At 39.8% G+C, this 144,179-nt stretch overlaps 1 protein-coding gene across 2 annotated transcripts; it reads right to left on the bottom strand.

Annotated features, from left to right (window-relative positions):
- Positions 1-64,893: 64,893 nt before the first annotated feature.
- Positions 64,894-122,526, bottom strand: macc1 (MET transcriptional regulator MACC1). Of its 2 annotated transcripts, XM_060824711.1 has the most exons (6): positions 122,395-122,526; positions 91,573-91,646; positions 87,919-88,027; positions 85,434-87,499; positions 67,706-67,894; positions 64,894-67,599 (listed from the first exon to the last, which is right to left on the bottom strand). In XM_060824711.1, the coding sequence occupies exons 3-6, from the start codon at positions 88,013-88,015 to the stop codon at positions 67,387-67,389; spliced, it is 2,565 nt and encodes an 854-aa protein (XP_060680694.1). In that variant the 5' UTR covers positions 88,016-88,027; positions 91,573-91,646; positions 122,395-122,526; the 3' UTR covers positions 64,894-67,386. The 2 variants fall into 2 exon arrangements, with proteins under 2 accessions (XP_060680694.1, XP_060680693.1); XM_060824710.1 differs by lacking the exon at positions 91,573-91,646.
- Between the last annotated feature and the right edge of the window lie 21,653 nt (positions 122,527-144,179).

Below are 144,179 nucleotides of genomic sequence, written 5' to 3'. Positions count from 1 at the left end.
AGCTAGAAAGAGGTTGGTATATACACTGGAGATGGGGTGGGGAGGAGTGGGAAGAGTAAATGAGAGGTGGAGACAGAGCCCAGAAAGAGAGAGAACAACAGTTGCATAGACAAAAGGATAGGTAAGGGTCAGCCTGGGAGAATTGCACTGGAAGAACAGAATCTCATCTTCTGCTGGGTGTTCCTACAGCCTTCAGGACTCAATAATTTTAGGACTAAGCACCTTCTCCCATATTCTAACACCAAACTCCACACACCTTGCCTTGTCTTCACATGGGCTGCTACCACAACTAACTCATTGTCAGCTAAATGGTCATCATTAGTAGTTATTGATTCTTGACAAGTGCATTGCCTCAGCATTTATGGCTTTGGCAATGTGGGCAAAGAGAAAAGCAGCTCATGGTAACCTTCATTGACTTGAGTATCTGTGTAAAATCTATATTTTGAAGGCAGTCATCTTTTGAACCTGTGGGAGATTAGTGTCCCTTGGTTTTCTAGGAAATATGGCAGATGGTAAATTGGATGGAAACTGGTAAGGCAGCTACACAATAGAAGTGGGCAATGGTTTTGAAGTAATACTGGGTTTGGTGCGTCATTTGTGACCAGAGTGATTGAAGATGATGATGATCTTGAAAGCCTTGGCACACCTATGCATGGCTCCAGCATCTGGGAGAACTGAGCTGAGATTTCTATTTTCTTCTCATGTGTCATTGTCATTTGAGGAGATTAGAATCTCCTCTTGCATTAGAAATTCTTCTCCTCTTTGTAATATCACATTGAGCAAGGCATAACAGATGATGACAATTTGGACATCCTCTATGGCACTCATTGTAGAGCTTGCCCAGAATGGTCAATGTTAAAAAAGTGCATTTTGAGCAATCTTATGTTGTGCTCACTGATTATTTGCCTCATGATGCAGTGTGCATCTATTTAACAATCTTCCTTTGGTGATGATGCATTGATGTAAGTCCTTGCCCAGTAAGTGGTTGAGGCTTCCTCAGTAAATGCTTTTAAAGCTAAGATAGACAATTTTTTGAACAATAAAGGAATTAAGGGTTATAGTGAGAGGGCAAGTAAGTGGAGCTGAGGCCATGAAAAGATCAGCCATGATCTTATTGAATGGCAGAGCAGGCTCAAGGGGCCAGATGGCCTACTCCTGCTTTTAGTTCTTAAGGGACCTAGTCACCCAGGATCCAACAGTGCACTTGAACTGGAACCTCAAAGACTTATGGTAACTGAGTGTTCCTAAAGTATGTATCATGAGAGCTTTCTGGGAAATGGACAAATGCTTGCATTGATCACACTGGAAGATTTAACTGAAATGATAGACCCCATCTTATATGATTCCTGAAGAAGGGCTTATGCCTGAAACGTCGATTCCCCAGCTCCTTGGATGCTGCCTGACCTGCTGTGCTTTTCCAACAACACATTTTTCAGTTCTGATCTCCAGCATCTGCAGTCCTCACTTTCTCCCCATCTTATATGCCAAAGGCTGGTTCCCATTTCTCATTTCTTATTCATTTTTAATTGTCATCTCCTATGCTCTCTAAATTTATCCCTTGGTTTTCTAGGAGTTAGAGGAAATATGGCAGATGGTAACTTGGATGGAAACTGGTAAGGCAGCTACACAATAGAAGTGGGCAATGGTTTTGAATCAATATTGGGTTTGGTGTATCATTTGTGACCAGAATGATTGAAGATGATGATGTGGTCCATCTTCCCTTGATTGTTGAGATGGACAAAGAGTAAAAATACATCCGATCCAATAATAGAACAACCTCACCTGGTGCACACCATCATTAAACATTCAGGAAATACAATGGCAATCTTGAAGCTGGCACTGAATTTTGTCTGGTTTCTAGTTAATGAGCATTCAGCACATGCAAACACATGGCAGTTGGTCCCAATCACTTGACCACTCCACTGCTGACACTTCACTCACTTTATTTCATGAACTCAACCCAACATCAGAACACTAGGATTTCAGCTCCTGCCTACTTGGGTCCTCCTCCCTTCCATGTTTCCTGCTTATACCGGCCCCACTAAATACCACACCAAGATTTGCCTAATTATCAGAGAGCTACAAAGGAGCATTGTGAAAGACTGTCTGGTCACCGATTTCTGTTGGCTGGGTTGCTGTTTATTATCAATAAAGAGAAGAATCTGTACGATATTTTAAGAGGACAAAGGACCAGGCAGTTTAGGGAAACAGCTGGACATTTACAAAGGGGCGGCACGGTGGCACAGTGGTTAGCACTGCTGCCTCACAGCGCCAGAGACCTGGGTTCAATTCCCACCTCAGGCAACTGACTGTATGGAGTTTGCACATTCTCCCCGTGTCTGCGTGGGTTTTCTCCGGGTGCTCCGGTTTCCTCCCACAGTCCAAAGATGTGCAGGACAGGTGAATTGGCCATGCTAAATTGCTCACAGTGTTAGATAAGGGGTAAATGTAGGGGTATGGGTGGGTTGCGCTTCGGTGGGTCGGTGTGGACTTGTTGGGCCGAAGGGCCTGTTTCCACACTGTAAGTAATCTAATCTAATCTAATGTCACCTCATGCTCAGCTGGAGGTTGTATAGAATCCATATGAAACAACGTCAGACAAGTTACACTGTAGTCTGACATTGCTTGCCTTCCAGAAGGTTGATGAGATCCTAATGTCACATCAAGGTGGGGCATTGCAATGTGTCATTGGGCTACAAACAATGTGGGCTTAGAATGGGAGAAGCTTTGAAAATGAAGCATATTCAATTCCACTGTTTGCTTTGGTAGCTTTGACAAAGGGTCAGCTAGACTTGAAACGTCAGCTCTTTTCTCTCCTTACAGATGCTGCCAGACCTGCTGAGATTTTCCAGCATTTTCTCTTTGGTTTCAGATTCCAACATCCGCAGTAATTTGCTTTTATCATTTCCACTATTATCTGGTTTCCAACATTTCAACCGTTCACTACATTATGTGTTCGGAACCACAGGAATGCACGCAAAATTGTCAATAACGGAGTTCTTAACCTCTTTCTAAAAATCTAATTTTCAGTTCATTTCATATTCAATATTTAAGTGTAACTTACTGTTTAAATTCTAAATTTCATCCAGGCTTTTGTGGGATACATTAGCTGTCTACTTAAGAGCAGAAGATAGTTAACTAGGGAAACCAGTTGAAACTACTTTTAATTTACAGTCAGCTGAGATCATTCTTTCATTTCGGAGCATATAATTAGGGGCATCTTAGTGCAGCTTCGAATTGAGTATGACTGAATGCTGGGAGTTAGATAAGTGAAAGAGTAAGGGGAAAGATGTGTGGAGTTGTTCCTTTGTCCAAGGTTTGCACTCTGTAAGTAAGTGATTAATGTCTAGTTTATTCTTCAAATTTATATAATATAGGAACTGAAGGCAAACAGGACAAATATGTAAGAAAATAAATAATTGAATTAAAAATTAAGTAACTAATTAAAACACATTAAGGATGATAAGTCAGTGATTTCTATGTGATTAGGGCAATCTCAGAACATAGAACACAGAAAAGTACAGGTCAGAACAGGCCCTTCAGCCCACGATGTTGCGCCGAGTTTTAATCCTAATGTAAAATAAAATAACCTAACCGACAGACCGCTCAATTCGTTGCTGTCCACATCCATATCCATGTCCAGCAGTCGTTTAAATGTCCCTAATGACTCTGCTTCCACCATCACCGCTGGCAACGCATTCCATGCATTTCCAACTCTCTGTGTAAAGAACTTACCTCTGATGTCTCATCTATATCTTCCTCCTGATATCTTAAGACTATGACCTCTTGTGCCAGTCAGTCCTGCCCTATGGAGAAGTCTCTGGCTATTGACTCTATCCATGCCTCTCATTACCCTGTAAACCTTGATCAGGTCATCTTTCTTCCTCCTTCTCTCCAGAGAGAAAAGTGTGAGTTTAGTCAACCTCTCTTCATAAGACAAGCCCTCCAGTCCAGGCAGCGTCCTGGTAAAGGTTGGTGCTGATTCGCCACGAGAAAATTCACCTCCGATGATTAGCCACTGCCAGTTCTCTACCAGTGTTTCTCCACTGGGGTCGTTTCACCTCTGGAGATATTTGCCACCGGAAATATATATATGTACTGATTGTTTTCCCTCCCACCTGTTCTTTCATACTTCCCAGTCCCCTTTATTTGTACAACTACATACTACATATTGATAATAAAGGGGTAAAATAAATATCATTTTATTGGTTTATATATAAAAATGAGTTACAAACTTTAACCAGAAAAAGGAAATATATTTTAAAAATCTTTATAATGGCAGTAAGATCTCACATTAATATCAAACAATGAAATTTCAGTTCATTTGATAGTTACACGCTATTCCTCTAAGATATTCCAAACAATCTCTTTCACCGTATTCAAAAACAATGCAACGCAAACACTATTTTAACCAATATAACAACAATTTTATATAGTTTAGATATGCTTGTTCTCTAACATTTTAAATGTTGTTGAATTTTTTAAAAATCTATTCCCAAAAATAAATGGTTATTAAAACAAGTAAACGCTACCACCAATATTCAAAACATAAGACTTACTGGCGGTGGCAAATCGTCTTCAGTGGCCAATGGGCGGTGGCTAAGCGTCCTCGGTGGACAAAGGGCAGTGGCTAATCGTTGGCAGCGAATCTGCTGTGGCAAATGGTCCCATCACGCCTGGTAAACCTTCTTTGAACCCTCTCCAAAGCCTCTGTATCATTCCTGTAGTAGGGCGATCAGAATTGGACAAAATATTCCAAGTGTGGTCTCACCAGGGACTTGTAGAATTGTAAAACAAACCTCACCACTCTTAAACATGATACCCCTGTTCATGAAAACCAAAACACCATATGCTTTCTTAACAACCCTATCCACTTGGGTGGCAACTTTGAGGGATCAATGTACTTGAACACCAAGATCCCTCTGTTCCCCACACTGCTAAGAATCCTGTCTTTAATCCTATATTCAGCATTCAAGTTTGACCTTCCAAAATGCATCACTTCGCATTTATCCAGGTTGAACTCCATCTGCCATTTTTCAGCCCAGGTCTGCATCCTGTCTATGTCGCACTGCAGCCTGCAATAGCCCTCGATACTATCAACGGTACTTCCAACCTTTGTGTCATCTGCAAATTTACTTACCCACCCCTCAACCTCCTCTTCCGAGTCATTTATAAAAACTAGAAAGAGCAACTGCCCAAGTACAGAGCCCTGCAGGACCCCACTCAACACTGACCTCCAGGCAGAATACTTTCCATCTACAACCACTTTCTGCCTTCTGTCAGCCAGCCAATTCTGAATCCAGATAGCCAAATTTCCCCATACCCCACAACTCCTGACTTTATGAATGAGCCTACATTGGGAACCTGATCAAATACCTTGTTGAAGTCCATATACACCACATCCACTGCTTGACCTTCATTGACCCATCTTGTCACCTCCTGAAAGGACTCAGAAGATTAGTTAAGCATGACCTGCCCCTCACAAAGCCATGCTGACTGCCTTTAATCATGCAATGCTTTTCCAAATTCTTTCCTCAGAATTCTTTCCAAAACCTTGCTGACCACAGACATAAGACTGGCTGGTCTGTAATTGCCAGGGAATTCCCTATTACCTTTATTGGAAAGAGGAACAGCATTCGCCTCCTTCCAATTCTCTGGTACACTTCCTGTGGAGAGTGAGGAAGCAAAGATCTTTGCTAATGGCTTAGCAACCTCCTTTCTCGATTCCCCAAGCAGCCTGTGATAAATCTGGTCTGGCCCTGGGGATTCATCAATTTTAATATTTGCCAAAATTTCCAATCCATCAACTTCATCAATCTTGATCTGCTCAAGCTTGTATCCCAGCTCCTCAAAGTTTTCATTCAGAACAAGGTCCCTTTCCTTAGTGAAAACTGAAGCAAAAAACTCGTTTACAGCTTCCCCCGTTTGCTCAGACTCCACGCACAAGTTCCCTACACTATCCCTGATTGGCCCTAACTTCTCCCCGGTCATTCTCTTATTCCTCACGTATGAGCAAAATGCCTTTGCGTTCGCCCTAATCCTTCTTGCCTAGCCTTTCTCGTGCCCCCTCCTGGCTCTCCTCAGTCCATTTCTGAGCTCCTTTCTAGCTAGCCTGTGATCCTCTAAAGCTGGTGCTAGATCCTTGCTTCCTCCACCTTACGTAAGCTGCCTTCTTCCTTTTGATGAGAAGCTCCTCTGTTCTCGTCATCCAAGGCTCCTTAATTTTACCTCTTCTTACCTGTCTCAGAGGGACAAATTCGTGCATCACTCACAATAACTGCTCTTTAAACATCTCCACATGTCTGCTGTGCCCTTTCTGTGGAACAATTGCTCCCAGTCTGTATTTTCCAACTCCTGTCCAATGGCATCATAATTTCCTTTTCCCCAATTCATTATCTTCCCTTGGTAACCAATCCTTTCCTTCTCCTAGTCTATGGTAAATGTGAGGCAGTTCTGGTCACTGTCACCAAAGTGCTCTCCCACCGCGAGATCTGACACCTGTCCTGGTTCATTGCTGAGCACCAAATCCAAAATGGCCTCTCCCCTCATTGGCCTGTCTACATACTGAGTAAGGAAACCCTCCTGAACACACCTGACAAAAACGGCTCCCTCCAAACCATCTGTACTAAGGAGGTTCCAGTCGATATTGGGAAAGTTGAAGTAACCCATAACAATATCCCTGCTACATCTACATTTTTCCAAAATCTGCCGGCCTATGTGTTCTTTAATCTCCCTACTACTATTTGGGGGTCTGTAAAAAACCCCCAATGAAGTGGCTGTTCCCTTGCTGTCCCTAACTTTCACCCATACTGACTCATTAGACAAACCTTCCTCAACCACCTTCATTTCTGTAGCTGTGATGCACTAACTGATTAGTAATGCTACACCCCCTCCTCTTTCCCCCCTTCCTTGTTCTTCTAAAATGTTCTAAACGCTGGAGCATCTAGAAACCATTCCTGGCCCTGTGAAACCCACGTCTCTGCTATGGCCACAACATCATAGCCCCAAGTACTGATCCATGCTCTAAGTTCATCACTCTTATTTCTGACACTCCCAGCGTTAAAGCAGACACACTTTAACCAATCCCTTTGTTCCACCACGTGAAAAACCTTCCTGATAGATTCACTACATCCTGTCACTGCCCCATCTACAACTACCCCCATCTCAGATGTGTAGCTCTGGTTCCCATCTTATGATTAAATTCCCTACAGTATGGAAACAGGCTATTTGGCCCAACAAGTCCACACCAACCCTCCAAAGAGTAACCCACCCAGACCTATTCCCCTACCATAGGTTTACCCCTGACTAATGCACCTTACACTATGGGCAATAAGCAATAACAATTCACCTAACATGCACATCTTTGGATTGTGGGAGGAAACCCACACAGACATGGGGAGAATGTGCAAACTCCACACAGACAGTCACCCAAGGTGCGAACCAAACCCGGATCCCGGGTGCTGTGAGGCAGCAGTGCTAACCACTGAGCCACCATGCCACCTGATCTACAGGAAGTGATTGCAGCTCAAGCAGCTTTAGGTCAAATGAACTGAAGGCTGAACTACAGACAATATGATGCAAAAGGTAGGATGACATTTAGGATAGAGTGTTCTGATTTGATCACTGGTCAGGGAAAGGAGAAAGTTACTGCAAGAGAGGCAAGTAAGTGACTCAGAAGACAGGAATTTTTGCAATTTTCCAACAGGTTTAAAGTTCATTTGTGACGTTTGAGTAAGAGCTGCAGGGTGGTTAAGCTCAATGCCCAGGGCATTGTGGTAAAAAAGCTAATCAAGTATGGCAACATAAATGAATGTAGTGGACAAAGTTAAAAATCACACAATCCCGGGTTAGAGTTCAACAGGTTTATTCAGAAGTGCTAGATTTTGGAATACTGCTCCTTCATCAGGTGATAGTGGAATCTAAGATCATAAGGCACAGAATTTAGGAACGAAGGAACAGGGCTCCGAAAGCTAGTGCTTCCAAATAAACCTGCTGAACTCTAACCCAGGATTGTGTGATTTTTAACTTTGTCCACTACATTCATTTATGTTGCCATACTTGATTAGCTTTTTTACCACAATGCCCTGGGCATTGAGCTTAACCACCCTGCAGCTCTCACTCAAACGTCACAAATTAACTTTAAACCTGTTGGAAAATTGCAAAAATTCCTGTCTTCTGAGTCACTTACTTGCCTCTCTTGCAGTAACTTTCTCCTTTCCCTGACCAGTGATCAAATCAGAACACTCTATCCTAAATGGTGTTGTGTGATTTTTAACTTTGTCCACCCCAGTCCAACACCGGCACCTCTGAATGTAGTGGAGTAAGAAACCCTGTAGAGAGTGCACTTGACACTGTAATTTGCAATAAAAGAAATCGAGAAAACTGTGTTTTGATCCCTGTTTAGGCTTGAAACATCTCCTCAGGGCTGGAGAGGAACTTAGAATGGGAGAGGAAGGATTTAGTTATTCTAGTCCACATCCACCAACAACATAGGTCTGACAAAGAAATAGGTTCTTCAATGGCCATGTGAGGAGCTAGACATCAAATTAAGATGCAGAGTCATAAATGTAATAATATCTACATTATTACCTGAGCCACATGCAAATTGGCATATGTCAAATAAAATTAGAGAAATAAACGCATAGCTCAATGGCTGGTGTGATTGACGTGAGTTTTGGTTTGTGATGCATTACCACCAATATTAGCAGAAGTGGGAATTATACCTTTGGAAAGGCTGCACCTGCATAATGCGAGGAATGGCATTCTAATGATCCAGATAACTAGGGATGTAGGGAGGATTTTAAACTAAGTAGTTGGTCTCCTCATTGGGCATGAATTACCCCTGTAGGAGGTACGCTCCCTCCAAGACCCTGGTCATTTGCACATATCCTGAGCTCCCCCATCAACATTGTTTAAATAGCAGTAAAGGATGGGTTGAGGTTTTTAAGTGGATCTCAAGGATCTCAAATGGCATCAATTGAATGTCTATTCTTGAACTTTTCCACCTCAGACTTAAGTGAAGGGTGTCATGAAAACAACAGTGTCTCCACCAGGCACCTTCCCATCCAATTACAGCATCCCAGCCAGCCTGCCTCTGGGGCTGAAATTCAACCCAGATGGCAAACATTGTTTTTCAGGAAGACAGATCTGGATCCCACTATCTCCTGGAGATATTTGCTTAGTGAGGGGAATCAGATCCAAGAAATAAATTCTAATGTGAGGAGAATGACATTTTACCAACTGCTCAATTAAATCCCCTCTCCACCTTCAGCAGCAGTCTTAGATTCCACCCTTTGTCTACTTTCTGATTATCGATTTCTTTGGGAAAATTAAATATTTAACTTCTGCAACTATAATTCTTATAACATCAGAATTATATCTGTTTGACTTCAATATTGTGTGCCATTTACTGTAACTTCATACTGCTGACTATAATAGTTTGTTCAAACATTAAATAAAGTGGACCACAAACATTTTGTTTTCTCTATCAAATCTTATCTGGCAGTAAGTCAAATCATATTTGATCCATACAAGATCCCTTCAACTATGTTGTCACAAAAACAGCATTGTTCTTTTTTAAAAAAGTCTAACCTAGGCAGAAAGTAGATGAGAAAAAGTGGCAGATATTTGACAGTTGAACATTATTGCACATTCTTGTTTAAAAATAAATAAATCTTCTTACAACTGAAGCAATAAACAATCTTAGTTTTTTTTTGTGTGTGTCTAAAGCTGTACTGACAGTAATATCAACAAAGACATAGTCAGCAGTTTGTGAATGCTTTGTTCAGCAGTTCCCCCGGATGTTTGCATAAGAGACAGCCAAGACCATTTAATCTACGTTCCTATGTTTTGCATTCACCATAGTAACGTAGTAGTGGCCTTTTGGCTCAATGAATTTGGAATTGATCCCAACGTTCAACATTGCCCTTTTAACAAGATTGCGCTCTATTTATGTTTGGAGTGTGTTCTGTTGTAATGAGGCATACTGGATATGAAAATTAATTTGGACGCAAATCTACACTTTCAAGCTTATGACCAAACTGGAAGCCGGAGACTTGAGGAAAGTTAAACCTTAGGTCTCGCTGTAGTGACTGAGCTGCCCACATCTATTGAGTTCCCAGAGGCAGCTTTGCTCAGCTTCAGTTTTGGCTGGAGATTCAATGCAGGGGGATGTAGTGGTGGTGGGGGTGGGGAGTCTGGTGGAGGGGAGGGGGGTGGTGGAGGGGTGGGGTGGGGGGTTTGGTTGAGAGCGAATGGGGAGGAAGCAAATTGGAGGACAAGTACTGGCTGAAAAAGATTTGGAATTTGAATCCCAACAGTGTGGAAACAGGCCTTTCAGCCCTACAAGTCCACACCGACCCTCCAAACAGTATCCCACCCAGACCCATTCCTCTATATTTACTGCTGGCTCATGCACCTGACCTATACATTTCTGAACACTATGGGCAATTCAGCACAGGCAATTCACCTAACCAACATATCTTTGGATTGTGGGGGGAAACCCATGCAGACACAGGACAACGTGTTAACTCCACACAGTCACCTGAAGCTAAAATTGAACCCAGGTTCCTAGTGCTGTAAGATAGCAGTGCTAACCACTGATCCACTGTACCACAGAGACTAAGTGTATAAAAACCTAACAGCTTGTGCCCAGGACTCCTGACCATCCCGTTAACGATGAATGTTGATCCAGAGAAACTGGAAATAGCACAAAATCTCACTGCTGTTCTATGGAATTTACAAAGTTGCCCTGAAATCAGATCCCTTGTCTTGGATGTTCAAATGATTCCAGTGCTTGTTTCTGGCAGAGAGCACAGGACCATGTGAAGCCCTGGTAAACCTAGGAGTAGCTTCATTCGGCCCATCAATTTGGAAGTTCGTCGCTACTGCTGTTCTTAAGGAATTTCATGCCTTCAATTAATATTAGATATTTTCAAGCAACCAAACATGTAAAATACATCTTTGGAACAGGGACATGAACTGTAGCCAAGGCCCTCTTACCAATTCAATCATAAAACTACATCAAAGAAAAACAGGCCTCCCTGACCCAAACATAAATAAGCAGATTTCGATGTTTATATCATGTCACTGATCTTGATATTATTTTATATTTAAGTTTAAATCACATCCACATGCCAGTTTAATTTCTTCAGTGTGCTACTTTTAGTGCAGCACTTAATTTGTTTGCACAGAATCCTGCATGTGTTTTTCAACAAGAGTTTGTTTTGAATGAGTTGATGACTAAATAACAACTCAGGCAGCAGTTTAAGCAAACCCAGTGACCACAATGTTAAAGCTGAATGCAAAACACATGAAATCCATTGATTGACTTCAGAAATTTTAAACCACCTGTGTGTAGAGCAGAGGAATAATCATCAAATGCGTTAAGATCGAAAAGTTAAACAAGGAAGTAAATAGCAGTCAAGTAATAGTATACCGTTCATAAAAAGTATCCATTTTGATAGGCCTGAGAAACTCAGATTATCATTTCATGTTGAGCTTCAAACATCGACTGCATACATGTAACCACATTCACCTCTGGTACCGAGATACTTCTGTCAAGACAAGAGAAATACAACGTATTTAAAGAGACAAGAGGGAAAATTGTCGAAGTGAGAAATCATGCATAAAGACAAAAAAAAAGTGGAAAATGCACAGATCCGTTAGCATCAGAGAAAGACAAGACAGGTTGCTTCTTTTGATGGGAACACTGCTTAAAAACTGTGAATCTGTCTAGTTAGTTCCTGTTGTAAATGGCATGCGTGAGACTGAGATAAGACAGAATGGATAGCAATCAAAAGGGGCACTGGACGAAAGGAGATGGAAACTGTGAAGTAGATAATAATAAAAACTGGGAAAGAGATATCAGAGTACTAGAGGGAAGCTGGAAGCTTGGGTTGACTGCCAGCATTAACTTCAAAGGTATAGGGAGGGAGCATGTCATCATTAATTGGAGGAGAGTGGAAGGGAATCATGCCAGTTTGAACTAAGAGAACCCCTAGAAGAGGAGCAACAAGATTGTAGAATATAAAATTGAATTAATGGGAGGGTAATATCAATTTCAATTGAAAGATCTGGGAAAGAACATAACTCTCTGATAGTTTGGGAGGTTATAAATCATGCATTGACTCTGTGACTGGGGCCAGAAATGTTATGGTTCATGCGCATCGCAGGCTGGGTCTTGTTGATCTTGAGAAGGTGGTGGTGAACTGCCTTCTTGAACTGTTGCAGTCTATTTGGTGTAGGTTGCCTCACAATGTCATTAAGGAGGGAATTCCAGGATTTTGACCCAATGATACTGAAGGCAATATTTTTCCAAGTCAGGATGGTGAATGGCTTGCAGGAGGATTTGCTGCCAGTGGTATATTTCTGCTGCCCTTGTCCTTCCAGATGGAAGTGCTCATAGGTTTGAAAGGTGTTGTCTAAGGATCTTCGGTGAACTTCAGCAGCACATTTCCTATTTAGCTGTTGCTACTACAGCTTTGGTTTTGGCTTGGATGGAGTCAAGCTTCTTGAGTGATGTTGGATGTTGGACTCGTCCAGGCATGTGGGGAGTATTCCATCACATTCCTGACTTGTACCTTGGCGAAGATGGATGGGCTTTGGTAAGTCAGGAGATGAGTCACAATCCACAGTATCCCTAGCGTCTGACCTGCTCTTGTAGCCACTGTTTTTATTCAGCAGGTTCATTGTTTTTCTAGTTAATGGTAACCTCCAGGATATTGACAATGGGGATTCAGGCATTATAGCATTATTGAATGTTAAGGGAAAGTGGTAAAATTGGAGATGTTGGGCTGAAGGGCCTGTTTCCACACTGTAGGGAATCTAATCTAAGAGAAAGTTTACACAGTTTATGATCTCTTGCAGTCATGAGATAGAATCCCTACAGTGTGGAAACAAGCCCTTTGGTCCAATAGATCCATACTGACCCTCTGAAGAGTATCCCACCCAAACCTCTACATTTACCCTTGACTAATGCATTTAACCTACTCATCCCTGAGTACTATGAGCAATTCACTGGACCTACACATCTTTGGATTTAGGAGGAAACCGGAGCACCTGGAGGAAACCCATTGCCTGGCATTTAGGCAGCATAAATGTTCATTGCTACTTTTCAGCGCAAGCCCAGAGACTGTCAAGATCTTTTTACATTTGTTTCAGACCGCTTCAGTATCTGAGGAGTCACAAGTGTTGCTGAACATTGTGAATCATTGGCAAACATCCCCATTATGATGAATGGAAAGTCATTGATGAAGCAACTGAATATGCTTGGGTCTTGGATACTACCTTGAGGAACTCCTGCAGAAGTACCCTGAACTGAGATGACTGACCTCCAATCATCACAATAATCTGAGCATGTGCCAGGTATGACCCCAACCATCACAGAGTTTTCTCTGATACCCATGGACTCCAGTTTTGCTAGAGTGCCTTGATGCCATACACAGTCGAATGCAGCCTTGATGTCAAGGACTGTCACTCTCACCTCACCTCTGGAATTCAGCTCTTTTGTCCATGTTTGAACCAAGGCTGTAATGAGGTCAGGAGCTGGTTGGCCCTGGCAAAATCCAAATTAGGTGACACAGAGCAGGTAATTGCTGAGCAGATGCTACTTGATAGCACTGTTGGTGTCACCTTCCATCACTTTACTGATGATCGAAAGTAGACTGCTAGGGTGGTAATTGGTCAAATTGGATTTGAATATAATGTGGACTGGAATGAAGAAGGGCTAGTGAACCAATATTTTGTGTGTGACACTGTGGTGGGCTCAGTGGTTAGCACTGCGCCAGGAACCCAGGTTTGATTCTAGCCTCAAGTGACTGTTTGGAGTTTGCATATTCTCCCTGTTTTTGCATGGGTTTCCTCCAAGTGCTCCGGTTTCCTCCCAAATCCAAAGATGTGTAGGTCCAGTGAATTGCCCATAGTGCACAGAGATGAGTAGGTTAAATGCATTAGTCAAGGGTAAATGTAGAGGTTTGGGTGGGATACTCTTCAGAGGGTCAGTATGGATCTATTGGACCAAAGGGCTTGTTTCCACACTGTAGGGATTCTATCTCATGACTGCAAGAGATCATAAACTGTGTAAAATTTCTCTTAGATTAGATTCCCTACAGTGTGGAAACAGGCCCTTCAGCCTAACAAGTCCACACTGATCAATCAAAGAGTAACTCACCAAGACCCATTCCCCTAACCTATATTTACCCTTGACGAATGCACCTGACATGATGGGCAATTTAACATGGCCAATTCACCTGACCTGCACATCTTTGAATTGTGGGAGGAAACTGGAGCACCTAGAGGAAACCCATGCAGACTCGGGGATAATGAGCAAACTTCCCACATACAGTCACCAACCCAGGTCCCTGGCGCTGTGAGGCAGCAGTGCTAACCACTGAGCCACTGTGCCGCCCATTTTTTTTTTAAATGAATTTTGCTGGCCTAAATTGGCTGATACAGATCACGCGATCTGTGGTTTGGCTACAATTCTAGAAACTTTCAGAAGTGTAATTATAAGGTCATCACCTTTGTGCAATTTCCCACCTATCATTATTGAGTCTCCTTGCAGGAACAGAGAGATAGAAGATTCTAAAGTCTTTGAAAAACAGACTGCAGAGGCACAAGCAGCTCAAGTTAACCTCTAAAGTCAGAAACATGCCTTATATTTGCTTGCAAAATGGACCAATTCCCTGCCTACAAATATCATCACGTGTTATTTCCAACGTCAAAAGGAATTCTTCAACTGCTGAACAAACTGGACATTTTGTATGCTAGCAGCTGAATGAAGGAATTCTTACTGGACTCTGATTCACATATCATTATAGTTACAATATTATATTTACTACATAAATTAGAATATATTAAAACAATAAAATTGTATAAGTTTTAAAACTCTTTTTATTCTCAGTTTCTTTGTGTGAAAAGGCACAATGAACATATCTGGTTTCTAAATTTAAAAAAATACTGTCTTTATATTTGAAAATGTTCTACACATCACCAAAGTAAGGGTTTGAAAACTTACCCCTGCCTATTTGAAATTAAAACATTCTACTTACAGGTGGAAGGTGGAGAGAACAAAAAGAATTCTGTCTTTGTCTCCTGTCGTAATAGAGGGTGTGGTTTTGAAAATCAAAATGTCCTTTCTTTTTTAGGATTAGAAGTTATTGCTCAGAAATGAAAAATGCTTTTAAAATTATCAGAATCGCTAATTACTGTGTAAACATCGAAATTCTTGGAGGCTGCATGTTGCCAATAATTTCCCACCAATTTTGTACCTTCAATATTTAGATTTTTCCTTTTGTGCTTTAATGTACTTGTGTTTCTTTGTCTCAAGAGTTGGATGTTATTTTTGTGACAACTTAAGCTGCAGAGTCTATGTATATACTTGTTTCCAAGCTTTAGAGTCATACCTGATTTTTCAACATGTTTGAAGCTGTTGACCAACTTTTGCTAATTTCCTTGGTATGCTGGTGTGTTAGATATATTCAGCAATTCAGCTAATGTTACCGATTCCCACCAACTGAGTGGTTTGTTCCTGTATCATGAAGGATGCTCAAGGTTACAAATTTCGTGGCAAGTGCCATTTCTTCTGTGAATCCGATTGTGAACCCAATGTGAGCTTCTTAAAAGTGATGGGAAAATATTAAAATATTGTGAGAAAATATTAAAATGTTATAAGAGGATGCAAAGTGTCACAATTGTGCAATTATAATCTGGTCAGATGGGCAGAGCAGTGGTAAATAGAATTCAACTCAGAAAAGTGTGAGACAATGCACTTGGGAAGGGCTAACAAAGCAAGAGATTACATTATGAATGGTGGGACTCTGAAAGTACTGAAGATCAGAGGCACCTTGGTATCCAGGTCTGCAGAACTCTAAAGGTAGGAGGGCAGGAAGGTAGGGTGTTTTAAAAACTTATGGAGGTTTTGCCTTTATTAATTCGGGCATAGAATACAGGAGCAGGAAGGGTACGCTGGACTGAAAACAAAAAATGCTGGAGATCACAATTGGTCATCTATGTCGAGAAAGCAAGCTAACATTTCAAGTCCAGATGATTCTTCATTAGAGTTAGGGAGAGGTGTGGAGGGAGCAGCATTAATGCCAAAGTGAATGGGAGCAGGTGGTGGAGCGCTGGCAGAGAAATGATATTGATTAAATAATTGTCAGATTAAATAACCGGAATGTGAGGATGGCAGACAATAGTGTGTTTAACTGTCAGACTGGAAAAAAACACACAGTCCCTTTGCGCTGGTGGAAGAAGAGAGAGGGTGACAGAGAATGTAACAAGCAAAGCTAAAAGAAAGGGAAGGAATGAGTTCACAATTTAAAGGTGTTGACCTCAATATTGAGATCAGAAAGTTGTACACTGCCTGGTTTGAAGATCAGATGTTTCTCCTCCAGTTTGCGCTCTGATTCACTGGAGCATTGCAGCGGTTAGACAAGTGGGCATGCGAGCAGGATGCTGTGTTAACATGTCCAGCTAGGGAAGGTCAAGGTCATGCTTGCATAAGGACCAGTGGTGTTCTGGAAAGTGATCACCCAGTCTGTGTTTGGTTTCTCCAATGTAGACTAGATCACATTGGGTGCAGAAAATACAGTACATAAGATTGGAGGAGGTGTAGGTGAAACGCTAGTTCACCTGGAAAGATTGTTTCAGCCCTCAGATGGTGAGCAGAGGGAGGTGATGGAGCAGATCGTGGTTAGGATCCAGGTGGAGTACTGGCCACCAAATTATAGGAAGAATGTGAGTTTACCAGAGAGGGTACAGAAGAAATTTAAAAGGATGCTGCCGTGGTTGGAGAGACTGTGCAACAAAAGGAGAGTGGATAGGCTAGATTTGCTTTTCATGCAGTAGAGAAGGTTAAGAGAAAACCTTGCAGTGGCGTATAAGATTATGATGAACATTGATAAAGTGAATAGAAAAACACTTTTGACTAGAAAAGCATTGACTAAAGACTCAACTGGACTAGCTACATAAACATAGTGGAGACAAGAGTAGGTCAGAGGCTAGGAATATAGCAGCGAGTAATTCACTGCCTTACTCTCCAAAGCCTGTCCACCATCGACAAGGCACAAGCCAGGAATATGAATGAATAGCCCCCACTTGCCTGGATGAGTCAGGTTCAACTGCACTCAAGAAGCTTGACACCATCCAGGACAAAACAGCCTGTTTGATTGACACCATATCCACAAGCATCCACTACCTCCACTATTACAAGATGCATTGTAGAAATTCACTAAAGATCCCCAGACAGACCTTCCAAACCCACAACCACTTCCATGTGGAAGGACAAGGGCCACAGATATATGGGAACACCACACCTGCAAGTTTTCCTCCAAGCCTCTCAATGTCCTGTTTTGGAAATATATCACTGTTTCTTCACTATCACTGGGTCAAAATCCTGGAATTATCTTCCTAATAGCATTGTCCGTCAACCCACACCAGGTGGACTGTAAAGTTTAAGGCAGCTCACTACCACCTTCTGAAGGGAAACTAGGGAGGGGCAATAAATGCTGGCTGGCTAACAGGCAATGCCCACATCCCACAAATGAATTTTAAAAAACAAGGCAGACGTTAAGAGAATTGAAGAGAATAATGTTCACCAAGGGAGGGTTGGGCATTTCAAACTCACTGCCTGAAAGGGATGTTGAGTCAGAAACTCTTGTAATATTTAAGCAGTATTAAAATGTTCACTTACACGTCTATGGGTTAAGATTTGGAAAACTGATTTAGTCATTGTTAGATCATTTCTCAGGATCAGTGCAGACACAGTGGACTGAATGATGTTTTTCTGTTATGTAAACTTCTTGGAACCAACAATTTGATGAATCTTTTAAGGATAACTAACCTGTCTATAAAAAACATACACAAAATCCTACAAGGTGGCCTCCAGGAATCACATGAGTGTCCTTGTCAACTCACTATCAGCCAAAAAACAGACCAGTGTGTCCTGGATGGTGTCAATCTTTTTGAGTGTTGTTGGAGCTGCACTTATCCAGGCAAGTGGAGGCTATTCCTTCACACTCCTGACTTGAGCGTTGGCGATGGTGGACAGGCTTTGGGGGGTCAGGGACATCGATAACAAAGGGAGACATTTGGAACTCAATTGAGCTTTGGGGACCAGATTTAGTCCTTCCTGAGGTTTGAACATTTAAAGGTTCGGAGAGACACAGGGGACTGCTAGGATTCCCATAGGAAATTCTAGTAAAATCGACTTTGTTTTGTGGAACAATGGTCCATCAAACATTAATAAAACAGCGATCTTACGTCGTGATCTATATTGCAGGCAATGAGATATTGGTTTATACAAAACTCCCTTGAAAGTTCTGTAGGAGGTATCCTGAGAGATACAGTTCTCATCCAAAAAGCACGCAAGGTAAAAGGCTTTCTGAAATTACAGCATGAGCTTTAATTGCAGAACAACTGAGGAACGAGAAACTTCCTTTGCCTTTCTGAAAGCCTGCCCTACTTAGTCCATCCACAGTTGAAACAAACTCTTAACTATCCAACTATAGAAACCCTTGCAGCTGCTAAATTCTGACTTCAAGCTTTGTACCCCTTCAGTTTAGAAAGAGAATCTTAAAGCAAATAGCAGGCCTGCAATGATAACAGACTGACCCTATCTTCATCTTTTCCATATCTACTTAATCTTTGTATCTCTACTTCAGCTATTTATTGTACTATATCTTGGTTTGGTAATTTTCAGCAATAATTGTGTAATAAATTAAGCTTTTTCCTGTTTAAGATGAAAGATGTGCTGGTTGATCTTAAAAAAAATCAGAACACCCCCAAAAAACTAAAAAGATAAACAAGTTATACAAAATTACAGTTCATACATCACATTGCAGACACATCCAGTCTGCTTGTGATTGTAGTTAGATATACAAAATATGATTTTTAAAATGTACTCGAGATGAGCTGTTCATCAATGTTGTTATTATCAATGTTCTTTCTGGTGTCTGCACGAATCATTTCACCTTCTCCATATCACTAGATATGTACATTTCATATAGGCAGAAGCAAACCCAGGAAATTGAGGTTGAAAGTAAGAATGGTTAACATGAGAATGAAAGTTGAGCTTCACATATGAACCAAATACAACAAGAGATGTGAGCAATTGGATTAAAAGGAAAGAAAATAAATGGAAATTTGGGACATCACGGTGGCTCAGTGGTTAGCACGGCTGCCTCACAATGTCAGGAACCCAGCCTCGGGCGACTGTGCGGAGTTTGCACGTTCTCCCCGTGTATGCATGGGTTTCCTTCAGGTGCTCCGGTTTCCTCCTACAGTTCAAAGATGTGCAGGTTAGATGGATTGGCCATGTTGGACCGTCCATAATGTACAGAGAAATGCAGGTTAGGTGGGTTAGCCATAGGAAATGCAGGATTATAGAGATAGGGTGCGGGTGTGACTGGAATGCTGTTCAGAGAATCAGTATGGATTCAATGGTCCAACTGGCCTGCTTCCACACTGGAAGGATTCAATGGTTACAGTGAAGCAAGTCAAATATAAGGTTTATATTTTAAGATAAGAGAACTTTATAAATTTTCCAAATGGAGGCTGAACAAGTGAGGAATAAGTAGGGTGTGGAATATTTTGAATATTTATACATTACAAAGAATCAAGTCAATTGAGCACTTTTGGAGAAACCACCTCTGCAAATGAAGAGGAGTTCACAATATATTTCCTGAAATTTGAAATACAGATTTGAAATGATCGGTTGGAACAAAACCAGGCCTAGCATTACCAATATAACTACAGCATTGACTCAGGCAGGTAAGTACATTCTGAGAAAGTGACGCAATGACTGGTGAGCCAAATCTATAAAGAATAGTAAGTAACTGAAGACTGTGGAGAGGTAACAGTAATAGAAATCTTCAAACAGAAGGGTACACATGCAGTAATTGCAATAAATCAACTTGTCAAGTAAATTCAGAAAGTTATAGTGTTTATTAAATCACTGGAAAATAAAAATATAATAGAAGTGGTGATGCATGGAGAAAAAGAGGATAAAGCACAATAAATCAATTGTTTGTGACTGGACAGATTTTGGAGCAATTTTCAGAACATGCAACCCATTGTTTCAAAAACTTCAAAGGTTTAAAGTAGGCCTTTGTCAGTGGTTGGTGAGAAGGAACATGGTATGTCTGAAGGATTTATTGTGTTCATGAGAAGCTAGTCAGATTGATAGAAAACACCTACAGCCTGAATGGATAGGAAACTAAAGGAATGTTTCAGTTCAGCATATAGACCAAGAGAGAGATGCACACTATCACCTGATTTATAGGAAGTGGTAATGAATCTTGAACCAAAAGTTGAATTTGGGGGAGACTCCTTGTGAAGCAAGCATTTAAACAATTTCATATTTGCTGATAATATTCATGTTAAAGCAACGTTGAAGCAGATTTGTAAAAACTGCGATGAAACAAACAAATTCGATCACGTCATCAAAACAAAAATGAAGATTTGGGAAGATGTCGTTATTTCAATTAGAAAGGACTATCAGGTAGAGATGTTTGTATGGTGCAGTGAAAATGACATTCCAAGAGGAATTGAACTGATTTCACATTTGAATATTTTGAATATGAAGATTAAATGAAAATAATAGTAGGTAAGACAAAACTAGATGGGAGTGTGAATTGTGAGAAGGATGCAAAGATGATGTGTAGAGATTTGGAGAGGCAAAATGAGAAGGCAAACATTTGGCAGATAGAGTGCAGTAGGAAGAAATGTTCAATTATCCACTTTGGAAGGAAAAAAGTAGAATTAAATTATGTTTCTTATGTAGGGGATAGGCTGGGAAATGGTCTAACATACGAGGAACGGCTGAGGATCCTGGGATTGTATTCATTGGAGTTTAGAAGATTAAGGGGAGACTTAATAGAACCTTACAAGACAATACATGGCTTGGAAAGGGTGGACGCTAGGAAATTGTTTCCGTTAGGCAAGGAGATTAGGACCCGTGGACACAGCCTTAAAATTAGACGGGGTCAATTCAGAACAGAAATGCGGAGACATTGCTTCAGCCAGAGAGTGGTGGGCCTGTGGAATTCATTGCCGCAGAGTGCAGTGGAGGCCGGGACGCTAAATGTCTTCAAGGCAGAGATTGATAGAATCTTGATGTCACGAGGAATTAAGGGCAACGGGGAGAATGCGGGTAAATGGAGTTGAAATGCCCATCAGCCATGATTGAATGGCGGAGTGGACTCGATGGGCCGAATGGCCTTACTTCCACTCCTATGTCTTATGGTCTTATGGTCTTTTGGAAAAAACAAGGCTTTACATGAGAGGTAAGAAAGTTGGAAAAAAGGTCAGATGCTCAAGGGAGCAGAAAGTACAGGAAAACATATCTTATTAGAGTGCAATACAGACATCTCAGCCATTCAATATAGATTTTCAGTGCCTTAAGTCAAAATTGAACCCATTGTATTTGCAATGGTCAAGTCTACCCTCGGTCATCAATTTTCATTCATCATGAGGCTTGGCCACAGACCTGCCATGCATCTTATCAATTTTGACAGCTCCTCTGAGAATTTCTTTTGTAGAAATAATCAATTTTTGTCTTCCATTTTCCCATATCTTCAGGCTCTTTGTCGTTCGTATATACTGGTAGACAACATTCAAGATTAGCTTCCACATAAATGTGGCATGCAGGTTTGGAAAATAAAAAAAAAGCAATTTGTCAAAAATCATCTTCACAAAATATTGGGAACAGAAGTCCATATAAAGAAAAAAAACTAAGTGGAATGCATTAAAAGATGAAAAAAAAATTGAATTCTTTCAAGGCTGTGGACTTCCTTTGAAGCCCACTCCAAAAGGGACACCCCGTGTAATTCACCCCAAAAGGATGAAAAATAGCAGGAGATTACATTTCAGTGTATTCCAATATACCTTGTTTGCCCCTTTCAGTGGGACCAGACTGGGCTAGTCTAAAAGGTTTGCTGGGAAATTAAAATGATGCCAAAGTATGTGGTGAGTCAGATTTGCCAACTATTTGAATCTCTTTCCTTCATAAATTGCCGTAACCATAAAATAAATTATTTTCAATCTAAAGAGAGTTTACGTTAAATTGGTACAATGTATAATTCACTGAGGTGGGGCTATTGTGTTCTTTGAACTGTTCTGACTAACTGAAAATATTCAAGAATTAACCTGTTCTGACAGCCACTTTAATATTAGACTTCAGGCAATGTTATACTTGTAGAAGCATGATCCTTGGTAATGTGTTTTAATTTTTATTAAAGTGAAGCAGTCTTCAAGATAAAGAGCTACCAGCACTTTCCTAGATCAACCAAGTGACAGACAAGATAGCCACTTTGTGTGAATTGACTCAGTCCAGATAACATTGAGGTTGGTTAGCACAGTTGGCTACAAGGCTGTTATGAGGTGCAGAGTGTTGCCAACAATGCAAGCTCATTTCCTACACCAGCTCAGACCACCTTGAAAGCCTTTGCCTTCTCAATCTTTTCTCTCACCTGAGGTGTAGTGACCCTTAGGTTAAACTCACCCCCTGTTGATTCTCTCAAATAAGTAATCAGCCTGCGGTCCTCTAGGATAGGAGCAACTTTCACCTAGATTTGACAATTTATTCTTTCGTAATATACAGCTGATAACCCTAGGAATAAAGTATACCAGTCACTATTCCAATGTGTAAAGCCTAAAAATATCATAAACAAATGTTGTCAAAATTGAGTTTGATCTGGAACTGTAATATGATATCAGATCTATGATATCAGAAGCATTCTGGGCTTTAACAAAATAAAATTATCCTTCTGCAATGTAAACATAGAAATATTGGCAATAGATGAAGGATAATCTATTTCCTGTGCTACGTCACTGATGCCACATCAGGTTAATAGTTCAGTGTGATATGTATGAGATAACCATGTATGAGTTGAGGTTCATTGTATCTTGGCCTTCTTATGTACATTAAGCAATGTTCTCCCATGATCAATTGACACAGAAGGCAGGATGAACTGGATTTACCACCTGCTGCCATATTTAGGGTCAGAGCAGAGGACCATTTGAGTCTAAAATAAGCCTGAATGACATTTGGCCCATTGTACCTCTACCAACAGTGCAATCACTCTCTCCTGTTGCACTACTTCCAGGAGAATATATGGGCTGTCTTCATTTACCAACTGACCTCAGCACATGAATGATATTAGAATAACATCCTTGCAAGGTCATAACCATAGTCTTGGCAACCTCTTATTTTTGTCCTTGAAAATCTGCTGCAGTCAGAGAAATAGGCTATCTAGAAGTAAAAACAACGGCATGTTAAAAGCTGTTGCTTTCTGGATAATCTATCCTCTCTGCCTGCCACTCTCAATGACCAATGACCAAGAAGCCATGTTGAATCAACTGAGTCACAGTTATTGTGCCATCCTGTTCACGCACAATGATCTCATAGCCATTTCAAGGTGAATGAATTATTTGTCCCTTTATCTTTAAGCTTTTCCATTCTTGAGGTTTATTTTAAATAAAATCACTGGTAATACTCCTATCCACAGAAGAAACTGATCGTCAGGTGAAAATAAATGTTTTCCATGTCTTAACTAGTAGCTAGCCAGTTGAAAGCAGTTTTGATATTTCTTTAAAGTTGAAGAAGGGAAAAGGAAAGGAACTTGGATCACACAGAAAATGACACTGAATTATACTTCTCCAATTTAAAACATGGAAACTGGGGCAGCATTGAGGGATGAGGACAAGTTTCAAATCAGGCGTCGGAGTCTGGGTTGGAATCCATATGTTCAACCCACATTACGCAAAAGAAAATTACATACTTACTTACCTCTGACCTTATAGGTTAGTCTTCTGATGGAGTATTCTGTAGAACTTGCCATCTTTTGAAATCTTCAGGGGTACAGCAGAGAGAAACACCAGAGAAGCAGACTCCCTTCTTACAGCACACCCTGTCAAATTCCAGTCAGTAAATAGTTGAAACGCACTAACGCACTTTGTGAAACTGGAGAGGTGATGTGCAAGATAAGTGGGTGATGGGTGAAGCAGGTAGGCAGCTAAGAGAGTAGATAGGAAATTGGGTAAGGAGGTAGGTTAGCAGGTGACAAAATGTATACAGTAGCAGTTGGATAGGGGCATGGTGGCAGGTCAAGTTGCTGTTGGGTTAACAGAGGGAGTTGTATGGTCATTGGAAGATAGCTGGGTGGCTTTGATTGGGAGTTAATGGAAATACTTAGGGTGTCAGTGCACAACTGAGTTGGGAAGTGGGGAGTGGTTGGGAATTAATTGTATTAGGTCTGGGTATATTTGAGACTTCAAGGTGTAACCAGGGAGGTCAGGAAAAGTCAGAATGTCCAGGGGCCAGTCAAGGACTCAGGGTTCAGTCAGGAAGCTTAAGGGATTAGTCTGATAGGGTTGGGGAGTTTGAAGGGAGCTAGAGGGTCAGTAGGGTGGGTCAGGGTTCAATGAAATTTCAGGGGCTGAGTAACATTCAATTATGTATTTAGCAATGTGTTATATATGGGTTTATTCTTCTAATAAATCCCGGGTAATTTTTCAGGCAAAAGAGTCCAAATCTTCCATGTCTCTGACTTTTTCACAGGGCTTGGGACACAGAGTATTTGCCCATCAGAAATATAAATGTTCTGGGAGAGTCCCACATTGTTATTGCATAGGGACACTGGAGATATACTGATGCTTTCAGCCGCTGACTATCTGGATACCACTAGAGCTGGGCTAATAAGTATCGTGATTTCACTTTAGTTTGGATGGAGACTTGTTGCTTTCAATATGTGTCAGACCTCAAGTATAGCAAGCCAAAATCCTTGGAATACATTTTCGGCTTGCCCTCGTAGTTGGCTCAGGGTACCCACAGTTGCAGATACCACCCATTGAAAATTTACCCTCTCACCGATGTGATGACTTTGAGTTGTGTTTTCACATTTTCACATGAAAGAACTGTCATTATATTTTCATCGCTGTGTCTGCAATATTTCATGAGAAGGCATTCTCATCGATTTTATTACATACTTTCTGCAAAAGTGTCAGGAATTTTCATTTTCTTTCATTGCTAACTTCCTTCAGCTTGCATAATCCCCTAAGGAAGCTTGACCTTTTAGGGTTTTTTTTCTTTTGTGCTTGACATTATGTGACAAGCTTTTTATAAATATTTAAAAATTACTCAAATAGTTCATGCAGCATGAATGAATTAAGAGCTGGAATGTTGCATCCTACATTGGGAACTTGTCAATACTGTGAACACATGACTTTGCAGCTTTGCCAAGCACATTTAATTTGCCTAATGTGACTATGTGGGATACATCCTCCACTCCCAGAGGCGGTGACTCTGGAAGCAAGAAGGGAAATAAGTCAAGAGGACTGGCAATGAACCCAAAGCCTGCCACCTCATCAGGATTTATTTCTAGGTGGGGAGACTGTATAGGGTGTAGGTTTGCTCGCTGAGCTGTAGGTTTGATATCCAGACGTTTCATTACCTGGCCAGGTAACATCATCAGTGGCGACCTCCCAGTGAAGCGAAGCTGTTATCTCCTGATTTCTATTTGTATGTTTGTCCTGGATGGGGTTCCTGGTGTTTGTGGTGATGTCATTTCCTGTTCATTTTCTGAGAGGTTGATAGATGATATCTAGATCTATGTGTTTGTTTATGGCGTTGTGGTTGGAGTGCCAGGCCTCTAGGAATTCTCTGGCATGCCTTTGCTCAGCCTGTCCCAGGATAGATGTATTGTCCCAGTCAAATTGATGGTTTTCTTTCATCTGTGTGTAGGGGAGACTGTGCTTGAACTTTCTTCCTCACCACGGTGTCATTGAGTCATACAATATGGAAACAGACCTTTCCATCCAACTCCTCACTACTGACCAGGTTCCCCAAACTAAACTAGTCCCACTTATCTGCATTTGGGTCATATCCCTTTAAACCTTTCCTACTCATGTACCTGTCCAAGTATCTATCAAATGAGGACAGGATGAAAAAGAACAAGAGATAACAATAAAGTCAAATTCTTACTTTGTCATCCTTCATTTTGTTTTATTTTAAATGAACACTAGCCTTAAAATTGATGATAAAGGGATTTAATATATGTCCTACATGTGCAATTAGAAGAATTTAATTTCAAGACAAATTACTAGAGCACAAAGAATAAGAGAATGGAAGAAAATAAGACATGCTTTTAACAGCAGACATTGCTATATGATTTGTATTATTAATTTTCATTGATCGAGTCTGAGCAGTTACTCTACTCTGTGATATTTCAGTAATCAAGAACCATATAGTTTTAGTTTTCCAGGCAGGGTGAGTGAATCTTGGAAAGAGATTATACTAACAACTAATTTTAACCATAATTAATTTTAATTAATTAATTTTAAGTGATTTTCTTCAGTTCACACACATACTGTAAAAAAAAGCAACCCCCCCACCCTCACCACAGCATGGTGTCCAATCAGTTTTCCTTTAACAAATTTTCATTTAAATAATGCAGACTTACTTGTATCCAAAAATAGTATCTGGCAGGAGCTGCAGGCAGTTTGTTGAGCTATGCACAAAATTGTAACAAGTGTTGATGCTGACAGTTTTATTAGTTCCTAATGTAAGAGTCATTTATGCCCCTTGGCTGACTGCTGTCGGTAATTCTTAAATTATTTTCAATGCATTGTGAACAGATTTGAATGCACACCTCATTGAGCGGTCAGTAAGGGCTGATCTCTAATGACACACATGGGAATTTATTATCTACATGGAAAGAAACACAGAAAACTAATGCTTGACATGAAACCCTGTTGATAGCAATAAAACCAAACTGATTAACTAGAAAGAAAAGGTTCTGTAAATACTCAGAGTGATAGTGATGTAAACTAGTAATTCAGAGACTATGGCTAAAGTTCTGGGTACTCGGGTATGAATCCCACAGTGGTAGATGTGACATTTGAATTCAATCACTAAATCTGAAATTGAACACTGATCTAACGATGACATGAATAAATTGTTGTAAAAACCGGCAGCAACACTAGGCATATCTAACAATGCAGTGTTACCCTGGTGAAGCTACAAAGCAGGATTACTTGCATGTTGCGCATGTTAGAAAACATATGATACAGTTAAGAGATACAACAAATAGCAAATCAGATCTAAACTCTATAGTTCTGACATACTCAGTTGTGAAAGGTGGTGGAGAACTAAACAACTCAGTTGGGTCCACAAACATTCCCATCCTCAGTGGTGGAGGAATGAAGTACATCAGTGCAGAAGACAAGACTGAAGCATTTGCAAAAACGTTCAGCCAGGAGTGCCAATTGGTTGATCCATCTCAACCTCCTCCAGTGATCCCCAGCATCACAGCCACAGCTTTCAAGCAATTTGATTCACCTCATGTGACATCAGGAAATGGTTGGAGATACCACATTTTGCCAAGGCTGTATGCCCTGACAACATTGCGGCAATAGAACTAAAGATTTTAACTTGAAAACTATTTGCAGCCTAATGCTCTGGATGGGACCACCCTACTGATACAAATGAAGCTGAAATAATTAGTGGTTGGCAATTTTGTAAACTGGATACAAATCAGTTGACCCATGAAAGAAATGAACTATCAGGGATCTTGACTGTGCAAATAATGAACTTGAGATCTAAAGGTTGATATCTGGTGCCCTGATTTACCCTTTATTACCAGGGAATGTAGTACACAAGCTTGTCATTGAACATCATTCCATATGGCAGAAATCAGATCAACTAGGAGACCATCCAAAAACCTACATGAGATAAAATACTTACATTATGTTTTTAAAATCAAAGGAGAAAAATTGTTGGACAAGGAGGCTGAAAGATTTCAGACACAACTGAAAGATTTTATTTACCTTGATCTTGCTGTGGTAAAATTCTCTAAGCCCAGTCACTGATAGTTGGAGAATGGATGTACTGAGGAAGATATACTGTGGGACTCCTTTGAAGTCCTGGAGCACTGTCTACACTTTAATTACCTGGGCAGTTTAAACTTCGAATGGACAATTATTCTACATCTGGAATCCTCTGTAAAATTCTCCAACTTTTAATTAGATTAAAAGACTTAGGAATGTTCTTACTCACTTACCTGAATAGTAAGTCAACAAGAACTGCGAAGATTAAAATGTTTACCAACGCCTGTTTAACCATGAAACTAACCTCTCAACACTCAGATTGAACCCCACAACCTGACATCTGACAGACGACAGTGTCCTTCACCCCCCCTCACACAACAGCTGACCCACCTGACTGCCCAATGCCCAAATTCCACCCAATATTCAAATCCAAGCCCTCTATACCTGCTCATCCAACCCTTCATTTACACCCTGTCTACTTGGCCATTTGCTGCAATAACCCCTTTAACCTATCTGAGACCTTATCATCTCTATCCTCCCTCACCCACCTACGTGACTTACTTTCTCTCTTTAGCTCGTCAATATACCTTTGGGACCTTTAGTCCCTGAGTACAGCAGTTACTGCTGTAAAAAGGGTCATGGCTGGTCTCCAGTGCTGATTCTGTGCTGGGCTCGAAGGCTTCCTGAACAGATTGTCCCATATTTCCAAATAGGCTGAAATCAAAATTTTCAGGACAGTAACACAGAGCTACGGGTCAGTGTAAATCAAAATGAATGGATGTACAATCCATGGGAGATTTGGCTCAAAGCTCTGAGAAAGTCATTGAAGGGTAGAAGAAAATTACCTTTGAATTGGTCCACTAAGACACCTGTTGTGTCTTATTATGAAGTTTAGGCCACAATACTATGATTGCTTGTCTTATGGAGAATACACTTTGTTTTGCATATTGTCGTACGAAATACAGTGTTGATTAAGAGAAACTATCTCTGTGACACCCTAATAACATCACAAAGAGATGATGATCTGGTAAGTTGGAAACATAGATCACAACTTTACCATACATACACATTCTAGCATGGCATGTTAGAAAGAAAATTGTGTGTCTAATAAATATTTTTCAGATGCTACTTGGCATCAAGAAACTCAAGAAAATCATCCCAACAACACAAGCACTTGAACACAAAAAGTACGTAAAGAAGATATCCATAATATAAAGAGGTTGTCTATGCTACTTTAATATTATAGAAGTCATGTTATTGCTATAATATAAACACTTCACGGCTCCCTCACATTGAACAATGGGAGAGATTTTTACTATCATGCCTCGAGTAGTAAATTGGAAGTGATGATTGTCCTTCTTTTACAGAACATGCCAAATGCCTACTTGCAAATGGAAATTAAAACTAGTTTAGTTATGTATTGGAGGGCAGTGAAAGTGAAAATTACTTCTATTACCCTAGAAACAAAAATTGCCTTCAAAACTGAAACGTTGAAATTTCTTCTTTGAAATAGTGATTGTTCTTCTTAGAAATAGACTAATGTGATACTCTGGATAACAATAACAGTAATACATGATTAATCAGCATGTATTGAAAATGCATTAAATCACTTTTGATGACATTCCATTAATTAAAATACCAAGAAGCTAGTATTGTTTATTTAGAAATTGTCAGAACAGTACAAAGTACATATAGTATTTTTTTTACAGCCAATTAGCAAGTAAATAAAATGCCCAACTTGCCATATGTTGGCAACTATTTTCTTATTTCATTTTATGGTCAGTTTAATATGTGTGGTGAGTTTTGGAATCAGTGTGATAATCTGATTGTGTGTACTTAAATGTACTTAATACCTAAAAGTCATTTCCATTGATTGACATACGCACCAAACTCCAATGAACTCAGTCACATAAAAGCATGAGTCCAAAAATCCTGTAACAATGGATCTCTGAATTCTGAGACTTGTTTCCTGTTATGACAGAATTTTAATGTGCATGTTCTCTTGTTACAGACTGTTCAACAAAAGACTAGCCTGTCTAGTTTAATCTGTCACTGTCTAGGTATTAGGAAATAAGCTTTCTGTCTGAAGTTGTCACTTTTGCCTATTTGAGACTGCAAGATATTTGGAATGGAATCTGCAGGAAGAAAAATGCTCCTAACTCATGAACTATAATTGTTCTATTTCCAGATTAGCAGAGGAAGAAGCTGAACCCAATAGAGTGTGAACAATATTAATTTTGCTTAGAGCAACCTTGCAGTTTCCAATATTTTGCTAATTAAGGTCCATGGTAAAATCAACTTCAGGAAATTCTTTTAGAACAGGTTTTGTTGCCTCCAGCTCAGCTCCTAAACAATCATGATCAAAAGCACCTTTATGACAAGTTATAGTTTACTTTGGTTTCCAGTCTCTGCTAAGACTATTACCATGATAAATGCAATAAGATCTGTCTCCTGCAAGAAGGACTGTTTAAAAAAAATGATTGTATAACACTAGCTATTTGAGCTGATTTATGATGTTTAAAATGAGATAGAGAAAGAGAATAAAAACATGAACAAATTGTGATAAAGTTTACAAAATATGTTCATCACATCGTAAGTAGGCACTTGACAAAATTCCTGTTGGCGATAATAATAAACAATGTTGTTAGAGTCATAGAGACATACTGCATGGAAACAGACCCTTTGGTTCAATTCATCCATGCAGTCCACACATCCCAATCTGGCCTAGTCCCATTTGACAGCATTTGGCCTATATCCCTTTAAACTCTTTCTATTCCTATACCCATCCAGATGCCTTTTAAATGTTGAAATTGTACCCATCTCCACCCTTTCCTCTGGCAGCTGGTTCCATTCACACACCACATTCTGCATGAAAAAGTTACTCCTCAGGTTCTTTTTAAAATCTTTCTCCTTTCACCTCAAATCTATGTTCTCTAGTTTTCGCTCACCTTCCTCTGTCTACTAGTTTCAAACAGCTGTTAACTTAGTAAAAATTTTTTTAAAAGTTAATGTTTCCACTCTAACAAGATGAAAGACATATAACAAAAGCAACTTGCATTTACTTAGTGCTTCTAACTTAGTAAAAATGGTTCACAAAATTCTAACCAGATAAAATCATAGCTTTGGTGTCAAATAAAAGACTATTAGGACAACTGACCAAAAACTCAAAGAGAAAGGTAGGTTTAGAAGAGCATCTTAATAAGGAGCAGTTTGAGAAGGTTAACATCAAATTGGCTGAAGTACATGCCAGTTCATAGAGAGAAAAAGGCTTATTTAAAAGCAATTATCAATATTGCTGAGGATCAGGAAAATATCTGAGCATATGGCTCAAATAGGTAGTGAGGCTTTGTTAGAACATATATAGCAAAGTATGTGATACACTCACTCACTATGCAGTCAGCGTTTTGGTTAAATAAAGAGTGGTAGTACAGCATTGATGTGAGCCCAACTTGAAATGACCCATTAAGTAAAGATACAAGTTACAGATATTAGTGGATAATGATGTAAAACACTGATCCGGAGGCTGCAGACTAAAGTAAAACAAGGGTGCCCACCATTAACCTCAAAGAAAGCTGTCAACAAAGATTTAGCAAAAACTGTGATAGGAATTTCCTGTTCCTGATGGCAGTTTAAATCTGGCATTAAAGGGAAATCTCAGCTTCCGGTTGTAGTGTCTGCAAACATTGGCTGGCATTTAATCCAATTGAAATATTCACACAATAGAAAACAAAAACATCAAAGTTATGTGTTTTTGTTTACATTTTTAAACAGTGAAATGAATTATTAAACTAAAGTCTTAAGGTAAAGATACTCAAACTTCTTGAAAAATAGAAAAACTTCTTATGAAGAACTTTTAAAGTAATTGTGAAGCATTTTGAAATTCCGCAATATATTAGCTTTTCTGAAAGAAAGTAAAACCATCAAAGACTTGAGTTCATCAAGTGGTTTGCACAACCATTGGCTTTGCCTTGGCATTTTCCATCTAACGAATTAACTTCTGCAGTATAATCATTGTAATGAAGGAAATATAGCAGCAATTTGCATTCGGCAAGTTGAATTTTCCCTAATTTGGTTAAGTGTCATTTTAGGGAAATTTCATGAAAAGTTTCGCCCCATGGGCCATGGCAATTTTTCTGCTGCGGCCTTCCGCTGCTCATTAAATATGTATCCAGGATCCATGACAGCCATGTCATTGAATTGTGCAGCCACAATAGATGGATAGTGCTCACCGTCACTGGAATCTTCTCCTGTTCACACTGTGGGCACCAGATTAAAACCCAGGTGGGCACCACTTCAAATGTTGCAAACCAGGAACTGCCATTCAACATCTGCTGCTCGACAGGCGATGGCCACGAAAGGCAACTCAGCACACCTTTTCACAGATAGGGGCCTGGAGGTTCTTGTGGATAACATGGAGGAGAGCAGAGCTGTCCAATTTCCTCAAGATTACAAAAGGAAGTCACAGCACAAATCATGCCAGGGTCGAATGAGATAAACACTCGGGTCAATGCAGTGTCAGTGGTGAGAAATGTTTAGTAATGCCACAAGGGAATGTGCTGCCTTCTCCTCTCTGCGCCTCACATTGTCTCTAACTCTGCCATTACATTACACACACCTCCCACTCAGGTGATTGGTCTACCACTTCCATTATTACATGCAACTTCTTCCTTTATTTAATCTCACTTCCTCACCTTTTCATCCAATCCATTTATTTGACAATCCCCTATTTTGCTCTCCTTAGCCCACTTAGCCATCTCACTATCACTATCCACTGACATTGAAGCAATGTTATTTGTGAAAAAACCTTTGTAAAGTAACCTGTGCAACCCCCCCCCCCCCCCATGCTGTACCAGATCTGATCCTTGTATATGGAGTTTCCGTCATTATTCTGTCTGCATCCCAGCATAATGTCTCCATTACTACTAACTTGAGATTCCCATTTTCCCCAAAGCAGCATGGATCGCCTTTGACAATTAATTACAACCACCCACAACCCACCATAATGGACTGACCTGTGAGCGCAGCCCTGACTAAACACTGCCAATCCCCTTGACCCTTCCTGGATTCACTTACTGTGCTCCTTCGACAAGATAGAATTGAACTGCAGGGCTGACCATGACCCAGTCACTGGACTGGAGAGATACATAAGAGACTCTTATTACACAAAGTACCTTACTGACCATGTACAACTCATGGACAGAGGTCAGATTTACCATGGCCCTATCCATGACTGACATAGGTCTCCTTCAGTTAGCTGAGGACACTCTTCTTAAACCTCCAAGCATTATAAACCATTGAAGCATATGCAGTATGTTTGCCACAGGAGCTGCTGGCACATTGATGCACCATGGTGGGGTGCACCAACATATCCGTCCCTTAACTGTTCAGTGCTGACAAACATGACAAGATGCTTGGTTTTCAGGCTGCCGTGAGCAAGGCAAAGTGGAGATGCTATGAGCATCCAAATAAATACAAATTCCGTGAGCACTAACAAAGATGGATTCACTGCAAATGTATGAGATGGTGAATGTGTGCCTGCATGTGGAGCAACCTGGCAGAAGCATTGCAATGTAAGGTGTTGTGAAGTTCAAAGTGTATTAGTGAAGTGCTGAAGTGTCTTCTAACCTTAGTCTGAGATTGACCCCAAAGATATAGTGAGGCTGGTATTCATACAGAGATGCTAGGGAATAAAGGTGAACATGGCGGCCCAAAGAATCAAATAGGAAATTATATCTGCTCTGCCAATCAAGGTAGGGATCAATGACATCTACAGTCTCACTGGTGAACAGGAGGATTGTGAACTGCATAGAAATAAGGTGAAGTTAGCTAATAATAAGATGCAAATGTGGAGAAGTAAAGTCCTCACCATTTACGATGTGTTTTTTAATCTTGTCTTGATAGCTGAAGGTGAAAATCAGCCTTCTTTTCTCAACATCAAGAATTAGCCTTTTTCATTCTCACCAGATTCTCCCAAATTTTCACAAAGTCTCAACATTGTTGACACCCCTCAAGGATTCAGGAAATTCCACCCATAAAAATCTCACAAACTGCAACGTGATTATAATCAGACAATCTGTCTTCCAGTAATGTTGTTTGAGAGATAAGTACTTGCTAAGGTATGTGGGCTAATTTCCTTGCTCCTTTTTAAATGAAGCCAAGTGATTGTTAACATGCATCAGAGAGCACAGGCCTTTGGTCTAAAGTCTCATCTAAAAGATGGTATATTTAATAGTGCAACACACCCTTAGTGTGGGAGACAGACTTTAAATCAGTATTCTATGACATAGAGTTAAGTGTGGTGCCATTTGAGATATGGCTGGCAAAACAGGGTGTGTAGGATTATTTCCAGTAATCGTGAAGTTATTCCAGCATTAAAAGCTAAGCAACACCTCATTCACTAAGCTAAAAATAACACAACACCAGATTATAGTCCAACAGGTTGAATTGGAAGCACTAGCTTTCAGAGCACTGCTCCTTCATCAGGTGTTTGTCACAACTATCTGATGAAGGAGCAATGCTCCGAAAGCTAGTGCTTCCAATTAAACCTGTTGGACTATAACCTGGTGTATTATTTTTAACTTTGTACACTCCAGTCCAACACCGGCATCTCCAAATCATTCACTAAAGGTTTGTTATAAGACAACTAACAATGTATTTGTGTAAGTCTTCACCAAGTCATGATTGTACAGGAGATAGGCAAGTTGTGGGGACATTCACAATGCACCCTATGGAGGAGAGCACACTCACTAATAGCTAAATTTAGATCTCCACATCACTTGGCGTAATGTCCAAACCCCCTAAAGTTAGCATCAATTTTGATGAATAAATGTCAACAAACTGACAGTTTTGCAAACATTAGCAAAGTCCACTCTATTAAAGCAAATAAATTAAGGACTCTTTGAAACTGATCACAAGGAGTGATGCATGAATCTATAAACATTTGTCAACTAAAATCACCACCTGTAATACCTAGCCTGCAGTGTTAAACAACGAGACCAATTAATATTGCTGAATATGCTAAATAAATTCCCTCACACTGTGAGACTTAGAACCCTTGTAAATAGTATCATTCATTATTTGAGCTGTGCAATCTTTTTGGGAAATTTTGGCAAATTTAGTACTCTTTAGATGTTAAGATTAAATAAATTAATCAAAGTTCTTATTTCTGATGACTGTTGTGTGAACCTTACTGCACATACATTTTTTTTGTGAAAGTCAAGATTAAGCTTAATAGTGAAACAATCAAATAAATTCCCAGTGTTCAATGGCCAATTTCATAAATGATGACCATTTATGAGGTACATTTACAGATACTTCTTAAAAGCTTCCTTTTCACCAAAACCTTTGATCACTGTCCTAATTTCTCTTTATCTGGCTCAGTAACAAGTTGCTAATGCTCCTGTGTAGCATCTTGGGGCATTTTAGCATACTAAAGGAGGCAAATAAATGCAAGTTGCTGCTGTTGTCTTTATGCATTGAGCATTCAAGTCTTGCTTTAATTAAAGCTGATCTTCTGACTACTTTCTCTCTTTTTCTATATTTCTCACTTAACACTTGACAGGTCTCAATTTTTATTTGATTTTCCATTAAGCCTTACCTGAGTAAGAGCCAATTATCCCTCCAAGCAGCAGAATTCACTAACCTTTCTTAACAATGACGCCTGCTGAGTTCAACTGTATAGAGCAGTTGCAGCAGCAGCATGATTAATTACTGGAATGTCAAACTATCTTTCATTGTTACTGGCTCAGCAATCCCATGTGAAACCTAACACACATCTACCAGCTCTGCTGCTCTATGAAATGAAACTCTCAAATGCTACATTTTGATCAACAGTAATATTATCACATATGTTGCACCAAGATGCCCCATAGCAGCTTAGTTCAAAGCTGATAATACCTCAACTAATGCTTCTGTTAAAAGTTACTTGAAAATAATCTTTGTGAACTAATTTTGTTTGAAGTATGCCTAAAGTGATTTTTCTTCAGTCTAGCTCTCTATATTCCATCATTTGAAGTATGAGGACATAAGGAGAGGCAAAAAAAATGTTTGATTTACAGTGTTTCTCATGCTATACGATTTGTCATAAAAATTACAAAATTTGCATGCAAAACAAACAAAAAACCAAGATTAAAGAATAAACCTATTCTATAAAGGCTATGATTCATATACTTTGGTAAAAACTCAAAATACCAGAATTATCACAAAATATTTTCTTATTCCTTAAAGCAGAAAAAGAATGATATTCTTCAGGTAAAACAAATTTGTGAATAGGAGTCAACATAATTATCCTATTAACAGCTGTCTGATTACTGAACTGTACTAATGTTAAATGTCATAAAATATCACACTTTTAACAAACACTTTATTTTGCAAGTGAAGAGGATTTTCAATATAGAAAGGATAAATGTATTAATAGATTCTGAGCTTTACTTTTCTTTCAGTTAAGTTGGTGATTGCCTTTCCCAAAAAATATAGCCTACTGATAAGTTTGGCTACGTGCATCTTGGAAGTTGCTTCAAACATGGTTGAACCATGGATGGCATATGTTAGATTAGATTACTTACAGTGTGGAAACAGGCCCTTTGGCCCAACAAGTCCACACCGACCCGCTGAAGCGCAACCCACCCATACCCCTACATTTACCCCTTACCTATCACTGCGGGCAATTTAGCATGGCCAATTCACCTGACCCGCACATCTTTGGACTGTGGGAGGAAACCGGAGCACCCGGAGGAAACCCACGCAGACACAGGGAGAACGTGCAAACTCCACACAGTCAGTCGCCCGAGGTGGGAATTGAACCCGGATCTCTGGCGCTGTGAGGCAGCAGTGCTAACCACTGTGCCACCGTGCCGCCCACTTGTGGCATGTGGCATATGGTGTGGATTGTGTCAAATCAAACCTGCACCTATTTTCACACGTTTATGTTGAAGACTCCATTTAATTTGGTGGGGCAGCACGGTGGCTCAGTGAATAACACTGCTGCCTCAAAGTGCCAGGGACCTGGATTTGATTTCACCATTGGTTGACTGCATGGATTTCCTCTGGGTTCTCTGGTTTCCTCTCTCAGTCAAGTGACCTGAAGGCTAGGTAAATTAGCCATGTGAATTGCAGGGATACGGTAGGGAAGTGGAATTGGGTGGTATGCTCTTCAAAGGGTCAGTGTGGGCCTGATGGACCAAATGGCCTGCTTCTGCAATGTAGGGATTCTGTGATTCCATGATTGACAAGTCTGGAGATATTGTCGAGGCAGTGGTTTTTCAAACAAAGATTATTCTGTTGCTTAGTAACATAAAATGCATAGCAGGCAGAGTGAAAGGCAATATGGCAGTAACCCAGGTCTATAGCAAGTGATATTTATTCGTGAGCAGAATTTTATTTAGGCTAGCTCTTAGTGGGCGGCACGGTGGCACAGTGGTTAGCACTGCTGCCTCACAGCGCCTGAAGACCCGGGTTCAATTCCCGACTCAGGCGACTGACTGTGTGGAGTTTGCACGTTCTCCCCGTGTCTGCGTGGGTTTCCTCCGGGTGCTCCGGTTTCCTCCCACAGTCCAAAGATGTGCGGGTCAGGTGAATTGGCCATGTTAAATTGCCCGTAGTGTTAGGTAAGGGGTAAATGTAGGGGTATGGGTGGGTTTCGCTTCGGCGGGTCGGTGTGGACTTGTTGGGCCGAAGGGCCTGTTTCCACACTGTAAGTCTAATCTATAGTATATCTGTGGCACAGCTCCCACATACTGTAAGTCTAAGTAATTTTCATTCATTCTATGAAATTAAGAAGAAAATATCCCCTGACAAATAGGCTATAAAACTAACAAGGTTTTGAAAGGCTCAATTAAAATATGATGCACTTAGCTGCAAATAAATTAAAAGCAGGAACTGGAGTCATCGTTCTTCAACTGCTTACATTGGGACTGTTTCATAACAAGGAATATTCATTTGTAGTGAATGTAAGAGTCCCAATATTATGACACTCAGGCATTTATTTTAATGCATTTAGTTTGGAAACATGACATCTTACAATTTGGCCACATGGAACTTTTCTGCTCTCTCCCAGCTGCAGTTACATAAAATATATTGCACAACATTTTTTTCAATCTTTTCTCTCTGCTAGCTGTACTCATTATCTGAAGAATTTACAACCTGTTGACTGACTAGATCAGAGATCTAATAACCTTCCCCTGCAAATAGGTGTTGGCTTCAGGATGGATTACCTTGCCAATTAAGCTGGACCTATTGCTTTCAGTTCAGCAAGCATGGAAACATCATGCTGGCTGCTTTCTTCACTGCCCTTTCTCGAGCAGCAACTAACATGAAGAGATTCTGAGGTGGTTGCACTCCTGAGAATAGGTTACTAAATAATCAATTTCTGGCTCAAGTTAAATATTGTCCTCCATCACACCCAGACCTATTGGAGGCATTTCTCTCAGCCTCACTCCCAGCCTGTCTGTACCGCCCAGCTGCCCACTTGGTTCCCAACTGTCACAACCCTATCCTCCAACCTCTGTGCACCTCCCAGCCTGTCTACCTGTCTCCCAACCATCATCTACCCACACCACCACCACCCCCCAGTCTCTCTGCACCTCCCAGCCTGTCCACCTGGTCACCTGGTTCCCAACCATCACCTACACCCCCCAAATCCCCAGCCACTCTACACCGTCCAGCCTGTCCACTGGTTCCCAGCTGTCACCACCCCAACGCCCGCCGACCCCCACCCGCAACCTGCCTCACTGCACTTCCCCTCCTCCCCTTCCCTCATTTACTTTGGTGGCCTGGCTTCAGCAATGATTTCTATTGAACACTAATGGAATGCAAAGTTGACTGTTCTTGGTGACACTGCGGATATTAAAGAGCTCTCAGAAGTGGGTCTTTCCGAATGGAAGCTGGCACAAAGCCCATTTTGAGCCAATTAACAGCCCTTTGGCTGGTACCTTGCCATAGGGCAAGAGCATTGAGTCCTACACATATTCAGCTGTATAGCATGGTAACAGACCCTTCTGTCCAACTCATTTGTGCTGACCAGTTATCCTAAATAAAAGATATGGGCCATTTGCCAGTACTTGGCCCATATCCTTCCAAACCATTCTAATTCATGTATGCATTCAGATGTTCGTAAAATTTATAGTTGTACCAGCCTCCACCACCTCCTCTGGCAGCTCATTTGACACACACACACACACACACACACACACACACACACACACACACACACACACACACACACACACACACACACACACACACACACACAAACCCACAAATGAAAAAGTTATCCTTTAGAATCTTTCTCCTCTCACCTTAAACCTATGTCCTTTAGCTTTGGACTTCCATACCATGGGGAAAAGACTTTGGCTATTTATCCTAAACATGCCCCTCATTATTTTATAAACATCTTTAAGGTCAACCCCTCAGCCTCAGGGAAAACAGCCCCAGGGTGACTGTGTGTAGTTTGCACATTCTCTCCATGTCTGCATCGATTTCCTCCCATAGTCTAAAGATGTGGATTGGACTTGCTATATTACCATGAATCTTTCAAGGGTCTGTAGGCTATGTGGGTTAACTGTGGTAAACTCATGTTTGCAGGGATAAGGTGGGATGCTCCTCAGAGAATTTAACTGCCCTGTAAGGATTCCATGTAAGACCTTCCCCTAACAGTTTTCCCTCCATTCTTTTGTTTCCTTCACACAAATTGCCCTATTCTGTGCTCGCTCTCAATGTCATATTATTATCCAAGAAGGATGAAATGATATTATTTAGAAAGTAGAGGCAAATTGTTTAGAGTTAAAATAATTTGATTTACCAGATCACAGTCAACAAAAAGATGCTACTATGCTTGTACCTTCAACCACACGCTGAGTTCAAAATTTGCTCATTTATATCTTTCTGGATATGTCAGCTTATGTAGGAGAATGAATGGGAAAGCATGGATTTATAAAACAGAACTGTTAAACTTCATTGCACTCAGTGTGAAAAGTACCTTCTAAATAGCAAACAGCAGATAAAAAAATCTTAATGACTCAATTTATCAAATTAACAACGTTGGTGAGTTCTGGTATTTTCACTTCCCGCAACCATTATTTGCAGAAAATATGTTATCTCAGCTGTACAAAAGCAGCAAGTGCTGTGTCAGATTTCTGGGTTGCTTTACTGCAGAACGTAAGAAATATCACGTTGTGTTAAAAGTACTGCTCAGTGACCTAAATGATCTATCATAAAGAGAGAATGGTGCAGCAGTTATATTCTTCAGTTTTATTTCTGTCTTTATGCAAACAAGTTATATCATATATCTTTAAAAAGGCATTTTTCTAAAATCCATGCATCAAATATTGTTTTTTTTTGGATGGATATCCAGTAAAGCAAAGCAGAAAAAAAACTAGACAATGCCAATTCCTGACTTGAAAGTCAGAGTTGTTTCCTGGAAGCCGCGGCTGACTGGCATTTTCTCCAGACCTTCAGTTTGGTCAGCATTTGCCAACATCTTAGGGCATGCTGCATGGACAGCAACTGCAACAGAAGCTGGCATTGGCAAAGTACCGGCCTCACCACACTTGCATGGCACAACTCAGACTGCATTCTGGCAGCCACTGAGCATTCTGTTGGGCCTGAGCCTCCAATGGCAGCTGTTCGCCTGTCCAGGAGACCCCGAGACATGTGCATGCACACTGGGGCCGGCATCTTATCCTGTTCACAGGGTGTCTCTGACAAACCTGTATTCTGCTCCTGTGTGTGTGTGTGTTTTGACAATGATATTAACAGTTGATCACATGGGGATCCTCTCCTACTTGAGGCTGCACAGGTACCTGGTTGTCAGGAATCTTCTTCCTGCTGGTGACCGGGACCATTTTTCCCACAGCCAGTCATGAAGACATGTCTTCTCCAAAATGTGCTTCACAGTCTAATCTAGGTGAAATACTCACTGAGGTGGAAGCATTATAGGGTCATAGAGATGTACAGCATGGAAACAGAGCTGTTGGAGAATGCAGGAGGAAACCTTGCTTCCTCAGAGGGAGCTTGATCATGTTCCTCAGGAGGAGGAGGAGTTGGTGCCTGGAGGAGTTGTTCTTTTGCAGCAGGGGCTGTGTGGGTGCTGAGAGTAACTGCAGAAGACAAGAGAGGGAATGACTTGCGCAATATACCTTCACAGCACAACACAACACAATGAATCTCACTTTATTCAAAAGGGAAAATGCTGGAAAATCTCAGCAGGTCTGGCAGCACCTGTAAGGAAAGAAAAGAGCTGACGTTTTGAATCTAACTGACCCTTTGTTGAAGCTAAAAAAAAAGGGAGAAATAAGGAGGTATTTATACTAGGCTGAGAGAAGGTGAGTCATGGCTCCAGAAGCAAAGGTAGCAATAAAGAGGTGATAATGACAGTGCATAGAGAGATTACAGGGAGATTAGGAGCTGTGAATGGCCAAGTCTGAAGCCAGTGCTATGTGACAAGATTCCAGCATCCGCAGTAATTTGTTTTTAGTTTTTAATCTCACTTTATTGTTGGGACTTGGAAATTTTGATATGCCCGTATGAGCCGTCTCAGTCCACTCCCAATAATTAAAGGATCCTGTCCTTATAGGGCGAAGTCACTCTGCTGCCTGTCTTTGCACCACAAGCATTATTTTGGAACATTTTCTCCCATAGTAAGACAAAGGGACGGATTGAATGAGATGCAACTGATTGTTATAGTTGTTAGCTATGGAGGTGAAAGAAAGGTAACGAGGTGATCTGAGTGACTGAGTAAGAAATTCAGACAGCTTGGTAGTTTGGTAGGGAGATGGGGTGGGGGAGAGCACTTGTGTGAAGTTACTGCATGCAATAATGAGAAGTGGTAGACAATGTGCCTTGGTGGGAGGTGCACTGGCAGAGTTATTGTGAGCATGGGATAGAAGAAAGAAGATAGTGACACTTACTCTTGCACAGTCCAGAAGGTCATTAACCTTCCTGTGGAATCACTGCATGTTCCTCCAGATTGTAGATGCCACACGGACACAGTTGGCAAGTTTGGATCATGCCAGCAGGGTCTGGTGCCGCAGTCTGCTCTGGAAGCCTGGAGCCACCATGCCAGCCATTAGGATCTCAGAGGGCTTTGCAGAAAAACCAGGTGGCAATTTGTCTCTTTCATACATGGTAATGAACAGCAGCACAGTGTTAAGGCAATTCTTGTCTTGAGAGTTTGAATTAGTGTACAGCTGGGGGTTTAATATGGCACCTACAGCACAAATGCTGCAAGATCCTGGTACCAGCAAACACTTCTGCCTCTCCTGAGTGCAAGCTTATATGAGCACAGTGCTGTGGAGGCAGGATGCATAATCAATAAGGTGAGCAGTGGAGATTTGTGTGTGAAATGTCTCCAGAGCTCACAGAAAGAAATCTTGCATGAAACTCCCTAAGGTTGACACTTAGCCAAAATATGGAAAATTTCCATCAACATACAGTGAAAACTGTTTCATGACATTGCATTGTAGGGTACCAACCATCACCAATTTGTTAATTTACATACATGGGTTTTGAAATAAATAGCTCACAGTATAGAGCAAATATATAAAAAGTGTAATAATAGAAACATAAATATATATAAAAGCAATATGGCAACAGAATATTTAACATTACACAACAACTGATGTTTATACTTTGGCAGAGAAATGCTCTTGGCACACTCTACTTAGAGGATTAACTGAACGCTCTTTGCAATAAACCTGCAAATTAACTGTGAGCTTATCTTTAAGACTTTAACTTGGCAATGCTGGATTATTGGGATGTCATCTGGGGTAAAACTTAGCTGCTAGAATGCAATTGAAATGCTAGAGGATGCTTGTCACTACCTCAAGACCAGGAGAACCATGTTCAAGTCCCACCTGTTCAAGAGGTATATCATGACATCTCTGAACAGCTTGATTAAAACATATGAAAGATAAGCACTGAAATTATTAACAAAATGTGGGAAATGCCAGCAGGTTAGGCAACATCTGAACTAAAAAGAGAAATTCCCTCTTCTGATTATTATTCAATGATTCTTGCTGATGTTATAGATTTCTGTTGATAACAAGATCAAACCTGGTTGTGATATCTTGACAGATGAATTGCATATTCACTTTTATTGTTTAAATTTGTGTGTAAATAACATTTATGTCAGTGGCTTACTGGAAAATTACTGATCCTACAGAACTATTATTCACCTGGAGACAGTATGTCAAGTCAGGTCAAAAGATTGGAATATAGGGAAACAAGTAATTGAAGTATCAGATTATACTTATATAGCATGCAGCTAGAATGTAAAATTTCAACAGCATCAGTTACAGTAAAAATTGAACAGGATTCATTGCTAGAAGAATAAAACATGAAAGCTTTTTCGAATTGTAGCTAGATAATTAATCGCCTCTGGCAATCTACTCTGTAAAGCAGTAAAATTTGATTTCTTGGAGACCTGTTAAGACTATATTCCACTGGGAACATCAATGGAGAAGCCTTGAAGGGACTACCTGGGTTAACAGCCACTAATTCAAACTGAGCTCTATATATCAGACAATCCACAAGCAACACCATAGATCCCTAAAAAAAAGCCACTTTGAAACCGCCAAACAAAAACCCCTCTCCAGAAACTGAATTGTGAATGTGTTAGAAGATTGTGAATCACTCAGATCAGACAGTCCTGCTGAAAGATTTTTTGGGGGAGCATTTTGGACAGGTTCACTTAGTTTTTAAACAAAATGTTTTCAAGGTATACATTGTAAATGTCCACTCCAGCCCCTGGAACTTCAATGGAAAACAAAATACATAATCAGGTTTTAAGACCATGCTAAGGTTGCTGAATTGGGAAATAAATGTAAGGGGAGGTAGGCAAGGAAAACCTCTTTCCATTAGCTAATGGTAAGAAGGACTAGAAGACACAGTTTGAGATTTTGGCCAAGAGATGCAGGGGAAATGTGAGGAATAACTTTATTCATGAGTGATAGTGAACTCCTCCATGTCCACAGTGCCATCTTTTGTTCAGTCTTTTGGATGCCTCTTCTACCCCTTCAGGCCTGAACCCCACCCCCCTCCAAAAGAACCCACCACTACTGACTCAGCTTTGCTAATTCCTAACCTCAATGTAAGAGTTCATTCTCTGACTCTCCTCCCTGCTGCTGTAAAGTTATACAGCAAAACGTTGACCTTACATAAACAAAGCTGAGAAGTTGAGCATGTCACCTTTAAACATATTATGTTACCAGGTGCGCTGAGATTCTCAGGCACCACTGAGCTGGTTTTGAATTTCGACTGTAATTGAAAAATTGTCACCAGGAAATAGAAGTGGTGTAGGCATGATGGACTGAATGACCTCTTTCTGCATGGTAATGATTCTGTGATACATGGCCCACAAATGTATTGCAAGTAGGAACCTGCCACAGCTTGGTGTATTGCTTGACATACCACAAACACAATGTTGACTTGATCTTTGCAATGCAGCACATCGAGAAATGCAATTAAGTCACGCCACACACCACATTTCTAGGCTCCAGAAAATCACCCCTCCCACTCCCAACCCAACTACGACTGTAATTAAGTAGTCCTCAGGAATCACTTACAAATCATTTTGCCTCATTTCAATTAATTATAGATTCTCTAAAGGGAAGAGCTATTGCTACACAGGAGACACATTTGTGAGGTTAAAATATTTTTCATATGGAAAAGGCCTGCAGGGGAAACAAACAGTTTAATTATTCAAACTTGGATATGCATCAGCGAAAGAATAAGTTACTTTATAAGCTTGCCAATAATTTACTGACATCATTAACAAAAGTTGTTCTTGTTTAAAATATGGTTTTAGATTTTCAAATCCTCATTGTGAACTGTGTAAAAAACATTCCATTATAACTCAGCAGTGAATTTGTCTGAAAGCAGAAGATGGTTATTAATGTGTTAATCAATGGTTAACTACCATTTTTTAAAGCATTTTAAAACAGACATTAACCAAGACTGATGTAAAATACTGCAGATGCTGAAAATCCAAAATGTAAACAGAAAGTAGTTGAAATAACCACCAAGCCAGGCAGCTTCTGTGAAGAGAGCTCTTACATCCTAGACTTGCTTTTACCCACTGTTTGTTTCAATAAGATACCCTCTACATTGTTTCTGTGATGTCTTTGAACATCTAGACTCCCGAAGAATTCTCACTGAGCCACAAAGAATCAAAACCACAAAGTATAAAACACGGGGGTGTAAATTAGATTTTAATGTTGTAGGGAAGAAAAATAAAATTGGAAAGCACAGATGGGCTTAAGAAAATGATATAAAAGGGATAGTCAAAAAGTGCTTCTGTGTCAAATCTTCAATATTTAATGTATAGAGTCATACAGCATGGAAACAGACCCTTCAGTCCAACTCGTCTGTGCCAGCCAGACAGCCCAATCTGACCTAGTCCCATTTGTCAGCAGTTGGCCCACATACCTCTAACCTTTCCTATTCATTTACTTGTCTTGATGGCTTTTAAATGTTGTAATTGTACCCACCTCCACCACTTCCTCTGGCAGCTTGTTCTATGCACACACCACCCTCTGCGTGAAAAGGTTACCCTTCACGTCCTTCTTAAATCTTTCCATCTCACCTTATATCTATGCCCTCTATTTTGGATTCCTCCACCTGAGGAAAAAGATCTTGCCTATTCATGCTCTTCACGTCCCTTGTGATTTTATAAACTTTTATACGGTCATCCTCAGCCTCCAGGGAAAAAAGTCCGAGCCCATTCAGCCTCTCCACATAATTCAAATTCTCTAGTCCCAGAAACATCCGTGCAAATCCTTTCTGTACCTTCTTCTCTGTCCATTACACCATCTATTTTGGAGTCATCTGCAAACTTATTAAAGCTATTAACCCATCCAAATCACTTATATAAATGATGGAAAACAGTAGACCCAGCACTGATCTTTGTGGCACACCGCTGGTCACAGGCCTCTAGTCAAAAAGCGACCTTTGACCACCACCCTGTGTCTTTGACTTTCAAGCCAAATTTGTATTCAATTGGCTAGATACCCCCTAGATCCCATGTGACTGAACCTTATTAATCCGTTTAATATGCAGAATCTTATTGACTGTTTTGCTGAAGTCCATATAGACAATGTCTATCACTCTGCCTTCATCAAATTCTTCTTTATCACCTCTTCAAAAAACTGAATCAAGTTAGTGAGACACGTTTCCTGTGCAAAAGCCATGTTATTTATCCTTAATCAGTCTTTGCCCCTCCAAATGCATGTAAATCCTGTACTTCAGGACCCCCTCCAACAATTTACCCACCACTGAGGTAAAGCTTAGTGGTCTATAGTTCCCTAGTTTTTCCTTACAGTCTTTTATAAACAATGCCACATCATTAGCTAACCTCCAGTCTTTCAGCACCTGCAGTCTCTCAGCAAGTGGGCCAGCAATATCTTCCCTAGCTTCCCACAAAGTTCTGGGTAATACCTGATCAGGTCCCTGGGATTTATCTACGTACATTCATTTTACGGCCTCCAGCATCTCCTCTTCTGTAATATGAACTCTTTTCAAGACATCACCATTTATTTCCCTAAGTTCCCTATCTTCCAGGTCTTTCTCCACTGTCAACATTGATGGAAAATATTTGTTTCTTCTGCAGGAGTGTGTGTCCACATTATAACATAATTTTGTTCAAGACAGAGAGAGATTGTTCAGCAGCAAATGTTACTTATTTTGTTGTGTAAGGCATAACTTACTCCCAAATCTAACAGTTCTTGCATTTTCTAGCTACCTTTAGTGTGAAACTAGTAGGCAAATTAACCAAAGCTCATGTTATTATAATAATTGTAATGCATTTTCCATTGATTAAAGCTACAAAAGAATATGTTGTGGAAAACGAGGGATCTCTTGAAAACAACTTTTACATTGCTATGCTTAATTTTGTGTGCATGGATGCTTGACATTCTCCATTGTATCATGGTCTTCTTAATTTCACTAATGTTTTTTATAGCAAAATTTGGCCTATGGTTTTCATTGATGCATTTTGAATGAGGTCAAACTAATCTCCTTTCAATTGTCTGGTCATAATAGTCATTATGGATTGATCTAGCTCAGGACTTAGGACAGGAAAATGCTAGGTGTCTGTTCCTAGGGTGGGGCATTTCAAGACTAGGAGGCATTTTTTACACTGAGAAGAGAAAGATTTTACAAAAAGACATGATAGGTAATTTTTATTTTTTACACAAAGTTTGGTTTGTGTGTGGAATGAACTCCCAGAGGAAGTGATGGATGGGGGTACAGTTACAATGTTTAGAAAGTATTTAGGTAAGAACATGAGTAATAAGTATTTGGAGGGATATGGGCCAAGGGCAGGCAGGTGGGACTAGTTTAGTTTGGGATTGCAGTTAACATGGACTGATTGGACTGCAGGGTCTGTTTCTGTGCTGAATGACTCTATGAATCTATTCTGGCAAGCCTCCAACAAATTCCAACTTATATGAATGAATTAAGATTGTAGTACTCTGAAGGTCAGTTCTGAGTTCAAACTTAAGTGATGACTACCTTAGACCAATTATACACAGTACAATTGTACCATAAATTAATTTATTTTCAAATACAACAATTTAAGAAACATACTAGCTTCCTTAATAAACAATGGTTCAACTCCACTTGCAAAGTTCTGTTGTGTTCAGAGTACCTTTTTCCTTGTATCAGAACTGAATGAACCTGACTTAGATGTAGACTAACCTGCATCTGGCTTTTGTCTAGTCCGGATTGACCTTGCATGGTGCTACTGATGGACTTATACATGCTGATTGAACTGCATCCTTCCTTTTATCCATAAGAAACATCTTGCATCCTGACCCCCATCACCACCAACTGGTTGAGCTTTTGCTCCACAACAGTCATATACTCACACAGCCCCAAATATTCACTACCTCCATCATCAACATCATGTTGCTGAATATGGTTCCAGTTATAAAAAGGACTGAACCTTCTTTGACAGAATCTACTTGCACTCTCCAAACTGGAAGGACAAGGGCAGCAGGCACATGGAAACAGCATCACATCCAATTTTCTCCCAAAGTCAGGCTCCTTCCAACTCCTTCCAATCACCATTCCTCCATTGTGATTGAGTCAAAATGGAACAACTCCTTTACTACCTATACCCAAGACTGCATCGTTTCAAGAAGATAGCTTACTGTCTTTTCAAGGGCAACATGAGAAGGACAAAAATTAGGATGAAGGCAATAAATTTCCATAAGTGAACAGAGAAATTAAAATATAAAATGAGCTCTTCAACAAGGGAGCCCTTTAATTTAGAGAACTAACAAGCTAAGTTAATGGATATACCAGGCAATTTCATTAAGTTTAGCTGACAGCGCTGAATACGTATTTGTTCCAGCAAGCAATTGAGGGTGAAAATAACATAACTGATATTCACTTGGATGTGTGAGTAGAGCTAATTATTGAAATAAAGAAGTTGGAGCAATCAGCCAGGCTTTGTCAATTCTGAAGAAGAACTTTCTGTAGAAGGTTTGTCAGTTTTGTGTTTTCACGTGGATATTGTCTGTTAATATTAAAATATGGTGCTTGTTTACATGTAGTAGGATTTCTTGATGTTCTTGTATTTCAGTTTAAATTCCCAGTGGAAAGAACTGAATCCTGAAGTTTATTAAATGTCTTTACAAATAGCTCACTCTTATTGTTTTTTCAGGACAAAGTATATTTAGCATAAAAGTCAGAATTGCCCTACATTTTGAAATATTCAAAATAAAGAAACTAATAATCGATCATCGAAAGTTTTTGGTGGGGGGGGGAAACACATCTAGCGATCCTGTTTGTAAAATAAATCCTACATCTGGAGCACTTACGGCTCTCCTCATGTTAACCTTCATTAAACCCTTTCAGACCCATTTACAAGATCTTTCGCCAAATTTGTGTTTCCTTATAAATATACAAATGTATAGTATTAAATTACATGATCCTATTCCCAGAATTCCAAAAGTACATGACTTTACAAATTCAGATCATCTGTAAGTTTTGTTATTTATCTGGAAATGTATCAGTTTGCTGGATGGAAGACTATTGTCTTGGATTTCCTTCCTGAAGTCTAAGGTCTGTAAATCACTTCAACTGTAGATTTTCCTTGAGGAAGGCACCTTCCCTGCTGAAACAGCCAACATCCTCCTGGCCGTATCTTGAATCATTATAAATTACTGGCAGCTTCCTTGGTATTACGTACCACACCATCAAACAGGGTCAGCAGATCTGCTTCTCAATCTGCTTGTAGACTTGTGCTGAAGCATGCAAAGGGTTTACTTCAATGTGCATTGATGGTTTAGACTCTCTAATGTATCCTCAGAGATCACATTATTGATTAATCCGACCTGTTCAGCCTCAGTGGTGTTATTTGGAGCTTGTTTCAGGCTTGGAACGATTGCTGTCGCTGTTACTGGGGATTCTTCCTGGGAAGATAAGGAGATAGAAATTGAGCTCAATTAAAAAAAAACATGTGCTTATTTCACTGTCAAGTAGTAAATGCATTGGAGAACCAAGCTAAATACAGAAAGTTCAAGACGAAACTGTAACAATAATGAGAAGCAAATGTGATTATGAAAAGAGACTGACAGCTAAGATAAAGGAAAGTCTCAAAGTCTTCCAGAAGCACATTAATAGTAAGATAATGGTAAAAGGAAGAATAATATCATAGCTACCCTTATCACTACTGCCCTTCCCTCCTGTACAACAGGCCCATGAGTAATACCATGAACCTGGTATTGCTGTATTGGTCTGCAGAGCCATCCATTCAGGATTCAAAATGGAAAAAACAATTCTTGAGAATCACCTCAGTGACTCCTACATCACCTGTCTGGTTATCTTAGACTGCCTGGTGGGTTTTCCCTGCATGTCCCTAAAGCTATGAATTTAGAGGTTGAAATCTCATATTGATTATAATGCTTTTGAGTTTATTCTCAGGATGTAGAGACTGATGACTAGGTTAGTACTTATTGTTTAACTTTGCTTTCCTTTCAGAAGGCAACAGAATGGCCTAACAAGCCACTTCAGAGGGAGTTTAAGAGTCAACCACAGTAGAACAACCAGAAGAGTTGTAACTCAATTGCTCATTGCTGTAACTCAATAAGTAAACAGCTGTCTCCGATGTATACTTTGGTGGTGATGTAACTACATGGGTAAACTTACTGAGCCAATAGCAAACTGGAAATACAGGCTTGCTTGGAATTTCACCTTATGGTGGGAAAGGTGACTAAATTGTTATTGCCAAACTCAATGCATTCAGGAATCACCTTCTACAGTAATTAGATGACTTCTAATTGAATGTATAATCAATCCCATTTGACACCAAGGGGGAGGAATGTCATCTGTCCCTCCTGACGGAGATTGGAGTGATTTTAACGGTCCACCTTAACATGCATGCTTGTCATCAATCACTTGCCCAAATTGAGCAGGAAGCTACATTTGCTGACAGCTGTAGAAGCAGGAGTTCAGTCAGGAGCAGGTGTCTGCTGGGACAATCACCAGCACAAAACTAAATGGATGGGTGGAAATGGCCGGAGCTTTTGGGGCAAAATCCAGGCAAGTGACATTCATGTTTTGCTTGATGGCCCAGAAGAGAATTTTGTCTCATCTTGACCGGCACAAAATAAAAACAAAAATCGAAAAGAACTCGATTAGAGTTATAGAGATGTACAGCATGGAACTAGACCCTTCGGTCCAACTTGTCCATGCTGACCAAACATCCCAACTCAATCTAGTCCCATCTGCCTGCACCCGGCCCATATCCTCCAAACCCTGCCTATTCATATATCCATACAGAAGGCTCTTAAATGTTGCAATTGTACCAGCCTCCACCATTTCCTCTACCAGATGCTAACAAACCACACGCTGCGTGAAAAAGTTGTCCCTTAGGTTTCTTCTGTATCTTTCCCCCTAAACCTATGCCCTTTAGTTCTGGAATCTGCCACCCCAGCGAAAAGACTTTGTCTATTTATCCTTTCCATGTCCCTCATAATTTTGTAAACCTCTATAAGATCACCCCTCAGCCTCTGACACTCCAGGAAAAACAGCCCCAGCCTGTTCAGCCTCTCCCTATAGCTCAAATCCTCCAACCCTGGCAACATGTTTGTAAGTCGTTTCTGAACCCTTTCAAGTTTTGCAACATCCTTCCGATAGGAAGGAGACCAGAACTGCACATAATGTTCCAAAAGTGGCCTAAGCAATGTCCCGTACAGCCGCAACATGACGTCCCAACTCCTGTACTCAATAGTCTGACCAATAAATCTGGACTACTCCCATTGCTACGAGCTAGTGAAGGTAGAAATAGGAAGTTAAAGCAGATGAATGCATGGCTGAGGAGCTGGTATGTGGTAGAAGGATTCACATTGATCATTGGAATCTCTTTTGGGGTAGAAATGACCTGTACAAGAAGGATGGATTGCACCTAAATTGGAAGGGCACTAATACACTGGCAGGGAAATTTGCTGGAGCTGCTCAGGAGGATTTAGACTTATAAGGTGGGGGTAGGAGTGGGATCCTGGGAAATAGTGAGAAAAGAGATCAATCTGAGACTGATACCATCAAGAAAAGAAGTGAGCCAAATAGTCAGGGCTGGCAGGGACAAAGCAGAGAACAAGATAGACTGACAAATTAAACTGCATTTATTTCAACCAGGCAAAAGTGGATACTGCAGTTGCTGGAGATTACTGGAGATGCTGGGCTTTTCCTGAAGAGGGGCTTTTGCCCAAAACGTCGATTTTCCTGCACCTTGGATGCTGTCTAACCTGTTGTGCTTTTCCAGCACCACTCTAATCTTGACTGCATTTATATCAATGCAAGGGGCCTAACAAGGAGGACAGATGAACTCAGGGCATGGTTAGGAACATGGGACTGGGATATCATAGCAATAAAAAAAACATGGCTCAGGGATGGGCAGGACTGGCAGCTTAATGTTCCAGGAACAAATGCTACAGGAAGGACAGGAAGGGAGGCAAGAGAGGTGTTTTTGATAAGGGATAGCATTACAGCTGTACTGAGGGAGGATATTCTAGGAAATACATCCAGGGAAGTTATTTGGTTGGAAATGAGAAATAAGAAAGGGATGATCACCTTATTGGGATTGTACTACAGAACCTCTAATAATCAGAGGGAAATTGAAACCTTACACTTGTAAGGAGTTCAGTTATCTGTAAGAATAATACGGTGGTTATGGTAGGGGATTTTAACTTTCCAAACATAGACTGAGACCGGAGAGGGACCATTCGGCGCAGCCATTTTGGCACGAGTGATTCAGTGTGGCCTGTTTGGCGCAACCTATGTTGCCGCGGACCCATTTTGGGCGCAGAACTATTTCGGTGCAGATATACGATAGTTATCAATGAAACACCGTGGGCGGCACGGTGGCACAGTTAGTGGGCGGCACGGTGGCACAGTGGTTAGCACTGCTGCCTCACAGCGCCTGAAGACCCGGGTTCAATTCCCGACTCAGGCGACTGACTGTGTGGAGTTTGCACATTCTCCCCGTGTCTGCGTGGGTTTCCTCCGGGTGCTCCGGTTTCCTCCCACAGTCCAAAGATGTGCGGGTGAGGTGAATTGGCCATGCTAAATTGCCCGTAGTGTTAGGTAAGGGGTAATGGAGGGGTATGGGTGGGTTTCGCTTCGGCGGGTCGGTGTGGACTTGTTGGGCCGAAGGGCCTGTTTCCACACTGTAAGTCTAATCTAATATTGAAAATCAACAGAGTAGTAGAATTATTAAATGGGTAGTTTCCAGTAGTTTGTCGTTATGATTAAAATAACTAGTCATCAAAGAAAAACAACTGTCGAGGGAACTTTCCAAGTGATTAACGAGTGCCTGGAAAATTTTTCAGAATGATGCCTAACAACAGAGTGCTGAAGAAAATGGTTTGTAGGACAAGGAAAGAAATGGCTGCTTACCCAGTAAATCCAAGAAATTTAGAAGAACTTGTAATTCCAGATAGCTTTAAAACATATTCTGTTAATGAATTTAATGAAGAACAATTTTTACTAGCCGGCAGCGGTAGCACCACCTGCAGAATATTTGGAAGAAAAAGGAGTGCAGAGTTTCTGAAACAATCAAAAAAGTTATATCTTGATGGAACATTCAAAGTTTCCCCACCTCCATTTTCACATGTTTATGTTATTTTATGGGAAATATATAAAGGTGTGTTCCCACTGTTGTATGTTTTACTCCCAAATAAGTTACGAACAACATATGATAAATTATTTGAAATGGTTCTGGAAATACAGCCTGAATGCCGCCCTGACATTATCAACTGTGACTTTGAACTTGTACATCTCGTAGCAGGGCACAATATTCCATTGAAATTAAAGAAATTCAGGGTTATATTTTCTTTTTTTTTAGAAATTTTGAGGAACCACAGTTAGGAGTGGACTAAACACAGACTCAATGCAGTTGATACACAAATAACTACAAACTACTGGAAACTACCCATTAAATAATTCTACTACGATGTTGTTTTTCTTTGATGACTACCGTATATCTGCGAAAAATAGTTCTGCTCCTAAATGGCTCTATGACAAAATAGGCTGCGCCAAACAGGCCACGCCAAATCACTCGCACCAAAATAGCTGCGCCGAATGGTCTTAAATCCAACTGGGGCTGCCATGATGTTAAAGGTTTCGATGGAGAGGAATTTGTTAAGTAGGTACAAGAAAAATTTCTGTTTCAGTATGTGGATATACCTACGAGAGAAGGTCCAAAATATGACCTACTCTTGGGAAATAAGGTCGGGCAGGTGACTGAGGTGTCAGTTGGGGAGCACTTTGGGGCCAGCAACCATAATTTTATTATATTTAATATAGTGATGGATAAAGAAAGACCATGTCTAAAAGTTGAAGTTCTAAATTGGAGAAAGACCAATTTTGATGGTATTAGGCAAGAGCTTTCAAAAGCCGACTGGGGGGAGGGGAGAGCGGATGTTCGCAGGTTAAAGGATGGCTGGAAAATGGGATAACAAGAATCCAGAGACAGTATATTCTGGTCAGGGTAAAAGGAAAGGCTGGTAGGTATTGGGAATGCTGGATGATGAAAGAAATGGAGGGTTTGGTTAAAAAAAAGCATATGTCAGCTATGGACAGTATGGATTGAGTGAATTCTTAGACAAGTATGAAGGAATAGAAGTATACTAAAGAGGGAAATCAGGAGGACAAAAAGGGGACATGAGATACCTTTGATAAACAGGATTAAGGAGAATCCAAAGGGTTTTTACAAATACACTAAGGACAAAAGGTAACTAGCGAGAGAATAGGGCCCCTTGTGTGGAGCCGCAGGAGATGAGGAAGACACTAAATGAGTATTTTGCATCAGTATTTACTGTGGAAAAGGACATGTAAGATATAGAGTGTAGGGAAATAGATGATGACATCTTGAAAACTGTCCATATTATAGAGGAGGAAGTGCTGGATGTCTTGTAATGCATAAAAGTGGATGAATCCCCAGGATCTGATCAGGTGTATCCTAGAACTCTGTGGGAAGCTAGGGAAGTGATTGCTGGGCCCCTTACTGAGATATTTGTATCATCAATAGTCACAGGTGAGATGCTGAAAGACTGGAGGTTGGTTAATGTGGTGCCACTGTTTAAGAAAGGTGGTAAGGACAAGCCAGGGAACTATAGACCAATGAGCCTGACGTTGGTGGTGGGCAAGTTGTTGGATGGAATCCTGAGGGACAGGATTACATGTATTTGGAAAGGCAAGGACTGGTTAGGGATAGTCAACATGGCTTTGTATGTGGGAAATCATGTCTCACAAATTTGATTGAGTTTTTTGAAGAAGTAACAAAGAGGATTGATGAGGGCAGAGCAGTGGATATGATCTATATAGACTTCAGTAAAGCATTTGACGAGGTTCTCTGTGTGAGACTGGTTAGCAAGGTTAGATCTCATGGAATGCAGGGGGCATTAGCCATTTGGATACAGACCTAGCTCAAAGGTAGAAGACAGAGGGTGGTGGTGGAGGGTTGTTTTTCAGACTGGAGGCCTGTGACCAGTAGAGTGCCACAAAGATCGATGCTGGGTCCACTACTTTTTGTCATTTATTTAAATGATTTGGATGTGAGCATAAGAGATATAGTTGGTAAGTTTGCAAATGACACCAAAATTGGAGGTGTAGTGGACAACGAAGAAGGTTACTTCAGAATAACATGGGATCTTGAACAGAAGAGCCAATGGGCTGAGAAGTGGCAGATGGATTTTAATTTAGGTAAATTGTGAGGTGCTGCATTTTGGGAAAGCAAATCTTAGCAGGACTTGTACAATTAATGGTAAGGTCCTAGGCAGTGTTGCTGAACAAAGAGACCTTGGAGTGCAGGTTCTTAGCTCCTTGGAAGTAGAGTCGCAGGTAGATAGGATAGTGAAGAAGGCGTTTGTAAGTTTTATTGCACTACGCCCCTTTGCCTTCCCAATAATTTTGGATGGATGGAAAAATAAGGAAGGCTTTTCAAAATAAGTCTGTACTAAGATTGAAATAAATCTCTGATAATACAGGTAAGCCCATTCTGTATATTTAATGTAACACCCTATTGCCATCCAGCAAGAATTCTGCCTACCTGTTAAACGGCAGAGGTTAACATTGGATTGCAGGTAATGGAATCAGAGAAGGGAGGTTATACAAAGAATGACTTTGAATACAAAGAACCTGCCACCCTAGTTTTCATTTGAAATACAGCAAAGGTTTTCTATGATAAGTGTGGGATTATGGGTCAAAAGTCCTTTGGTATTTTCAAATTATACAAGTTTTATTTCAATGCAGATACTGTTTTTTAAACTCCTTGGCTGTCTGTCTGAAGCAGGACCAATCTGTAGCACCACAGTCTCCATAAAGAATAAAGCAAGGTGGCAGGTCATGAATCCATTCAAAGCTGAAATCAGGTTTGAAACTTGTGCAATTGACACTAATCTAGTCTGATAATTTTTTATCAAGCCTAAGATATTAAAATGTAAAGATTGAGTGTAAATACACATTGAATAAAATGATCTTCAAACCTTTCAATGATGTGTGCAATATAAATGTGAACAAACATTTCATTGTTTGCCAACTTGATGCTGAAGTGACTTGATTACAGAAAAATGGGGTGAAAGAAAGACAGCTATCAATGACAGCTTAAGTCTCACAGCTCAACTGATTTCTGCCTGTGCTAGTCTAGTGTCCCTTAAACATGCATCTTACCACAAAGTCATTCCTTATTCATGTGCGCTTGGTCTCAATGGACCTGTTTTAAAACGTGCTGAGTTAAGAATAAGTCACATTTCTAGAGTAACAAAAGAAACAATATTCTAGCTAATGCCCAGATGTAGTAATATAAACATTTTGTTGTAGACTTCATTTCAAGTGTTACTTCATATTTACAACTGCACTTGGCAGTATGGAGTTCCCTTAATCTGTTTAAGTGAAAACCAAATTAAAAGCAGTGAATTCGATGAATTAGGTTTAAGGTGAAAGTAGTAAAATACAGGTCCTATTTTCTGACAATTAATAGAAAGGATGTGTTTTCAGTGTTTTGGTATTAAATATGTGTATTTACTACCAAATTGCTAATACTCCATGTTCTGAGCCATTAAGTTTCAATTTACTGTTGACAGAAATTTAAAGCATCAATAGCTACAAAAAAATGAGCTTAAGTTCCTGAACAAGCAGGAAGAGATTTTTGGCTATATTGCTGAGTTAGTAAGAAATTGATCAAAAATAGGGAGGCCAAATTCACAGAACAGGAGTTATCCGTGAAGGCAATGGGAGAGGATGCATAAAAATCAGAGTTGGCATCTCTCCCCAAATTCACAGACCTGATGAAAAGCCGGAAATAAAGCAATATGGTAGCACAATTCAATCTTCAAGACAATCTGGTACAGAGTTAGCAAACCATAAAATCATGTCAAGAAAGGCACAAAAGAGAATTGTGCTCATCTCTTATGGCAGAAGGGCAACCAGCAATTAAACGAGTACTTAGAATGAGAGAGGGAGTCACTAGCAATTTGCTATTTGGAACTCTCACAGGAGATATCCTTAGTTCTTGTGGGTCATTGTTGTGATGTAAAGTGTAATTAACATTGTATACCTCCACAAATTTGTGGGGGCTTAATGATTTTAACATGCCAGTATTTCTTGAGCTGTTTTTTTTAAAAACAGCATGAAAGAAGGAGCCCACAGGGTGACAATGGGAGTTTCTTTTCATTGGATGAGTTTTACAAGCAGAGTAAAGATTGAAGAGATGTAGCTTGCTTTCTGTTTAGAATCATCAGGATTCTTTTTGCTTAGAGAAAAATCTCATGGCCTGACAAGCTTTTGTTTTCATTTTGCAGAAATCCTGTTTGAGGTTAGAAACAGAACACATTTTCACAATGAGAAAAGTGTTACTTCAGAAATGGTAGGTTTTTCTTGCCTTAGTGTAAAGGTTTTAGTTGAAAGCTGCAGACCAGAAGTATTTTGGCTAAACCATGGAAGAATTATTTGAAGCTGAGAAACTCTAAGTTCAATTGTGTGACTAATCCAGGAAGGGTCTACCAAACTTTCATGAGCAGAATTGAAAGAAACAGCTAAATTAAGCCTATGGATATGATAGAGGAGCAAACTCTCTATTGTGTTTCAGTACTGTAACCTTATGGTATTGGGTTAGAAATTATTGTATTTTACTACGTTTCAATATCTTTCAAATTGTGTCACATTAAATAGCTTGGTTTATTTTATTTTGTCTTTTCCCTCATGCAACAAACTTCTGGTTTATTGTTAAAAACGAATCTTCAGAATTGTGTACTGGTGTGTCAGTGAAAATCACCACGTTAATTATACATATGTATTTAAAGAAAACAAAACATGCTCTATCAAGCCAGATTTCAGTGGGAGATAATGTGAACATCTGCTGGGATCATACCACTTTACAACTGACTCTGCTAGGATCTTCACCATAATACTACATATTTAAAGAACAGTGTTTAAACTACATAGAAGGGAAATCACATCCCATAATATTTGACATGGTTGGTATAATGTTTGAATGTTTTGATTTTTGTTAATCTAGATTTCAACTTGTCTACAGCACTGAATCCAGCCTTTTTAGTTATGGCTACATTGAGCACCTCTCCACCTCTTTATTGACCACCTCACATGGTTCAAAAAAAATAATTCACTTCAGCATCAAACCTCCTGCAGGCAGTTCACCAGTCTGGCTATACTTCTGGCAATTTCAACTAAACTACCAAAACACCTACAATGCATTTTGCACCTGAATGGTCTTCTTGGGTGTAACCAGGAGCTTGAACATTCCCAAATGCCTTTCCACATTCTCATAAATTCTCATTTATATCACCTGTATCACCCTATCAGACATTGAAATTTGGTTATTTTCACTTGGAGGGCATTTTAATTAAGTTCCCTGCAATATATAAATGTAAGAATCTAAAAATCTCACGTTGATAGCTAAGGGTGTTACTGTCACTGAAGTCCCCAGTGTCAACTTCCTGGAGCTCCCATTGACCAGAAACTGAAGTGAGGCAGATATATTCACAAACTATGGCTTCAAGTGTGGTTTGGAGGTTGGGAATTCCAATATGATTATAGAACCTCCTGACTCCTCAAACTTGTCCACAATCTACAAGACTCAAGTCAGGAATGTGATAGAATACTTGCAGCTTGCCTTGAGTGCACTCCAAGAAGCTTGACTCCATTTAGGACAAAGCGACACCTCGTACACCAGCGAATTTACCATCCATCACTGGTACATAGTGGCAGCAGTATGTGCAGACTAATTCCTAATGTCATCCCATGGAATCCCCTTGCACGCTTCTTTAAAAGGAAAAGCTCAAGAATATAAGTTAATTATAGTCATTAAACCCGCCCTTATATGTACCTATATATCACACCACAGTAACCTATGAGAACTAAGGATATTCCCTGCAAGTGTTTCAAACAGAAACTTGCTAATACAACATATCCTGCAGCAACTCACCAGCGTTCCCTCAGCAGCATCTTCCAATCGTGTGGCTTTGATCACCGAGAAGAATATGGCCAGAAGTGCGTGGGAACACCATCATGCAAGCCTTCCTCCAAGCCTTGCATGATCTTGACTTGGATATATTTTGCCATTCCTTCACCGTAGTTGGATCAAAATCCTGTAACTTCTTCCTAATGGCACAGAGTATTCCTGCATTAGGTGGGATGCAGCAGTTCATGAAAATAGCTCACCACCACCTCTCAAGGGTAATTAGGGATGGCAACAATTACTAACCTTGCCAACAATGCTCATATGCTATTAAAGAAATATTCTCTATTCAGCCATATTCTTTAGGACTTAGAGTGTACAAAATATGTATGAATAAAGTAGTGTAAAAAGAAGTAAATCTTCTCAACGTAACCAGAGGCATTAATGGAGCAAAAAACAAAGATCACTGAATCTTATACCTAAGCACAAGATATGTTGGGTTTTGTGCAGGTTTCTCACTGAGATCTAGTCGGACTTCTTGCCAAATATTACCATATTGACTGCATTAACTATCTACCTGGTCCCAGTGGTATTCCTTACATTTGACTCTAGCCCCACCTTACCAGGTGCCATTCTTGGAACAATTGGCCAATGAACAGATATTCACAGAAAGAACAGCATCCCTGGTAGCTATGCCATTTTGAAAAGGCTGCGGTGGACACAGACAAGCAGTGACATTGTGAAGCTGCCCTGCTCAGTCATGGATAGATTCTGAACATATTAGAATAGAAGGAAGAGGAGGAGGAGGAGGAAAAGATGGCACCACAATTCTCCGACAGGGACCTGGAGATTCTGGTGGTAGGCGTGATGCAAAGAAGTGGTGCTTCTCGGAAGATGAGCAGAGGCGGCTATACCACCAAAACTAGGCAGCCTGCTTGGAGTTCAGTGCTATCTCACTGATGTGGAGGAATGGCCAGCAGTGCTGTAAGAAGCACAATGACCTGTTCTGCCTAACCAGGGTCTATGTCATACATTTCTCTCTACCTCTGCTTTTGCACCCATCTCCGACCAAGGCTCTTACTCTACAAAGAGCTGTGGATGCTGGAAATCTGAAACAAAGGCAGAAATTGTGGCAAACAATTGGCAGGTTTGACACCTGTGCAGAAAAGTTGGAGTCAACATTTGAAATCAAGTGACTTTACTTCAGAACCCTCGATCCCACACAATGGGGTCCAGAGTCTTTTTCTGATGGGATCACCACCCTTGGCACTCCCTTCCCTTTTCTCTAGTTTCTCTGGATGGGCACAACAGTTTACCATGGCTCTTCTCCTTCAGCAACCTAATAGGCCAGGCCTGGAGGAGAAATGTGCAGGTCCCTAACTGATGCCAAACATCTCTTCGACAACTGCATTAGCCCTAATCCCTAGAGCTAAGCAGGCATAAAGACTGACAGTGACCCACTCCCTGACTACAGAAGTACAGAGCCACCCCTCCCCCCCCCTCACTCTGTTGGAGAACAGCTCAATGGGATACCTGACTGTGGTCAAGCCTATATATTGGTAAGGGAGGCAGCCTTTGACTCAGTGTGTCAGGAATTTCTGATTGACAGATGCCTCATGGACTTCAGTGAGAACTATTCACCTCAGACTTTGAGATGTAACTGCTGGTTTGCTACACATGCAGTGTGTTCAGAACATACAACAATCCAGCACAAGAACAGGCCTTTCAGTCCACTCTGTCTGTACTGACCATTCTAAACTGACCCCATCTGCCTGCACATGGTCCTCTATTCCTAGTGTTTGTCATGTAAGCTGCTGGCCCATGGTGCAGGTATGAGATTGATATCGTACACTGTTGATCATCAATACCTACATCTCCTGACTGGAATGCTGACCAGCAAAGCAAGCTGTCTGGTTATGTGACTGCTCCAACTGGCAGAGCAAAAGAGGCATGGCTGCTTTGAGCATGCGTGTAGGTGCTAAGTGAGCGAGCACTAAGAGAGCAAATTATCAGCCGAGATGCAACCTCGTCCAAACTGTGAGCGGAGTGTGTGCTGCTGTCTGTAGTGTCAGCTTTTAACTCTAGTTGCTGCTGCACCCTCTATTGCAAGTCTGCACTTCCTAAGCCTCGGTAAATGGATGAGAGAGATCTCATGATAATCCTGAGGGGTTGGCAAATATCAGATGCCAATGTCTATGGATGAGGGGGTGTGCTCTTTGTTGCTGTTCAGTGCAGAGTAACATGGAGGCTGGTTGCAGCTAGTGCTGCAGTTGCCATGTAGACTTTAATGTTAAGAATTTTCAATATCTAATTTGTTTGTAATGTTCAGTAAATTCTGAAACTGAACATTTATGAGGATAGTTGTGGTATTAGGATGATGTTTAACAAGCTATGATTTTCTTTAATTAACAACCCACTACTGCCCCACAAGAAACTCGCCTCACAGTTCAGCAAATGTATAGAAAATGGAGGGAATTGTCAAGATAAACCTTGCCAGACTTCTTGTCAGATTCTGCCAGAAATCTTGCCATTGATTCCACCCATGAGACATGGTGCTACTGGGTAATTTCCTTCAACAATTCTATTCATACCTGCTATGGTTTAATATAAATATCCCCGATTTCTTAAACCAACCTATCGGCTGTGCGAATACCAGGATGAGAGTATCAGCGTGAGGATCAGGCTTTGTGTTTCCTTGGCGAGAAAGGCAGGCCATCATATAGGATTTTTTTTTCTCTCTGTCAATGTTTCATTAAGAAATGGTAAGACTTCACAATGGCAGACACTGATTAACAGGAGAGAGATATTTTGGTCAGTGATGAACAGAGTACTGGCTGCTGACCTCAGAATAAACTGCCTGCAAATGTTTCAAGCTGAGGCATGAAATGGAAGGAATGACATTCCAGGCATTTAACATTAATTTTTTCAGGACCAGAGAATTTGTTCATCAGCAATAATGGTACAGCATATCATTTTCAGTCTGTCAATGTACTCTACCTCTATAACACAAACCATTCTCGTAAAACTCAAATGGGTAAACTGTTGCTGAAATTACTAAATAGGTAGTTGAATGATCTGGGAATTTCATACAAGAGAATTGACTTTAAAATAATATACAGTGAGAGGAAATTTAACATATTGACAATTATTTTTCTGGTCACCCTGTATGGCACTATCATTACCATTTTTAAAATATATTTCCAATAACTAACTGGTGACCACGGTGATCCTTGTATTGAAATTGGTGTCAGTATGGTTAAAACAATAATAATTAATGATGAGAGTTGATTGAACAAAGATTTTTGTAAGCACATATCAAAATAGAAACTAGCAACATAAATAAATAAGAGGATTAATGAAACACGAAGATAATTACAAATGTCACTTGTAACTTCCAGTAAACATGTTTCAGTATACTGTACTAACAATGTCACCTGGCATTGTATTAAAATTCCAAGGGTAGTCATGCATAAAGCATGCAACTTGTGAGGTCCAGACGTGATGCAAATAAATAAAATAGCAGTGACATATAATTCTGTTGATTCAGGTGCAATCTTCACATAACAGGAAATTCCAGTAAATTAACACTACCCAAGGGATCATTTTAACTCAGCCATTTTGAGACTATATTAGCTCAGTTTACTTGAGATACTTACAGTTGTCAGGACAATAACAGTTTAAGTCTCAGACCAGAAGAAACATGTCACTTCATTACACATTAACAAATTACAGAGCCACATGGAGGATGATCCATTATGCAAACAGAGAATGATTGTAATTGGAATGAGCCTATAATGGACAGGCTCCATGATCCTTAGAAACCTCTAACACCGCTATAATTTCTCCATTTAAAAATAATTCCATCTATAAATATTTTTGAAGAATGAAATAAGGCATATTTGATCAACATGACAACAAAGGTCAGTAAACATAAAAATAAAGGATTGTTGGTCAATTGAGGTGGACAAACAATTCTGATCACTGCTGGGTCAATATTTGCCTTTGGTTTAGAGAAGACATTTTAGAAACCAGCCATTAGGCCTCATAATTTGTTTTGTTACTGACTTTGTCAACAAGTGTTCGGCGTACAATGTTTAAGATAGACCAAAAAACATGTTATAGGACACTTCAGAATTATTCATAAGTTCTTAATGTTTTTAGCTAATATGAACAAATGCATCTTTTGAGCAAGAAAATCCAACCTCAAACATTCCTATTCCTCTACCTTCTATTCATTACTGATTGAAGTAGTTTGATGATGTTTCCATAAACTAAAAGTTACCTATTAAACATTTTCCTTATAGTCAAGCCATAGGCTGTAAATACAGATGTTATCTTGACACATTTAACTAAAACAGTAAATAAAGAATTGCCACAAAAAATTATGTGCAAATAAAATGGTTTAAAATGTTACCGAGAGATTTTGGAACCTTCTAATTTGGGAAGCTCTAACAATGAGTTTGACGAAAACTATTTATTGTTGTACAATGCGTGAAATAACAATTGAAACATTGATGTGTAAAAAAATGACAAATATACTCTGCTCCACAAGACTGAGACAGCAAGCATCTTTTCCAAGCCACACTTTGCTATCAGCATGCAAAATGTTTTTATATATCAAAGTCCTTAGTCACTTAATTGCAGATTTCATACATTAAAGTTTAGAGGTAAGATTATACTGATAACCAAGTGTCCATTTACAGAAGCATGGTTAAAACTGGATTCATTTAAGGTTTGCATTTGTGAAAAAAGTCATTTTCAAATATCACTACTGCCAGCATTCTGATTTAGATAGTTTACTGCCTCTAATTCTCCTTTCTCTACACGGTGTCTAGTGGCTATCTAAGCAGAACAGGCACTTGTTTAACATAAAATAGTTTATTGCACAATAGCAATAGTTATCAGTTTACAATTACTGGCTAGGCTATTTACCAAGAACTCTTGGGAGCTTTACAGGACACATGTTTCCATCAGATACTCAAGCACATTTCAAGTATCTCCATCCAAAGACTGTTACATCAAACCGAGTGAAATTTTATGTAACAGAACATTAATTTCGCAGAACCATTATTTTATGTAAGATTGCCCTCTAACCTTCATTTTCTTTGTAGGTAAACATTATACATTCATGTGTGTAACAATATTTTATTTACCACTACCCCATCAATCCAGTCCACAATATCTAGAACATCACAAGGGCTGGTGGTCTGGGGTCATTTCCAGTTTTCTAAATATCCTCTTCAGATTCAGATGAGCAATAGACCTTTTGTTTGAGAAACGTTGATGTTAGTTCTGATCTGTGGATCAGTTCTCTGTTGGGGGAATCTTTCCTCTGTTGGATATCATTCATGGAAGATGTTGTCCCTTGTTATGGACTAACCACTCCAGATACCTTATGTGGAGAACTTTTAACCTTCCAAAATTCCCTTCATAGAGGACCTCAAGTAGCTGTCTTATAACATCATGCAGGGGTCCTTTAATCTCTTGAATTCCATCATGGACGACAGCTGCTCTGGTGTTCCTGGATTTTTGAAGAAGTCTATCTTTCTGACTGAAACTGGAAGTTTTACTTGGCAGTAAACTGGATACTTTAACCAGGCAATTGCTTCTTCTTGAACATATCCTGAAATTTGTAGAAGTTGGGCTGGCTTCCATGAATTGTTGATCAGAATGGACATCTTAATTCCTCCTCGGTTGTTGGTAGATTGGTAAATCAGACATTTTCCACATTCTCACTTCGGTTATTGCAAGATCTTATTTGTTCTCATATTGAACTAATTTAAATATTTTAGGACATTAAAAGTACTTGTACTTTAATATTCTGGTAATTAACAACATTTCACAATATGACCTACTGTATTTACTTGTTGAGCCTCAGATTCTTTGGATTTAAATCATTGTAAGTTGGTGGTGTTGAAAAGAAGGTCGAAAACTTTATTTTGCCATGTGATTTAAGATTTTATTTCCTGAACTGTTTCTATATTTAGACAGCATGGTTTGTATTTATTTCTTCTGCGTAATAAACTTACGTTTCATTGTTCAAGAAACTTTGCAGCCACGTGACTGACCACATTAACTAAAATATGAAAAAAAGATCAACCCAGATTTCATTGTGATCTGATTTATTCAGTCATTAGTGTTACCATTATAAACCATGTGAAATTTGGCAATTAAACACAAGATGCAGCTTAATTCTAATTTAGAATTTTTTTTATTGACGAGTAAATAATGCTGCTAAATAGTTGTCAAGTTGTATTTCACGATACTTGCATGAAAAGGTTATGTAAAAAACATTCAGCTATGTCCTATGTGCCTTGCACAGTACATAAGCAATTGCACTGTTTTACAGTCCCAAATTAGCTATTACAAGAAGAAATTGATCAGAAAATAGTAGGAATATTTCAAACTAATAACATAGAAACATTTATCATAGCTTTTAAACATAAAAATGGCAACCATTTTAATTTTAGCTTTCTGAACAATCCCAAAATATAAGCTAAAATGACAAAGGACTAGTATGTATAACTACACAAATAGTAAAACAAAAAAAGAGAGCTGGATAACCACAGAATATCTTGTTTAACAGTTGGCGAACACAGATGTCAAGTTTCAATTTCTTTGAAGCAAATATTGCATTACATTACTTAGCTAAGAAAACATGCCATTGTTACCCGAAACAGTTACAGAAAATCAGAAGTCAGTAACTGAGTGCCCATCAGCCCTAGGAACAAGAACACAGCAAACCATAGAAGAAAGAAAGAAAGAAAGATAGATAGATAGATAGATAGATAAAGTAGTTATAACCTCCTGTAAAAGAACCACATACTGCACCAGATAATACAACATATCTTTGTATTCCTCAATATTCCTAGTCATATATTGTATTAAATAAAAATTATATGTGAGAACAAATTAAGTTCAAGGAGGAAGACCAGACAAAAGGAAATAACTTATCCCCAGAGAAAACCTGTAAATTATATGTACATCATTAATGCATCACTATTGATCCCAGCATTTCGAAATTTTGGCAGCTTTCTTAACAGGTACAATAAGGATAATGGATATTTGCCAACTCTCTCTCATGGCAGTATATCAACTTTTGGCAGAGTTTAATGAGGGCATATGGCACATTTTACCGATTAATGTTTAGTATCTAAACTGTGGATGAAGATTAGACACTTATTCTCATCCCTAAACACACACACCACCCACAGTTAGAAAAAGCTTCCTTTCATCATACCTGATGATCCTCATGTTATTTTGTAATCGTTCTTTGTAGGACTCCCTCCAAGCAATTTTACAAACTGTATTCCCAGAAAAGAGCTTTATACATAAGGAGAACCGTTTAGGGAATCAGGCCCAAATGATCGGTTATTCATTTTTGAAAATCCCACAAAACTTAGTGATCTCAGGATGTGAATTCCTGATGAGCAATTTGTGTGTAACACTGTGACGGGGACATGCATTTAAAAAAAAGTGACCCTTACTCTCAAGATGGAACATTATAAGCATTACTAATATCTATACAGAACTTTGAAGTGCTATGCCATATTAAAATAATTGCATGAAGAGAATAAAAATGGAAAACTCCTCATCAAGTATGGAGGCTCCAGGTTAGGAATCTGAAAACATGATCTTTTCTCTCATGGGATCTACAGAAGAATACTAAATCCAAAAAACATGAGACAGCAAATCACACAAATCAAGATGATATTGGAGTCAATTTAAGAATATTGTAAGCATCGGTCATAGCATATGTTTTTGCATTGCTGGAACTACGTACTTTATATTATCAGTTTTGAAAATAAAGCCTAGAAATTGGTGGTCATCAGACGAGTGCTTAATGCACGCACAAATTATTCCTTTACCATCATTGACTTGGACATATTAAGACATTGTCTTAATGCTCACATTAAAATAACAGACGAGGAATAACATACAAATATCATGGCCATGTAAAGACTCCAAAAATTATGTTGGCCAAAAATAGTAGTGCATTGTTTTATTAAATATATGACCCTACTGGTTCACTATAGGTTTTGGTTTAAGCTTGGTGAGGTATATGTCTCTCTATAAATGAGAAAGTGGCACACATTTGTATGGAAACAATGTTCATAGATGCAGTTAATCAAGTTTTTGAAGTCAACACGGAGAGATGATGGGGCAGCCCACAGAAAATAAATCCTGGTTTATCATGCATATTATACCAAATTCTCCCTAAATTGCTGATCATGAAGGAACTATGGTTTAAAATTTTAAAACTATTTGAAAAAAGGGAGCAACTTAGTCCAAATATTATCATGCTCTGAAGTGAAATACAGATGCTAAAAAGTTAAAAAAAGAATCAGCTTGTCACTTAACCCAATATTTTTCAACAACACATCACTTCTGTAATTAGGTTCAACTTATTTGGTGCTAAGTTACAAATATTTGAAAACAAAAGTAATGGAATGATTTCCAAATCTTAACCCATCTTCAATTCACCTGAGACATACATGGACCCTATAACTTATCACGTTTTGTTTGACAGTATTTATCAGATATAATTGCATTCTAGGAGAACAGTTTTGCTTCACTCTCTCCCACTTCACAAACAGTTTAATAATTGATTTAGTGCCTGTTTTCTATAAAACAAAAAAAGTTAAGAGTTATTCCTCATCATGCTTGGCAAATGCAGCAGCTCTTAGTATTTCCATACAGTTCACCAAAATAAGAACCCCTGTTAGTTGTCTCCAATGTCTTGTAATTGGGTTTTTCATTCTATCCAGTGCAGTGTGCAATTCTTGCAGTACATCCCGGTATCCATCTCCAAACTTGATGCTCCATGTATAAAGAAAATCATATGCTGGCTTCCACATGGTCTGTAAAAAGGACAAATAAAATGTAAAAGAGTTCAAAATGTATGAAAAAAAAATGCTGGATTGTTGCATAAATGTGGATAGTTACACCATCAAAGCAATATCCCACCTCCTGGTTAATTTCACCACTTTTAGTTCTGTGAGGTGCTTCATATGATTCTATTTGCTGCTTTGAGAGTTTGGATAGTCTTTCCCCTAACTCTCTCCAACGGACACCAAGCTCCACAGCTGTTGAGAGCATAACAACATCTTGAACAAGGCGAGCCACTATTCCTTGGCAGTCAAGCTTTAAAAGTCCCTAGAAAACAACAAGTGTGTCATTTAGAAAATGGTTTATAGCTTAGTATGACAGTTTCAGTTTGTTACACAGACTTTAATATCTATTGTTGGCTAAGAGTAGCTGGAGAAAGATAGCTTTGCTTGGAATGAAAATATCACACAATCAAGATTAGATTTTCAAATCTTTAGATTTTTATCAAGCCCATGGTAGCACTGTAAAACAAGAGTAAAATAATTCTTCAGAGTACAATTCAATTACGTGCAGATGAATGATATGGTTTTGTAATTACATAGAATACCAACAAAGAGAAGCTGTTGAAGCTTTTGTCTGGTGTTCATTAGGACAGATTCTGGAATGCCAAATTTCAAAGACAGCAAAAGTTTATACTGTTTGAGAGAAAAAAAGGTACAGATTGGTTGGAAAGTTTACTTTGATCTCTCAATGGGATTGTCATGGAGAATGCACAAGGGGACAATAGCTCTCCACGTTGTGTTGAATTCCTTGTTCTTCTGCACAGAGCAGATCCCTTCATAGGAATTTATGTAACTTCTAAGAAGCATAATGAGCCACATCATGAGTCCAAACGATAACCTTCAATTGTTTTTCCAATGTAAAACTTTGCATACTCCAGATTGTTAGCAAATGCAGTAGCATAATCAAGTAGTCCTTAATGTCAGTGGACCTGATAAACAACATTGCCTGTAAGCTGCAAGTACAGCTGCTGAGTTTCTGCGCACTGAGATTGTGCATCAGCCACCAAGCAAATGAGCGAGAACACTGGTAATGACCTAATGGTACTAATGCTGCACAATAATCCAGAAACCTAGATAATGCTCATGGGACCAGTGCTCGAATCCTACTTTGGCAGATAATTTAATTTTGAAAACCTAGAATAAAAATTGCACTAAGAGTCTGATGATGACACTGAAACCAACTGAATTGTCAGGGAAATAAATACACCTCATTTACTGGTGTCCTTTATGGAAAGAAAACCACTAGCCTTACGTGGTCTATACACAACTCCAGAGCTACAGCAATGTGGTACCCTTAACTGCCCTGAGGGCAATTGGGTATGGGCAATAAATACTGGTCTAGCCAGCAATGCCCACACCCCAATGAATTGAATTGAGTACATGTGACAATAAAGCCAAAAAAGAGTACAATTAAAGGTTTAGAAGTTGCCCCAATGCTATGTCATCTATAGTAAAAGCTATCTAGGTACAGATTGTGAAGAACAAATTCTTAGGAAAAAAAAATTAGAAAAATAAAATAAAAGTTCAGAATAGTCGTCTCTCCAGTGAAATCAACAGAAAAAATTGGTTTACAACCATAGACCATTTGAGAAGCAGTTGACTGATATACAGTAATCTACCAGTCATCGAGACATATAAACTACATATATACCAACACTGATGTGTATGCTATGCAGAATGTCTTTTTGGACTTGGTCTTATCTTGTTCAGGTAAAACACTTCTGTGGTGCTATGGTATAGTATTTTCACCTATTGCTCAGATTTTTGTTGAGCACTTTTCAAGTCAAAAAGAATGATAATTAAACAATTTGTGCGTGCTAATGATTCTACTAAGGGCCAATCTAGGATTGTTAGTCAGGTTCACAATGCAGCTCACAAACTTGCCAGAAACTATAAATACACATTTATAGGGACATTTCCTCTGCAAGATAAAAAGAATGTGTCCAGTCAGTGCAAAAGCACAGGGAAAAATTCCTTGCTGCATTTTCCTTGGTAATGTCTTAATAAACCAGCACAGACTTGCTAACTAATCAGCACTCCTTCTCTTATGCAGTATGCTAAAACTTTTATTATTTTACTTCTAATAAGTTTTGCTTTGGAGATGTGAACTATGAACCAAGATCTGAAGGTGACCTTTGGACTGGAACAGATGTTTTATCCAAAAAGTGAGGAAAAACTGTTTGGGTCTATTAGAATTCTATCTGCCAAGGTTACAGCAGAGGTTTGAATACTCCCTGGTTCTCCTTCAATTATCAACTTATTGAAAATTTGGAGAATAGAATCTTTAATAAGTATTAAATGAACATTCCTTAAAACCTACTGAAATCTCGTTGCATGCAGTGTATCTTGGTCGGTTTCTGAGGATACCAATCATATGTGCCTGTGATATTACAAGCAAGATGCAATCATGTGTGTTCTGTGGAGGCTGTTTCAGTGAAATGGCCAGTTCCATCTTTCTTTATTTATCCCACATTGTGTCCATTTATTCATCTGTCTGAGTGAGGATAAGAATCAAAGACGATTGGGTTTAAATCATAGATATTAAACTTACCACGTGTTTTAAATTTGCTCTATTAAAGCTACTATTTTCATAAGTTGTTAAATCTTTTAAGCTATAAAGCTGGAGTCTAGTATTGATTATTCAAAGTCTGGTACTGGTTATTCAAGAAGTCTGGCAAGGAACCATGAGGGTCAATTTTGAGGATCATTGAGGGTTTTAGTTTTGTTACGTTGAAAATACAAGCTTGTTTGGGGGTGGGGGGGGGGGGGGGGGGGGGGGTTGATTTAAATTTGATTGTGTGTCATAACAAGTATACAATTTTGAAAGTTTTGAACATCATTCTTGCAAGTCTTCTGCTAAGTGAATGAGAAAATTAAGATGGCCTCTCCTTTTCAGCAAAACTTAAGCTCTGTACTAACAAGTGACAATCTAGTCGAGTCAGTCATACGGCATGGAAACAGATCCTTCAGTCCAACCAGTCATGCTGAACATAATCCCAAACTAAACTAGCTCTGCCTGCCTGTTCCTGGCCCATATATCCTCCAAACTTTTTCTATTCATGTATCTAACCAAATGTCTTTGAAACATTGTAATTGTACCCACACCCACCACTTTCTCTGGATGTTTGTTCCACACTCAAACCACCTTATGTGCAAAAAACTTGTTTCATGACTTTTTAAAATCTCTCACCTTGAGAAATGTACCACCCAGTCTTGAAATGCCCCATCTTAGGGAAAAGACAACTACCATTAACTTTACCTATAAACTTCTATCAGGTCACCTCTCAACTTCCTAAGCTCCAGCGAAAAAAGTCCCAACCTATCCAGCCTTTCTTTATAACTCAAACCTCCCATGCCCAGCAACATCCTGGTAAATCTCTTTCTGAATCCTCTCCAACTTGATAATATCCTTCCTATAATTGGGCAACCAGAACTGGACAGAATTCCAGAAGAGGTTTCACCCATGTCCTCTACATGGCCGCAGTCATTATTACAGCTTTTTATTGAAAACTTCTGACAAAAGTTTAACAACTTGGTATGGTGGGGTAATTTTCACAAAATGCATGGGTGGAATGTAAACAACTCAACCCATCTATTTTCAAGTAAACAGGAGTTGGTGGAATTGGGTGGTCAACATTCTCTTACCACTGAACTGCAACAGCATGAGGAGGCCAGTCAATTGTGTCTAAATTGGCTCTTCAAGTGAGCACAGTGACTTAGTGTCAAATTCGTGCCTTTTTCCTGTACATTGGCCCAATGTTTGTCTTTATATCATTATCTAAAGACCATCTAGAATGCCTCAACTGAATTTGCTGCACCACACTTCCAAGCAATGCTTGTCCGAAAATGTGTAGTTCAGGTGGATTGCCTGTGCTAAATTGCCCTGTAGTGTCCAGGGATGTGTCAGCTCAGTGGATAAGCCATGGTAAATAGAGGGGAGTTATCAGGACTGTGTGGGGGACGGGATTGGAGTGGAACGCTTTTCAGAGGACTTGTACAGACTCAATGGGCTGAATGGTCTCTTGCCACACTGTAGGGATTCTATCATTCTATACATTCCACACACAAAGCACTGTGTGAAAAGGTTTTTCACACGTTGCAGTTGCTACTGTTGGAAATCGTTTTAAATCCGTTTCCTCTTATTTCCTATCATTGTAGAAGTGGGAAGTTTCTTCTTGTTCAAGCTGTCCAAATTACTGATGATTGAAAACCTCTCTCAACCATCTCTAATGAAAGCAGACCCAGTTTTGCGAATCGGTCCTCATCATTTAAGCTTCTGGGCATGACAAAACTCCAGCCGGGATTTAATTAGTGACGTAGCCAAGTTCAGCATGATGTCCTTGCTCTTGTACTCTATTGCACCATTAGTGGTGCCCAGGGTACTGTATGCTTTATTATTAACTATTCTCTCAACCTCTCCTGTTACTTTTAAGTGATTTGTGTACAGATACCCCATATCCCTCTGCTCTTAAACTCTCTTCAGAGAAGCACCTTTCAAGCTCTTCCTACCAAAATGAATCTCACTCTTCTGTGAACTATTTGCCAACTCCACCAACTGGTCAATGACTTTAAAAAGTTCGACACTGCCCTCCTCTCAGTTTAAAATGCTTCCCAATTATGACTCATCACCAAACTTTGAAATGATTCCCTGCACACCAAAATCCAGAGCACTAACATGCATTAAAAAAAAAATCAAGAGTGTCAATACTGACCCCATGGAACTACATTACAAATCTTGTTCCAGCCTGAAAAAGTTTCCACTGGTCAAATAGTATGGAATCAAATAATGGTTAATTTTGTACTTGTACTGACCGTTAAATTCAATGAGCTACAACACTGATCACAAGTTTGTTGCATGATTGTGCAGTGGTTTTTGAAAGTCCATATATTACATCTGTAGTGTTAACCTCATGAAAAATTCCAGTTATGTAGCCTAACGTGAATTTCTGAAGAAATTCATGCTGTTTCTTTCCAATCAGCCCATATTTTTCCATGTGACTATTAATTCCATCTAATTAATTATTCCTAGAAGCTTCCAGACCTCCAAAGTTAAACTGTCCTTTAACTACTGGCCTGTTCTTTGTGACGATTTTTGTACAAGGTTACATGGTTTGCAATTCTCCAGCACATCCCGAATCTGAGCCAGTGCCTCTGCAATTTCCAATTTCACTTCTATCAATATCCTTGGATGAATCCAATCAATCCCAGTTTCCTAACCTTAAGTACTGATCACTGACTGGAAGTCTCATCAATTCTGAACCTTTCCAGTGATAGTTTCCCTCTATTTTATAGTGGTCTGAGTAACACCTGCTTCCTTGGTAAAGGCAGATGCAAAGAATTCATTCACTCATTAACTATTTTACTGATGATCTCTGGTTGAAACTTTGTGTCCACCAATTTCAACGCTGTTTAATGGTATTAAACACTCCAGGAAATTCGGTAGCTGATACGCAGGTGGAAACTGCAACATGGGAGAGTTACATCCCCTTGCAGTTCTGTTTGTGGGCCGTGAGTCAGCAATGTTTCCCTTAGCTTCCAAAGCAAACCTGTTTTCCACATCATCCTGTTCTACTCAATCTGCTTTGTACCCCAGAATCAATTCCCAACCCATGAACCATGTTGCATCCTATCCTTAAAAAGTTATTGCTGTCTTAAGCGGGTGAACCACCTCAGCCTGGAATGAATTTCTTCTGGAGTATTTCCCATCCAATAGCAAAGTAAATCTGATCACTCAATCTGACTAGATCCAGACAGAAACCTTTTATTATTACAAGTTATTAACTCCAGGCTTCTTAACTGGGGCAGGACAGGACTCTGTCCACAACACCAGCAGCTTGGAAGTTCTCCGATAGACACTGGCACTATTAATTCCGTTTCTCTCTCTAAAGATGCTGCATGAGCTGAATAATTGCTGCACTTTCTATTTTTTGCTTTACAGTTTCTGTATGATACAGTGCAAATAAATCTATATAATATGCACTTTTCCTAAGTGCATGTGAATGTATAGTCTAACATTGTTGTTCAAATTTTCAACTGGCATTTCTTCATCTTGTGGTACAACATTTCAGGAATTCCACCTAAAATCTACTGCACTCTATTATTCGAAAACAGTAATCACAAATCTTGTGCTGTGCAACAATTGAGTTATCCTGCACTGTTAACATGCCCTGAGACTCTTTACAAAAATCAAAAAGCTAAGGTACTTTTGCTCAAATTCATCTATGAATAACCTAGTAAAATTGTTAAAAGCAAAATGATGTCTGAAAATGCTTGAAATGTTACAAGTACAAAAATGTATTTAATGCACAAGTTACTTATGTTATTAACAAATTATTAATTTCATATTAAATTTGTGGAAGTAATTTAACAAATTACATGTTTTCACACAACATTTAGAACTATTTTCTTTAAATCAGTGCTTTCATATTTATTTAGTTTGCATTACTTGCTTCGGTGAATGTATTTGTAGTTGTCAATGTCAATGTCAGAAGACCAGTAAACTAAGCATTTGTAGCACTCACTGGTACCATCAAAATCAGTTGGAATATACCTGGATGCTCTGGAATGTTTTAATTTCTCTGGCTGATCAGGAAGCTGTAGCAGTAAACTCTGCAGCGCATCTTATGCTATGTTCATTTTTTGTCATGTCTGAGTGCATGTCTCAGAGTTATTGAAGATACAGCTAGGGGGCATTGAAACACTAAAATTAAGTGATGGAAGGAGAGAGCAGAAAGCTTCTTCAATTATACTCAAAATTTCTCATTCTACAAATCACAAATAGTCTCAAGTACTGATTACTACTGATCAATTTTGGTTACTTTAAACAGCTAGTCAAGTGAGACAGGAGAAGTAGTTGCTTAAGGATCAAGTGTCAAAGAATGTTTCACTGGCACTAAAGACCAAGGTATTCAAGCTCCTAAATATTCAGTGGTGGGGAGGAATATGCTTTACAGACAAATAGCAGGACAGTGTGAAATGGATTCCTTGTTGAATATCCAACTGCCATTATTGGTCCAAGTTTATACATAAATAACCATCAAGGAAGGATATTATAAATGAATCTCAAGACTAGGAACCTTCACAAAATGATAGGAACCATACCTTGGGAAGCATGGAAAAGATCTGTCAAATTGAAAATCAAGGATAACACGAAGACTGGACCATGGCCTTCCACAATTAGACTGAAGGTTGAGGCAGAATGAGAGAGGCTGGTAAAGACAGTAGTCCTTGAACCCATAGATAAGGGTGATTGGGTCACACTTATTGTACCAATAATAAAGAGGAGTGAGATTGGTAACTCATTTGCAGTAATTTTAAGTTCGCTGTTAATCTGGTACTAGATGCTCAACAATATTCTTTGCCTTCAGTTAAATGACCTCTTGATGGACTCATGGTGGAGAGGGGGTGTGGGGTGTGTGTAAGTAAAATATTGAGATCAGTCAAGCCTACAGCCTGATGAATGCAGATTCTCAGTCACAGAAATACTTGACAATCCTAATTCAAAGACCACTGCATTGTAATAGTTGATCTCATGTAAAAATCAACCCCCTACCTTTGGTCAAAGAATCTGGAATTTTCCATATATCTCATAGTAAAATCAACCCCTTACAGCTGTGCTGAGGGAGGATATTCCCGGAAATACATCCAGGGAAGTTATTTGGGAGGAACTGAGAAATAAGAAAGGGATAATCACCTTATTGGGATTGTATTATAGACCCCCGAATAGTCAGAGGGAAATTGAGAAACAAGCTTGCAAGGAGATCTTAGCTATCTGTAAGAATAATAGGGTGGTTATGGTAGGGGATTTTAACTTTCCAAACATAAACTGGAACTGCCACAGTGTTAAGGGTTTAGATGGAGAGGAATTTGTTAAGCATGTACAAGAAAATTTTCTGATTCAGTATGTGGATGTACCTACTAGAGAAGGTGCAAAACTTGACCTACTCTTGAGAAATAAGGCTGGGCAGGTGACTGAGGTGTCAGTGGGGGAGCACTTTGGGGTCAGCCACACTAATTCAATTAGTTTTAAAATAGTGGTGGAAAAGGATAGACTGGATCTAAAAGTTGAAGTTCTAAATTGGAGAAAGGCCAATTTTGACGGTATTAGGCAAAATCATTCAAAAGCTGATTGGGGGCAGATATTCACAGGTAAAGGAATGGGTGGAGAAAGGAAAACCTTCAGAAATTAAACAACGAGAGTCCACAGACAGTATATTCATGTTAGAGTGAAATGAAAGGCTGGGAGGTGTATGGAATGATGAGTGACTTTAAAAAAATGGAGGGTTTGGTTCAGAAAAAGGAAGGAAGGAAGCATATGTAAGATATAAACAGGATAGAGTGAGTGAATCCTTAGAAGAGTTTGAAAGCTGTAAAAGTATACTCAAGACAGAAATCAGGAGGGTAAAAAGGGGACATGAGGTAGCTTTAGCAAATAAAGGTAAGGAGAATTCAAGGGTTTTTACAAATACATTAAGGACAAAAGGGTAACTAGGAAGCGAATAGGGGCCCCCAAAGATCAGCAACGTGGCCTTTGTGTGGAGCCGCAAGAGATAGAGGAGATACTAAATGAGTATTTGGCATCAGTATTTACTATGGAAATGGACATGTAAGATATAGACTAAGGAAATAGATAATGCCATCTTGAAAAATGCCCATATTTCTGAGGAAGTGCTATATGTCGTGAAACACAAAAGTGGATAAATCCCCAGGACCTGATCAGGCGTACCTTAGAACTCTATGGGAAGCTAAAGAAGTTATTGCTGGGCCTCTTACGGAAATATTTGTATCATCGATAGTCACAGGTGAGGTGCCGAAAGACCGGAGATTGGCTAACGTGGTGTCACTGTTCAAGAAAGGTGGTAAGGACAAGCCTGGGAACTATAGATCAGTGAGCCTGACGTTGGTGGTGGGCAAGTTGTTGAAGGGAGTCCTGAGGAACAGGATATACATTTATTTGGGAAGGCAAGGACTGATTCGGGATAGTCAACATAGCTTTGTGTGGGAAATCCTGTCTCACGAACTGATGAGTTTTTTGAAGTAACAAAAAGAATTGATGAGGGCAGAGCAGTAGACTTGATCTAACTGGACTTCAGTAAGGCGTTCGACTAGTTAGTGGCTACTCTACGAGAATTGAAGATTTTGGCCTGTGAGTGAAGAAAGATTAAAGTGAATTTTCTAAACCTCATTATATTTAGGCCATGTCCTTACGTCAATGGACTAAGCAAATCACCTTCAAAAGTATATCAAACATCATAATTAATGCTCCCACACCTAAAATGTAAACTGACTAATATTTGTTTTTGGGCTTGCTAAATGACTACGGCAGTATTGTCCCAAATCTTGCAACCGTTGTGAAAGCTGTTGCACAATTTATTACACTACAACAAGAATTGGAAGTGAGAAGATCAATGTGAAAGAGCCTTTACACATGTCAAATGAGCACTATTAAAATATGAAGTCCTGGTCTAATTGGAGTGAAAGTTGTCAGTGCAACTAGCATGTGAAAAATCAGTATATGGAGTGAGAGAGAGGTGAAGAGAAGACAGTAACTATTGTATCAAGAAAAGATTCTGAAAACCCAGAGCGGAGCAAGATAGACTGGAAGACCTGGCGTGTGAAAGCTCTTGTATCAAGAGCTTTAAAAAAAACCAAAATTAACTGTGCATATATAGAGAAAGCAGCTCTAGATATCACGTTTTGCATTGCACAATTCCCCCATACCTGTATGGTCAAGAATTTACCCCAACAGACATCAGACAATTGACCATAGTATCTGTGCCTCATACAGGGGTACCTTCTCTAGCAGTGAGCCATATGAAGAGATGGGCATTGTTGCTATCAACTCACAGTTACACAATTAGGTACAGTTCGTTCTGCTATAACATACATTTCATCAGTACAAATTGGCTACAATGCAATTGACCAATTATGGACATTGTTTGGATAATGTGAACTTTGTACTGAACAGATATAGCGATTTTCAATTAACGATCTTTTCCAGCATGATTTTCTACAGCGCAAGAAATATAACTTTTTTAAAAAAGATTAGATTGCAGACAGGGCCTGTTTCCGCACTTCGGCCCAACTAGTCCACACTGACCCTCTGAAGAGTAACCCACCCAGACCCATTTGCCTTTGACTAACGCACCAACACAATGGGCAATTTACCATGGCCAAATCAACTGACCTGCACATCTTTGGAATGGGGAAGGAAACTGGAGCACCCGGAGGAAATGTGCAAACTCCACACAGATAGTTGTCAGAGGCTGGAACTGAACCTGGGACCCTGGTGGTGTGAGGCAACAGTGATAACCACTGAGCCACCGCGTTATAGCAGAATGACCTGTATTGGCAAGCCAGCTTACAAGGGAATGCTAAAGGCTCTCTAGATGACCTAAGGATGTGTCATCTACAAATAGTATGCCTGTAGATATTTGCCACATTTTTAAAATCACTCTTGTTGACAACTAATGTACTATGGATAACAGCAATTGAAGATCCACAAATAACTGTGCCAAGTACAGACTTAGATATACCCAATGACAGAAAAATCACTGGAGTATCTAAGGGAGACGGAACTTTAGCAGAAAATACCATGACAGTGCAAACTTCCAAACATTCTGTCATCTCAAGAAAATACAATAAGTGATGTTCCTAGAATACCTGAAATACCAGAGGTTAAAGCCAATGAGAAAAACAGATGCTCGAGTACACTGAAAGCCATACAGGAATAGATATCTTCCATAACGTCTTATCTACTGATTATTGTGAATATCTTCATTGCAGGAACCTTTGATGTAAAGTCAAGGGATGTTATATATTTGTCTAAACATGATTGACCATCACTTAAAAGAATCTCATCACTGACCTTTTTGGGCAGCAAACAGCTTAGACTAACCTTGGTGCCTGTAGAATGAACACCTCAAAGGCTCCTGCAATTTAAAGCTTCGGCCTCTTGGTTCTTCTTGGAAGTTAACATGTTTAGAAAATAGGCCTTCCGTTAAGTTTTTTGAACATGTAAATAATTGGATGGTTAACAGTGAAACCACAAAATGCAGCATATTTAGATTTTAAAGCACCATTCGATAAGATGCCACTCGAGAAAAAGTATTAAATGTAGATTAAGCCAAATTGCCTACTCTATTTCTTTTTTTCCTGCAAGGATGTACATGACCTTTGAACTAAAGGTGAAGGATGGGCATAGATACCAACTTCTCAAACCACTTCCAACTCTACAACTCCTATATCTCTGTGCCTCTGCAGTTCAGGCCCCAGTTATCTCCTTTCCTTTGTTCAAATTTCCTTTGTTCAAATGTTGATAGCTCTATCTCGAGCTACCTAGATGCTAATTTCTGGAATTTCCTTTCTAAACCTCTCTGTCCCTCTACCTTTTTCACCTAAGCAACTTCCTAACATTTACCTCTGAACAAGGTATCGGCCACCTGTTCTAATATATGTCTGATTGTGCCGGATGTGTCTGATAATGCTCTCAAAGCATCATTGTAAAATGTCTTATGTTAAATGTGCTCCATAAATACAAGTTGTAGAAAGTCATTCAGAATGAGATTGCTGGAACACCAAGTTATCCAGTGTTAATATCACGTACAGTTTGATGGAAAAGTAGTTGGGTAAAAAAAAAGTCTTTTTCCAAAATGAACACTTGCTTCTTTGCTAATATCAATAAGCAACAATTTTGCAATAAAAGGAGGGAATGCCAATTAACAAGTATCTCAGCCATTCAAGTACAAATTGCTTGAAGATGCTGCAGTTCTAAAGATGACTTGTAGTCATGATCGTCAAAACAAATTATTGTAAATGGTGAAGGAAAATTTCTCATCTTGATACATTGTGATCTGCTCAGAGAATGATACTAATAAGATTCCCAACAGCCTGATGTTAACATTTTATAACAGCAATGTCCTTGACCAGGAAAATGGTTACATTTCTCGATACATTACTCAAAAGTTTGAACTTTATGTCGAAACTGGGAAATACACACACCAATGTATATTTGTTATAGACTGTTTCTCTTGCCAAGCAATAATGACTGCAAAAGATTATTTGTAATTTTTAAAATTATTTTACTCTTCCTCCAAAATAAAGTTACAAAATACAGAAGCAAAGTGATATTGCTATGCATATCAATGACTTGTTTGAATTATTTGGCCTTCTTACACCAGTTTTAAGCTCGCCTTGGAATGGCTTCCAGCACCCAAATTATTACATCTGCAGATATCCAAGGATCTATCCTTGCTCCCCTTCCATTTAGGCACCATTAATCAGTGAAAAGTTGTCATGTTTCATATATACATTGAAAACACCTTACTCTCTCTCACCATCCTCTTTCTTAATTCCTACTTAATGTTTAAGGTTGTTAGTCCATGCTCAACGGCTGTACTGGAGGAGCTGAACTTTACTCCAACTAACCGTTGTTAGGAATGAAGCAATTGTCTTCTGCTCCTATCATGAATGCTTCCTCCTTGTCACTGAGTCTATGCTTCACCGTGGATAGTCTCAGGCTGAAAGTTTGTAATGTTGGCAACTACTGATATGGACCTGAATCTATGAACACTATGTCCTCTATCACTACGGCCACGGATTTCAATCTTGCCCATTTCCACCAACCCTTCACACATGCCTTTCTTACACCTACCCCACTCCTTGACTGGTCTCATCTGTTCTCATGCTTTTCTAGCTAGCCACCTATCATGCACACTACAAATTTGGGTTTATCTACTGTGCGTACAATAACTCTAAAGTTTTGTTTATTCAACGTTCCTGTGTTCACTGATATATTGGTTCACGGTCTGGTAATGCTATAATTTTGCACTTTTCTGCCTTCCTTTCAATCTCTCCGTTACTTTGCTCCTTCCGATTGCCAACCACCTCCTATCCTCAGCAACAGGCTTCTCCTGTATTCCCCAAATGTCTTGACCTAGAATGGGTAATTGTGTCTCGGGGTCCAAACTCTGCAAATTCATCCTTAACTCACTGCAAATCACACTGTCCAAACAATTCATCACATGACCTTACATTTTTTTTAGCACAGTATTATGTTATGCTTGATTCTACTACTGTGAAGTGCTAAGGTCACTGTACTTATTTAAAATGCAGGGTGCTAATAATCACAGAGGCAAAGCAAATTCAGTATTTGCCACTGCAATTGCTAATCCCAAAACCATGCATGCATCCAATTCCAGAAATGCTGTCACATATACGATTCCAATGATGTCATGAGCAGAAAAGAAATGGGCTAGGGAAATGGAGTTCAGAGGGTAAAGTGAGCCAGTCAGGACAGGAGGATGTGGGATGCTGATGAAGGTGGTGGGAGGGTCTGGAATAATAGGATGTGGGCGAGGAGGGGGAGAGGGGGTGAGGGGTGGGAGGAAGAGAAGTTTGCAGGTTTGGTGGGATGGGCAATGTGCAATGGTCCTTTCTGTATTAAAACAACTGTAGTGCCATTAAGGAACAGGTCCGGGATTTTGACACAGTAAGAGTGAGTACAATTCTAAAATCAAGATGGCGTGGGGCTAGGAGGATGACTTGTAGGTGTTGGTGTTCCTATGCATCTATTACACTTGTCCTTCTAACTGGTAGAGGTCACAGGTTTGTTTGAAGTTGGATTGTTCTTACCGATGAGATGACGACTGAGGAAATCTGATAAAGGTTTTCAGAATCACGAGTGGACAGGATAGAGCAGATACAAAGAAGCTAATCCTGCTCAATGAATAACAGATGACAGAGACTTAAAGTGATGTGCAAATGAACCAAGAGTAACGCAAAATGTTTTTTTTCACATAAGTGAGTAGCTAGAATATGGAATGCACTGCCTGAGAATACGGACGCCATCTCACTCGAGGCATTCAAGGGGTCATTATGATATTTGGAAGAAATGGTATGCAGCGGAGTGGCAGCCAACTGCCTTCGTGAATAATTGCAGTCTCTCGTGGTGTAGCCTTACTCTCTTTGCGAGGAGAAAGGGAGGACAGCAGAGGCTAGTGATCAGGGTCAAAAAGTTTGGTATTGGAAAAGCACAGCCGATCACATCAGGAAGAGTTAATGCTCAAAACATTGACTCTCCTGCTCCTTAGATGCTGCCTGACCGGCTATGCTTTCCAACACCACACTTACCCTCTTTGCTGTCATGTTTGTTCGAGATGCGGATGTCACTGGATGGGCCAGCACCTGTTACCCATCCCAGCAGTTAAAAATCAACCACATTGCTGAGGATTGACAGTCACATGTAGGCCAGAACAGGTCAGTACAGCAAGTTTCCTTTCCTAAAGGAATGGACTGGGTATTTACAGCAACATACATGTTGTTAGGCGGTGTTATTATGGAATTCAAGTTTCACCATGTGCCACAGCGCAATTTGAACTCCCCATATCTCTAAACATTAGCCTACAGTTCTGGATTACTTGCCCACTAGCATTACAACTATACTGCCAACTCCCCTATTTTGACCAAACAGTGAAGGCTGGTAATACAATCTCAAAACAAAGATGGCATGTAACTTGGAAGAGAACTTGCAGCTTGTGGTGTTCCCATAACATAAGGGGTAGACATAGGTCACTGAGATTGTTCCATGACTCAGCAAGATCATTCCTGCAGTCATTTTGGCCTCAGCTCCACTTTCTTGCCAGATTTACATAACCCTGTAGCTCAAAATCTGTCAATTTCCACGTAGAGTATAGTAAATGATACAGCCTCTTTGGAATAGAGAATTCCAAAGCTTCCTGATCCTCAGAGAAGGAATTCCTCACTTCCATTTTAAAAAGTACAATTCCTTATTTAGAAATTGGATACAAGCTTATAAATTAAGTAGGCCATTTGACCCTACTCTCTATCACTGCCTTAAGTATACGCAGACTTTTGCGGATGAAATCTAAACAGAATTATTCCAATCTGTTTTAAATAGCAATCACTTAGTTTTAAAACACAAATTACTTTTAGTTCTATATTCTCCCATTAGAGGAAACAGGATTTCTACATCCATTGCATCATGACCCCTTGGGATCTTGCGTTTCAATCAAGCAGCTTCTTACTCTAAGTGATAATAGATACAATCCTTGTTTGACTAATCTTTCTTTGAGACAACCCACCCATTTCAAGCACTCATCTGATAAAACATGCACTGCTTCCAGCACATTTACAGCCTTCCTTAAAATAAAAAAGTAGCTGGTAATCTACATTATCCAGATTTGGTTCCCTGAATGCCCTGCATAAGTGAAACATAACCTTTCATATTCAATATACAGTGCAATGAGTGATAATATTACATTAGCTTTTCCAATTCTTTGCTGTTCTTGCACCCTATGGGGCTTAAATTCATTGCCAAGAAAATCAACCTGTTGGTATCTACACTGTCAACTCCACCAAGAGGACCACCTCTCATTTTTCTAAACTTCAAATGAGAAAAAGCGTAACCATCATAAGACAACCCCTTCAAACAACAAAAATCAACCTTGCAAATCTTCTCTCAACTGCCCCAGTGCAGAGACGTCACCGTGCTGTCAAACATCTACTACCTCTTGTCATTTTAGTTGGTAGAGTCACATATTTGGAAAGTGCTGTTGAAGGAGCTTTGGTAGATTGCTGCAGTGCTTCTTGCAGAAGATATACACTATTGCCATTATGCACCAATCATGGAGGAATTGAATGTTAAATACAGCTAGCAATCAAGCAGGCTGTTTTGCCCTGGATGTTGTCAAGATTACTGTTTTGTTGGAGTTGCCTCATCCAGGTAAGTTGAAAGCATGCTAGCATGCTCCTTCCTTGTGCTTAAGAGATGTTGGAAAGCTTTAGCAAGTAAGGTGGTGTTAGTCAATCTCTAACCTGTTCCTGTAACCAAAGTACTAATCTAGCTGGTCCTTTTAAGTTTATGGTCAATGGTAATCCTAAATATTCTGACAGTGAAGGATTCATAAATGGTGATGTCATTGAACATTCAATAAGATGGCTAGATTCTCTTAGAGATGCTCTTTGCTCCTAACCTCCAAGCACTCATTTGCTACTTGTCAGCTTGAGGCTGGAGTTTAACCTTAGTTATTGCATTCACAGCTGCAGCTATTAACTTTTCACTTCTGAGAGAAGGAAAATCATTGTGAAGCAACTGAAGATGTTTGGGTAGAGAACATTTTCCTGAAAAAATTCTGCAGTGGAGTCCGTGGCAGAAATTAGCTCTCAAAAACAACATCTTGCTTTCTGATCAGTATGACATCACTCAATGGTTTCCCCCATTCTGCTCTCCCAGTTTCCTTGACTTCAATTTTTCTCGGGCTCCTTTATGCCACATCCAGTCAGATACTACCTTAGTGTCATAGCAGTCAATCTGAATTCATCTTTGTAATGCAGCACTTTTACCCAAGTCTAGACCAAGGCCAAAATGAGATCTGGAAGGGACTGACCTGAGTGGAACCCAAACTGATCATTAATGAGCACATTACTGCTGTGGTAATACTTTTTGTGAAACCTTTCATCACTTGGAATGTTACTTGAGAATAATTGACTAATTTGGATTTATGGACAGTACATAGATGGGCAATTTTGAACAATGCCAAGTAGATGTCAATGTTGTAGTTGTACAGGGACAGTTTGACTAGAAGTGTGGGCAGTACTGGAACACAAGTCTTCAGTGGTGCAGTTAGACTGCTGACAGCCTTCGCTGGATCAAGACATTTTATTTCATTTTAACTTCACACAGACTGAATGGAGTTAGCTGTAGACTAGGCTAATAACCTAGGAAACAGAAATGAATCAGTTATTTAACACTTTTGTCTGAAGATGGTTCAAAAATGCTTCTGCCCTGATTAGTTGGGCTCTACCATTGTTGTGGATGGGGGTGTTTGTCCTCTTTCAATTAGTTGTCTATCACCATTCATAACTGGAAGTGGCAAAACTTTGACCAATTGGTTGTAGGACTACTGAGTTCTGTCTACAACACATGGCTAAAATACTATTAAATCACAGCTGCTCCCCTAACTTGATGATAATGATAAAGCGAGGCCTATGCTGGTTAGTTTGCAGTCGGATATTTTGCTGATCACCTCTTACCTCAGATGCCCAAAATTCTGAGTAGCAATATTATTCTGAACCTATTCCACTTCACAGGAATTTACATAAAAACAAAGAAAAAAGTGGAGCGTAGGGTTTTTTTTGTTCTGACATGAGAAGAATCATTAGGGTATTAACACGACAGTTCCGCTGTCAGCGATGGGCTGCAAACAGGCTTCCACCCCAGAGATCAGCTGACTAATCAGATTGTCCAGCAGCTCCTTAGTCCCACTACTAACAAGAACTAGAAATACGGAGTCTCCAGATGTAGAAAAGGGTGTTCCACTTCACCCCTTCGCATCCTAGGCCAGAGCAGGGTACCAGCTTTCCTTACAGACCCTGTCCCTAAAATTCTCCTGTTTGCATCAAAAATTGAGTGGGTCTGAAAAGTCATCAGTTGTGTAGTTCTCTAAAATTCAGCTCAGTGTCAGTTCTTCCTATCAAACAAAAGCAAACTGCTATAGAAATCTCTTGTATCGCTTAATATGTAACCCAGCAGTTGCAGGCACTGTTTCACAGGTGAATTTAATTGTCATTTTCTAGTCGTCCCAAATAAATTATTTTTGGTAAAATTAATCTTGACAAATGAAGATATCAGGAAATTTCCCTGCCACATAATTTCTAACGTAAACTGAATCAAATGAACAGACAGACCTCAGTTTAACATTATATCAAAAGAATCAACAGTGGTAATGCAGTAAACTACCCCCACACTGCAGTGTCAAACTAACAGCCTTGTCAAGTCTACTTGCCTGAACAACATCATAAAGGAATTTTCTTTTTGTCCTATTGTCACCACTATGGCAGTCTTCTTTCAGCTTCTCCAATATACATGCAACACGTTCCGATTCACTTTCAGCAGGTCTCCTGCAGATTTTATCCAGTGAGAGGTCAGTGTATCCAAGCACTGCAGCAAATGCTTTCCAATTGGAAATATTCTCAGTGATGAGTTTACGGATGGATGAATACATATAAGTCAACTTCTTAAATGGTATCACAAGTTGATGGAGGAGTATCTTGGTTGTAATCTTTACATCTGAGAAGTCCATGACCTGTTCCTTCGAAATCACCTTCACGTTTTTGCAGTGTACAAGGCCGATCTTTCCTCGTACGAAACCGACATACCACTCTTTGATCTTTGTTTGGCCAATTGCTTTAACTTTGTCCATTCCGAGAAGTGCTATTGTGTCACCTTTAAAATATTCCAGTAGGTATTCAATCTTTGGCTGCCTCAGCACACTTTTCAGAGCCACTCCATATTTAAGAATATTTACATGTTTCTCCTGAAATGAGGGATAATTAACTGGCTGAGATGTAGTTTCATCTGAAGGAACAGCCATTATAGGTTCTTTCCATCTTTGGAGACGCCTTCTCACATTTGATTTGGGTGCTGGCATGGGTGTCTGGACACTGAATTTTGTTATTACATTATGGCTGGTTCCTGCTACCTGAATTTCGAGCTGAAATGGACCGATTTCTCCGGATTTGCACATAGACAAATTAAACGGCTGCCGAACTGTTCTACCTAGTTTTAACAAACTTCTTTTAACTTTTTCATTCTGATCAGCTTCTTGTACTTCGTACCGGGAGTCAGTGGGAAAGATTGAAATTTCAAAATCTTCTGGCCTATCTAACTGAAACTGATGTTTTCCCCAAAGTTGAAGAACAACTGGTGGTAAATTTTTATTGCTTTTGTTAACATCTGTAAGATTTTGTGGAACTTGATTGTGACTAAAGATAACACAAACGGCAGTAAAAACTGGATGAATATGTTTGGGACCGTAAATTCCAAAAGTAATCATTTTATTCAGATAGTCCCATACTGTTGATGCAGGAGGTTGAATACTTTTAGCTTGAACAGCTGCTACAATATACATACAAGGACTCAAATTTTTCAGCTTTACCTGCATAACATCTTTATAAATGTAAATGTCATGCAGCTTCTCAAAAGGGCCCTCCTTTGCATCACTGCAAAGACACACAATTTCAGTCATAACCTGACTCATAGGATCAGTTTTCACTTCAGCTGTCACCTTCATTTCCAAAGAAATAAAATCTTGGGTCTTTAAATGGCTCAGTTTCAGTTCCAGTAATGGACTAATAGTTGTGCAAAGATCGTTATTAAGTACTTGAGGTGGGTCAAGCAAGGACTTTATAGCCACTTCCTGAATTTCACCTGGCAAAACATGACCTTCAGGTATGTGGACACTTACGTCTGATTCAGGCAGCTGAAGAGATCCTCCTTTATGGTCAATTTTACAAACAATGTGCATTTCAATAGCCTGTGTCTGTCCCCAACCTGGGTTTTGGCTTATCATATCCAAATCGAGACAAGACCTAGTTAGTTGCCTATGGTTCAGCCATGCCATTTTGTAGGCTTCTCTGTCATTTTGAAATGACTCCAAATTGGGAACCATAAATTGACTCACTGGACGATTATTCTGAGGAACTTCTTCTTTGTTTGAAAAGTCCAAAATATCAGAGGCACTTTTCCACCTTCCATGCTGTTTTGCAAAAGGTTTTCCAATATAGATTAGGTGATCAATATCCAATTCATCAGCTGAAGAGCCAGACTCAGCAGGTCTTGGATCTTCAAACAGCAGCAGTGGGTCCTCCGTTAACACAAATTCTGGGCTTGGTGTCTTCTTCTCAGTTATTTTGGCAATCTCATCTAAAAATGGGTTTGATCCCGACAAACCGTTCCAAAATGGATTTGTCTGCTGAGAAACTGTTTGGCTAGGATGATCAAAGACGACCTCATGCCAATCTTTCAGTAAATCGGTCTCTAGCCCATTAGAAGTGTCTTGGTAGCTGCTGTCTATAGAGGATTAGAGAAATAAAAACTAGTCAATAAATTCTGAAAGAACAAAAGCAAAAAATTTAAGATATAGGAATGCATTGGGTTGACCTGCTTGCACAACCTACTTATTAAGAGTATTCAATGCATTGGAACAGGTAGAAATGATGGTGATCAAAAAGTGGGCATTAGCAGATTGATCACAAGCTTTGTGGTAAGGGTGGGGATGATAGTGGTGAACATATGTGGAAGCCAGTTAGATATAGGCTTTCCAACTCCAACTCCGCTATGCTTTTGAGGGTGCAAAATAGGCAAACCACAAAAATTTCACTGTTAAGTGCTGGGTCAACCAAAAAAAGAGTGAACATATCCACAAACAAAACCTGAAATAAACCAGAACTGAAGAAACAGTTTATTTGCAGTATATGAGTTTTCAATACCTTTTAAAAACGCATTATTTGTTGATGGGTTTTCATCCAGGTCAATTAGTGTTCCTTCTGATCTGCTGCGTGCATGTCGAGGAGAACAAACAGCCATTTTGTTTCAGTTCTGTCAAAAATAAAGATATTTTGCAACCTTTACTATTCAAATTAACAACATATACTAAGGCAATTATCAATACCCTGAAATATCATGCAATTATTTATTAGAGGGAGAAATTTGATTTTTTGCATTAACATTTTAGCTATTAAGTTACATTCCAAGTGGATAGCCAGATTCTAATCTATACTTAGAAACTGGCTTCAAGAACTGTCAGTTTGAGACGATGCAAGTGGCTTTACTTTTCACTAATGTGCTACACCCACTCCCCCTTCGCTGGAAGTCAGAGTCATACAGCATGGAAATAGACCCTTCAGTCCAACTCTAATTATGCCGACCAGGTTTTCCCAAACTAAACTATTCCCATTTGCATACGTTTAGCCCATATACCTCTAAATCTTTCCTATTAAGATACTCATTTAGACACGTTTTAAAATGTTGCAATTGTACTAACCTCTACCACTTCCTCTGGCAGCTCATTCCATACACACATCACCCTCTGTGTGAAAACATTGCCCCTTAGGTCCCTTTTCTATCTTTCGCCTCTCACCCTAAATCTATGCCCTCTAGTTCTGGACTCCCCCACCCTGGGGAAAAAAAACCTTGTCTATTCACCTTGTCAAAGCCCCTCACAATTTTGTAAATCTCTTAAGGATACCCTCAGCCTCCAATGATCCAGGGAAAATAGGCCCAGCCTCTTTCGACAGCTCAGATCCTTCCACAGTTGGAAGGAGAGTTCTTCATGGTAATCTCAGTCAGTTCAGGAATTGAACCCATGCTTCTGGTACTCATGTTAGTTCGGCTGTACACTTTCAAAGAGTCAGTGGGAGAGTATTATATATTTTTATTGGGTATCCCTCATAGTAAAAGAGCCAGCCTCTGCCTGTCTGAACAGCTTAGATGTCTTGGAGACTTGACATTTTCAGATTAGAGATACTATGGCAGTTTTCAAGATACCTTTCACAGATGTGTGTTATTTTTCAACTATCAAAAACATTTGACTGAGTGCAGCATTAAAGAATCCTAACAAAAGTGAACAATGAGAATCAGAAAAGTTTTCACTAGTTGGAGTCATGCTTAACACAAAAGGTAAAGGATTGTGGTTATCCCAAAATATTGCTGCTGGAATTCCTCAGGGTAGAGTTTTAGGTCCAACAATTTTCAATTGCTTCAATAACCTACCCTCATCACAAAGTTCAGATATGGGAATATTTGCACAGCGTTTGACACCATTCGGGACTCTTCAGATACTAAAGCATGTTGTGTATATGCAGCAAAACCAGTACAATATTCTGTCTTGGGCTGATGTGTGGTGAGAATTTTAGTTGCCACCTTAATGCTAGACAAATGGCCATGTCCAATAAGCAGAGAGAATATAGCCATCACCCCTGGACATTTAATGACACTTATCACAAAATCCTCCACTTAACAACATGGGAGTTAACTTTGAACAGAAACAGAACTGCACAACCCATATAAATACCAAGAAATAAGAATAGATGAGAAGCTGAGAGATCTGTAATGATTAACTCCCCTCCCAACTCCCTAAAGCCTAGCCACCATTGACAAGAATGCACTTCTTTCGCATATTACTTTAAATCTGTGTCCACTCATTCTCAATTCTTTTACAAGCAAGAACAGATTTTACCCCATCTAGTCTGCCCAGCTGCATTAAATTTGAAAATTTCTGTCAAGTTGCCTTCTAATCTTCTCTACAGAGAAAGGCCCAACTTCTCAACCTATCTTCAAAGGTCAAGTTTCATAATCCTGAAATGATTCTTATCAAAAGCTTCTGCTCTCAACCCAGTATGTTCACATGCAAAAGTGTGGAACCCAGAACAATACACAACATTCCAGCTAAGGTGAAAGCAACGTCAGTTTGCACATTCTGTCCGCGTGGGTTTCCTCCAGGTGCTCCAATTTCCTCCCACAGTCCAAAGATGTGCAGGCCAGGTGAATTGGCCATGCTAAATTGCCCATTGTGCATTAGTCAGAGGGAAATGGGTCTGGTTGGGTTACTCTTTGGAGGGTCAGTGTGGACTGGTTGGGCCAAAGGGCCTGTTTCAACACTGGAGGGAATCTAATCTAGTCTTATATAGGTTCAGCACATTCTCCCTTCACTTGGGCACAGAAGCCACCATTAACAAAGACTAGTAGAATTTTTAAAAAGAAAAACACTCATTTGTCCATCTATCCTGCCACCTTTACTGTCCTGGGTACAAACTCCCAGGTAGCTTTGCTCCTGCATCCCCTTTAGAATTGTCCCTTTATGAGATATGGTTTCTCCATGTTCTTCCTAAAAAAAAAACTACACTCATTTCTCCATGATGAACTTTATTGACAGCTATCTGCTAACTCCATCAAACTGTCCTTTTTGAATTTTTACATTGTAAAAACTTGTGGACTCCAAGACCTAGATCATTAATACATATCAGGAAGGAGAGTGTGTGTCATTTGCATGATGCACTGTAGTAAGTCATCAGGGCTCTTTTGGCAGCAGTTTCCAAACCAATGAATTCAACCCTTAGTAGAACAAGGGTAGCAGATACATATGAACACTAATCACCTGTAAATTGGACCTTTATCACCATTTCTTCATTCCTGCTGAGACAAAATTTTCAGATTCTTCTGAAACAAGTGTGGAATTCTAAAAATTTGACCCAGTTACACTGAAGAAACAGCAATATTCGTCTGAGATGGATAGAAAGTAAATATTGTTGGAATTTGGGAAATGCTGACTTGATGTTTTTACCAAGGAATATCTTGTTAGTGAAAACAGGCTGAATTACAAATTCTATGTTCCTTCGTCTACCTCACTAACAAGAGCACTTGAGTTAGAGTTCTTAATACATAAACTGGTCAAAGTGTCCAAAGAACAGGTAACAGGATTATTCATTCAGTGACATTATCACTACACCATTGTCTCCCCCATCTTCCCACCCCTGGTATAGTCCAATGGGTTGGACAGAAGTGTTGAAGGTATACTGGGTGGTTAAAATTTTGGATTACTGGTTTAGGTTGTAAAATACTGAAGGCAATTTATGGAGATAAGAATTTTAACAAGTGAATAGAATGTTACGATATATAACAATGCCAGCATAAGTGAATGCATTTCAAGATTAATCAAAAAGATCTCTTACAATGCAATAAAACCCAAATCTATCACCCCATTTGCAGTCACATCAGGAAGCAGAGGGTGTACATTGTGACTTATGAGCCGGATAATCTGCACTGAATCTGAAGTAACTCAATCCTGACTTGCATAGTCTATTTCTGATGAAAAACAATTTTTGAAATGTTAGGTCTGTTTATATCTTCACAGTTTTGGCACAGCTTGGCGAGTATTTCACCAAATTTACTTCTATTTTAGCTGATTTCCTCCCATCCACAGTATTCCGCTTTTACATTGTTGGTCTATCTACAGTATATGGATGGTAGGTGATTCAAAAAGGCAGCTAACCATCAACTTCCCAAGGGCAACTAGGGATGGGCAATATATGCTGACCAACCAGCATCGTCCCTGCCATACAAGTGAAAAGAAAATGCTAGTTTACCTCGGTTGAACTGAATGGACCTGGCAGTTCAGGGAGAACTGTTCTTTGATTCAGCACCATACTTGAGAACTAATCTGAAAAATCGGAACAATGAGTATAAGAGCTTTACAAGGCGGCATCTGGGCCCCATGAAATGCACTACTCAGCCATAAAAACAAACACATTAAGAGACACAACACAGAATTAATCTCCAGGTTATGTTTTACGACATGAATATTTCTGGCAGGGCTACCATTTATTTACCATTCCAAATTGCCCTGCAGAAAGTGATGGTAAGACTGGGGCTCTAGTCCAATGCATGCAGTGCTGTTGGAAGGGGAGTTCCAAGATTTTGACACAACAACAGTGAAGAAACAATGATATATCTTCAAGTCAGGATGATGAGCAACTTCAATGTGATGGCACTCCCAAATGCCTGCTGCCCTTGGTAGAAGTTGCAGGTTTGAAAGGAGCTGTCAGGAGAGTCTTGATGAATTACTGCCTGTATATCTTGTAAATGATACAAACTGCTATCGCTGTGTACCGGTGGTGGACGAAGTAAATGTTGATGGTGCTGAATTGAGTGCCAATCAAGCAGGGAGCTTTATCCTGGGTGGTGTCAAGTTTCTTGAATGTCATTGGAGCTGCACCCAACCAGCTAAGAGAGGAGCATTCCATCACAGTCCTAACTTATGCTTTGTAGGTAAGTGTTTCTCAAACTTGTTCTGAATTTGACTCCATTTTGAGGGGCGTGCAGGGACATTTCTGTATTAATGAATCTCACCTCATTTACATGCAGTTTCTATTTCTCCCAATCACTACATAGAAACTAGACAATAACAGTTTTCAAATGGTGGTCAGAGGAGTAACCTGGTGACTTCAATTCCTTTGGCCCTCCAATTGAACAATCAACATCTCAGGATATATGGCAGTGACCGCATTCAACCACCGACTACAGACACTGGTACCATTCTATTCACTTTGTGCCCATTTTGATGCTCACAGCATCTGTTTTTCCTGGTCATGTCTTGTCTTTAACTGCCCATTTTGCCAGTACTTCAAGGCTCAATACTTCTGTTTCCAGGTTAAAAGGCAAGTCAAGATAATCTTGTATAGTTGGAGATGGTGATCAGCAGGCACAGTGAACATGTTTCTATATATCATCATGGGGGAAGTGAGGACTGCAGATGCTGGAGATCAGAGCTTAAAAATGTGTTGCTGGAAAAGCACAGCAGGTCAGGCAAAGGAACGGAGAAGGAGAGCTTCTTCAAGGAAGGCATCCTTGCAAGAGGATTCGCTGAGGAGAGCTTCTTCAAGGAAGGAAGGCTTATGCCCGAAATGATGATTCTCCTGTTCCTTTGATGCTGCCTGACCTGCTGCGCTTTTCCAGCAGCACATTTTTAAGCTCTATATATCATGCCACATTAACCTCATACTTTCACCATACACCTGTAGCCTATGCAACAAACATACTGCATGTACCTCAGTCAAGTGGCCATGTCTCAGAGTTTATGGGGGGAATTAGTCCTCAGCAAAATTAAGGGAGTCACTATTCATTGAGGGGTCCCAGTCAAGAGCAGCTTCTGACATCAGTTCAAAGGTTTGGGAATGGTCAGTTGGCCATTTGGGGTGGCCAGATTCTGGACCCTTTCCTTGTAGAAGATGAAAATCTAAAATGTCATGGGCACCACTCTAGCACTTATCTGGACTCTCTCTGCCCTACTGAGAGCTGCAGTCTTCTCCTAGAGTGAGACAAAGGAAGGAATTGAGTGAAATGAAAGCAGCTAGGCACAGCTGTTGCAGGTGAGTTTAAAAGTGGGTGAAAAGGTGGTAAGGCCCCCCAACTAAGTGCACAGGCAGCACTGATGCCATTCAGGATTACAGATGTGGGGGTGACTGGGTGGGTAAGAATGAGGGCAAAGGGTTGCATGTAATATAGTGATAGACCATGAGCCTTGGTGGGAGGTAGATGCAAAAGCAGGGATAAGAATATGCGAAACAAAGAGGAGGCTGACAGTCACCCTTGTTAAGTGCGAAAACTCATTGACCTCCTTCCTGGGTGCTACACTGGACTAGAGGAAAAACATCATTAACTCAGGCAAACTCACACCAGGCCCACAGTATCTAGGGGTGTGATCTTTTCTGCTAGCCCCAAGGAAGTGGACATCCCTCCTCTGCACCACCCCAAGCTCCAGGTTCCTGTCAGCAAAGTGGGACAGACGAGCAGGAGGCAGGAAGAACACAATAAGCTAGGCTGCATAGGGAAATGGAAAAGACCATGTTTTGGGTGTAACCCTTCAGGTCCTGGATTGCAGCATCTGCAGTTTTGTTTTGTCTCTAGTAAAGTGAGGTGCCAAATTTTCTCTGTCTGACCTGTCTAGGGCAATTCACACAAAGCAAGACGATTCTGTACTGAGAGCACTTGGTCGGGTGCATGGCTGGAGATCAGCAGTGGCGTTTATTCCTATTTACAGTGGGTGAGAGAATACAATAGACGAGGTGACTTAGGGATGTGCTGCAGAGATACTGAGGTGGGTTTGGGAAGATAGTGCAAGAAAACTCAGTAGGCATCTCAGAGCAAAACCCTTCCTGAAATGTGCCAAACGTTTACAGCAGATTTCCAGTAAAATTTAGCCCATTGTGTTTAGTTGCTACACCCATTATAATGTGTTTTCATATCGAATCGAAAGAGGTGAAGTGAAATGTGGAATTAAAATGCAAAATAGTAACAAAATAATCCTGAAATCCACTGTAATAAAGGACATTTTAACTTATTCGGTCTTCATGTGGAAGTTGCCTGGATATTAAACTTTTAATGAAGAGTTATTGTATAATTGCATGATATTTTGAAGCACATTTCTTTTCAGGGTTATTATTTTTAAAGCTCTGGATCATCAATACATAATAGAGTCAGAGGCATGTTAACTTTGTCCTTAAAAAGAGCCAATCCACAAGATAAAGTTTCCATATTTTCAGCATCTTATTTTATTGTAACGTTCATTTTCAGCCATTTATCATGTGGCCTATTAAAGCAGCTAACATTAAACAATTACTCCAAAAATATTGATGAATAATCTTGAAACTAGGAAAGGGAATTCCAACCATAATTGTATTTGAGAACAATCAATCTGCCCTTGCAAGGGAGCAGTGTGGTTTAACATAGATTCATGGAGTTGTATAGCATGATAATGGACCCTTCGGTCCAACTCATCCTGACCAGATATCCTAAATTAATATATTCTCATTTGCAAGCATTTGGGCCATAGCTCTCTAAACCCTTCCTATTCATATATTCACCCAGATGACTTAAGTGTTATAATTGTACCAGCCTCAACCAATTCCACTGGCAGCTCATTCCGTACACACATCATCCTGTGCATGAAAAAGTTGTCTCCTACATCCCTTTTAAATCTTTCCCCTCTCACTACAAATCTTGCCCTCTAGTTCTGGACTCCCACATCTCAGGAAAAATACCTTGTCTATTTACTCTGTCCATGCCCCTCATGATTGTGTAAACCTGTATATGATCACCTCTCAGCCTCCTAGACTCTAGGGAAAATAGCCCCAGCCTATTAGCCTCTCTCTCTTGAGCTCAAACACTCCAATCCAGACAACATCCTTGTAAATCTTTTCTGAACTCTTTCAAGTTTCACAACATCCTTCCTATAGGAGGGAGACTAATAGTAGCCTAACCAATGTCCCGTACAACTGCAACATGATCTCCCAACTCCTATACTCAATAGGATCAATAAAGGCAAGTCTACCAAATGCTTTCTTCACTATCCCAACTACCAGCAGTTCCACTTTCAGGGAACTATGAACCCACACTCCAAGGTCTCTTTGTTCAGCAAAAGTCCCCAGGACCTTACCATTAAGGTGTACAAATCCAGCCCAGATTTGCCTTTACAAAATGCAGCGCCTCACATTTACCTAAACTAAACTCCATCTGCAATTATGGGTCCTTTGGCCTATCTGATCAAGATCCTATTGTACTTGGAGTAACTTTCTTTGCTGTCTACTGCACCTCCAATTTGGTGTCATCTGCAAACTTATTAACTATACTTCCTATGTTCACATCCAAATCAATTATGTGAGGTGATCACAGGAGCTGAGATTCTTCTTCAAATAGGAAAAAAGGTTGTAGAGAAGCCCACCAGGTATTCAAAATTGAGGGATTTTAATAGTCTTGCCTGAACTAACTCAATTCCTGCAGTAATGTAGGTCTTTGTTACCAAAGGCTACAGATTTTCATATAATTGACAACAAACTAGTTCACAGACTGATCAAAATCTGAAATGTATATTTTACTACAACTTCAAAATGCAACTGGACACAAATATGACAAATTAGTAGCATTAAAAAAAGGATAAAGCTGGCACTTGGAATTAAATGAACATATTTACAAGGACCCAACATCCTCAACAGGTCCACTGGCCATCCACCACTGACACCAGGCTGTCCAAATAACTGCACACAAGTTTAATATTGTAGTATTAAACATTATCCAAAAGAAGCGAGAATTCCATAACACTCATATGTCAATAAGAATACAGCATGTCCTATATCAAAAACATGATTTGTGTTTACCCTACAGATTTTCTAAGTAATATCTACATCTATGGTTTGTTCTTTTTCCTGTTGATATTTTACATATGGATTGTCCTTTCAAATTTCTTAGAGCTGAACACGTCTCACACTGGTTTGTTTATGTAAATAAACAAACTACCACTGTTCATCTAAGCTTTTTTTGTAGAAAAGCATTTTTGGAGATGTATTACATATTCCACTGATTTCAAAATATGCTGACAACATACCTTAGGACATCAAAATTTCAGAATGGGAATTAATGTCCAGCTTTTGCAAATAAAGAAAGAAAATGTTAGAAGCATTTAAGGATAGGGGTGACCTTATAGAGGTTTATAAAACTATGATGGGCATGGATAGGATAAATAGAAGAGTAAAAAGTGAGATCTGTAGATGCTGGAGATCAGAGCTGAAAATGTCTTGCTGACACTTTCCTCATTCCTGATGAAGGGCTTTAGCCCGAAATGTCGAATTTCCTGTTCCTTGGATGCTGCCTGACCTGCTGCGCTTTAACCAGCAACACATTTTCAGCTAGGATAAATAGACACAGTCTTTTCCCTGGGATGGGGGAATCCAGAACTAGAGGGCATAGGTTAAGGGTGAGAGGGGAAAGATATAAGAGAGACATAAGGGGCAACTTTTTCACGCAGAGGGTGGTACGTGTATGGAATGAGCTGCCAGAGGCTGGTACAACTGCAACATTTAAGAGGCATTTGGATGGGTATATGAATAGGAAGGGTTTGGAGGGATATGGGCCAGGTGCTGGCAGGTGGGACTAGGTTGGGTTGAGATATCTGGTCGGCATGGACGAGTTGGACCGAAGGGTCTGTTTCTGTGCCGTGTACCTCTATGACTCTAATAAGGATTCACTTTAAATTCATCTTTGTATGCAATTTTTTATTCAAAGGGCACAGTGAAATGTTTCAACTGTAAATAAAGGATAAAACAACTGGGCAAAAACTGGATTAGACAAAAATAATATTGAGAAACATTCAATGTCTGTCTTTATACAAAATCAAATGTACCATAAGTAATATGGTTTCTATTTCTTTTGTTCTAATTTAATCAACCACAATGATGCATCAACCGTATCTGTTGTGGACAATTACAAGAATTTGAAAAATGTTAACTCCAGAATAATGGACAAAATATAAAACAAAGATGTCCTAAGCTTGCTGTTTATCTTTCAACTTAACTTCAAAGCTAGAGAGAATTTGGAACATGCAAAACATTCCATTTTACTGTTGAATTATCTAGCCTATGAAGAGAAGATTTGGGAGTAGGAGTAGGTCATTCGACCCTTATAGCGTTAACTTCCAGTAAAATGTAGATGGAACAGTTTTACTTTAAGTTAGGATACCTGTCAGGAAATACTTCCAAATTAGAGTCACAACCAAAAACAAAAACTTGCAGGATGCACTACAAGATAAATCATTTTCCGACTGTGATAAGTACCCAATTCCTGGAATTGAAGCGGACAATCCTGGCATTATTTTGAAAGCAGAGAAAGAAAACAAATTGTAAGACTGGCTTGTCCAAGGGAAGTAAAAAATGAGGTCTGCAGATGCTGGAGATCACAGCTGCAAATGTGTTGCTGGTCAAAGCACAGCAGGTTAGGCAGCATCTCAGGAATAGAGAATTCGACGTTTCGAGCATAAGCCCTTCATCAGGAATAATGGATGAAGGGCTTATGCTCGAAACGTCGAATTCTCTATTCCTGAGATGCGGTCCAAGGGAAGTACCAAAGTTGCCATTAGAACATTTAGGGGTTCATGTGCAGCTATCCTATTTTCTTTTCCTATCCCAATAAATGGGTCCAAATGCTTTCACTGTTCAATCAGAAATATACCTGGTGCAAAACTTAATTCTGCCCTTGTTTCTATTCAAAGGCAAGAGCCTACTTGTACTATCTCAGAGATTCAAACATTGGCTAGTGCAAGAACCAGGATTTTGCTGAAGAACCCGAACTGCCAAAGTTTTATGCACCCAAATCAAACACTCGAGTGATTTATTTTTGTCCAAACACTGACATCTGTGTTTCTTTCATAAGCATGTAAGTTGTTGTTAAGTAATATACTTGATCTAAAAGTGATGGCTAACCTTAAAGTATTGTGCCAATTGGGATCGTTGCTCTGTTGACTGCATTAAGCCTATAATCCCACTGTGAGAAGTTTATTCAATGGGGTTTAAATTACACAATTATTTATAAATAGACCAATAAAATCACATCAAAGTAAGGGGCAGGCAGTGACAAAGGAAAAATATTCCCAAAGTGTCAGGCAATACAGGTGTATAGAAGAACATGAAACAGACCACAACTCAGGCAGAACTGGCCAATCATCTGCCCTGTATAGTAGGAGGCGACTTTGACATTGAAATATGTTGGTGAGGGTGGGGCAGGAAAGCACTGAGATTATACGTAACATAACCAATGAATAGCTTGAGCATGCCTCATGTGCATGTGTCTTCTTCAAAAACCTCAAGGTTATTTCTAAGTCAGGACACGATCCTATGTTCGTGGCAGGCTGTCATATTATCTCAAAAAAAATACAACTGAGCCAAAGATAGCAGTGATAACTAAAAATCGTGGTAAAACAGGCAAGTTTCAAGCAGGATCTTGCCAATGTGATGTAACCTCCAGGAACAGATTTAAATGCAGTTGGCAATCTGAGTGCGCCGATGCTGGCCAGTACTCTGAGCAAGAAAGTGATCAAGACCAGAGGCTGGGCTGGATGGAGGGAGGAATGATGGCCAAGAGTAGAATGTGACAAACGTTTTAAACTCTTGGTGGGAGTGGGTTGAGGGGGCTTAAAGGATATGTTTGATAATGAAGAAAAAAAATGGCAAGAGTTAGTTATATTTGCTCACTAGGAAAAACTGACAAGTGTGCACATTTGACACAGGATAGCAAGACTTGTTAGTGCTTCATTTAAATCTAGCTGAATAAAAGGCTAGAACACGTAATCCAGTTGGACAAAAGTTCCATTGTATATGCTTTCGCCTTCAATATTTGACATAGGGAGTCAGGACTGTTTGTGATGGAATTGTCAGGTTTGGAGAAAGTGAAGGTTTCACTAGGATTGCAAAAAGTGAAGGCAGTGCAATGGCTGAGCAGATTGAAGGCTGAAGGGGTGATAGTACATGAAGGATGAAAGCTAAACAACTGGAAGTTTGAAAGTGCAGTTCTAATTTACTTGAAGGGCTTTTACTAGAATGGATATTGAAGAATTGGAGTTGGAAACAAATCAGAGATGCGTTTATTTATGAAGAAACATCATTCTAAATAATGCCCAGATTGGAAAAATGGTACTATTTATTTTCCATTTCCACACACTTCAATTACAAGCACACTACTTGGACCATATTAAGCGTGGTACCTATTTTGAGCAATTCAGATAGCAGTTTGCAAAATGTCTATTTAATACACTTACAATGCAATTACTTCTAACTAAAATGTGCAACTGCTCTGCTATTATCAATCCTCTGCTACCTTTAGAACACCTACAAGCCTTTCTTTTCACCTGGTTATCAAATGGCACAAGAACCCAAGCGCCAATGCTTTATTTTCAGTCCCCATTATTTCTAATAGACAAACTATGCTGTCACCATCCACTGTTGACTACACAGCACTATTACAGGAAAGTTCAATTTGAATTGATGTTATACTTTCCAGTATTTTGAAAGCTTCATCTCAGGTGAAAATCACTGATGCCATTCACGAGAAATTTTTTGTATTCAATGAAGGATTGTTACAATTAAATTCTACTTATAGCTTGTAAGACACTTTAGTTAAGTTAGAATGTTCATCCTTTGTGAAGCCAAAAGAAAAAGTAGCCAGCATTGGAACAATAATAAGACAAAGACCGATCAAATTCAGAGATGAGGCTAACAAATATTATGATCCCAGATGACGTTATTACCAGAAAAGTCAAATTTCAGACTTGAATCTAGGTTAATAGATCATACTTTTTAAAAGAAAACTAAACAAGGTAGTCTTACACAGAAAAATAAGCATCAATGCTGTATAATTGGTTTTAATAATAAAGCAGATGGTCATGCAAAGGTAATAATAAAATAAAATGGACCAAGCTTTTTAAAAATCTAACAATGTGGAAGAATTCAAAGACCAGTAAAACACAATATCCCAGAAAAATGATTCTGGTTGGTGGACTGACCAACAAGTACAATATCTCATCCATCCCATCAGCATCTCTTTACAGTCTCCAAACATAAACGCTTTAAATTCCTGGTCACGAATGTCTGATAGTCTCTTCCTTCAGTATTCACACAACTAATCTTGCTTTTTTCAGCTTCAAATAATCCTCTTAGGGTGTTAACTAAACCACTACAGGTCTGGAATTTTCAAACTAAGCCTTTATACTAAGTTAGTGATATGCTAACTTTTCTGAACTAACTCCTTGTTCCAGGATACTGTTTCATACATCCATCTTCAGTCAGGACATCTGCAAATCACAACCAAAATAGTTTCAAGTAATCAGCATTTGCACTAGGCAAAAAAGTCTTTTTCCTTCTAACTGAAAGCAGGGTATGCTCAGTAAACTTTTCCAATGCAAACAAAAGAATCGTCATAAGCACTACTGAGAGTGTTTCTCACATATTAGGTTTAAAAAAAGATAGCTTCAGAAATACTGGCAAGTTAATCAACTATTCATCTCCCTTCCTATACAAAGGATTTAACCCATATTTTCAGAATTTGATTTCGAAATATGAGCATAAGTAATATTACAAGATTATATATAAAGTACAAACCTTACTGTTAATGCAGAGACTCAGATGACATTCTGGGGACCCAGGTCCAACCCTGCCATGGTAAATGGTGGAATTTGAATTCAATAAATATCTGGAATTAAGAATCTAACAATGACCACCAATCCATTGTCATTGGTCAGGAAAAAGCCATCTGGTTCACTAATGCCTTTTAGAAAAAAAGGTCATTGCCATCCTTACCTGGTCTGGCCTACAAATGACTCCAGACCTATAGCAATGTGGTTGACTCTTAACTGCCATCTGGGTAATTAGGGATGGGAAATAAATGCTGTCTAGTCAGCGACGCCCTCATCCCGTGAATGAATAAACAAAAAAAATTAAGTATTCAGAACAAAATGTCAGTTAAAAAGTATACTAAATCTCCCATTTGAATTGCATTTTGAAAACTTGAGATGTACTAAATGCTGCATGAAAAAATGTTAAGCAGTGAGAAGCTTTATTTAAAAAAGGCCCTTGCTGGACTGCCAATGCTGGGGTAAAATTCTTTGAATAGTTTTTACATCTTTATTGGGAGCCTCAATGCATGATCCTTGCTCAACTTTTAGATCAACTTGAGTCAGGTTTCTGAACCCAGTAGTTTAAAACTTTCCTTTAACCCTCTTCCACAATAAGCTGAGTAAAATTGAGCAGCATTAAATGTTAAATAGACTTGGTTATATTTGTAACAATAAAAAAAAAACAAACTGGACACCATCATCTCTGGAAAAGTCTGTTTCTCTCATCACAGATGCTGCCTGAAGTGTTAAATATCTTCGTGTTTCTTGTTTAAATTTCAGATTTCCTATACTTGCAAAGTTTTGCCTTTTGTTTTAGTGTATTTGTATCAACAGGATGATTTCAGATGTCATGGGCTGATGGTTTCTATCTTTTGCGAGTTGCTCAAGATTAAATGACATGGCCATTATTGGTTCTAAACAATTTTTGAAGTACTAGCTTTTCTACCAGCACACCAAAGGAAAGAATCCTGCAGAAAGTAACTCTGTTTCCATGAATATAGTAATGAGAAACTCCATCATGTAATCATTTCACTCACCACATGGTTCATTAAAGCTGAAAATGGAAGAGTTCCATCAGCAACTTCTGCAGAAAGGATAGGATCCTAAGACAATGATAAATTCCCAGAGGTCATGCTTTTAGGGAGATCACCATGGCAATTATTATATCAAAAGATCAAAGCAAGCACCAATGCAGCCACAAGGAAACATTTTTTTTAATATAAAAGCCTTTTTTGCATTTTCTTTTACATATGCCGTAATTGTTCTGTGTTGTCAAACCGGTTTTATGACAACCTATGCTAGTTTCGAGGTCATATACTGTAGAGACTGTCAAATGCCCCGAGCGCATTTGTCTATTGTCAACGGCCCAATTTTTTTTAAACTGGAAAAGTTGTTAGTGTCAAGTTTTCAAAGCTGCTTCTGACAGTCTGTCAGAACAGAAGGATCATATCGTGGAAGATATAGCTTGTGATGTAGTGACCACGTTGCAACTTTTATTTGTTGCTTCCTGTTAAGTTACTGTGGTGAAATTTCACAGTTGATTTTGGAACCCAATCTCAATAGGGAAGTTCTGGCCATGTACATGTGACAGAACATATTTATATTAATTGTTGTGGTTAGAAGTTTAAACAAGGTTTTTGGCACTAAGTATCCTCAATTCTTTTAATTATTTGTGTTGATAAAATGCATAGCTAAATAAATTGCTCGAAACAATAAGACAGACTGACATGGGAGTACAAACACTAGATCATGATAGGAGCCAGCATCATGGCAGGTGTTGGTGTTGAAATGGAGGGAGGTGGAGACAACCAGCGAGTTGGAAGAATACAGCAAGCCAGGCAGCATCAGGAAATGGAAAAGTCAACATTTTAGCTGGAACCCAGGATTGAATAAGGTTTGGGGGTGGGGGTTGGGGGGGCAGCCATTAAGTAGAATTAACTGAAGGTATTTAAAAAAAGGTCATTTAACTGTTTCTGACAGATCTATTCAGTTGCCCCCCCCCCCAGATCCCACTAGGGATGAGGTTCCAGGCGACGGGCCACAGGTCCAGTGCTCCAGGTAGACACTGCAGCCTGTACGGCCTGCTGGCTTTCACCCAGTGGAGAGATTCTCCTTCCATGATGGTAGCCTGACTTTAAAATTTAGTTGTTTAATATGTTTCAGAGAGAGTGCCTCAAAAATAGAAGTCTCTCTTGCTTCCTTATTGAGCTGCAAGATGCTGCTTCTTTCGTGCTGACAGCGTTCCTATTGGCTGCCCACCCTTGAAATCCATCATTATTAATTGGACTACAAGCTGTGGTCACTAATTGACTAATCTGGGGAGATCACTGATGGGCATTTCACACCCAACACAAGCTTGTGACCTTCATTTAATGCCAACATCCTGAGCTGAAGAATAAAATCCTGTCCCTGAAGTAAAAAGTAAATTGGTTTGTCTTCAAAATAAAAAAAAAACAGACAAGGGTCACAGATGTGTGGACCTTAACAAGAACTATCAAATTAAATGTGGATTTGTTTTATGAAGTATCAACTGTAGGTTAGTAACTAGCATCCTCACTGGAGGTTGTAGGATGTCAATTTAAGCCCCATTCCAACACAAAACTGAAGACTGACACTTTAATGCAGTCCTGAGGAAGTTTAAAATTGAAGTCTTGACAACATTTTCAATGGGTGTAGAAGAGTTATGGTGTTATCCTGAACAGCAGCAGGCTACTTAGCCTTGAAGTGATAGCCAATATCGAACCCTCAATCGGTATTACTGAAAGTAGGCTTTTTGGCCATTATCACACTGTTGTTAGTAGGAGTTTGCTTTTCACAGACTGGCTGTTGGCTTTCTGATATTACATGGGCAAAAACATTTCAAAATGTACTTCACCATCAAGCAATTTGGTATATGACACACGGTTGTGAAAAGTGCAATAAAAATGCAGGCAGTCTTTGTTGCTAAGATAGGTTTGACTCCTCTTCACACAGCACATCAATACTCATGCTCTAAAATCTTATCACTTCTACAGCATTTTAAACATGAAAAATGTCCCTCATAAGGAGAATTAAAAGGAGAAAAATTATAGACATTAAGGAGGTAATGAAATGCGTACCAAAGCAGGTTGTGTGTATTAAGGGGTCATGCAAAATACCAGCCTGGAGGGAGTAGATTTGGAAATGTTTTTTAAATGAACAGCCAATGCAGGGGTAGAGCTTTAGGCAGGAAATTCCAGATAGAAGGATGAAGGTTATTTGAAGGTTTTGCTAATGGTAGGATGTAGAAAAAGCTACCCGTACCAAAACCAAAAAGGATGCATTTGGAATACAAGGATCTGGGGAGCAGGCAATGGGAATTAAGTTCATGGAGTGAGTGGAAAACAACATGTAGAACTCAATGAATCTGGTGAAGAATAAACAGAAATTCAGGATAGAGTGCATGCAACTAGTTTGGACAAGGTACTATGAGACATGACAGGTGGTGATAAGTTGGATATTAAAGAAAGAAGATCTGATAAAAAGGATTTCGGACAAGCAGTGTTGGGAGAGGTGTGCATGGAACCTTGTGACAATAACATGGATCTTGAGAAAGGAAAGACAGAAAGGTAAACAAAGGATTTTAACCAGTAGATGATGTCAATGAATCTTAAAATATGCTGAATGACAACAACTAGAATCTGCAACACATTGTTAACTAACACATTGGAGGATAAGTTTAGCATTGCAGGCTACCTGGATCAGAATAAAGTAAAAAATGTTCCACATGCCACTTGCAACAGGGCTCCTTTTAAAATTTAAAACCACCAAATCACCACCTCACATTAAATACCAATTACCAAGCACTACCCACCAGGGCAGTGCAGCATTAATAAAAAACAGAGGAAGATAGGAAGACAGGGAGGGAGCCAATAAAATTGAGTCAAAGAGGGATATGTTGCTCTCTAAACCCTGCACTATCCAACTCTCTCTCTCTCTCTCTCTCACACACACACACACATGCTCCGAGGGTGTTTGGATCATGTCAAATTCAGACATATTTCCGAGTGAACTGCCACTTGTTATACACTAGAAGATCATTGTTTAAATACACAGAGTCCAAGTCCATACTTTTGGCAAGAGCTTTATTTCAGTTAACTACACTCCAGAAAACACTCACTTGACTGATTATTACAAAATCAATTCTCAGCCAATTAGCCCTTAATTAATATTTCACATGGGCCTTCATTTTATTAGGTCTCAGGCATTTGTTCAGACCACATTTGATAATAAGACGAATGAAGTTGCTTGAATTTTCCACATGAGTACCATTGGATTATAACTCAAAAACATTTCTGAATTTACTCTTCATGGACAAATGCAGATGGTGATTCACAAAATTGGAATGGGGAAGAGAACAGAGAGGAAAAAGGGATGGAAATTTGGAAAACATCTTGCAAATGGAATTTGACCCATTCGTCATGGAACTAGAGGAAACAATTATGCCACCATATTGGCTAGGACAATTTACACTAATTCAAGCATCCCAGACTCACTTAACATATTTAACTATTTCAATATGAAGATATAGCAATTTTCCTTCAGCGTATTCAACAGTCTCTGCCTCAAATCATTTCCAATAGCAAAGAATTTTACAAAAATGTTGAGATATATTGTTTTATGAGTCACGATACAAACTCACAAGTGCTGTGTTTACGATACCGGAGTTTCCATTCATAAAATCACATTTTTGTAGTATATTTTACTCTTTCAAGATAAAATAAACATTCCTTACCAATCCATTACTATTTCTTTACACCTTTAAGTTCTTATCACCCCAATGCTGCAAGTAGTGTTTAGACCTGTTCCTGTACCAAAGATAACCCCCTGAATAAGTGTTAATTCTGTAACCTATTCAGAACTCAAAGCAAGGACTGCAGATGCTGCAGAGGCAGAGTCAAAAAGGAATGAGACAATGAAGGGCTTATGCCTGAAACGTCGACTCTCCTGCTCCTCAGATGCTGCCTGCCTTTGTTTTTCCAGCACCACACTGACTCAGAACAATGCCACGCCAGCCATTCTTTGCATAACTCACCTCGAAACGGTGGAAAGATTAGAATATTAATTAGCCCTTAGTAACTATCTCTCAGGACCTGAATAGGCTGCAGAACATCAAACAGTTCCCTCATCTCCCTATTGTCTGCTGCTTTTTATCTTTGAAATTTTCTTATGCACTACCTACTTCTATAACACTGTCCTATCTATGTCTAACTACCACCTTGTACTAACGTATGGATTTATACTTTTTAAAAATGTATATTAAATAGAGCCGCTATCCCCTTAAGACACTATCCAAACAGCGCTTCTGTGAAACTGCATGACTGACTGTACAGGAATTGTCAAAAACCAAGTAGATGAAATCTCACAACCCAGCTGCAGGAGATCAGTTTAATATCATCTATACCTTTATTTACTAACTGCAATAATTTTTCAATTCATTCAAATTATATAGGTCTAGTATTTCTACTAAGATTACTAATGTTAAGACAAAAGCACTAACACATCCTAATTATGCAGGTTCAGACCAGACAAACATTCTAATCCCATCAGGATTAACAGCCAGCATTTGGCAAGTGCTTAAACTATCTCCTGTTTCCCCAGGACAGATGTGTTTCAGGTCAGGTCTGAACAAAAAAGTTTTTTTTGTTGTTTTCATAAAGAGATTTAGAATTTGACATACACAATCTTGAATTGGGTTTCATGTTTTTTTTCAAAAACACAAATTGAGAGCTCCGAAGTGATATCCCGAAACAACCAACAAAAGCCTTCTAAAACAGCCCACATTAGTATTGCTGACCTCCAAAGTCTCTTCCCAGAGTTGGGGATGATCATGCCCTTACTTCTGAGGGAAATCAGTGTCTAATGGGTTTTTTAAGCCATGTGTCCGCTGAGTCAACAAATCACTCAATGAGGGGATGGTCAGATTTCTTTGGAAGTGTCCTCCGAAAAAGATGATCTTTGAATATTTTTCAGACTCAATAAGCAAGGAGATGAAAGGTTAGCAGGAGCATGGAGTAATCAGATCATCTATTAATCTACTGATTGGCTTCTCTAGCCCTCCAAACAAAGGGCCTACTTGTGCTCAAATACGCTGCAGACTAAACTTTTGCATTCACATTATAGTCAGAGTCATTCAGCACAAACAGACTTTGCAGTGGAGTTGATCTGCACTGACCAGATACCTTAAACAGATCTAGTCCAATCTGACAGCATTTGACCCATATGCCCTTTAAACCTCCCTATTCGTGCCCCTATCCAGATGCCTTTTATATACTGTAACTGTACCAGCCTCCTCTGGCAGTTTGTTCCATACACGGACCACCCTCTGTGCAAAAAAGCTGCCCCTCAACTCCCTTTTAAATCTTTCCCCTCTCACTTTAAAATGTATGCCCTCTAGTTTTAGACTCCCGTATCATAGGAAAAAGATGTTGACCATTCACCCTATCCATGTCCCTCAATTTTATAGACCTCTACAAGGTCAGCCTCAGACTCAGACTCTTCAGGGGAAAAAAAAATGTCCCAACCTGTTCAGCCTCCCTTTCTAGCTCAAACCATCCTTGCAAATCTCTTCTGAACCCTTTCAAGTTTAACATATTTCTTATGGCAGGAAGACAAGAATTGAACACAAAAGTAGCCCAACCAATGTCTTGTACAGTTGCAACATGACATCCCAATGCCTGTAAATGCTTTCAAATACTAAACAAACAAAAATGAATTGGAACAGTTTGCTATTTGACATTGTCAATGCAAATGTGTGGTTTTAAAATAAAGTTGGATAAAGTACTTCAAAAAGGTAAGTTTTAATGGATGGAATTAGAATGTTCACTTCAAATTAGAAGCCAAATTAAAGTTTCCAAATCTTTATAAATTTCAATACTTTGCAATTTCAGCATGTTGCATAGTTTTTTGTTTTTTCTACTGAAAACCTTCCCAGGTTATGTACCTTTAATATATGTTTTCTAATATAAAGAAGTTCTTCCTTAAAAATGTGGAGATCTAAAAATAATATTCCTCCCAATTGCAACTCTCCAATACAAATGGTTAATGGAATTCTAAATACATATTTTGCATGCTTAACCTTTAAATTACAACAAAATATGACAGCAGAAGCTGTTCACGATGTCCCTAGATTCTTGCCTTATATGGTGACAAGGGCAGCAGCTCAATGACCAAATCTAGAATCAAAACAACAATGAAATCATTCTACAACTTGCTTGAAGTATCATTTAATTCTTCTAAATGAATCACTGCTGACTTTCTCAAAACCAATTTGAAAAAGCAAAGCAAAACTATAGCAGCAGACACACACACAGCAAGAAATGACAGCTGATAAGTCAGGATGGCAATCAGTGGTGAGGGACTTGGCCCAATACAAGGGAGATTATGCTCCTATGGGGACTACTGGCCCAGTGCAGGGAGAACAATCCTTGTGGGGAAAACCTAACAAAAAGCATCTGCAGGCCCATGGCTATAGAAGGATTGTAATGTTGTACTTAACTGTTTTTCTTTATTTTTCTATTTTGTACCTAAGAGTTTTACCTATGTACCCAAGATGGTGCTAGGAATGACAATTTTGCACACTTTTCACTGTACTCGTGTTTGAGTACATGTGACGATAAACCCCAATTCTAAAATGCAGTGGTGTTCATTTGATTACAAGTTATTCGATATATTTAATTAACCTAATGCAAATTTAATTTTTTTTAAAATTGAGTTATCACCACAAAGAAAACATGTGTTAACAAGTGCCTTACCTCCCACCCATGGATAACTAGATTCAAAGTTGCAAAACAAAATTCTTTAAAAAGTACTATAAGTCTACCATTTACTAGTTTCATTAATATAGCGAGAGTGTCTGTTAAATTGAGTTCTGCTGTAAAACAGATCCTACCAGCACCTGAAAATCAGCACAATTGTGGCTTCATCAACTGAAAGTGGATAAACCCTTATTTTGGAAAATCAAATACTGAGCCAGCATAAAAGCACACATTTAAGTGGTTTGGGACATAACTCTGTTAAGGTTAAAACTGTACAATTTTTTGCTTGCTTGACTGATTCTACACAGATTGAACAGACATATATAGCAGAAACACGTTGAACTTGACCACAGGATTTTTTCCACCCTGAAATAATCCATATAGATTGGCATTTTAACTATGTTACTGTACTCAGTTCCCAATGTCCTGTGGAAAAAAAATGTGCTAATAATTATGCAGTGAGTTTTTCAACCTATGCATTTCCAAGCATCAGTCGGACATTATCAAATCAATAGAGACCTCAAGCATGGCTTTTTTAAAACAAGTTTCTTCACACCTTTGAGGAGATGAGTTCAATCAGATCTAAAACATTCATCTATAAAATGTTAATCTGAATGTTTTAGACCTGTTCTGAAACTTGAGCTATGTACTGATATACTTTTTTAACAGATATTTTTACTGGAGAAAAAAGGAAATTTTTTCAACTTTTTTTACAAACTTACAAAGTAATACAAATAAATACAAACATTAATATACAATTAAATATTTATATATTAAAAAATAAATAACCAAAACACAAAGAAAGAAGAGAGAAAAAAAACTCAACTAACTACTAATCTAACCTACAAATAACCAAAACATATGATAAAATATCTTACATTATTTAGTTACTATGTTGATTTTGAGTAATGAAGTACATACTCAGAATGGATTATCAAGTCATAATAAAACCCATATTCATACGGGATTCCTCCCCCTGGGGGCCCCCGGACCAGCCAGAACCACTACCACCACCAGATAAAATCCCTTGACAATATGGCCGAAGTATCTGCATCTATATAGTTCAAAAAAGGCTGCCATATCTTATAAAATAATTCAGTTTTTTGGTGCACCATATTTGTAAGGAAGTCAAGGGGGATACATTCCATGATTAACCTGTGCCAATTCAAAAGATCTGGAGGGCCCTCAGCTACCCAATTCACTAAGACATTTTTCCTTGCACAAAAAGGAGGGAGTGGAAAGTAGTTTCCTCCCATGCACATCCAGGGAGGGCAGGTTCGAAAAGCCCAGGAGAGGGGTACTGGATCTAATCCCATTTCCGTTCCTAAGATTTCTGTCAGAGCATTTACTGCACTGACTTAGTATTTGCTGATCTTGTGACATGTCCATAAACAGTGTATGAGAGTGTCCACTTCTACTTTACATTTAGGACACATTGGAGATGTTCCTACCCTAAATTTTGCCAGTCGTTCTGGTGCTATGAATCCTCTGAAGTATCTTTAATTGAATAGCTTGAATTCTATTACAAATAGAGATCTTTCTGGCATTTTCCCAGATATCATCCCACATTTCTAAAGGGACTTCCAATCCCAATTCCTGATTCCATGTTTTAAACAGTCATTCCATGTCTTTCGATACCTCGTTTTGTAACGAGTAATAAAGAGTGTGGAGCGCAGGTGGACCCATTGGCCACAACACTCTTCTCTCCCTATCCGATTTATAAGGACTATCTAATAATGTGGTCTTCTTCTGTATATAATCTCAAATTTGGAAATACTGAAAAAAGGTCTCCATTAGGCAGTCCAAACTTCTGGTCCAGCTGCTCAAAAGACATCATAACCTCCCCATCAAACAGATCCACTAAGCAAGAAACACCTCTGGACCTCCAGGTTTTCAATGTAGCATCTGTGAGCCACCGGTTGAAAACCCCATGCTCCCACTATAGGAGTGTGAGTATAAGGAGAGTTTTTTTGTGAATTACTCTTATCTTGCTGCATTATCCTTCAGGCTTTAATTGTATTTAATACAATAGGGTTTTTACAATGGTCCATAATATCTTTTTAGATAAGATGAGAACTAAGAGATTGGTGAGGGGACACTTTGCTTGGGAAGTTTCTATGTCTAACCAAAATTGATTGTGGGTTACCAGAGACCCAAACGCTACACAGCTTAATAAAGAGCTCAAATGATACTTCCTAAAGTCTGGAAAATCCAGTCCTCCCCTTGTTTGTGGAAGCTGCAGCTTCTTTAGTTTAATAAGGGGCCAACTATGATTCCAAATGAAAGTACCAAGCCAGACATATAGTTTATGTAATGCCAGTCTCGGCAACATCAAAGGAAGTATTTTCATAGGATATAGGAGACAAGGCAAAATATTTATTTTAATTAGAGCTACTCTGCCTAACCAGCATATTGGGAGATTTCCCCAGCATTGAAGGTCCTGTCTTACCCTCTCCAATAGGTGCACAAAATTGGCTTTATATAGCTGACCAAATACTGGGGTGATAAAAATACCTAAATATAAAAAACCCTCCAGAGACCAAAAGGGAAAGCAAGATCCATCCGATAGATTGGATATACTGACAAGGCCACCCATTGGCATGGCCTCCAATTTTGTAAAGTTGATTTTGTAACCTGAGAACGTACTAAATTGGTTGATTACTTGGATTAAGCAGGGCATGGAAATCAAAGGTTTACTTGAAAAAAGGAGGACATCTGCATAAAAAGAGTCATTTTATGTTTACTTGAACCAACCCTTGGAGCCATTATAAGCATGAGTAATAATGGAGAGGGGACATCCCTGATGACAACCCCTACCCACACTAAAGCTATCTGAGCCTAAATTGTTAGTAATCATGGCTGCTTTGAGGTCATTGTACAATATTGAGACCCACTTAGCAAATAGAGATCTTTCTGGCATTTTCCCAGTGAGTAAAAAAAAGATATGACCATTCAACCCGGTCAAATGCCTTCTCCACGTCCAAAGAGACTACTATTCCCGGTATTCTTTCCTGGTGACAGACTTGAATCGTCTTTAAGACACTTCTAATATTGTTAGATGATCTACGGCCCTTGATAAACCCCATCTGGTCCTCTTTTATGATGTATGGTAAAACCCTCTCCAATCTTAAAGCTAATGTTTCAGAAAGGATTTTAAAATCTACATTTAGCAAAAATATTGATCTGTATGAACTTGGAAATTCAAATGGCATATTTTAAGTTGGAACTTTTTTAAAAAATAAAACCTTGGAGACCCACGAAAAATGTTTTTGTAATCTAGAATGCTTTTGGCAAGATTGATCTCTCTTCTGTTCACTTACAAAGAAACAGTAGAATTCCATAGATGTGAAATAAGTAAAATAAGATAAATTGACCCAATTTCCAGATTTTATCACCTTTGAAGTTTTTTTTTACATTCCTATTCATAGCTTAGATTCTATAGCCTCATGGTTCTTTCCTACATGACCATGCAGCACAGCTATCGGATTCAATACTGAAGATTTTGTTGGACTAGTGCACAAGAACATTTATCTCCTCCAACTACATTGTAGTGTTTTCACTGTTCTCTATGACTTGCATGTTTGACATCAAAGCCACTAAGACTTAACACCATTCATGGGACATATGCAATATCTGTTTTCCTTTTCTGTATGCAGCACTTTGCAACTGCCTGTTATTGAATACCCCATTTATACCTTTTATCCTAGTCTTCCAATTACTTCTGAGCTGCTCCTTAAAATTCCACCCTGTTTCTAGATTTGGTTTTACTCTTTCACAGAATGTGAGCTTTGGTGACTTAGCCAGCAATTTTACTCCTACCTTATTACCTGCAAGAAAACAATTATTAACTGCATACTGAATTGCTGCAGTCATTCTGACATAGGTACACCCACAGTGCTCGAGGTAAGGAGACCCAGGATTTTGACTTAGCAAGACTGAAAAATGACAACATAAGTCCAAACTGGGATGTTCTAAAGCTTGTGAAGAGACCAACTTGCAGGTGATGAATGTTCCCACATATCTGATGCTCATTCTTCCAGATGGTAGAAGTCAGAGGTTTGAAAGGTGTTGTCAATTGATAACTTTGGGGCTTATCTTGAATCCCACGGCCGTGAATTTAATTACTACTTTCAATAAGGAACTTTATACATTATGTTGCTACATCAAAGTCAAAAATGCCCTTGCCATCTATTTCATAAAATTGTCATGACATCTCATGTTTTGGCATATATTTCAGGGACCATAGCCATAAGAATTTTCCATGGGCAGAGAGATTAGAATGAGAGTCCTAAACTCAGGAAAGATTCTTGTAGAAACAAATTTTCCCTTCAAATCCCTATACTGTATTTCATTTAACTACATCCTAAACATTAACATAACCATGATCCCTTGTGCCTCCACACCCCATCTACAACAAACTAAAATAGTGAGCAGAGGATTGAGCAAAGTATTTCATCTGTCAGCATTACTGTGTACGCATCTCTACCTCCTGTTGCAAATAACTTAAGATACACATGAGTGGGAGATAAGAACTGGGAGGAGTGACTATTTAGCACCTCAAGCCTGTTAAACCACCACAGAATCATATCATTATTGATCCGATTGTGGCCTTAACTCATATTTTCTAGATTAGATTAGATTACTTAGTGTGGAAACAGGCCCTTCGGCCCAAAAAGTCCACACGACCCGCCGAAGCGCAATCCACCCATTCCCCTACATTTACCCCTTTACCTAATACTACGGACAATTTAGCTTGGCCAATTCACCTGACCTGCAGGTCTGTGTTTTGGACTGTGGGAGGAAACTAGAGCACCTGGAGAAAACCCACAGGGAGAATGTGCAAACTCCACACAGTCAGTTGCCCGAGTCAGGAATTGAACTCGGGTCTCTGGAACTGTGAGGCAGCAGTGCTAACCACTGTGCCACCCACCCATTAGATTCCATAATTGGGGGGGGGGGGGGGGGTGAGAGTCCTCTAAAGCCCCCTCAGAATCTTGTTCTTCTAAACTAATGAGCACAGGGACAAGCTGCCTGACCTTTACTCAGACATTTTAGCCCAACAGCTAGCTGTCAATTTTCACTGAACTGCTTCTAAAACAGATAAATCTGCCCTTAATATGGAAGTCAACTGTACACACTAATCTATAGAGTGGTCTCACCAATAACCTGCACAGTTGAGACAAGAGTTACCAATTTATATTCCATCCCCGTTATATTAAAAGTCAGCATTCCATGTACCTCCTTAATTACTTGCTGTAGCTGCATATTACCTTTTTGAGAGTTAAATAAGATGACACCCACATGACCCTGTCGGAGACCATTCTGAAGTCTCTGTCCACTTAAAATATTTAACATTCCTCCCAAAATGGACAACTATTCAAATTCCAACATTATACTGCTACAGCCATTTCTTTTAAAAAAAACCTCACTTAACCAATCCATTAAACGTTTGCAGGCTGTGTCCAACTGTCCTAACTTTGAACTGTCTGTAAACTTAACAATATGCTTGGCCCCTTCATTGAAGTGATACAGTTGAAACCTTAAACAGAAACAGAAATAGCTGGGGAAACTCAGCAAGCCCATGGCGAGAAAGTAGAATTACTGTCTCAAGTCGTGACTCTTCATGAGAGCTGATAGCTACTTGGAAAAAGTGATATTTATGCTGAAGACGAGGGTGGACAGAGTGGTGAGTGGATAGGTGGAGACAGACAGAAAATGAGACAGAAGGAGAAAGAAATGAATGTGGAACACAGACAAGGGGATTATAAGGACAGTAAGCAAGGACTAAAGAGAAGCTGAATAGTGATAACGAGAGCTGACAGTAGGGGAAAATGCAGGCACTATGCAGGAAGTAATCCATGTAATTTGATAAAAAGAACTGAAAGAGGGCGAGTACAAGTTGGCTGTGCTAAAGCAACGCATGTCATGACAGGACCAGAGGTGCAGTTGGATAAAAGATATGCAAGGATGGAATCAAGCTCCAAAGTTATTGAACTTGATGTTGAGTCCAAGAGACTGCAGCATGCCCAAGCAGAAAATGAGATGCTATCCTTCAAACTTTTGCTGTAGCTTGATGAAACATTGCAGGACGCCCGAGACAGAAATGTTAGCATGGGAACACGTATGAAAGTGACAGGCAACTGGAAGCTCGTGATCATTTTTAACAGACAAAATATAGGAACTCGGCAAAGCTGTCACCAGATTTCTGTTTTGTCCCTCCAAATGTAGAGGAGGCCGTATGGTGAACGGTGAATACAGTAGACTAGATGGAATGAAGTGCAAGTAAATTACTGCCTCATCTTGAATGTATGTCTGGGATCTTGGATAGTGATGAGGGAAGGACATAAACTGGCAGGTATTACACCTTCAATGATTACAGGGGAAAGTGCTGTGGTGATATGAGGAAATGTTGGGAATGGAGGAGGAGTAGACCAGGGTGTCCTAGAGGGAACAGTCCCGGTGAAATGAAGACAAAGGAGGGGAGAAGAATGTGTCTGGTCTTTGTATCTCTTTGGAAGTGATGGAAATGGAGGCTTATGATGTAGGTGGTAGTAGGATTCTAAGTGAGGACCAGAGGGACCTTTCTGGGGATTTCCCTCAACAAACTTCTAATCTATAGTTCCCAACCCTGTACAGATACCTTCCACCTTTTTCTCCCCCAAAATTCACAAACAGGACAGCCCAGGCAGACCCACTGTTTCTGTATGTTCCTACCCCACAGAACTTCTCTCTTCTTACTTCAACTTGAAGTTTTTCCCTCTTCTTGTCCAATCTCTTCCCACTTTCATCCATGATTCCACTGACGCTTTGTCAGTTTCAGAATTTCCAGTTCGTGGGCTCCAGCTGCCTTCGCTTCACCGTGAATGTGCAATTCCTTTATATGTTACCCCCACTCCCCCCCCAAATCAGGATAGTCTCAGGGCTCTCCACTTCTTCCTGGAAAGAAGACCTGAATGGAGTCCATCCAATCCCACCCTCCTTCACCTGTCTGAGCTTGTCGTCACTTTAAAAGGCTTCTCAGAGTCAGAGTCACAACATGAAAACAGAACCTTCAGTCTAATTAGTGCTCATTAACCATATTCCCAAAATAAACATGTCCTACCTACCTGCATTTGGCCCATGTCTCTCCAAGCCTTTTTATGCATGTACTTATCCAAATGTCTTAAAATGTTCTAACTGTACCCACACCCATCACTTCCTCTGGCAGTTTATTCCACACACTAACAACTGTGAAAAAAAAAAATCACCCCTTGGGTCTTTTTAAAAGTCTTTCGCCTCTCACTTAGAATATACAAGCCCTAGTTTTGAATTCCCTCACCTTGGGAAAAAGACCTTGGCTATTCACGTTATCTCTCCCCCTCATGATTTTATAAACTCCTCAAATTCCTACACTTCAGTGAAAAAGGTCCTAGCCTACTTTTATAACTCCAATCCTCCATTCCCAGCAATACCCGTCAGTCTTTTCTGAACACTCACCAATTTATCAATATCCTTCCGATAAACGGGGCAACCAGAACTACACACTGTAATCCAGAACAAGCTCACCAATGTCCTATACAACTTCAACATGACATCCAAATTCCTATATTCAAAAGGTCTGAGAAATGAAGGCAAGCTAAATGCCTTCTTAATCACTCGGTCTATTTGTGACACAAACTTCAAAGAATCGTGTACCTGAAACCCTTGGTCTCTCCGCTTTACAACACTATCCAAGGCCCTACCATCAATTATATAAGTTGTCGTTTGTTTTACCAAACTACAATACCTCACATTTATCCTAATTAAACTCCATCCGCCACTGTGCAGCCCATTAACCAAATTGAACACTGTCCACTAAAGGACCAATTTTGGTGTCATCTGCAAACTTACTGAGCATGCCTCCTATATTCTTAATCAAATCATTTAGAAATGACAAACAGAAAAGTGGACCCATACCTATCCCTGTGGAACACTGCTGGTCACATGCCTCCAGTCCAAGGAACAACCCTCGGTCTCCTCTCAAAGACCATTTTTTTCATCCAATTGGCAAGCTCACCCTGAATCCCATGTGATTCACTTTACTAATTTACTACCATGCAAAACATTAACAAAGGCTTTACTAAAATCACAACATCTACCGCTCTGTCCTCAATCTTTTTGGTTGAGTGTTTTGGGGTTGTAACCAAGTTTGTAAGGCAATTTTGCTCACAGAAAACCATGCAGATTACCCCTAAATTTGCCCATCCAAATTCATCTAAAACCTATCTTTCAAGATCAGTACCAATAACATTCCCAGCAGCAATGTTAGTCACACAGGTCTAAAGTTCCCAGGCTTCCTCTTACAACCTTTATTAAGTAAAGACAACATTATCATTCTCTCATCTTCCAGCACCTCACTCGTAGCTGATACAAATTTCTACTGGGGGCCCTGTAATTTCCTCCCTAACTTCATACAGCCTGGGATACACTTGATCAGGTCCCGAATCTTTATCCACTTTTACGTTTCTAAGACCTCCAGCACTTCCTCTTCTGTAATATGAACAGTCTTCAAAATATCAATATTTGTTTCCGTGTACTCTGGCCTCTATTTCTTGCTCCACAGCAAAACGGACACAAAGTATTCATTTAATCTATTTTCCGTCTCCTGACGTTCAACACAAAGATGACCTCATTGACCTTTAATGGGCTTGACTCTCTCTTGTTGTACTTTTGCTCTTAAAAATGTATTTATAGAATAACTTTGGATTATCTTTAACTTTAATCTACCAAGGCTCTCATATCCCTTCTTTGCAATCCTGATTTCCCTCTCAAGAATAACCCTACTTTCTTTGTATCCTTCAAGAGTTTCATTAGAACCCAGTCATCCATGTCTGGTATGATTTGCTTTTATTCTTGACTAGAATCTCATTATCTTGATTCATCCATTGTTCCCTAATCATACCAGCCCTAGCTTACACTTTAACAGCAACATAATGCCTCTGAACTCTCATTAATCACATGTTTGAAACCCTTCCGCTTGACCTTCGTCTTTTTACCTGCAAACAATCTACTCCAAACTTTCGAAAGTTCTGTCTCATACATTAAAATTTTTAATACTCCAATTAAGAAAGAAATTTAACTTTCATGGAAGGCTTATCCTTTTCCATATCTACTTTAAAATCAAATAGAATTATGGTCAGTCTCAAAACATTCCCGTATGAACATTTCAGTCACTTAGCCTACCTTATTTCCCAAGAAAAGGTCAAGATTTACTCCTTCTCTAGTAGGAACATTTAGAAATTGATAAGGAAAATTTAATAAATTCATCACCATCCAAACCTTTAACACAATGGCAGTCCCAGTCAATAGCTGGAAAATTAAGTTACCTACAATTTTAGGGTAGACTGTGAAAGCCTTTTTCCTAGGATGATGATGTCAGGTCGTCCAAGGGGGCATAACTACAAACTGAGGGGTATTAGATTTAAGACAGGTGTCAGAGGCAGGTTCTTTACTCAGAGTGGTAAGGGCGTGGAATGCCCTACCTGCTAATGTAGTTAACTCAGCCACATTAGGGAGATTTAAATAATCATTGGATAAGCACATGGATGATGATGGGATAGTGTAGGGGTTTGGGCTGAGAATAGATCACAGGTCGGCGCAACATCAAGGGCCGAAGGGCCTGTTCTGAGCTGTATTGTTCTTTGTTCTAATTGTTCTATTATAACCCTACTTTTCTTATGTATATCTCGATGTATTTCCTCCTCAATTTCCCTCTGACTATTAGTCTATGACTCTTTCATATTTCTAATTTCAATCCAAATATTTTCACTGAATGATACCTCAGAAATATACTAAACTGCAGTAGAAATGGTTTCCTTAAACCAAAAACACTACTCTCCTACCTCCCTACAGCATCTCAAACCTGGAACAATGAGCTGCCAGTCCTGTTTCTCCCTCAGCCAAGTTTCTGTAATAGCTATGATATCCCAGTTCTATGTTTCAATGCATACCTTGCATTCATCAGCTTTACTTGTAAGACTCCTTGCATTAAAATAAATGCAGATTAATTCTTCAGAGTTACCTCATTCTCTGACTTGCTCTTGATTGTCTTTTCTGATTCAAAACCATCCTCATCGGTCTCTCTATTTTCATGGTTCCATAGGATCCGCCCGCACTCCTTCATAACAGTTTACAGGATCCTTAAATAGAAATAACAAACCTCCCTTCCAGGATATTGGCCCCTTTCAAATACAGATGAAGTATTTCCTTTTTGAACAGATTTGTCCCCCAGAAGAGATCCCAATGATCCAAGAATCTGAATGTCTATACCACCTCTTCAGCCATTAATTTCTGCCTTTTTTTTATTCCTTCCCTCATTAGAACTTGGCACTGGAAGTAAACCAGAAATTACTACTTTGGGATTCTGTACTTTAACCTTCTATCTTGGTTGTTATATTCAGTCTGGATAGCTTGAATTCCCTTAACTAGGTCATTCCTCGCAATGTGTACAACAACTTTAGGCTTCTCACTCTACCCTTCAACAATATGTTTCAAGTGTTTTGAGACATTCTTAATCCTGGCATAAGGGAAGCAACATGCTATCGTAGAGATTTACACTCTGCCACAGAACTTCCTGTCTGTGCCCCTGACAGGAGAGTCCCCAAAATAATTATTCTTTTAAACCTTGACAAATCCTGCTTGACATAATATTCATTATTAGTGCCCAAGATGTGACAGTCACACATTTTCCTGAGAGATTATCCACTTCTGCAGTACCCAAAACAGGTTCTGGTTGATAGGGAATAGCCACAGGAAATTTCTGAACTACCTTACTTTTTCTGTGAGTCACCCATCTAACTAACTAATCCTATGTAATCACATCTCTAAATCTAGTCATCACACTATCTTTTGAATGCCCTTAGTGACATTATGCCTAAAAAGTAGCACTTAATAGCACTTTATACATAAAAAATGAGCTATCCTCATCAACAGATTGTAATCTAAGTCATGTAAAAGATAAAAATTAAAAACACGAGTGTTAAAACAAAAAATCAAGCACTTACTGAAAATAAAAAAAAACCTTCTCCTTAAGTCCTCCAACTGTCAGCTTTCAATTTCCACATTTTATATAAAAAAAATCTCTTTCCAGAGCAGACATTTAGGCCACTTCACCAGCTCTGTATATAAACAATCTCTCCTCCTTCATGCCTTGAACTCCTCTCACTTTCTTCAGGTCAAAAAGGTGTGGCAATGGGTACCCACATGGACTCTGTAATGCCCATCTCTTTTTGGAGTATATAGAACATTCCTTGTTCCAATCCTACTCCTGTCCTCACCCACAACTCTTTTTCAGATATATCAATGACATCACTCATGCTCCTTCCCTCTTTTGTTAGAATTCAGGAAAACTTATCAAGTTCGCTTACAATTTCAACTCTGCCCTCACCTACACCTGGTCCATCTCCAACTGCTTTCCTTTCCTTGACATCTGTTTCCTCATCTGGAGATAGTTTGTCATAGATGTTGATGGACAGCCTATTCGACTCCAACAGTTACCTTGACGATACATCCTCACACCTGGCTTCCTGCAAAAATTCCATCCCATTCTCCAGTTTCTTCATCACGTCTGTTCTGATGGTATCAACTTACACAGGGGGAACCTGAGAAATGTCTAGTTTTTTTTCTTAACTAAGGATTACACGGGACCTTAGGTTGACGTGACTAACTCCCATGCTTCTGCCTGCACCCCTTCTCTTCTCTCCCCTAACAACAATAATAGGATCCCCCAGTAATCACTTACCACCCCACCAGCCTCTGCATCCAAAGGTTCATCACCTGCCACTTCCACCATCTCCAATGATATGCCAATACCTGACACAACAGACTTCCCTTCTCTTTCATCAGCCTTCAGTAGAGACTATTCCTTCTGGGACATCTCCATTTCTAACACTTCACCTCACCCTCATGGCACCTTCTCATTCAGTTGCAGAAGGTGCAATACCTGCCTGTCTGCCTCTTCTCTCATTTTCCAAGGCCCTGGACATACCTTTCAGGTGAAGCAGTAGATTGCCATGCACTTCATTCAATCAGTCTACTGTATTCACCCCTCCACAATGGGGAGACAAAACAGACCAGGTGACAGCTTTGAAGAACACTGACATTCTGTCCATAAAAATGACAGCTTCCAGCTGACTGCCACTTCAACTCACCACTGTTCCTGGCCAACATTTTTGTCTCAGGCTGCAACACTCCAGCAAGGCACAACATAAGCTCAAAGAACATCTCATTTTCCCCTTGGAGACCCTGTGACCTCTAGCGTTCAGCACAGAGCTCAGTAACTGAATGAGCAGGATTCTGTCCCTCCATGTTTTTTCACTCACCATCACACTCAGTCCTATCATGATATGGGTGGTCTAACACAGCCAACCTATTCTCTCCTCAGCTCAATTCTCATGATCACTTATTTAGCCTCTCTTCTGTCCTAGCCTACTATCCTTATAAACCTCTCATCTGCCAATCCCTTTAATTTCTGTCTCTTCCCCCAAACCCCCATCGCATCCTCAACATAAAACACTAATTTTCCTAAGTGCTATCAGTGGTGAAGAGTCACCGGATTTGAAACATTAACTCTGCTTTCTTCCCAGAGATGCTGCCTGTCCTGTTGAGTTTGAGTTTCAACAACAATTTGTTTTTGTGTCAGCTCTGCAGCATTTGCAGTTAGTTGAGATCTTATTCCTGATCCGTGTGGAACATATTGGTGACAGTCTGCCGACCTCAAAATAAAAATCACACTTACCCTGATTATAAATCTGACATTTATCCAGACTCTGCTTCCTATTAATTAACCAATTCTCCATCCACGCTGATAGGTTCTCAATATTACGTTTACTTTAAGTAGCAATGTTTTGCCTTACCAAGTGTAATCCGATTGTCTGAATACACATGAACGTGTTCCCCTTTACCAATCCTGTTTGCTATTTCCCCTACTTACTTTGCTCCCTTCACAAGGCTGTGCCTCTCCTTTTGGAGACTTTTACAACCCAGGCTGACATCTATCGATTAGCTCAGGGTTTAGCTTGCCTTTCAGGATTGCAAATCTTCCCCGATCTATCAGTAACGAAACAAAACAGAGCTGCAAAGGGGTATGACTCAATCCGGCTATGCAATCAAAATATTCCACAAAAACAAAAGAACTCGAAGAACCACGAATAAGTCGGCTTCTTCTCAGACATTAGGTTGCCATTTAAAACAAAAAAAGTGTTTCACGTTGAATAAAAAACAATCATGTCGAAAAAAAAATCAGTGGTTCCGAGCAGGAACAGCAAGAAAATGTGGGAAAATTGCCGAAAGCATGGACGAAAGGAAGAGGTCGGAACTCAGCTTCTAGAGATCTGAAACGTCCACATTTACAACCATTGAGAAATGCTGATCAATTGATTGCAGTCAAAGTGATTTTTTAAATGTAACATAATCAATCAATCAATCAATTCATTTTAAAACAAAATACACAAGAAGCCCACTTGAGTGCAGGGTTTTCCTCTTTACAAACTGTAAAACACACCAAAATTGGGGGCAGCATAAAGCCAGAAGTCATTTCCAATGCAAATTCGTGACTTCTTTATGTTAGGATTTAAAGTTCATTTCTCCAGTTAACGAATTGTCATAAGCGTCCCAACGGCTGGATACAATGGAGAGTGAAGCATTTCCCTTCCCACCCAACCCCCTCAGCAACCTTCCCTTACCATGCTATCAATCTCAGGCACAGTTCCTCTGCGAGTAGATATCCACATCAGTAATGTTTATGTGCAGTTGAAAGTTGGGTCCTGCTCACTCTCAAGCTGTCTGCAATCAACACTCGGAGATCCAGGTGAACGTTTTAGACGCTCCTCCCTCGTGGCAACGCCCTACCTGCGGCTCGCCCACTACAGTATGGGATTTGGAGTCCCGGCATTGCTCATTGACTCCTGCTAATGGTCTGCTGTGAACTACAATCCCCAGAGTGCACAGCGCGTCGGCTTAGTGCACCTGAAAGTGCAGAATCTTGGGATGGTCCTCAAACAAGTTTCGATACGTGATTGACTCTCAGGAAGTTGAGAGTTATAAGAATGTTTCCAGCCTGGTATGATATAAAGTGCAAATACTGGGTGGGGGAGGATCAGAATAACTTTTTATTTGGGGGAAAGAAGTGAGATTGGGAAAAAAAAATTAAATGGTCAAAACTTTGCTTGAGTAACTTTTTAGTCTCCGTTTTACACACAACATGGGATATGTATTAGGATAAGGTATCAAGGTCCTGGGGAGCATGAATCAACGTGATCGTCACTTGTATCGGAAGAAGACATATACATAAGAATGACAGCAAATGCACACAATTGATTAAGGGATTGTTTTGGCCCATATTAAATCTCCCTTGCGGAGAAATTCTATAATTTTCACGTATCATCCAATTGCTTCTCAACGTGTGCAATTCTGGTCTCCCTCCTATTGGAAGGAAGTTGTGAAACTTGAAAGATTTACAAGAATGTTGACAGGGTTGGAGGGTTTGAGCTATGTGAGGTTGAATCGACTTGGGCTGTTTTCGTTGGAGCAGTGGAGGCTGAGTGATGGCCTTTATAGAGGTTTATAAAACTATGAGGGGCATGGATAGGGTAAATAGACAAGGTATTTTCCCTGGGGGTGAGGGTGGAGTCCAGAACTAGAGGGTGTAGGTCAAGGGTGAGAGGGGAATAATTTAAAAGGGACCTAAGGGGTAACTTATTCATGCGTATGGAATGAACTGCCAGAAGAAGTGGTGAAGCCTGGTACAATTACAACATTTAAAAGGCATCTGGATGATTTTTTTTTAGATTACTTACAGTGTGGAAACAGGCCCTTCAGCCCAACAAGTCCACACCGACCCGCCGAAGCGCAACCCACCCATACCCCTACATTTACCCCTGCCCCTAACACTATGGGCAATTTAGCATGGCCAATTCACCTGACCCGCACATCTTTGGACTGTGGGAGGAAACCGGAGCACCCCCACGCAGACATGGGGAGAATGTGCAAACTCCACACAGTCAGTTGCCTGAGGTGGGAATTGAACCCAGGTCTCTGGCGCTGTGAGGCAGCAGTGCTAACCACTGTGCCACCATGCCGCCCTTACCTGATGGGTATATGAATAAGAAGGGATTAGACGCATATGGGCCAAGTGCTGGTAAATGGGGCTAGATTAGTTTAGAATGTCTGGTTGGCATGGATGTGTTGGACTGAATGGTCTGTTTCCGTGCTGTACATCTCTATGACTCTAAATTCACCTAGTGCTATGTCTCCACTACATCAATTGGAAGTTAATTCCACAAGTAAATCATTCCTTGTGTAAAGAAGTTTTCTTTATTCAATCAGAAGAATGTTGGCTAGGCCTATGGTCCATCTGTAATTGCCCTCAAGAAGATGGAGATCACCTATCCACCTTGAACTGCTACTGTTCCTTGGGATGTAAATACAGTACAGTGCTGCCGAGAATGCATTCTAGGATTTTGATCCAGCAAAAATGAATAAACAGTGATGTGGGTCTGAGTTAGGATGCTGTGTGACTTAGAAGAAAATTAACAATAGATGAGGTTTCCATGCGTTTGCTCTCTTCAGCCGAAGGTGATATTGGTCATGAGTTTTTTCTGACTTTGGGACATACCAAAGTAGCTGTCAGCTATGAGTGTATTCATTATTTTAATGTCAGAAATGCCAACTAATGTGAGCCCATCAGAAAGATGTTATGAAACTTGAAAGGGTACCGAAAAGATTTACAAGGATGTTGTCGGGGTTGGGTGGGTGCTGACAGGTTGGACTAGATTGGGTTGGGATATCTGATTGCTATGGATGAGTAGGCCCGAATGATCTGTTTCTGTGCTCTACATCTCTATGATTATGACTCTAATAATGTCCCACAAACAGTGATGTGTTAATAACCAAATGAACTGAAATTAGTTGAGGGTAAAATATTGGTCACGACATTAAGGAGAATTCTCTTGTGCTTTAAAATGACGACATTTGATCTTGTATGTCCTTTTGAGAGAACAGATCGTACTTTGTTTTATGTGCCTCATCTAAGAGATAGCATGTATGACAGTGATATACTCCTTCTGTCCTGTGTTGAATATCAGTCTTGATTGCAGATCTTATTATCGTGTTTTTGGGTTGTCATTTCTTTGAGTAAAATGACATTAGTCAGGAAGGGTCTATCCTTCTGAATCTGTTCTGATTGGTTTTACTAATAGTCAGAACATCAAGAAGTACTATACAAAACAGCCAATAATTCTGGCATGCAGCGTATTTCTCCAGGTAAAGATAATGGACGTAATTTGGAATATTATTGCTGTATTAAAATTGGTGCTATTGAATTGCCAGGCTGTTTGTATCTCGCTTGAATTTTGTACTCCACGATTCATCTTGACACCCTCCTTATCCTTATTCCTATGCTGTTTGGAAACATTATCCATAGCCACGTTTAGTTTCAATACACGCTGTTTTAGCTTCCAGACTTAATTCCAATACTGATTAAGTGTTAACAGCAACTCCCATGTGTGTAACACACAAAATGATAAATGATTCATAACTTTTCTAGTTTTACAGTGAGGATTTTTAAAACATTAAAAATATTATCCTTTCGTTCTCCACAGATGCTGAATTTCTGCAGTATGATCTGTTTTTACTTCAGTTTTCAGCATTTGCTGTGTTATGCTTTTATTTGAGTAAAGATATCTAACTCATTTGATTTGGCTCCCTTGAAACATGCTCCATTTCATCTCCCTTTTATTTATTCTAATGGAATGAGATAATTTCTGACTTGATTTCCCTTTAGTATGTTTTATTCCAGAAGACAGTCACACCTCTGAAACTAGACATTGCAGATTTTTGTCTGTAGTAAAGAACAAGGGAATGTGACTAGAAGATCCTCAGCTCTTGCAAATTGTCTTTTGGGTTTGATGTTCTTGCAGCTTCTGTGGGCAATGGGATGGAGTGCAAGGTGGAATGAACAAACTGACCAAAGCACCATCACCTGAAGTAAAAGGGAACCACATAGTTGAGGGACACATACTGTTTCTGCAGCCAAGGACAAGAGACTCAATTTGCCCAATGCCAGGGTGAAAGACATCTCTTTTAGTCTGGAGTGATACTTGGAATGGAATTGTAAAGGTCCAGTTGTTGTGATGCATGTGGTTATCAAAGACTTAGCAGAGACTAAGTAAGACCTTTTCCGAAGGGAATATGAGCAACTAAAAGCTTAATTAAAATCAGGCCTGCAATAATAATGATCTTTGGATTAGTACTTAAGCTATGAGCAAATAAGCATTGAATAAATAAGACCAGAGAGTTGAAAGCAGGGCTCAGATTAAAGTAGGAGAAATAGGTTTTGATTCATTTGCACTAACACAAGTGCAGCCGCGTCAGAGTTATGTACAGGTGCAACATGAACTCCTCTCTCTCAAACTCAATCTCTCTATCAATAAAAACTAACACACTGTTAACGTTTCAACAACCCTATCTACCTGAACGGCTACTTTTAGGGATCTATGTCACGGACACCGAGATCTCTTTGCTCATCCACACTACTAAGAATCTTAACATTAGCCCAGTACTCTGTGTTCCTGTTACTCCTTCCAAAGTGAATCACCCCACAGTTTTCCATATTAAATTCCATTTGCCACCTCTCAACCCAGCTTTGTAACTTAGCTATATCTCTCTGTAACCTGCAACATCCTTTTGCACAGTCTAAAATTCCATCTATTTTATCGTTCTCTGCAAATTTACTAACCCATCCCTCTCTGCCCTCATCCAAGTCATTTATAAAAATGACAAACAGCAGTGGCCCCAAAGCAGATCCTTGTGGCACATTACTGGTAACTGGACTCCAGGATGAACATTTTCCATCAACCACCACCCTCTGTCTTCTAACAACTAGCCAATTTCTGATCCGAACTACTAAATCACCCTCAATTCCATGCCTCCATGTTTTGTGCAATTACCTATCAAGGGGAACCTTACCAAAGATTTACTGAAATCACCACATCAACTGCTTTACCCTCATCCACCTGTTTGATCACCTTCTCAAAAACTCGATAAGGTTTGTGAGGCATGACCTACCCTTCACAAAACCATGTTGACTATCCCTACTCACATTATTCCTTTTGAGATGATTATAGATCCTACCTCTTATAATCCTTTCCAACACTTTACCCGCAACCTAAGTAATGCGCACTGGTCTCTAATTACCAGGGTTACCTCTACTCCCCCTTCTCGAACAAGGGGATAACATTTGCTATCCTCCGGTCTTCTGGCACTATTCCCGTAGACAATAATGACATTAAGATCAAAGCCAAGGGCTTTACAATCTCCTCCCTAGCTTTACAGAGAATCCAAGGATAAATCCCATCCGGCCCAGGGGACTTAACCTATTTTCACACTTTCCAGAATTGCTAACACTTCCTCCTTGTGAACCTTAATCCCGTCTCATCTAATAGCCTATATCTCAATATTCTCTTCGATAACGTGTCTTTTTCCTGTGTGAATACTGATGAAACGTATTCATTTAATGCCTCTGCTATCTCCTCGGACTCCAAGCACAACTTTCCACTACTGTCCTCGACTGGCCCTAATCTTACTCTATTTATTTTTTTATTCCTATAGAAAACTTTAGGGTTTTCCTTGATTCTACCTGCCAACAACTTTTCATGGCCCCTCCTGTTCTTTATAGCTCTCTCTTTAGGTTCTTCCTGGCTAACTTGTAACTCTCAAGCGCCTAACTGAGCCTTTATGTCTCATCTTTACATAAGCTTCCTCCTTCCTCTTGACAAGAGATTCAACTTCTTTAGTAAACCATGGTTGCCTTGCTCGACCACTTGCCCCCTGCCTGACAGGTACATACTTATCAAGGACACGCAGTAGCTGTTCCTTGAACAAGCTCCACGTTTCAATTGTGCCCATCCCCTGCAGTATCCTTCCCCATCCTATGCATCCTAAGTCCTGCCTAATCACATCATAATTGCCTTTCCCCCAGCTATAACTCTTGTCCTGCGTTGTATACCTTTCCATCACTAAAGTAAACGTAACCAAATTGTGGTCACTATCACCAAATCTAACATCTGGCCTTGTTCATTATCCGTAACCAAATCCAAAAGTGGTCTTGCCTCTTGTTGGCCTATCTACATACTGTGTCAAGAAACCATCCATCCTGAATACATTGGACAAAAACTGACCCATTTAAGGTACTTGAACTATAGCATTTCTAGTCATTATTTGGAATGTTAAAGTCCCCTATAACAATTATCCTGTTACTTTCACTCCTATCCAGAATCATGTTTGCAATTGTTTCCTCAACATCTCTGGAACTATTTGGACGGCTGTAGAAAACTCCCAATAAGGTGACCTCACCTTTCCTGTTTCTAACCTCAGCCCATTCTACCTCAATGAAAATGTCCTTTATGCCATCGTAATACTGTCCTTGACTAACAATGCCACACCTCCCCCCTTTTACCATTTTCCCTGTTCTTGCTGAAACATCTAAACCCTGGAACCTGCAACAGCCATTTCATGTCTCCGAAATGGCCACAACATCAAAGTCCCAGGTACCAACATATGCTGCAAGTTCACCCACCTTAACCCGGATGCTCCTGGCATTGAAGTAGATATACTTCAAACCATCTTCCTGCCTGCCGGTACACTCCTGCAAACTTGAAACCTTATTCATGACCTCACTACTCTCAACCTCCTGAACACTGGAGCTACTATTCAGGTTCCCGTCCCCCTGCTGAATTAGCTTAAACCCACCTGAAGAGCGTTAGCACATTTCACCCCCATCCCCCGAGGACATGGGGAAAATGTGCAAACTTCACACAGACAGTCTCCTAAGGCTGCAATTTAACCTAAGTTGAACCCGGTGAGGCAGGGGTGCTAACCACTGTGACATTTAAAGTTTTGATTTTAATTTTTCAAACTCTTGCTAACATTTTGAATGTTCTGCAGAGCACAGGCTCTTTTTTTCGTCTGGCTGATGCAGGACTCTGAGTGCAATGTGCATTTCTCGGTCAGCTCGTCCACAGCTTTTTGGGCTGTGTCCCAATTACTGATTGCACGCTGTGCCTCCCAGTGTGCCCTATCTCACTGAGATGCGAGACTGCCCCACAAGTGCACCACGTTCTCTTGGTTCATCTGCTTTTGACTCTTACTTTCTCCAGTTCCTGCTTCACTTTTTCCTACGTTGAAAAGTGTGGTGCTGGAAAAGCACAGCCAGCTAGGCAGCACCTGAGGAGCAGGAGAGTCGAGGCCCCAAGAACAAGCTATTCATCAGGAAGAGCTGATTCCAATGAAGAGTCCATGTTCGAACCATCAACTCTCCCACTCCTCGGACAGTGCCCGATCGGCTGTGCTCCCCCAGCACCACACCCCTCGACTCTTATCTCCAGCATCAGCAGTCCTCACTTTCTCCTCACTTTTTGCTGCTCCTTACTTAGCATCCCCTCAGCTGCTCCATGCGGCTGGCTGTCACTGTAGACTTGCTGAGGTTGGAAGTGCACTTCCCTTCAGCTTTCCACACCACCTCCCCGCATTTCAGTCCTGCAGGTCCCAGACCTAATATTTGCTTTGTTTGACCCACTTGGGCCTCTTCTTATTTAGGTACATTCTTTGTACCTCCTCCCTCTCTGAGCACTGTGCAATTCCTCTTATTTTTTTCTTTCTAATTTCTCTCTCTCTCTCTTTTTCTGATGCTCTGTCTCACTCTAGGTCCTTCACCCTATATTAGCTGCTCTTTTATTTCTCTGTGACATTGGGTCCCCCATATTTTTGAGTATTCCTTACCTTCTGGGTCCATGACCTTACTCTAGCTTCTCAGTTTCCACGTGGTTCCCCAACAATATCTGTTTTCACACTACTTCATGTGTCCTCGGACCCTGTATTCGGCTTCCTTGCCTCTCTTTTTTTCCCTCGATTTCCTTTTCTGTGGGTCCCCAATACATTACTAGCTCTGGCTGTTTGTCCTCACATTACATGTTCGTGACTTCTGGCCCAATCAGTCATCAGAGCCTTTACTCTCTTTCACCAGCTTGAATCCCATGGGACAGCTGCCCTCTTAATCCAGGTTTACACTTTATTTCAAAGATTTACACAAACACTTCTAATCAAAGTCCACCCAGAAAAGACAGTTTTATCCATACTTTAGACATTTTGAACAGTTTATGTAATAAAAACAATTTACCCAAGTGATCTTGGCAGTGAAGTAGACAATGGGGCATGGAATTCGGTTTGTAATTCAACTCTATTTTATTAACAAAATATTTCTTATTAAAGGCATCATATGAGTATTTCTCAAATTCTCGTAATATTTACTCTCTACCAATCTTTACCCATCTGAGAAAGGATATTACCCACAACAACCCATGTGCTTGAACTGGGTCAATCTTTTTCCTCTCTGCTGTAGGGCTGGCTCTCTTCTATAAAGGTTGGTCTTGCAGTTCAGGGGTTATCTCTTCCTTGAGTTTGCCACATGGTCTTCTACCACGTGTGTTATTGTGAGTCTTCACCGAGTGGGTAGCTTCCATGTGTGTGTTTCTATCCCCCTTGTCCTGGATCTTCCAGAATGTTCTGTGGCCTTTAGCCAATTGGATTGTGAGCTGGTTTCGAATCAACCAATGGGATTATGCCAACAGCCTTCACTGGTGCAATGTCACGAGATGTAAAGTGCACGTCCTCAGACACTGGCTGGAAGTCAGAATGTCTGATTGATACTTTCCCACTTCACTACCCTTGGACTATTTGTAACTGGTTCTCCCTAAACATTTGTGACCTCTGACTTCTGTTTCCACTGTTCTCTGTAGCCAAGAGCTCTGGCTTCTTTTTAGCTTAGTTTGGCTAATTTTCTGACAGGACTGATTTCTCCAGTGTGCGTCAATTTAGAATGTCCAATTTTGAGCCTGTCATTACTTTATACATATTTGTGAGTAAAAAACATTTTTCATTAGTCTTTTACCAGTGCATAAAAATGTACAGTTGCAAGTTGACAATTTGCCTAATTTTGTATTTGTTGGCCTGAGGACCACCAAGTGACAGGTGGTGGCAGTGCCTAGGAGAGCAGTGGAGACCGCATGAAAATATTTCTGGATGAAAACTCTTCACGGAGTACATTGCTGCCTGTTCCTGGGCCTCAAAATCTTCCCTGGTTTGTGCCTCAGATCAGTCCAGGGTCAACTTTGTTTCCTTACCATTATGTGGCCTTACTTTGTCTGCAGTTGGTTTGAGTATCCTACTGCAGCACTGCTAACAAGTTCATATTCAGCAGAAAGCCCAGCAGGATCTGTTTTTTTAAAAATTGACCTTTAACCTTTGCTAGGCAAGCACCTGCCCCAATCCTACATCCCCAGAAGAAGGGAACTGGAACTCACCTTCAACACCTTCTCCTTTTTATCCTGTTTTGTCAAAGGAGAAAAATGGAAAATAAAATATTATGGAATATTTCAAGTATCACATGCTCATGTCAAATAATATGCTGCTCAAAACTATTTAAATTTTCACTACTTAAAGAGGATTTTTTGGGTACGAATGCAGTCTGTGATATGATTCCATGAAGATTAGGAAATGGTCAAGCAGATGCACCCGTGTGGGTCACAGATCAGGCGGCTAATTAACTATTCATGGTTCATGAGATGCTGAAACATACTTCATCGAGTAGTGGTGGCTAAACAACAAAGTATGTGGAGAAGCTACATTATTTCTGAAAAGTAATAAAGCATTACTATGTGCAGTGTGCAGCTTATAGAAACATAGAAAATAGGAGAATGACTAGGCCATGTGACCTCTCAGCCTGCTTAACCATTCAATATGATCATCGAGCTCAAAAGCCTGATCCTGCCCTCCTTCCGTGTCAAATGAATGGCTGTTAGCCACCATAGCTTTGGTTAGATCTCCTCCACTTGGAAACTGGCCCTTCAGCCCACCAAGTCCACACCACCCCTCCGAAGAGTAACCCACCCAGACCCATTCCCATACACTATATTTACTTATGACTAATGCATTTTAACATTATGGGCAATTTAGCACAGCCAATTCACCTAACCTGCACATCTTTGGATTGTGGGAGGAAACCGGAGCACCCAGAAGAAACCCATGGGTTAATGAAAGAAAATAAGGAAATGGGAGAGACTTTGAGAATTTTGTATCTGTCTTCACTATAGAAGACTCTAAACATAGAAATAAAGAAAATAGGTGCAGCAATAGGCAAGTCTACCTTTTGACCCTGCACCATCATGGCTAATCATGCCATCACAATATCCCATTCCTAGCCTCTCCCATACCCCTTGATCCTTTTAGATGCAAGGGCCACATCTAGCTCCCTCTTGAATATATCGAATGAACTGGCCCCAACAGCTTCCTTTGGTAGAGAATTTCACAGGTTCACAACTTTGATTGAAAACATTTCTCATCTCAGTCCTGAATGGCCGAATGGGAACATTATTTCTGCATCTAGCCTGTCCAGTCCCATTAGGACTTTATATGTTTCCATGAGATTCCCCCATCATTTTTCTAAAATGGCCTTTATGGGACTAGAAGCATGTCAAGATTACGAGAAGAAAAGAGGCAAAAGGAAGGGAGGAAATTAAAACTGTCACTGGAGAAAACATGCTAGGAAAACTGATGGGTGATGGGAATCAGTGGTGATTAGTCTCTTTTTACAGTGAACCATATTCAGTAGAGTGCTAGGGACATCAACTCTATATGATTCATATTAATGAATTGGATGAAGAAAATTGAGAGTACTGTAGCTGGTGATTTAAAAATCCATGGAAAAGCAAGTTGTGAGGTGGATATAATGTCTGCAAAATAATATAAATAGGTTAAGTGAGTGGGCAAAACTTTCATGTTGGATTACAATGCTGAAAAACATGATATTATCCACTTTTGGCTGCGAGAATGAATACTTGGCTTTGTGCATGGGAAATCATGTCTCACAAACTTGATTGAGTTTTTTGAAGAAGTAACAAAGAAGATTGATGAGGGCAGAGCAGTAGATGTGATCTATATGGACTTCAGTAAGGTGTTCGACAAGGTTCCCCATGGGAGACTGATTAGCAAGGTTAGATCTCATAGAATATATTGGAGAACTAGCCATTTGGATACAGAACTGGCTCAAAGGTAGAAGACATAGGGTGGTGGAGGGTTGTTTTCAGACTGGAGGCCTGTGACTAGTGGAGTGCCGCAAGGATCGGTGCTGGGCCCTCTACTTTTTGTCATTTACATAAATGATTTGGATGCGAGCTTAAGAGGTACAGTTAGTAAGTTTGCAGATGACACCAAAATTGGAGGTGTAGTGGACAGCGAAGAGGGTTACCTCAGATTACAACAGGATCTGGACCAGATGGGCCAATGGGCTGAGAAGTGGCAGATGGAGTTTAATTTAGATAAATGCGAGGTGCTGCATTTTGGGAAAGCAAATCTTAGCAGGACTTATACACTTAATGGTAAGGTCCTAGGGAGTGTTTCTGAACAAGGAGACCTTGGAGTGCAGGTTCATAGTTCCTTGAAAGTGGAGTCGCAGGTAGATAGGATAGTGAAGAAGGTGTTTGGTATGCTTTCCTTTATTGGTCAGAGTATTGAGTACAGGAGTTGGGAGGTCATGTTGCAGCTGTACAGGACATTGGTTAGGCCACTTTTGGAATATTGCATGCAATTCTGGTCTTCTTCCTATCGGAAAGATGTTGTGAAACTTGAAACGATTCAGAAAAGATTTACAAGGATGTTGCCAGAGCTGGAGGATCTGAGCTACAGGGAGAGGCTGAACAGGCTGGGACTGTTTTCCCTGGAGCATCGGAGGCTGAGGGGTGGCCTCATAGAGGTTTACAAAATTATGAGGGGCATAGATAGGATAAATAGAGAAAGTCTTTTTCCTGGGGTAGGGGAGTCCAGAACTAGAGGGCATAGGTTTAGGGTGAGAGGGGAAAGATATGAAAGAGACCTAAGGGGCAATGTTTTCACGCAGACGGTGGTACATGTATGGAATGAGCTGCCAGAAGATGTGGTGGAGGCTGGTACAATTGCAACATTTAAAAGACATTTGGATGGGTATATGAATAGGAAGGGTTTGGAGGGATATGGGCCGGCTGCTGGCAGGAGGGACTAGATTGGGTTGAGATATCTGGTCGGCATGGACAGGTTGGATCGAAGGGTCTGTTTCCATGCTGTACATCTCTAATTAAAAAGGTGACATCTCAGCTCAGACAATGCATTGAAGGTGTGAGGTTAGAGTCTGTCTATATCCCAATCTGGAGTCAATCTGGTTCTGTTTCCAAAGTAGGAATTTATAAAATGTTACATGGATTGGCTGCCTACAGGTTGTGTTATTTTTGAGCAAAACAAAATGTATCTGCAAATGGAAATTCTCCCCATTACCATGTGTGTGAGAGAGGGAGAGAGAGTGTGTGTGCGCATGTAAGTGTGTGTGAGTGTGTGTGTTTGTGTCCGAGAGTGTGGCAGAGTATAAGCCTATGAGAAGAGTATATGTAGGCACTCTCGCCTATATACACACATTCTGACAGACTTATAATTTGTCACACTCACACACACACACACACACACAAACACACGTTCTCTCATGTACTCACACATGCACACATTCTTTCTCTCTCTCTCTCTCTCTTTCATGCACACACGCAAAAAGTCTATGGGGTGAGTTTGCATTTGCAGAATTGTTTTGCAGATATATTCTATTTTGCTCAGAAAGCACACATTCTGCAGGTAGCCAATCCATGTAATAATTCATAAATTCCTACTTTGGAAATATAACCAGTCTGACTCAAGATTGAGGTATACACAGACTCTGATCTCACACCTTTAATATATTGTCTAAGCTGAGATGTCATTTTTTAAAATATAAAATCTTAAGTTATCTCGAGAATGTGGCTTAAAAGAAGTTCTGGGATTAAAATATTAATGAACTGAAACCTGCAACCCATTCTAAAAGATGAAAGACTTAACAGCAATCTAGATTTGTTTCATGTATTGTTTCAGTTGCACGGCACTGTGACCTTTTGCTATAAATTGTGTGTCTTATGATGTTGTTCCACAGCTACCTGATGAAGGAGCAGCGGTCCGAAAGCTAGTGCTTCCAAAAATACTGGTTGGACTATAACCTGGTGTTGTGTGATTTTTTAACTTTTATGAAAAACAGGTTTGGAAAATTGGGCCTAGATAATTTCATTGAAATACAAAATTCTGAATGGACTTGACAGGATAGATGATGAAAGGATAATCCAATACTAGGGAACTCATTAAATGTTAAGAAATTGCTCATTTACGATGGACATGAGGAAGAAATTTTTCCCTCAGATGATAGTCAATCTTTGGAATTCTTCTCCACAGAAGAGATTAGATCCTTGAATGTATTTAGGGCTCAGTTAGACAGATTGTTGATAAGTGAGAGAAGGTCTATGGTGGGCATAAAAGGTAGACTTAAACCCTTAATCAAAAAAATCACCATCTCATTGAAAGGCAGAGTAGGCTTGATGAAATGACTCACTGCTGCTCCAATTTCTAATGATCTTAACTTCATCTTCCAACTTTTGTTCTACAACACTTAATAACCTTAATTGGTAGATTATTGGTGGGTATGTCTATCTTGTCTGTTGTGGCTGAATATTGATTTAAGACCATAAGTACAAGCTTAAATACTTTGTATTGGTATTAAGAATTTTAGAATGTCAAAGCAAAATTTCTTCACTTGGTGGAGTTGAAGATTTCTGATTGTATGTTATAAACAAGAATAAGATTTTCCTAGCCTATACTTAAGTAGCAGTAAGGATAAAATAAAAAACAAGGGTCCATATTCAGTTCAGGTAAGATGAGACTATGGAGTTCAGGATGGTGATTTGTGTAGCAATGTGGGAAATCCTAGCTATTCCAAAGTAGTCTGGCTGACTACATGTGCTGGAAGTGTGCCCAACTGGAGCAAATTGGGTTCTGGGCTGTGGAGCTTGAGTGGCAGCTAGGGACACTACAGAGGATTCATGAGTCTGAGAGATTTATGGTTAGCACATTTTGGGATGTGGTCATCCAGCAGCTTAAAGTGCAGTTAGAGAAGGAATGGGTGACTGCAAAACAGCAGAAAGGGATAGCAAATGGGTAGAGAGGAGATCATCTGAATGCATCTTATTTGCAAACCATTTCTGTCCTTGGAAAACAGTGACAGTGACAGTTCCTCTGTGGAGGCCAGTCAAAGCAAAGGCTGTGTTAATCTGTGGGATGCAGGGCAGGAAGAAGTATGGAAGAACAATATTGCTGATTTATTCATTAAGGTGGGAAATAGTCAGACACGTCTGCAACTGTAGACATTACTCCAAGCTGATATGTTGGTTTGCATGTGCCAGAGTAAAGGATGTCATGGAATGTCTGCAGGACATTCTGTAGGGGTGGATGAACAGCGAGAGTTCATGGTCCATGTTAGGACCAATAACATAGGAACAAAGAGAAAATAGATCATGCAAGTAGACTTTAGGGAGTAGAGTAAGAAATGAAAAACAGGTTCTCAAAGATGATCATCTTTGCCGCACAATAGTGAGTACAGGGATAGAAGGACAGAGCAGATTAATGCATGTCTGCAGAGATGGGACAGGATGCAACTTCAGATTCATAATGCATGAAGACTATTTCCTAGGGTGATGGGACTTGTACTAATTTGAGCAGGAAGGAGACCAACATCCTAATGGGGAAGTTGGCTGGAGCTGTTGGGTGGATTTAAATTAGATTGTAAGGGGAATGAGATCCTGACAAGTAATTCAGAGGAGAGAGAAGCTTAGATGGAATTAAAATGCTAGTCAGAGAGTCTGAAATGTGAGGGAAACAGAGGCTAGATTAAAAAAAAGTGAGTAAGGCTAAATGAAATGTATTTTAGTACCAGGAGCTTGAGGAATACAACAGACCAGCTGAGGGCATAGGCACATTGGTAGTATGTTATCATAGCTCTGACTAAGACTTAGTTGAAAGATGGGCAGGATTGGCAGCTAACCATTCCCTGATACAAGTTATTCAGATGAGGCAGAGAGGGTGATTGCAGAGGAGTTGGGGTGACAATTGGCGGGAGTCGGAGTGATCACATTAACGAAGCAATCAGTTGTAGCAGTGAGGAGAAATTAGATATTGGAAAGATCATCAAATGTGACCCCATGGATTGAAGAAAAAGGGTAAAAATTTGTGTGCCATAGTCTCCAGTCAGCAAGGAAGAGAATATTAAAAATATAATCATAGTTCAGAGAAGTGTAAGAATAATAAGGCAGCAATTGAAAGGGTTTTTAACTACCTAAATATTAATTGAGAAAGTTTTAGTGTGCAAGGATGAAAAGGAGCAAATCCTTAAATTGCATCCAGGTGAACTTTTTTAGCCAGTATGTAGAAAGCCACCAAAAAAATGGGTAATTCATGAGTCTGCCGTTTGAAAGTGAACCCACGTAGATTGTATCATTAGGAAGCATTTTGAAGATGATGACCATAACTCAAATTTGAGATGGTTATAGAAAAGGATAAAATGAGCTTGCAATAAAAGTTTTAAACTGAGGAAAGGCTAATTTTATTTAGGTAAGATGTAATTTGTTCTAATTGGACTAGGAATGTTTCTACAAATAAAGCATTCAAGGCAGAAATAGCAAATGTATCGGGCAGATATATTCCATAAAGACAAAGGGTTAGATCAAGACCAGAGAACACAATGTTGGTGGACATAAAGGTTAGGGTTAAAAAAAAAGTTCAAGGCAGATAGTGAGGGCTCGAGCCCTTAGTGGAATATAAAAAGTGCACGGTGGAACTTATAAAATAAATTAGGTAAGCTTTTAAAGTGCATGAGGAAGTATTGGTGGGATAAATGAAGGACAGTCCAATCGGGTTTTTTTTACATATCGAGATCAAGAGAATAACTGGGGATAGATGTAAACATCAGGATGGGAAAACTGAAATGTGAAAGGAAAACAATATAGTGAGAGAGGAGGTGTGAGTGGGTTTTACAGCCATAAAAGTGGACACATCTACAGGCCTCGATGAGATGTATTGTAGACTGTTGAGAGAGACTTGAGAGGAGATATCAGGGGGTCAGATCCTCTCTGACCATAGGTGTGGTGTTACCAAGGATTGGAAAACTTCTACCATTATCCCATTATAATAAAAGGGAGGAAGGGATAGGCCAGGAAATTGCTTAGTCAGTCTATCCTCAGTGGTGTGGAAGTTACTGGAAAGAATTCTGAGAAACAGAACATATCTGCTCTTGGAGAGACATGGATTAATCAAGAATAGTCAGCATAGATTTGTTAACAGAAGGCTGTGTTTGACAAATTTGATCAAAGTTTTTGAGGAGGTAACCAGGAGTGTTGATTAGAGTTATGCATTTCATATGATCTGCATGGACACTAGCAAGGCTTTTGATTAGGTCCTTTATAACAGACTGGTCAAGACAGTAAAAGTCCATGGACCCAAGACAAGATGGTACATAGGATTCAAATTTGGCTGTAAGGGAAGAAGTAGTGGATGATGGTATAATTGGAAGTCTGTTTCTCAGAGTTTGGTGCTGGGGCTCTTGCTGTTTCTGGTGTACATTAATGATTTTGACTAAAATGCAAGGGTATGATGAAATTTGCGAATGGCTTGGAAATTGATAGGGTGATAAATAGTGAGGGAGATAACCATAAACTGCAAAGGAATATCATCAGACTATTCAGGTTGGCAGAGCAGTGGCAAATGGAATAAGGTAATATTGGAACAGTCAAAAATACTGGTTAGGCCACAACTGTTCTGGTCACCATGTTTTAGGAAAGCTGTGATTGCAGCAGTGAGAGAGAGAGAGAGAGAGAGAGAGAGAATGCAAAGGAGTTTTACCAGGATGCTGCCTGTGCTGAAGAGTCTCAGTTATCTGAAAAGGTTGGATTGGATGGGGTTATTTTCCTCAGAGCAGTGAAGGTTGAGTGGGGACCTGATGACAATGTATAAGATTACGAGGGGCATAGATCAAATGGAAAGGAAAGCACTTTTTCCATTAGTAGAGGGATCAATAACCACAGGCATAGGTTTATTGTAAGATGTCGGAAATTAAGAGGGGAGTTAAGGTTTTTCTTTCATCCAAAGGATGGTGAGGGTATGGAATCCTATCTTAAAGGATAGTGGAGACAGAAACTCTGGTAACATTTAAGTAGTATTTACATATTCATTTACATTGGCTATTTTCCTAAGTTGCATTTTTCTTTAGCACTGACTTTGAGATTGAGAGAGAGACAAGGAGGGAGAGACCTCCAGCATTTTATCAATTCATTTATTGTTCTCTCCAGTACTATGGCCAAGAGCTGAAAAATAGAATTAGTGTAGTGAGATCTTTGAACTGTGTGGATGTGATGGGCCAAAAGATCTCGTTCTGTGCTGTAAACATCTACGAGGCTCTTGACTTGTTAAAATCTGTTGATCTCATATAAACACAGCTAAATATGTACTGCATGTCAGAAACAATTCCATAAATTTTGTGTTGAAAAGTGTTTTGTACTGCTCTTCTGAATGACCTTGATAAATTGGTAAAACAGCTTGTAAATAAATAATCTATCAATACTTAATTAATGATGTCCAGTTAAAATAAAAGGAATAGTCAACAAGTATTAGTTAAGATTATAAAGAATATTTGCTCAGTGTATGCAAAGTCATTTTGATTGTAATCCAAGATGTTTTATGAGCATAAAAGACAGTGATTTCAAAAAGCAAAGATGTGCAGTTTTTGGGAAAAAAAATCGAATAGAGTTTGCAGGTCCTAAAGGAATACATTTGATCATTGTTTTCACCGATGAAATGGTATGTTTAGCTCCCTTGTTTTTAAACCCTCAATTAGTTGCAACATTTTTTATGCTTCATTAACTTACAATGATTATATTTCAATTGAAATCTAACTGAATCAAAATTAAGGAGCTAAATTGCAAGGTATTCTCATGTATAGAAGTGGAGATTTATTATCGACTAACTCTGACACACTGTCTATCTGTTCGGAAAAAATACACTTCTTGAATATTATTTTAAAATAGTTGTTAGAATCTTTTGAGGTGTTAGATTTTCAATCTGAGGCCATTTGTTTTAATTGTTGCTTTGCATTCTGCAGCAGTGGCGACATTTAGGGATTGTGTGTCCTTATCACAACACCATTTGTTTTGAAAAGTCATGCCATAAAAAAATCTGATCAATGAACTCATTCAAGACATGTGCATTACCAACACTTCTATCTTGCTTCTTTCTGCTCTGTCTATTCCAAACTACATGTCCACTTAATTTATATTGAGTGCTTTCCACCCTAATCTGTGCGTCACTAAGTGCTTCTCAGTTTCCTAGTATGCTTCATGCATTCTGGCTATTTATTTTCCTGCTCAGCCTGTGCAATTCTACTCTAATTAAAATTCTTGTCAGTCAACCTTCCTGCATACCTTGAATGCTTCTTTGCCTACCTATTCTCTTGCTCATAAACCCTAAATATGTTTCTGCCTTCTTGCTTTGCAACCTGTACTTCTTCATAGCTAACTAATTTCATCTCGTCCAAATGGGCGCCATGCTGGCTCAGTGGTTAACACTTTAGCCTCCCCGTGCCATTGGCCTGGGATCGATTCCAGCCTCAGGCGACTGGCAATGTGGAATTTGCACATTCTTCCCATGCCTGCTTGGGTTTCCTCCAGGTGCTCTGGTTTCCTCCCATAGCTATTTGGATTGGCCATGCTAAATTGCCCATAGTGTCAGGGATAGGCAGGCTAGGTAGATTAGTCATGGGAAATGCAGGATTGCAGGGATAGTGAAGGGAGTGGACCTGGGTGGGAAGATCTTCAGAGTGTCGGTGTGGACTTGATGGGCAGAATGGTCTGCTTCTACACTGTTTTCTGTGAAATGTGAAAAAAAAAGAAAATTAGGGCTGAATTTAATGTTAGCAGCAGTGGGCTCATCCATCTATTGGAAATCTGGTGACAACCCTGTTGTGATTATTTCTGGAAACCATGATGGAAAGAACATCAATCAGGCAGACAATGATCTGCTCTTGGTGATCTGTGCCTTTTAAAGGCAGTGACCCCACCTCCAAGATCTTCTGGCCAATCACATAAAGAACTGGCAGCTATTTAGTCCCAGCAACACTACAATGAATGGTGACCACTGCTGGCACTACAGGGGAATCTGAATCAGCATCAGACCAGACTTACGATGACCAGTGAGTGGGTGAGTTATGCTGGCATCACTCTAGCAGGCTTCACTGAGGGAAGTGGTGTGATTTTTGTGAAAAGTGTGGAGCTGCTCTTTCAACTGGTATGCCCAATGAGGGACACCAGGCTGAGGCTGCAGAGGATAACATATGTCAGTCACTCCATCTGGTATATGCAACTGCAACCCATCTTCCCATTCCTGGTAGAGTACCTAATGGCTAGGGTGAGGCTCATAATTTCCCATTAATTGGATGTTCAATGGTCTTGATTAGCTTCCAGCAGGAAGGCCGTCCTCAGCCTTCCCTGCTGCCGACTTAATTTAGATTTGTCAGGAACCTGACAGGCTTTCCACCCTGCATATTCCCACCTGATTCCAGAATGTTAAAAAAAAACCAATAATACTGAAAGTGCACACCTTGAGTTCCCTGGAGTTCTGTTCTGAAATATACGAGATGAGCCGCCCATTATTTGTCATTTGCAAATTGTACTGAATTTTCTTTCTGCAATGTGAAGGAGCGTGGACAAAAGAGTGAAAGAATAAAAGCAAACACTGGGAAGAAAAGCAATAGATTGAGATGCGTAAGGAGGAACTAAATAAATTGGTAAGCAACAAGGGGAAAACAAAATGAAATAGATAGAAAAAGAAGCTAAGGAGAGAAAGAAAATAAAGTATAAATGAAAGAGATTTTATTTGAGACTCAGCAGTACTAGGATCCTAAGGTAGAGGGCACAACAGGGCCTCAACCCAAAACCCTTTGGAATACATCAATCTCCCTTCTCTGACTTGGTATCATTCATTTTCTTTATGCATGTACCAGCACTTGGGATATTGTTTGCATCAAGGAACATATAAAAGCTTTATGTTGTTGTTGGTCCTCATTAAAAAAAAAACTGTCCTCTTGTTATTTATGTAGTGATTTCTGATTCTCTTTGTGTTCAGATTGGGACATATCACATTTATCACTTCTAACTAAAAGTGCTTTATTCAAGTGCTGCTTGATATCTGATATCAGCCAGTACTAGGCCAGAAACCTATTATCATGAAGAGCAAAATTAATTACTATATATTCTTGAATGCAAGGTTTTGAAGAAATATAGGGAAAGAAAGAAAGGAAGGAGGATGGGTAACAGTATTGATCAATGATAACATTACAATGTTTGTGAGAGAAGGTGTGCCAGAGATAACAAGAACAGAATCTATTTAATTAGAGCTAGGAAAAAATAAAGATAACATTATATTACTGTGTGTACATGCCAACAACAATGGAAAATTCAGGAGGGGTGCCAGGAGCAACACCAGGCATAACTAAAAATGAAATGTTAACCTCTTGAAGTTACCAAACAGGGCTACTTGGTTGCCAAACAGCTTAAGCAGCAAGTGACAGACAGAGCTAAGCAATTCCACAACAAACGGATCAGATCTAAGTTTTGCAGTCCTGCCACATCCATTCGCTAATGGTGATGGACAATTAAACAACTCACCGGAGGAGGACGCTCCACAAATATCCCCATCCTCAATGATTGAAGAACTCAACACATCAGTGTAAAAGATAAGGCTGTGAAGCATTTGCATCAATCTTCAGCCAGAAGTATGAAGTGGATGATCAATCTCAGCCTCCTCTTGTGGTCCCCATCATCTCACATAACAGTCTTCAGCCAATTTGATTAAGTCCACGTGATGTCAAGAAATATTTAGAGGCACTGAATACTGCAAAGACCGACAACATTCCAGCAAAAACACTGAAGACGTGTGTTGCAAAGCTTGCTGCTGCCAGAGACAAACTGTTTCATTACAGTTATAAACTGACAGTGTGGAAAATTGCCCAGGTGTGTCTAGTTATACAATAAGTAGGAAAATTCCACTCTGGCCAATTACTGACCCATCAGTTTCTTCCCTAACATCAGTAAAGTGATGGAAGGTGTCATCAACAGTGCTATCTGGTAATACCTGCACAGCAATAACCTCCTCAGCAATGCTGAGTTTGGGTTCCACCAAGGCCACTCTGACCTCATTGGAGCCAAGTTCAAATATGGACAAAACAGCTGAATTCAGGAGGTGAGGTGAGAGTGTCAGTCTTTGACATCATGGCCACATTCGACTGAGTATGCTTTCTAGGAGCCCTAGCAAAACTGCCGTCAATAGATATCAGGGGCAAACTCTCTACTGTCTCGAGTCATAACTGGCACATAAGCTGGTTATGGTTGTTGGAGTCAGTCATCGCAGCATCAGGACATCTCTGCAAGAGTTCCTCCAGCTTGTGTCCTCAACCCAAGTATCTTCAATTGCTTCAGTTATGATCTTCCCTTGGACATAAGATCAAAAGTGGGGATGTTTGCTGATGATTGCACAATGTTCAGTGCCATTCACAATTTGTCAGGTACTGAAGCAGTCCATGTTCAAATGCAACAAGATCTGAATAAGCTTTGGCTGACAATTGGCAAGTAACATTTGCACCACCTAAATGCCAGGTAATGACCATCTCCAATAAGAGATGATCTAATCACTGCCCCTTGACATTCAGTAGTATTACCATCATTGAATCCCACATCTTTAACCTATTAACTGTTAGCATTAACCAGAAACTCAACTAAACTCACCGTATCAATACAATGGTTACAAGAGCAGGTCAGGGGCTAGGAAAACTGCAAAAAGTAACTCGCCTCCTAACTCCCCAGAACCTCTTTATCACCTATGAAGCCCCAGTGTGATGGAACACTCCCCACTTGTCTGGATGGATGCAGCTCCAACAACACTCAAGAAGTATGACACCATTCAGGTCAAAGCAGCCCATTTGATTGGCACAACATCCATTCCCTCCACCACAGATGCTCAAAAGCAGAACTGTGTACTAACCATAAGATGCCCTGAAGAAATTCACCAAGATCCATAGGCAGTACTTTTAAACCACAACCCCTTCAATAAAGAAGGACAAGGGCAACAGATAACACGAGAATGCCACGACTTGCAAGTTCCCCTCCAAGTCACTCACTGTCCTGACTTGGAAATATATTTCCATTCCAACGACATTGTCAGTCTACAGTATATTGACTGCAGTGATTCAGGCAGCTCACAGCCATTTTCTCAAAGGCAACTAGAGACGAATAACAAATGCTGGCCCAGCCAGTGACGCTCGTATTATGAGTGAATCTTAAAAATATAAGGATAATGAAGGAACAAATTTGTGGGGTATTCACAGAGGTACAAGCATTATAGAGTCATTGTGGGGCTTTGATTGGCTGGTCTGGAAAGGTTTAGTTATGAGGATAGTTGGATCTGTATGTAAAACACATAAGACAACACTTTTCATTGTACC

Source organism: Hemiscyllium ocellatum, chromosome 5 (genome assembly GCF_020745735.1).
Source record: "Hemiscyllium ocellatum isolate sHemOce1 chromosome 5, sHemOce1.pat.X.cur, whole genome shotgun sequence".
In the NCBI taxonomy this organism is placed as follows: domain Eukaryota; kingdom Metazoa; phylum Chordata; class Chondrichthyes; order Orectolobiformes; family Hemiscylliidae; genus Hemiscyllium; species Hemiscyllium ocellatum.
The sequence above is the reverse complement of the archived record's forward strand: the minus strand, read 5'-3'. Positions and strand labels throughout refer to the sequence as shown.

Coding starts and splice junctions, on each gene's coding strand:
- macc1 (XM_060824711.1), bottom strand. CDS start 88,015: ATGGCTGTTTGTTCTCCTCGACATGCACGCAGCAGATCAGAAGGAACA. Junction 67,895..85,433: donor TCCTTTATGATGTTGTTCAG/GCAAGTAGACTT, acceptor GTTGTTTTCTAG/GGACTTTTAAAGCTTGACTG. Junction 67,600..67,705: donor GTGGTGAAATTAACCAGGAG/GTGGGATATTGC, acceptor TCCTTTTTACAG/ACCATGTGGAAGCCAGCATA.